The sequence below is a fragment of the Sylvia atricapilla genome, chromosome W (assembly GCF_009819655.1).
Source record: "Sylvia atricapilla isolate bSylAtr1 chromosome W, bSylAtr1.pri, whole genome shotgun sequence".
Taxonomy (NCBI): Eukaryota; Metazoa; Chordata; class Aves; order Passeriformes; family Sylviidae; genus Sylvia; species Sylvia atricapilla.
This window is the reverse complement of record NC_089173.1, coordinates 10,979,238-11,106,843: the sequence shown is the minus strand read 5'-3', so window position 1 is coordinate 11,106,843 and position 127,606 is coordinate 10,979,238. Positions and strand designations below refer to the sequence as shown.

Here is a 127,606-nt window from a genome sequence, read left to right as displayed (position 1 = left end):
CCCACTTGCTTGCAGGCCATTGTGGCAGTAGCTCTACTGGTAGAAGAGGCTAAAAAAGTAACATTTGGGGCTCCCCTGGTATACTCACCACACAATGTGAGGAGCATTCTGCAACAAAAGGCAGATAAATGGCTCACAGATGCCAGGCTCCTGAAGTATGAGGCTATCTTGGTGCATTCACATGGTTTGGAACTTAGGACAACAGCTACTCAGAACCCAGCCCAGTTTCTGTTTAGAGAAGCATTGGGGGAAACCACTCACGACTGCACAAAAATAGTGGAACTGCAAACCAAAGTAAGACCAGACCTGGGAGAGGAGGAATTGAAAGAAGGAAAAAAGTGGTTTGTAGATGGATCAGCAAGAGTAATAAAAGAAAAAAGGAAATCAGGATATGCCATAGTGGATGGCAAATCTGGGAAAATAATGGAGTCAGGGCCTTTGAATGCAAATTGGTCCACCCAAGCCTGCGAATTATATGCTGTGCTAAGGGCACTCAAAAAAAGGAAGAAGAGGCACTGTCTTCACTGATTCAAAATATGCTTACAAAGTTGCACACACTTTTGGTAAAATATGGGAAGAAAGAGGTTTAATTAACACACGAGGATGAGGGCAAATTCATGGGAAATAATAAAACACATCCTAGAGGCAATCAGGGATCCCAAGGAAATCTCCATTGTCCATGTCAAAGGACATCAGGTGGGTATGCAATTCCAGACCAGAAGAAATAATTTGGCAGACAAGGAGGCAAAAAGAGCAGCATTGCTCACAGTAAGTGTCCCTGAAATTAAAAAAGGGGGGACTCTGCAATATCCCCCTTACCCTTCTCAGAAGGAAATTGAGAAATATGAAAAAATCGGAGGTAAGCTAAAGAAAAGAAGGTAGAAATTACCTGATGGAAAAAAACTAGTATCAAAAGAATATACCAAGAAAATTTAAAAAAAGTTGCATCAGCAAACACATTGGGGAGCACAGGCTCTAGCAGAACATTTTTTGAAAATTTTCAGATGTAAAATAATCTATGAATTAGCTAAACAAAAAGTGCATGGGAGTATGATTTGCCAGAGGGTTAATCGAACTAGATCCAGACAAACAGCTTTAGGAGGATGCCCGGTTGCCTATCGCCCCTTTGAAAAGATCTTAGTGGACTTTGTTATAAATGGGCCAGGAGACCTGCTCCTTTGAAAAGCCTTTATTAGTCAGCTCTTTCAAGGGGGAACTCGAGGGGTCGCCTGCGCCGCCGCTGCTCCTGTCGCCGCTCTCGCTCCTGTCGCCGCTGAGGATCAGGTGTCAGGCGAATCTGCTGCTCTCGCCGCAGCAGAGTCGGGAGTTCCGGCCTCGCGGGAATCCCCAGGAACTCAACTCGGCTCGTGTGGTCTAGGGGCGTCACTTCTTCCCAGTCTCTTGTGGTTATGGCGAGGCGGCAGAAGCAGAATTCAGTCCTTAGGTAGCTGAGGGTCTTCTCGGTGTTGTAGTGTTTCCCTTTTATCTGGATTTTGTGCTGGGTCCCGGCTTTTGGGTCCGCTTGCCGGCAACTGCACTTCGGTTTGGAGCGATGCACCATGGAAGTCCTTGGATTTTCCTATTAGGCGGGGCCAGCAGTTCGAGGAGCCGGTGGGGAATGGGGACAGCCTAGCCCGACGGAAGGGGAAGGGAACCCGGGGTTTTAGAGGGGGTATACAACTTGGAATAAGGTTTTGAGGGTACAAATTTTGGTACAAACAGCATAACTTCCTTAACAGACAGGTTACAACTGGCATAACATTTTAAACAGCATAACTTTCTTAACAAATGACAGACTGTGTCAAAAAAAGGGAATTTCTTACATTTCATTCATTTCAGACTTCACCGATTTACCTAAGGTAGGGAAGTACAAATTTTTATTGGTGATAGTAGACAAATTAACCCACTGGGTAGAAGCCTTCCCTAGGGCAAGAGCTACAGCCCAAACAGTATCAAAAGTGCTACCAGAAAAAATTATCCCTCGCTATGGGATAGTAAATCATATTGATTCTGATCAGGGAACACATTTCACCTCCAAAATTATCAAACAAACTGCAGAAGCCTTAGGAATCTGATAGCAATATTACACCCCATGGCACTCTCAAAGTTCGGGACAGGTGGAAAGAATGAATCAAACACTAAAAGCCCAACTATCCAAATTAATGTTAGGAACTAAAATGTCTTGAGTAAAATGCCTTCCTCTATCTCTTTTGAACATAAGAACTATGCCTCATTCAGAAACAGAATTGTCACCATTTAAAATGCTTTATAGAATGCCTTACAAACATGGAATGCTGGTTGGGCATCCTCAAATAAAGGATGTTATAAGCGAAATAGCCTAATTGTTTTACATGAAGAAATTTATTAAAGTCAATTGGGTTACAAAGAAATAAAAAGTCCACCACCAAAATAGATTGAAGATACCAAGCCCGGGAATTGGCACCTGGTGAACAAGGTCGGACCAGCAATCCATCTGGGAAACAGTCCCCCCCTTGTTCACAAGAAATTGCTGCTGGAGCTTAGATTTTTATACAGGTTTTGCGCCCGCAGGCTAGACTCAGGATGTAAATCTCTTCAGCCTGTCCGATATAGTGTTATCTTTTGCATTGCATAGTTATTCCCGGGTTTACTGAAGTCCTTTTGTCTTCCCCTCCGGCCCGGCGATGATGCCCAGGTGGCAGGTGTTTGGTCAGACAGTGGTGATTGCTCCTTGTCTCGTTCCAAAAAAAAATGTTACTTCGCCCTGCGCCTTCAAGTGCAAATGAAGTCTCCCCCCGGGATCTGAACTTTGCTCTGTGCCTTCAAATGCAAATGAAGTTTCTCCCTGAGTTTTAGGTTTTTCAGTCTGAATTTTACAAAAGGAGTGCTTCGCATATTTAACTTTCAGCACTTTATGTAAAATATTATTACAGGCATGAATTAATTCTTAGCCTCCCTCATAACAAGGATACCCAGATTCAGCCATATCTAATTGCCATACACAAAAAATTATGGGACCTACAGAGAAAGGGGCTCATTCCTCAAAGTACCCCTTTGGAGTTTGCAATCCACAAAATAAATCCTGGTGATGAAGTTTTGATAAAAACCTGGAGGGAAGTCCCTCTGGCACCTCATTGGAAAAGTCCTTTCCCTATCCTTCTCACTACAGATACAGCAATCAGGACTGCAAAAAAAAGGTGGACACACGCTTCGAGAGTGAAGAAGGTTGAGCCTCAAAGCACTAGCCAGAAATAAAGAGTGTCCTCATCTCCTGGAGACTTGAAAATCAGATTACAGTGTCACCACAAATGAACAGAGGAGATCAGATAAGTTGTGTAAAGCCAAACTGTGAATGTTTTCCCTTTGTTTACTTTAAGTGTGTTTACTGTAAGCAAATTTTGGTTGCCCATTATAAAGGAGGGCGTAAACCAAGTGGGCTGTGTACTAATTGTTTGGAAAAAGAGCAAAAAGAGACTAGCCGTTTATTAGTAATTTCCACTATCTCGAGTCAACTAGAGTTAGATTCTCCAGAGTGGTATCTAATATATAAAAAGGGAATTAAAAGACAATTAGATGCAGAGGCCAAAGTGCTCGTTGTTGAGTGCCGAAGGACAATCAAAGTACCTTGCTACTCAGATATGGTCAGGTGGTCCCGATGGAGTGTCTTTAAAAGGAGGTTTGTGGCTCGGACCAACAGGACCCCAAAAACATACGCCTGCTGCCAAGAAGACGGGTTACCCTGCCGCGGACTGCTACTCCGTGGGCGAAGGGAAAGGCAGAAGAGTGTTGTGGTGAAAAGTCCTCATAGTCCTGAACCTAGCCCTGAGCCAAGTGGGGAGATTCCACCCCGAGAACCCGCAGAGGCTGACCCTCATGAAGGAGTGTGAACCATGCCTAGAAGTTACACAAAAGAGACAAATAAAAACCTGAAGTATCAACCCCATTATGATTGTCCAGGGGATAGAAAAAAGGGATATTTTTTCTTTAATGGTACTCAATATAAAACTAGTGAATCATAAAAAGGGGTGGTATGCCATGACCCGAGGGCAATTACTAAAGACGGGAGTCCAAAGCACACCGAATTCACAAACGGGAAACAGGAAAGATACCAACTATCCCTGTGTGTAACCAATGTAAGTGGACTGTGTGGATAGGTGGGAGAAAGAAATCTATTTTTCTGGAGTACTATCAAATCAATAGACTGTGCTATAATAAAAACAAATTAGAAATGTGTACTATAGATGGAAAAATGTATTGAGTAGGAAAGAACCTAAAACATTAGTAAAAAACACTTTCAGGAAATGAACCCATAGTATTGGATCTCCTCAATCAAGATAATGATAGAGCATGTTTACAATTTGATAAAACCTTCTGTTTTTGAAAAAATGAGGAAGGACTCGACCCTGAAAGTAAAGTGCAAATGATAACACAAGAATTAAGGAGACAGCAATCAGAGGCAAAAATAAAAAGAATTGAACAAGAAAGATTAAAAACATTAAGTGAACATTATGAGCAGTTAGAAAAACAATATAAAAATTGCGGATTACCTGCTCCAAATCAGAACCTATTTATAGATCTGATGCAAGAAATTGCCACTGAATTAGATCTGTCTAATTGCTGGATTTGTGGAGGATTGAAATCAGCAAAAAAATGGCCATAGAAAAGTCAGGGTTTAACTCCAGAACAACTCCTAAAATAGGACAATACCCAAATATCAAAAACTATTCAGAGACCTGAAGGGTGGATTCTAGACAAAAGAATCATTGAAACCATTTATATCAGCAGGGAAGGTAAGAAATACACTGAGTTAGTAGGCTACATCCCCTGTGCGGTGGGTGCCTATATTGCTGAGTCCGGTCAGCCCTGACACCACAGCAATACCTGGGTCTTGGTTTGCCAGGAGTGTAGCATGGCGATGGCAGAGAGAATAAAGGAGAGACTCTCGAGGGGGTAAATTTAACAGGGGTTTATTGGGCTCAGAATGTGGAGTCCTCACCTCGGGTTACCAACCTCAGAGAGACCCCGGGTAGGACTTTGCAACAACTTTTAAGGGGGGATGTAACACAGAGGAGGGTTCAGTCAGAGGCCAATGGGGTACAGTAAAGGTGTGGCTCAACATACAATACACAGGTGCAATAACCATACAGAAAATAATGGGAGGGGGAAGCCTGGATCCTGTCCAGTCACTCGACGCTCTCCCTTGGAACATTCTGGATGCAGGGAGAGGCCTCTGAGTGACAGACAGGACCAGGGGGTTATATAACAAATGACTGACAGATAACTGTAACTGGGGGGAAACCATAAGGTGAAGAACATGGCGGGGGGGGGGGGTGTTCATAGAACAAACCACTGCATATAGCTTTACAAAATGAATATAAAGGTGAACCTAAACAAAATGCACCACCACACCCCTGCATATCCACCCTAGCTATAAATTCAAATAACAAGTCAAAAATCTGGCAGCCTGAACCCCCAACTGAGTTTTGGAGCCAAGAGAAAAAGAACAATTGTGAATGGTTTGAGTCAATTGAATTCTGTTGGTATAAGAGTCCTGGAGCTAACCCTTACCAGTCCTTTGAAAGTTTGCGAGAGTATTGGAAAGAGCCTGAAAAGGTAAACAAAGTGGAAAGCCCCTGATGGCATCTACTGAATATGTGGAAAGAAAGCTTATAGTAAGCTACCCCGAAAGTAAAAAGGATCTTGCATTTTGAGAATGATTAGGCCTGTTATAAATGATAAGAAGCCAATTCAAAATAACAGAATTTATTTATCAAATTTAAAAAAAAAAAAAAAAAATTAAAAGCCACAATAAATTGGACAATATCGATCGAATGCTGGGTGGGCAGAGTGACAGTAACAACGGAACCATCCAACCTCAGCCACACACTCTAGGTCCGGTGTAAGGTCTTTTTATACGGTTTATTTGTCCTGAGGCTAAGTCCAAATATTCATGTATCTCTTTATTTCCGAGTGAGGTCTTGAAAGGGGTTCCCGTAAGTATGAAAAGACGTTTATAGTCTTCCTAGATCTCGTTTTTGGGTCATCCTCCGGATCCCCTATCAAGATTGATATCAGATGTCGAGCAGCCGTGAAGTGGAGGGCCATCCCTGATGAATGGGCCATCTCCAGTTGGCCCTGTCATTTCTGTTGCAAATGTTGTGGTTTCACAGCTTGCACCACAGGTCTTGGAATCTCGGAGATGCCCTGGAGTAGCTTTTTAATAGACCAAATCTTTGATACACGAATTTATCCATTACATTTACCACAGGCCCTTCTTTTTCATTTCACCCAGAACAGAAAGTAATCTGTTGGGGGCCCCACTATAAGAAACCCTAGTGTTATAAATGCCTATTATAAAGTTGGCTTTTCGCAAGGTGTGTGCTATATGATTAATAACTTTGTGGTAAGGATATAAGTTTTTATTTCTGCTGTTAGTAAAGAAAATTAGGCATAGTGGTAGTGGTGATATAGTATGCTTAAACTGTCTGTTTGGCTGGGATAACATCCAGTGAACATATAAAGAAGACTCTGCTATTGATACACCAACTATCAACATCTACCATCTGAAGAAAGCATGGACCAAGGCCCAATCTGGAGGTGATAATGAAGACACAGCCAAGAAACACGCATGCTCTAAAAAGGCGGACCCAAGGAGGGGCCATGCAAAACAGTCCCTGGAATATGGAAACTAGTTTCTGGAAAAATATGAATATTCAACAGACTGATACAACAGAAAGGGTATTCATAGAAAGTCTGTGAAATAGCAGTTTGTGGACTTGGCTAAATGCCAAGTCACCCCGCTGGCCGTACATTGCTTTTTTCTTTATCTATTAATTGTCTTATCTTTTATTAAACCTATTTCTTAAAATCTACATATAAAGTGAATCTCGTTTTTCACACCTAGACAGACTAAAAAGAAATTTAAAAAAAGAGCTGCCTTTAGCAAGGGGAAGTCAAAAATGAGGAGGAGAAGAATAGCCTGCCAAAAAAATAATAGAATATTATGGTCCTACAACCTGAACAAATAATGAAAGTTGGGGGTATCAAACCCCTACCTATCTTTTAAACAGACTGATAAGATTACAGGCAGTGGTAAAAATAGTCTCCAACCACACCTCAGAGGTTTTAGAATTACTGGCCCAACAGCACTCCCAAATGAGGACATTTGTTTACCAAAATAGTTTAGCCCTCGATTACTTATTAGCAGAAGAAAGGGGAGTCTGTGGGAAATTCAATGAATCAGAACGTTGTATCGAAATTGATAATTATGAAAATACAATTAAAAAATTAGCAGCCAAAATTAAAAAGGTAGCCCATGTGCCTGTCCAGAAATAGAATTGTATACTTCAGGCCTCATGGTGAGACGAGCTGTTTGGACAAGGTATCTGGTGGAAAAAGGTAGTATTTTTTATCTTGTGCTCAATAGCCGGAACCATATTTCTACCTTGTCTCATCCCCTGTTTCATTCGGCTGATTCACTCAGTGGTACGAGGCATGCAAATTGCTGCTTTACCCACTGACCCTGAACTAGCTGAAGGAAAAATTGGACAGTTTTCCAAAGCATCTAGGTTAATGAAGTTAAAAAAAAAAAAGAAACAGAGCAGCAAAAGCCTTAAAAAATTTTGAAAATGAAGTAAAAAAAAAAAATGTATCCTTCCAGAAATACCGTAAAATAACACAGGAAAAAAAAAGACAAATATGATGTACCCAAAGATAATTGTTAAACAAAATACTAAGATTTATAAAACACGAATTTATTGGGTAAATAAAAAGGTGGGGGACTGTAGTAAATGTAATGGATAAATTCGTGTATATAATATTGTATCATAAGTTTAGTCTATTAAAAAGCTACTCAAAGGCGTCTCCGAGATTCCAAGACCTATTATGCAAGCTGTGAAACCACAAAATTTGCAACAGAAATGATATGGCCAGACTGAAGATGGCGCATTCATCAAGGATGGGTCTCCACTTCACGGCTGCTCGACATCTGATATCAGTCTTGGTGGAAGATCTGGAGGATGATCAAATCAACACTCCAAAGGAGAAATCCAGGAAGACTATCAAATCATCTTTTCATACTTACTGGAACCCCTTTCAAAACCTCACTTGAAAATAAAGAGATACATGACTATTTGGACTCTCAATAGACTTAGCCTCAGGATAAATAAACTGTATAAGAACCATACGCTGAAACCCAGTATGTGTAGTCGAGGTTGGATGGTACCTTTGTTACTGTCACTCTGCCCACGCAGCATTCGATCAATGTTGTCCTGTTGCCTCAAGTTTGCCTGTTTTTCATTGTTTGCATTTTGTTCTCACGCAGCTTCAAGTAAACTATGTATGCTTTTAGAAAATTATCTTTGTTGACATACTTCTTCTCTCTAGGAGGAGAAAGATGATTGATGGTGATGTTCACCAACGAGGTCAAAGAGGTGGCTACCTGTGTAGCCAATCTTGGCCTGTCTGTAAATTTGTATATATTATGGAGTCAGAAAAATAAAGTTGAAGCTTTCCTTCTTGACCTCCTGCTAGCCTGCTTCATCCTTTCGTGCTCCTAACAGCAGCCGCAAGTGTGACCCTCCATCACAAGTGGTGACCCCTCCATTGGACAAGAATTCAGCCTTCTGTGTGTCTGAGGTAACAAGTGGTAAGAGATGATGACCTCTACCTCTTCCTCGGAAGATGTCCTAGTGATGGACCTCTGGTTTGAGGTCCTAGAGAAGGAGGGATCCTCTGTATCTAGAGAGGACTTCCTAGAGTTTTTTTACTATGCTAGGAGCCATGGTTTTTTCTCCAGCGTTCAGGCTGCTTTCTCCACATGGCAGTGGCAGATCTTAGGGTCCCGCCTGGTGCACGAGTTTAAGGCGGATGCTGGGGTGGATTTTTTGAGGTTGCTAACAACCTGGAAAAGGCTGGAAACGCTGCTGCTCGGTATGCAGCCTCCCAGTTCTGGGGCTTCAGAGAATGGCTCCAGCCTGATACTGTCTCTCGGGCTAGGTCCCAGGGGAGATGGTGGGGCCTTTTCTCCTGTCCCCGCGCCGCGGATGCGCCGCTGGAGCGGAGGGGATTTAGCCCCTACCCCCGCTCGCACGGTGCCGGCGGGAACACCGATTCCCGCCCCACGCAGACGCAGGAGTGAGGAAAGCCTGTCCTCCCTCAGGGCACCAGCTGAGGAGGGCACGGGGTCCGCGGAGCGGATCTCGCCCGTACCCGCACCCCACAGGCATTGGAGTGCGGGGGATCTTAGGGCTTGCGGAAGCCCAGCGGGACCGGCGCTACCAGCGCCGCCGACTCCGGTGCCGTGGAGGCGGCAGCAGAAGGTCCCTTCCCCTCCCCGTGCATTCCCGGCGCGGGAAGCGCCAAGAGCGCGTTTGGACCGGGGAGGGGGGGCGGTCACAGTGGACTGCCCTCATTGTGGGATTTCCACGAGATATTTCGTGGAGGAGGACGGCGTGGGTTCGTGCCGTCCCGAGGGGCCGAACGAAGCGGCCCCGGACCCGCAGCCCCCCCGCGCCTCCGGGCGCGGCTCCGGGCGGCCAGCCAAGCCTGCCCGGGGGGGCACGGCTCCGCAGAGTGAGAGGCCAGTCCCGCAGCGGGCGGGAGGTCCGCCCACCATTGGAGTTCGGGCGGCCGGGGGGACCATGCTGGGAGCGGTACCCGCAGCCCCTCCCGCAGCCGCGGCTCCGCCGAGAGATGCGTGGGGGAGGTGGCGCTCGGGTGGCCTTCGGGCTGTACAGCCTGGCTCTCCAGCGAGTCTTTCATCCCCCACGAGCCCCCCTCCTTCCCCCGTGGATTCTCCCCCCCAATCGCCCGTGTCCTTGGAAGCGGTGCCGCACGGCAAGTCCCTGAAGGCGCTGCGTCCCCCCCCCCCCCCGCTCTGACCCGGAGCGGCTCCGCAGTTTTTACTTTTCGGGGGGACGGCGCAGCTGGCGACAGGCCGGTGTTCCCCTGTGGCAAGGGGTCCCGGGATGCCGGGTCGCCTTCGGGTGGCCGTTGGATGCTGCCACCGTGTCAGGTGACGGTCCGGCCGCGGGACCGCGCACGGCTTTGGGAGGATGTCCGATCCAAGGCTGATGCAGTGGGCGGCCGTGGTTCGGCACGGCGCCCCCTGAAGGGCAGGGATGAATTCCCCAGCTCTGCAGGTGCTGCAAGACAGGCACCTGTCTCTGTCCCCGTGGATTCTAGGGGACAGAATTCGGAGGATGATGCCTCGACGGGCGGTCTGCGAGCTTTCCCTGTGCTTCGGGAAGCTGGTCACAAGAAACATGCCCATTTGTCTTGGCAGGCATTGGTTGATCTCCGAGATAGGGTTGGTAAATACGGTCTGGGGTCTCCGGAGATGATGCAGGTACTCCGGCTGATAGACACAGACGTGTTACCTCCTTATGACATTCGGTGCTTGGCCAAGGTTCTCTTTCAGCCGGTCGAATACAACCTATTTGAGTCCAAGTGGTCTCAATTGGCTGAAAAGACTGCAGCACAGAATTTGCTGGCTCATCAAGATGACCCTAGGTATGGGGTCGGGCCAGACGTGCTGCTGGGTATAGGTGAGTTTGCTGATGTTAATAGGCAGATCACCTGTGAGCCCTTGGTACTGGAGCAGTGCCAGGAAGTTGGCATGGCAGCATTGGTACAGACAATGGAGATGTCTGCACCTAAACAGTCTTTTGCCACGATTCTTCAGAGGACAGACGAACCCTTCCTGCAGTTCGCAGAGAGGCTGACAGCTTCGGCTGAGCGACAGGTGGATGATTTTAATACCAGAACAATGTTGCTCAAGCAGCTGGCAAGGAGCAATTGCAATGCAGAGTGTAGTAGGATCATTGAGGCCCTTCCAGGTGATCCCTCACTCTTGCAAATGGCTGAGGCCTGTGCCAAACTGAGCACTGTACGTGCTAAGGTGGCTGCCGTGGCTACCACCCTGCGCCCGACCTGGAAGGGGAAGCGGGGTGGGAAGTCAAAGCAGGCAGAGGCTCCAGCCAGCAAGAAGACAGGGAAGAAAGGGAAAAAGGGGACCATTCCTTTGTTCTTTTGTGCATGGTGTGGAAGGCCAAATCACACGGCCAATGATTGTAAGGCCACAGTTCATGTGAATGGCCAGCCTCTGTCGGTCTCAGGAAATGGGCAGTGGAGCGCGAAAAGGAAGCATGCTCAGACTCGAGTGTCTTCCCAATCCCCAGAGCCAATGGAGGTCTGCTGGGCCAGCAGTTTCCACACCCACTCGCCCCTGTCACTGTCCCTGAAGGGACCTGAATTGCTCAACTTGTGTTTTTTGAGTCTTCTGTTCACAGGACAGAGTGCTGGTGGCGACAAGGAGGCTGCTCTGAAGCTACTGGGCTGCCTGGCGTTCACTGGACTGTTGTTCTGGCCAGAGACTGTTCTGAAACAACTTTTACTCTGTCTGTCTTTGGAGTGGACATTGTGAGTTTCTCCCTTGCTGCTTAGCATCTGGAATGGACTCTTTCTTCTAGACGACTTCGTCGCCCTTCGTGACTTGGTTCGGGAGCAGTTGGTCCAGGATCTTCTGGAACTTTCTACCAGTCCCTGGAATGTGTCCTGGTTTGGAATAAATTAGGGAAGAACCTCCAAAAGGAGTCCCCCTAAACCAAACCTCCACCACCCCTTCCCCCCCCAGCCCTGGGTTCGGGAAGGAAAATACCTTGGAGGAAAAGTGGAAAAACCGGTTTATTGACAAAAAACACTCCCCAACACCGAATAGTGGGAAAAGACAGGTTACTGTGATGATGAGGTGGGTGCTGACGCGTCTGTTGCGAGCCCCGGGACTTCTCCAACTTGTCAGATCAGGTCCGGAGCTGGTTCAGACCTTGGGGGGGAGGGGGGGGGGGAGGGGGGGGGGAAGAAGGAAGGAGGGAAAAAAAAAAACACCAAACAGAAGCAGCGGGGGGAAAAAAACGGCAGCAGGGGCAGCCGGAGAGCAAAGCAAAGCAAAGCGAAGTGAAGAAGGCAAAGGCAGCCGAGCTAGCAAAAGAAAGAGCCGAAACAGGAAAGAAAGAAAAAAACTGCAGGCACCCGCCCAAGAGGGAGGGATTCAGCTGCGAGAAATAACAATGTATCCAAGATATGGGATGGATATATGGGATAGGAGGCAGGTCAACCCAGAACAAATGTCTCTGTTTCCTGCCTCAGAAAGAAGTCTGGGACATGGAGGTTGTTACAGGACCTCTGAAAAGTTAATGCTGTGGTGGAAGGCATGAAGGTGGTGCGGGCTGATGTGCCATCACCCACCATGCTTCCCACAGATTGGTTGATCCTCGTTGTGAATCTGAAAGATTGTTTTCTTGTGATTCATTTGTACCCTACAGGTATCAGTTGCCGATGGAATGTTGAATAGTCCAATCCCTTGCACATTTTGGACTGGGTCTTTCTGCCCCATCGGCCGCAAAAGACTGCAATTGCATTGTTTGAGCTCATTGCTTGATTGATAATTAAATGCAGGCAACAGTGCTTGCAGATTGATGGGTGCGGATTTTGCAAATTTTATACTCTCAGTATTACGGGAGAAATTTGACTGGAGCTTTGAAAGCAGTGTTTCTCTGCCAAATGCTCTGAAAAATTTTTTAGGGCAGGTTGCTTGTCATCTGCCCAGCCATGAGCTATTGCAAGTGGCAAAAATTCTTTGAAATTTTTTGCGGCTCAAAACTAGTCAGAAGCCAGTGCAAGGAGCTGCTGTCTTCACAGACGGTTCAGGAAGGACACGACGGGCCATTGTTGCTTGAAAGGATGGATCTGAGGGTCAAGTTTTGGAAGGTCATGAGGATGGGACAGCCCAATTGGTTGTATTGAGGGCTGCCGTCATGGCATTTCCAAAGTTTCCCAGGAACCTTTCAATTTAGTCACAGATTTCGTTTCTGTGGCCGACATGGCACAGTGGTTGGGTCATTCAATTTTGAAGGGAGTCAGCAATGTTGCTCTGTTTCATTTGGTGAAGACACTGTGTTGTGCCTCTGGGGCCTGGGTTCTTCAAAACAAAAACGGGGACTGCAGGGTGAAACACCGCAAACAATTGGCAAAGGTTTTGTATGCCATCAAGCATCATAAGGTGCTGCAGGGTTCTAATAACCCTGTCAGGTTGAAAGCAAGAGACCATGACCAAAATGAAGGTCAATGAGTGGAGGAACCACTGAGTGATGACTCAGATGTTGATGATCACTCCAATGTCCCTTCCAATGGGAAGAAATTGAACATTGTTCATTTTCTTTTTTCCTTTTTTCTTTTTTAATGGTAAAAGGGTGAGATGTTGCCTCAAGTTTGCCTGTTTTTCATTGTTTGCATTTTGTTCTCACGCAGCTTCAAGTAAACTATGTATGCTTTTAGAAAATTATCTTTGTTGACATACTTCTCTCTAGGAGGAGAAAGATGATTGATGGTGATGTTCACCAACGAGGTCAAAGAGGTGGCTACCTGTGTAGCCAATCTTGGCCTGTCTGTAAATTTGTATATATTATGGAGTCAGAAAAATAAAGTTGAAGTTTTCTTTCTTGACCTCCTGCTAGCCTGCTTCGTCCTTTCGTGCTCCTAACAGCAGCTGCAAGTGTTACCCTCCGTCACATTGTCTGATTTTATTGTGGCCTTTTAATTTAATTCTAGAAAATTGCTAAATAAATTCTTTTATTTTGAATTGGCTTCTAATCATTTATAACACAGATAGTTTAATTTTTAAAAAATAATGAGTTACTTAAGGGTGGAGTTTCTGGTCTTTCCTTTTGTTTGTTTGGTTTTCCTTGCTGTCTGAGGTAAATTGTTACTTTCACTTGGCTATGGAGACCAGTTGTTTGGTTACTTTGTCTTTTTTTTTAGAAAGTACTGAATTATTATTGGGAACTGATGAACATTTTGACTAATAATGGGAGCAGCTACATTTTCTACCCTTTGAATATGAGATAAATGCTACAATTAAATGCCAAAACATAGGACTGAAATTTTCCTTGGTTTAACCTGAGCTAGTGCAATATTCTCTCCTTGCACAATTTTAAGTGTGGTTGCTCCAGGGAAAATGGGGGGATGGTTGTGTGGTAAATGTACTGGATAAATTCGTGTATCAAAGATTTGGTCTATTAAAAAGCTACTCCAGGGCATCTCCGAGATTCCAAGACCTGTGGTGCAAGCTGTGAAACCACAACATTTGCAACAGAAATGACAGGGCCAACTGGAGATGGCCCATTCATCAGGGATGGGCCTCCACAGCTGCTCGACATCTGATATCAATCCTGATAGGGGATCCGGAGGATGATCAAATCAGCACCCGAAAGACAAGATCCGGGAAGACTATCAACGTCTTTTCATACTTACGGGAACCCCTTTCAAGACCTAGCTTGGAAATAAAGAGATACATGAATATTTGGACTTTCTATGGACTTAGCCTCAGGACAAATAAACCGTATAAAAAGACCTTACCCCGGACCTAGAGTGTGTGGCTGAGGTTGGATGGTACCGTTGTTACTGTCACTCTGCCCACCCAGCATTCGATCGATGTTGTCCAAATTTATTGTAGATTTTTAATTTGGTCTTTTTTTTTTTTAATTTGCTTAATAAATTCTGTTAATTTGAATTGGCTTCTAATCATTTATAACAGTTGGATTGCAAAGCTCTGCCAAAGGCATCTCCTGTCCTCTGAGAGAGTCAGCTGGAAGACAGAGAGTCGGGCAGGAGAATGCAGAGAACGTTTGCTGCTCCTTAGTGATGTGCAACACCCGGGCTGACGGCTCAGCACGGAACAAGAACTGCCACACTGTTTCCAAGAACTGCCAGCAGCGCTCAGGGAGGGAGGAAAAGGCCACATATCGAATCATCTTGACTTGGTGCCTCCTCCCACCTCTGGGTAAGGGTTTGAAAACACAAAAGTTTCACCAAAACTACAATGTTTATTTGCTGTTGATCACACTGTCCCATATGAATTTGTTTAATGCCTTTTAAAAACAATTTTCAGTCTCCACAACCTCCTGAGGCACTGACTGCCACAATACAATTATGAATAGTAGGAAAGAGTACTTCCTTTTGTGTGTGTTTATTTTAAACCAGCTGCTAAATGCCTTTGTTGGATGCCCCCTCAGCTTTTGTACTGCAAGAGAAAGTGAACAATTACTCTGTATTTACCTTCTCCATTCGGCGTTTTACAGACTGCCATCACTTCCCTCTGCAGTGATCTTTTTCCAACCTGAAGAGCCTTTGTCTATTTCATTTCTTCTTGCAGTGAAACTGTTCTATATCTCAAAAAAGATAAATGTGGGGTTTTATTACTCCTCTCTTTTTTTCTCCTCTCAGACAAAATTGTCAAGGAAACCCTATACAGGAATGCCATGGTTAAAAAATTTTTTGGTGCTTCTTTGTGCCAAAATAATTAGCTTTTGGCTCTTAGAAATTATCAAAAGATTCTGAAAGGAAGAGAAAATGTTCTTGTAACCCCCTCCAGCTTGAGATTGTGTTTGTATCCAAAACTAGGTAAGAGAATGAAGCAAATAAACAGAAGTGTCTGGGTTTGAAGTTTTCCTTTGTTGCCAACAAACCTTCCAACTTAATACACAAAAATTGAGTGAGTGCAAGAAAGTGACAAAACTGGGACCTGAGAGGTCAGGAAGTTCAGTAATTCAGTCTGTACTGAGCAAGGTTGGCTGCATGAACAGGACACAGCAGCTCCAGAGAGAGTGGGGCTGTTTTATTCTACTTGGTCCAGAATAAGCATATCTTCTCTTATGTTTAAATCTGAAGGGAAAGAGGAGTAAAAGAGAGCACATTTTTATTTTAAGTTTCTGTGTTCCTATCTGGCACAAATTCTTCATCTGAGAGAGGCAAATGCAAATGTCTCCAGATCTGAGCACAGCCATCTGCAGGGAGCACTTTGCTGTCCTTTTAGTCTGGCAAAATCACAAAGCTCTTCCACCTTGTGCCCTTTTTTCCCACCTTGTCGCATTTGACCTGACTCTTCGAGACTCTGTACACCTACTTCTTGCTTCCTGCTGTCTCTCAGTTGTTTGGATTTCCCATCTGCTGTGTGCTGCTGCCCTGCACTGTCTCCTCCTGCCATCTCCTCTTTCCATGCCCCTACACAGAGCTGCTCTCACAAGATGAGGTTGTGTCCCTGCCTAAGGTCTTCCTGGAAACTTGTTTCTTCCAAACACCTATCAGATACCTCAGGAGATGGGCTTTCACTTCCTCTTCATCATTACATATCTAAAAAAAATATTGAAGGATGGAAATATCTTTGTTTTATTTTCCCATGTGCTTGCTTTTTGCTGAGTTTCCTGCTGAGTTCCCAGTGCTACTTGGGCCTTTCCCTCCTGTCCCGCCTCATTGTCTTTTTACCATCTACTCATTACCACAGTCTCAGGCTGCATCAAGGGAAATATAGGTTGTGACACGTGGAAAGACTCTAAAACTCAGAGACAAAGTGAGTTTTAAAATAGGTATGTGATTTATTCAGCGCTGGGCGCGATGCAGGATAGCTCCCAAAGGCATCCGCACCCCTCACTCACTCCTATTCTCCTTTAACCTCTAGAATGTTACATATGCATCAAGTTTCGCAATACACCTATGCATGTACATTCCTTGGCTCCTCCTCTCCCCGCTTTGTATGTTAATTATCTTATCGGTCCTTTGTGCCTGCGCAGGTGTCTCTGGTGGTCATCCTGGGGGTCTCAGAGATGAAGAAGGATAGTCTTCCTCAGAGATGAACTTCTGACCCTGCTGTCTTGCCCATGCCCACTGATCCTCTGGTCATAGTCCAAGCTCTAAGGCCAGGTTTATCTGGTCCTGGGGGCTCAAGGCGCCTTACTATTTCTATGTCTCTGGTAATCTTGTATTCTTGTCTTTTGTTCTGGCAAACAACCCCCCTTTTATCAGGCATCTTTGTATTCCTCTTTGCTGTTCTTGCACACAGCCCTGTCTCTTCCTTCGAAGAGGAGCAATACACACCATCTGAATTCCTATCCTTTAATCAGTATTCTTCTAATTTTTATGTTTAATATCCTCTAGTTTCTAACCTCATGTTTCAGTCCCCCCTTTTCAATAAGGCAGTAAATTCTTTTACTCAATATGAATTCCAGTCCTTACGATATGCGTCTCTCAATGCCTTGCCATGGACTTGGGATAAAGAGGTTAATATTACTACTTGTAACAGTTTCCAATTCCAAATAAGCATTACAAAAGACAGGACAAAACTTATACCAACCAATATTAATAAGACAATAATGGGGTGACTTAATGTATTTAGGATCCCAGTTGCAGTGGGTGACCATCCAAAGAGTGAGTCCCACTTATTATAACTTGCATCTCTTTGCAGAACCTTGTTTATTTCTTTTGTGTCATGATGGACAGTAATTAAAGTTTGCTCTCCAGTTTTCTGAATACCTTTTAGAATTTTGGCAAGGTCCTGATGATTAATTAATTGTTTTACTAAAGTGAGATTCATCTCAATAGGTGTGGGTGATAAGTTATGATATATTGTATTGTCACACTTGACTAGCTGGTGAGACACAACTGATGCTAAATACAGGAAGTCACACCCTAAAATTTTAACCAAGTTACAAATACAGAGGTTAGAATGATTCTTGTTAAACAAAGTTACATTATCCCTTTCTATTTCTATAAAAGCACAGGCAGTCTTTAAACATACACAACCCTGACCAATATATACAAGTACAGTCCTTTGACTAGTGTTTGAATGAACTTCAAAATGACAAACACCCTGTTCAGTATCAAGACATATATCTCGAGCATCGATTGTGTTACTTTCACAAATGAACCCTTGTTGTTCCCGGGCAATGCAAGATTCCAGATTCACAGTTTGCCATTTTTCATCCACTCTCTGTGCCCATGTTCTGTGTTCTGAAGGGTAGAGCACTGATCCCTCATGATTCAGTCCTAATGCTATAATGGGGTGAATAACATAAACTGTGGCATTGCGGATGGTGAGCACAAAAGCAGTAGCTGTGTTAATGGTTGGATCATAGGTGAAGTTTACCAAGGTCCACCAGGACTGAAATTTCTTTTCAAAATCAGTAGCATTGTCCCAGACAGCCTTTTGAACCTCAGTTGGAAAGGCTCTTTCACTTCTTTCTCTTATAACCAAGGCAGCTGTTGACTGCAACCACAATTGTGCCTGTATACAGCTAAAAGCTAAGCACATATTACTCTGAGCTGTACCAAGTGCGTCTATGATTAACCTATGGTCTTGGTCCTCTGCTTCTTCCCAATCTGGCAATACTTTTGAAACCTGCCACTGACTAGTTCCCAGTGCCAACAAAGATGATTGTAAAGGTTGTTTTAATTTAGTTAGATCACTTGTTACAGTGGCCAATTTGTTCATTAATATTTCCGAATCAATTCCATTCAGAAATACTAGTCCTGTGCCTAATATTCTGGTCAGATCTCTTCGCATTCTACCCCTGGTGTATGCTTGTCTTTGCAACCATGTTGTCCATCCCTCAAAGGATGTTTTTAGGAAGGAAGAGCAGGCTGGCTGAACTTCAGAGATGTTAGTTTGCATCAATAGTTCAACACGCTTGAGAGACCATTCCGGATTAGACAACAATTGTTGTTGGCCCATGTTCCTTATCACATATGGGCCCTATTTCATAAATTTGGGGTCCAAACCTGGGTGGTGTGATCTGGGTTTGGGCTGGAGTGCTAGTGTCAGCTGTAATGGGTTTAGTTGTGGCATTTATTCTAAATTTGAAGGAGAGCCCAATTTTATCGTGAGCCCAAAGACAGACCACCTCAACAGTCTGTACTAATGTGAAATTATACCAACAATTCACTTGAATGACTACAAACCTCCCTGTGTTTGCCTGTGGGAGTGGATGAAGCACTAATTTGGATTGCTTTCTTATGAGTGGTTCCATTAATCAGCTGATCCAACCTTGATTTTCTCTTCTACAGTCCCTTGGAGTGACCACAACCTTTGTTTTTTCTGCCACTCTTGTCTTTTATATACTTGGTTTTCATGCATAACCACAGTTGATAGGTTTAGATCCTTTATATCAGAATATTCTCCCATGGATTCAGTGTACCAGGTAAAAGCTTGGGACCAAGGCCACTCAGCATTGTTCTGGCTAGAGGTATTTCCCAGTTTTTGAATTGTAATTATGATCATAAACCAAGAAATTTTCTCAATTAAGCTCTTGCAGCTTAGGTTACAAAACATTCTCACCCACAATGCACTTATTTTGTTTGAGTGAATTTAAGTTTCAGTTCTTTATCTCCCGGTGTTACTTTCCAAGGGGTCTTATGAGTTTTCTTTACTCGGGAGTGGTGAATCCAGGCGTTCTGCTCTTGGATTTTAATTGCAGTGAAAGTGGTGAGAAGCACTTGGAACGGTCCTTCCCACTGCAGCTCCAAGGTCTTTTCTGTAAGAGACTTGACATACACATAATCCCCAAGCTGTATGTCATGCACTGGCCCATCTAACCCTCTGCTCCGAGTTCCAGCCACATGTTTCTCAATTTTTCTGAGTTGTTTACCTAAGGCTATTATATGAGCAGTCAGCTTTTCTTCCCCAATTTGGGTGGATATCCCTTTCTGCACGCCATATGGTCGGTCTCCTATAAAGCATTTCAAAAGGGCTCAGCTTTTCTTTACTTCTGGGCTTAGTTCAAATCCGCAGCAATGCTAACGGGAGGGACTGGGGCCAAGGCAAATTAGCCTCTTGCCCTAGTTTCACAATTTGTTGCTTGATCAGAAGGTTCATTTTTTCAACTTGGCCACTTGACTGAGGACAGTATGGTGTGTGAAGTTCCCAGTCTATGCCCAGATGCTGACTGATCTGTTGAACTATTTTTGAAATGAAATGTGGTCCTCTATCTGAAGATATTGTGGCTGGAACTCCAAAGCATGTTATTAATTCTTGTAGCAACACCTTGGTTACTTCCCGGGTTTTGGCAGTCCTGGTGGAGAAAGCCTCTGGCCATCCTGAAAAGGTATCTGTTAATACCAATAAATATCAATACCCCCCTTTTCTTGGTAATTCTGAAAAATCAATTTGCCACTGTTGACTGGGTCCATGGCCCTTTCCAATTTGACCAAGATTTGGTTTAGGGGTATTCTTAGGGTTAGTCTGGAGGGAAAGGTCACACTGCCAGGCCACTTGAGTGACAGTGGCATATAAGTTACTGGCAGTGATCTTTTCAATCAAGTAATTATACAAAGCGTCAATTCCCCAGTGTGTTTTCCAATGTTCTTCTCTTACTAATGGCCATAGTAAATGAGAGGGGATAACCAGTTTTCCTTCTGCTGTAACCGCCCATCCCTCCTGGTTATATGTTATCTTTTGATCCTCAATTAGCATTCTGTCCTTTTTATTGTACACAGGCTTACCTTCTAGGGAGATCTGGCCATCAGGAATCAGGACTCCTACTGTCACCTCACCTTTTGCTGCTTCTTTTGCCTCTCTGTCCACCAGCTCGTTTCCCCCTTCCAATTCTGAGCTTACTTTTTGATGTGCCTTAATGTGGATGATTGCCACTTTTTCAGGCAGTTGAACAGTTTCCAGCAATTGTATTATTTCTTGTGAATGTTTAATGTTCTTCCCTTGTGAATTTAACAGTCCTCTTTCTTTCCAGATGGCTCCATGAGTGTGCACTACCCCAAATGCATATCTTGAATCTGTGTAAATGTTTATCCGCTTTCCTTTTGATAGCTCTAATGCACGGGTTAGGGCAATTATTTCTGCCTTCTGTGCAGAGGTACCTGCTGGTAACGGTCCTGGATGTGGTAACTGCATACCCAGCATGTCATTTTCCATTCATGATGTAGCTGCTTCCATCGGTGAACCAGGTTTCCACATCATCCAAAGGGGTCTGAGCGGCTGGAGTAAGTGGCTTCAATGGTCTCCAGGCAATCATGATGAATTGGCTCTCCTTGGTTCCCGCTAAGGAAAGAAGCTGGGTTGACAATGTTAGTTACCACTATCTCGACATCATCTTGTTCTACTGTGATAGCTTGGTATTTCAGGAACCGTTGTGGGAAAAGCCAGTGGCCTCCCTTTGTCTCCAGTACTGAGGATACCGTATGAGACACTAGCACAGTCATTTTCTGGCCCAAGGTGAACTTAGGGGCTTCCTGAATGTTCAGCACGACTGCAGCTACTGCCCTGAGGCAACCCGGCTATCCTTTAGCTGCTGCATCCAGCTGCTTGGAGAGGTAAGCAACTGCCCTTCTGTATGGGCCCAGGTCCTGTGCCAGTATTCCCAGGGCAATTCCCTGTTTCTCATGAGAGAAAAGAAAGAATGGTTTACTCACATCTGGCAGTCCTAATGCTGGAGCTGACATGAGGGCCTTTTTTAGCTGACCAAAGGCCTGTGTGGTTTCCTTTGTCCAGTGGAGGTCTCTGCTCTCATTTGCAATGAGCAAATACAGGGGTTTCACAAGTAATCCATAGTTATAAATCCACAATCTGCACCATCTCGACATGCCCAGGAAGGTTCTCAGTTCTTTTACTGTCTGGGGTCTCGGGGTTTGGCATATTGACTCTATGTGCTCTTTCCCCAAGGTCCGTTGTCCAGCACTGATTTCATAGCCCAGGTAGATCACCTTTTGTTCTATCACTTGAGCCTTTTTCTTTGTCACTCTGTACCCCTGAAGCCCCAAAAAGTTTAGGAGGCTTACCGTCTAGGCCACACATCCTTCTTCCGTGGGGGTGGCTATTAGGATGTCATCTACATACTGCAACAGTTTCCCTTCTCCTGGTGGAGCTTCCCAGGATTCCAAATCCTTTGCAAGTTGTTCTCCAAACAGGGTGGAACTATTTTTGAATCCCTGAGGCAAAACTGTCCATGTGAGCTGAGTTTTTCGTCTACTTTTAGGACTCTCCCACTCAAATGCAAAAATTTTCTGGCTGGCTTCATGGAGAGGGAGGCAAAAGAAGGCATCCTTCAAATCTAAAATGGTAAACCAAGTAAGCTCTAGTGTTAAACATGTTAACAAGGTGTATGGGTTAGTCACCACAGGGTAAAGATCCTCAGTTATCTTGTTAACAGCCCGTAAATCCTGTACAACCCGGTATGACTCATCAGGTTTGTGGACAGGCAGGATAGAAGTGTTAAAGTCAGATTGACACTCCCTCAGCAACCCTAGCTGTAAGAAATTTTCAATTATCGGGCTAATTCCTTCTCTGTCTTCCTTTCTTAGGGGGTACTGCTTGATTCTGACTGATTGTTTTTCTTCCTCGAGCTTAATTTGTATTGGGAATGCATTCCTCGTCCTTCCTGGTACATTGGAGGCCCATACCCCTGGAAACACTTGGTTCAGTATCTCCTCACTAATTTCTTCTTTAGCCTCAATAGCTGTTAGTATTAAACTCAGTACTTCTAAATATTTTTGATCATTCACCTCCAGAGTAACCTCCCCATTTTTAAACAAAATGGTTGCCTCTAATTTCTCCAATAGATCTCTCCCAAGGAGTGAATCCGGGGAGTTGAGCATGTATAAAAATTTATGAATACCCCACTGTTTTCCGTATTTGTATTTGAGTGGCTTGCAAAAATATGCTATTTCAGATTGGCCAGTTGCTCCCCACACCCTAACATAATCATTCCCCACTGGCACCAAGGCTTTATTTAAAACTGAAAATGTTGTCCCCGTGTCTACTATAAGTTCCACCTCCTTCCCCAGTTTCATTTTTATAACCAGTGGATCTCCTAGGGTAAGGTCTCCTGGTCCCCTTCAGTCATCTTTTGTGTGAGCAACCACCACCTCCCTCCCCCGGTTCCCTTTCCCATTTCTTCTTTGTTCAGGACACTCATTCTTCCAGTGTCCAAATTTTCTGCAGTTTGCACACTGGTCTCTGCTCAGCTGGGGTGGTCCTTGCCTAGGTGGTCCTTGTCCCCGCCGCCCTTTCCCTTCCTCCTTTACTACTGCCATTAACTTTCTCATCCCTTGCTTATATCCTTCTTCTCGATTGCTGAAAACTCTCCATGCTTCATCTAACAAGGCCTCTAAATTCTTTCCCTCTGGTCCCTGGAGCTTCTGAAGTTTCCTCCTGATATCTCCCGTAGATTGCCCTAAAAATAAATTTACCAGCTGCTGTATCCCTATCTCGGATTCAGGATCTAATGGTGTATGGTGGCGCATCACATTTCTCAGGCGATCTAGAAATTCAGAAGGAGTTTCAGAGGAAGTCTGCATAATTGCATACAAGGCTGACCAATTTATAGTTTTGGGAATGGCCTGTTCCATCCCCTTTGCTACCCATTCTTGATAATTTTGTATTTTTACTAATTGCCCTTCATTGTTTGGATTCTAACCTGGATCCCAGAGAGGAAAAACATCCTTAACATCCTCTTGTGTTGTCCTACAAAAGTTTCCTGCTAAATCCCCTGCTGTTTTCAAAACTGTTTTTACGTCTCTGTTAGTGCATCCAATAATAACTGGAGGTTGGACCAGTCCGGGTTATGCTGCTTAATCATATATCTTAACCTTTTAGCTGTTCCTATTGGGTCAGTCCTATAATTCTTGGCAACTTTTTCCCAGCCTTCTAAGTCAATTGTAGAGAAAGGGACTTTAACTAACACTGTTTCTCTCCCGGGTCCCACTGCTGCCCTTAAAGGGGCTTGTATAATTTCCTTTGTTTTCTGGTCCGAGATGCTATGGGACTGCTTGTGATAGTGGAAGGTTCTTCATCATCACTATCACTGTCAGGCAATGGGGGATATAATATTGTTTGTAAGTCAGAGGTGCATGGAGGAGCAGACGGCCCAGCTTGTCTCCCTTCCAAGGGAGCTGAATCTGCTCCCCTTCATCCTCTTTGCTCCTCAGGGGGTGGCCCAGATAAATCTAGTAACTCCTGTGTTTGTGCCTCTGCTTGATAAACCTTGTCACGATTTGTGCAACGCTGGTTTATTGAGCAGGTACTACAGCATCGTTTAGGCTGCTTTCTATTAGCTTTATTTTCCTTTTCAAGGGCTAATACCAGAGGATCAGAGGGGGCTCTGATCCCAAAGTCCCTCTGCCATTCAGGATGATTTCGGAGGGAGAAAAACATTTCCGCATACGAAACTTCAGACCACTTCCGTTCATGTCTGAGGAAAAGCATAAGCTCCAATAAAGCATTATATTCTAAAGTCCCAGTCGATGGCCATCTAGCTCCATTTTCTAGCCACCACTGTGTGCAGTACTTTACAAGAGTGCGTTTGGATTCTGCACCTCCCGAGCCTGCAATCTCCTTCCAGTGAACTAGAATACAGCCCAGAGGGCTTGCTTTAGGGATTCCCTTACTCTCTCATGATCCCATTATCTCTTTCTCCTTTTCTGTTCCCACTCAAATCTTTCTCACACTTTTGTACAGTCTCTTCCCAGTCTTTTATTTTATACTCCAAACCTCCGGGACTGCTTGTGATCTTTCACAAAAGTCCTCTAAAACTTCTGGTTCAGGGTTCTCACCACCCTGTATGCCACAATGAGCACCAGTATTAAATCTTCTACTCAAGAAAAAAACCACCACTTGCTCTCCACAGGACTCACACTTTACCAACACCCAGGCTAGATACTGTCCTTGCCTACAGAAACAGATGGTCCCACTCCTTCTGTTCGCCTGGGTATTCGGACCCTTTTGGTGCAGGCAACTTTTAATCTAATGAAACAACATTCCCTGCAGAGTCTTATATGGTCTTTCTAAATAAACCCACTGGTGTCTCCCCTTATCACCTAATTACTTTCGGGGTTACAAACTCCCAAGGGTTTGGCTCAAACCACTGGGGAGAGGGACTCCTTCCAGTCGTCTCACCATGGTTAGAACCACTGTCACCAATGCACTATCTATGGTAAGGCACACTAAACAGAAGGCAATACTCACCGTAAAAACATTAAGACAAACAGCACTAAGCTGGAACAGCATTTATCACACAAACCCTGAAGACAATACTCACAAAACCAATCCCTATAGAAAACTGCATCAAAGTAGAATGCAAAAAAAAACACCCTTAAGAGCAGAGCTCCTAGCCAGCCACACTAAAGAAACCCAAAAGATATGCGGTAATAGAAAATACAAAAAGTAAAAATGCAAAGAGTTCAAAGAGTTCCCTCATGCACACATTAAGGAAGGAATATATAAGCGGTAATTGACTGCAATTATACCTTTCAACAATGGCAATATTACCTCAAAAATACATCCCAACTCTCAAACTCATGGTCACCTCACAGACACTTTCAGACACTCACAGAACCAAACACAAAACACATCCGAACTTTTAGGAAAACTCGCACACTCAATCAAATAGCAGCCATAAAACAGGAATTTGCTCGATTCACCCCCAGAACCTCTAGCGGCCGATCCACGGTCAACGAACCCCTCCCCGCTGCCTTTCCCTCGGTCAGCGGTTCCTCCCGCTGGCCACACGTTTGACCCAGCAGTTGCTTGCAAGCCCCAAACCCACCAAGACCCTCCTTGTGCGCCCAGACGTCTCTGGGCGGCTTACCAATAGTCTTTACGAGGCCTCTTTTTAAAGAAATACATACCTTTTCTCCGCTGTTCAGGAGGTCGTTGTCTGTCCCACAGTGAACGACTCGAGAAGCGGAGTTCCTTCCAGGGAAAATCCCAGGGGCACCTTAGGAAGTCCGCACCCCGGCCGGTCCTACGGCTGGGCAGAGAACGTCCCTTCGTGGTCACCCAAAATGACATGCGGAAAGACTCTAAAACTCAGAGACAAAGTGAGTTTTAAAATAGGTATGTGATTTATTCAGCGCTGGGCGCGATGCAGGATAGCTCCCAAAGGCATCCGCACCCCTCACTCACTCCTATTCTCCTTTAACCTCTAGAATGTTACATATGCATCAAGTTTCGCAATACACCTATGCATGTACATTCCTTGGCTCCTCCTCTCCCCGCTTTGTATGTTAATTATCTTATCGGTCCTTTGTGCCTGCGCAGGTGTCTCTGGTGGTCGTCCTGGGGGTCTCAGAGATGAAGAAGGATAGTCTTCCTCAGAGATGAACTTCTGACCCTGCTGTCTTGCCCATGCCCACTGATCCTCTGGTCATAGTCCAAGCTCTAAGACCAAGTTTATCTGGTCTTGGGGGCTCTAGGTGCCTTACTATTTCTATGTCTCTGGTAATCTTGTATTCTTGTCTTTTGTTCTGGTAAACAACCCCCCTTTATCAGGCATCTTCGTATTCCTCTTTGCTGTTCTTGCACACAGACCTGTCTCTTCCTTCAAAGAGCAGCAATACACACATCTGAATACCTATCCTTTAATCAGTATTATTCTAATTTTTATGATTAATATCCTCTAGTTTCTAACCCCATGTTTCAGTTGGATATTAGGAAGAAGTTTTTCACAGAAAGAGTGATTAAATACTGGAATAGTCTGCCTGGGGAGGTGGTGGAGTCACCATCCCTGGACATGTTTAAAAAAAGACTCGATGTGGCACTCAATGCCATGGTTTAGTTGAGGTGTTAGGGCTGGGTTGGACTCGATGATCTTGAAGGTCTCTTCCAACCTACATATTCTGTGATTAGATCATAGCTGAAATTAGCTGGTGAGAACTACAGGGCAGGGTTGATTCCTCTCACCTCTGTAACAAGGGCTTGATATGGTTTTGTTTAAAAAAAAAGGAAAAAAAGGTGAAAACAACAAAATAAGCACTTCTGCAGCTGGGGAAACCAAGGTAGGAAGGCCAGGTACCCATGGAAAGTGCTGGTGAAGATCTATAACAGAACCAGTGAAAGCTCATGTGGCACCAAAGCCTTGACTTCCAAGTAGATCATTCTGTCTGCTTTTGTAACTGTCTTTAATGACAAATAGTCTTTAGGATTAAATATAGGATTCCTTTGGGGGGAAAATATTTTGTGAAAATTGCTTATAATAAAATGCAATGATTTTATGGCACAGTGTTTTCTGTATCATTTTTTGCTTGTTTGGGGGGAACTAAATGATAAACATACTTATGCAAGTGTTTGGTTTCAGTAAGACGATGATGATCTGTTGGAAATATTAATATTCATCCCTAAATGATAATATTTCCTGTTTGGGACCAATAAGTTATTTAGGTGCCCTCAGCACAGAGTTAACATCCCAGGGAGTGGTGTCCCATCAATATTTTGGAGACTGTCCCTAACTTTTTTTTTAAGACACAAGGTGCCATGCCTGTGAGGGACAGTAGGTGTTCCCAGTGCAATGAAATGATGGTGAGGGGTGAAAGGTGACTTGCTGAGCTGAAATCAGAGGGCTGAGGCTCCCTGAGGCTTCCAGCAAGGTCTGGTCTGCTTTGGATCAGGCACAAGCAGTATGTGGAGTGCAGTCAGGTTAGCTAAACTTTCTCTCTTTGAACTCTGCAAGGGAGAATTTCTGTTGCAGGCAAGCCACATATATAGTAAAAATGCATAACTGCATCCAGAAATGAAACAGCCAAGTGTGGCTTTTGATTTATGATAAATCCTGTCAGTTCAGAGCAGGTCCCCAGCCCATGAGTATTCTTTGCCATAAAATAAATGCTGATAGGTAATAGATGAAACAGTGTGAACTTCTCGGTGGCACAAATCTGTGTAGCATAGCCTGGGAAAAATGACTCTCCTAACCAGTCCCTGTTTAATCCAGTCTATTTAAACATATGTATTTTCAGGTTTCAGTTCTGGTAGTGATATGCTGCTTTTATAACACTTCCTCACAGGAACCCAGGCAGAAGGATGTAGTTTTCCTCAGAAGTGGCAATTTTTTAGTCTGCCTTTATATTTTACATTGTAGAATGTAATGAGATTCAAATCCTGCCGCTTGCACATTCATTTAATTCATATTGTTGCTTTCCACATTGGTAATACTCTGGATTTTTTTATCTTTTTTTTTTTTTTTTTTTTTTTTAATGTCTTTCATTCAAACATCCCAAGCTGATTTGGCCTCATTCCTAGGTACAGCTTAGCAACACTTAGCATAAGACTAGTAAAAGGAAGTAATGGGGAATTTCACGCAGTTCTTGGCTGGCTGTCAATTCAAATGCACCTACAGTCGGAGCATCCCTGGCCCATGAGCTCCTGCTTCCCGTGGCTGTGACTGCCTGATGCAAGGCTCCTGTCTCAGCCACAAATCCCTCTCCCTTTCTCTTACCTCCCAAAACAAGCTCTGTTGTCTCCCAGTGTTTATCAGCAAGAGATGATAAATCTTTCCTAGGGGAGAACTTGGCAGGGCATATGGGAGCTTGGGACTGAGGCCATTACTCTGATGTTATTTGCTGTTGGATCACAAACATGCACTAGGCTGAAGCACACACTTTCAGTTTTGTATCTCCCTGCATAGGTATGTGCACAATTGTAATTTATTTTTCTTATCTTCTGAGGTTCACAGTAACTCAATTCTCCAGTTTGCTAAACAGGAGAAGGTTTCAGTTTCTTTTTCAGCAGCCAGAATATTTTTCAAACTTTTATTCTGAATGTTGTTTCTTCTTTGGAGAGACTCTTGGACTTTGAAACCTGTTCTCATATGGAAAGCCTTGCTTGTCTGGAAATCTGTTCTGGCTTGCTTTGCTGTTCAAAGTGCTGCTTCATAGGTTCATTTTATGTCTCCTTGGAGACATTTTGTCAGAATTTTGCTTATCTACCAGTATTGCAAAATGATCCCCCATCTTAGGCAACCAACCACTTCCTTATCCACGTCTCAAAGCAAAATGGAATTTAAACTGCTGTTACACAGGCTGTGGATCTGGCTTTCACCTTTGGACTGTGGGCAGTATTAACCATGTGTTGTATTGCACAAAATAGTTAGTTTGTTTTGCACTGGGTGTTCTTTGATTATACCTTCCCATGTATCTTTGCACCTCTCCTTCACTTGATACCCCCTGTATCTCCCCTCCCCCTAGGTCCGCCCCATTGGTCAACAGACCCCCTTCCCTCCCCTCCTCCTTAGGGCTTAAAACTCCTCGGCTGAGGGGTCCCGCCCTCTTATCCTCCTGGACTTTGAGGTGTAAGTTCTACATTAAACCTGTGGGGCCGTTTCCCACGAGGAATAAGAGCGCCTTTGTCTTTTATCTTCGTCCTAGCCCAGATTTCCCCCCGAGGTCCACAGCTAGCCAGGGCCGGACCCTAGGGGCGAGGGTATCAGGGCATGTGTGCAGGTGTTGGGCTTTTTCTGGAGACAAAAGGGATGAGTACGTGCCTGAATTAAATGAGTTTACATCTCTGATTATTCTTATCAAAATGGGCAGTGGTGTCTTTATCAACATCTGTATTTCATCATGCTTTGTAATGGGGCATTAGAATGCACCTATGATGTTGTGCAACAACAGTATTGTTCGAGTACTTCAAAAAAGTGAAGTGAGAACTGAAACTGATTCTGCCTGCTGTTGAAATGAATGGCAGAAAAATATGTGGAAAAAGCCTCTGAATTTAAAAGCACTGGAAAATATTATCAGTTTCTTTATTATTTAAAGTAAGATTCATGTTGGCAGTGCTGCTTTTGTATGTTTTGGATTTACTCCTGGAAGCAAACAAGCATTCTTGAATGGACTCAGAATCAGAATCATTAGGTTGGAAGAGACCTCCAGGATCATCAAGTCCAACCCAACCCTAACCTCAACTAAACCATGGCACCAAGTGCCACATCTAGTCTTTTCTTAAACACATCCAGAGATGGTGAATCCACCACTTCCCCAGGTAGACCATTCCAATACTTTATTACCCTTTCTGTAAAAATTTTTTTCCTGATATCCAACCTATATTTCCCTTGGCACAGCTTGAGACAGTGTCCTGTCGTTCTGTCAGTTGCTGCCTGAAGAGAGACCAACCCCCACCTGACTACAGCCACCTTTCAGGAAGCTGTAGAGAGTGATAAGGTCACCTCTGAGTCTTCTCCAGGCTAAACAACCCCGGCTCCCTCAGTCATTCCTCATATGGCTTGTGCTCCAAGCCCCTCACCAGCCTCGTTGCCTCCTCTGGATGCACTCAAGTGTCTCAATGTCCTTCCTAAACTGAGGGACCCAGAACTGGACACAGTACTCAAGGTGTGGCCTCACCAATGCTGAATGCAAGGGAAGAATGACCTCTCTGCTCCTGCTGGACACACTATTCCTGATGTAGGCCAGGATACCGTTGGCCTTCTTGGCCATCTGGGCACACTGCTGGCTCATGTTCAGTCAGTTATCGACCAGAATCCCCAGGTCCCTTTCTTCCTGGGCAGTGCTAAATACTTCCTCAATCTCCTTTCTCTTATCTAGTTGCTGTCGGTGGTGGCTGCCAAGCCCATTGGAGCAGGACACCTTGAAGAGGAGGCTCAGGGAGGACCTTATTTCTCCCCAGAATTACCTGAAAGGAGGTTGTAGCCAAGTGCAAGTTGGGCTCTTCTCCCAGGCAACCAGCGGCAGGACAAGGGGACATGGGCTTGAGCTGTACAGGGAGGTTTAGGTTGGACATTAGGAAGAATTTCTTCACAGAAAGGGTGATTAGAGATTGGAACGGGCTGCCCTGGGAGGTGCTGGAGTCACCATCCCTGGAGGTGTTTAAGGAAAGAGTGAACGTGGCACTCATTGCCCTGGTCTGGTTGGCAAGGTGGTGTTGGGCCATTGGTTGGACTTGATCTCAGAGACTCTCCAGGCTAATTGATTCTGTGATCCCTCCTCCTTTCAGATAATACTTAGTTTTTTTTATCTGAGTGGTAGGAAATATTGCAGGGTTTATGTATTTTCAGTTTTGCCACAATTAATTTGTTGCTATCCTGCCTTGATCCAGGTACACTGTGGTGCCCTGTCAGTGTGTGATGCCCAGATCCAGGCACTGCCTGTGGGATATGGCTGTCATCTGACCTGGGAAAGGATCGCACGTGGGGAGCTGAGGATTTAGTGCCTGAGTGAAACCTCTGGAAACCAGGAACGGGGGCGATTAAGTCACCGGGTGAGCAGCTGAGAGGCTTCGCTCGGCTCCCCGGGACCAGCACACAGCTCCTGCACACTCCCCTCAGCCCCGCGGGGCTGCCCAGGCATCGAGGGCTGCGCGGGCCGAGGTGAGGCGGCGGCGCGGTGATTCAGCCGCGGATACTGGGAGGTACTGGAGGCACACGGCGGGATTGGGACCGGGACCGAGCCTGAGGGGCCGGGTGGGGGACCCCGCAGAGGGGCGGGGCGGGCGCTGTGTGTGTGTGACAGGTGCGGCGGGCGCGTGCTCCCCCTCCTTTCCCCCCGTCCCCCGCGCGCGCGCGCGCCACCATGAATATGCAAATGTAGGTATAATTGCCAGCCAATGGCGTGCGCGCTGGTCACATGGTGCTGGTGGAGGCTCAGGGAAGAGAAGTTGAGTCCGGGCGAGCTTAGGCAGTACTGCTAGAGCTCAGCAAGCTGCGGGCGAGCGTCGCGCCTCCTCCGCAGGGAGCCCGCCGGCCGGGGCTCTGCCTGGACCATGCCGATCCTCCTCTTCCTCATAGATACGTCCGCCTCCATGAACCAGCGGGCGTACCTGGGCACCAGCTACCTAGACATCGCCAAGGGCGCCGTGGAGATCTTCATGAAGGTGAGTGCGCGGCGCCGGGGGAGCCGCCGCCCCCGTCGCCCCGCTCACGCCGCTTCTCTCCGCTCTCTCCGCAGCTGCGGGCCCGGGACCCGGCCAGCCGCGGCGACAGGTACATGCTGGTTACGTTCGACGAGCCGCCCTACTGTATCAAGGTAATGACCCCCCCCGGCCGCCTCGGCTCCGCGGCGGGGCCGCCCGTAGCGCGGCGCGGCCCCATCCGGCCTGGCGGCGGCAGCAGCAGTGCCACCCTGTGAAGATGGCGGACATTTTGCTTTTGTATGGAGGAGAGGCTGAGGGCGCTGCTGAGATGGAGGGGGGAGGGAGGAGACGGGCGGGCCGTGATTCACCGCCCCGGCGCAACGAGGGGCGGCCGCGCTCCGCCTCCTGCGGGGCGGCGGCTCCGGCGGGGCCGTCACTGCGCTCGGGCCCCGCGCAGCCCTGAGACCCCCGGGACACGCGGGCAGGGCGGGGTAGGCCGTGCCCGGGCAGGGCAGGCTGAGTTACCCCTCACAGCCGCGGGGCAGGGGCAGGGGCAGCGCGGAGCCCCGACCCTGACGTGGGCTGTGGGTGTGGGACAGCACCCGCGGCTGTTTCTGCCTCTGCGATTCAAGAAGTCACAGTGTTGGGGTTGTGTGTCCCCCTCCCCCGCGCCCGTTCATCCTGCTGAACACGGTAGCTTGCTCCAGTTCTGTGGAAGATGCTCGCAGCCGCCACTGTGCAGGGTTGTGGTGAGCTGGTTGTGGAGCCATCAAATCATCAAGGTTGGAAGACACCTTTAAGATCACCAAGTCCAGCCATCAACCTAGTACTGCTACTGTAATTCCTAAACCACATGATCCAGTGCCAGCCTCTTAAACACCTCCAGGGACAGTGACTCCACCACCTCTCTAAACAGTCTGACCTCCTGAATCATAAAAATTTTCTTTCTAATATCTAATATGAATTTCTTCCATCCCAATTTAAGGCCATTTTCTCTGGTCCTCACTGCAGGCACAGCAGAAGAGACTGGCCCCTATCTCACTACAGCCTCCTGTATAGGAGTTGTAGAGAATGATGAGGTTTGCCCTAGGCCTCCTTGAAAGTAAACAACTCTGCCTGGCTGGCTCCTCTTGTCCCTGTTTTCTCATTCCTTGAGTTTGAGGCAAGTATGGTCATGCCATTCTCATTGCATTGGCTGCACCACGAGGTTCAGGCAAAAGTAAAAAAAAAAATTGTGGTGCTGCATCCCTTAAGCTGTAGGCTGCAGCTTGCTGATAGAAACGTCCTAACTTGAAATAGGTAAAGTGTGCCACAGGAAGCATTGCTATGGGAGTTTAAGAATCCTCCTGAATAGTCCTGGATTCGGACTATATTTGCTCAGAGTAATACACTACTTATCATAACTGTTGGGCTGTAGACCCATGCTATGAAGGCTAAAGAAGTTCATGTACAAAATACATTGTTGGTCATCCTAGAGAAGAAAGGAAAATACTCTCTAGATCTCCCAGCTAGAACTTCTTGAGATGCTTTAAAAGTAGGTGGGCTCACTAGTGCTGTGAGCTTTTTAACATCTTTAATAATGAGGAAATGTAATTATCATGAGCTATGAATCTTGGCTCCTTTCATCAGTAATAAATTTACACAGCTTTCTGAAATGACAAGTCATAGAGTAAGTATTTATTGTTTGGTATTGCATCTTTCATTTCCTCAGAAGAAGGTGTGGAAGTAATTTCTGTGAGTTGAAATCATCCTTGACTTATAGAAACTTACTGTCAAGAAACCTACATCTGCCTAGGAGAGGTGTTTTTTAGACACAGTGCACATACCATTTTCCCCACCTGTGTTTGTGGCTGGATGCAAACCCCAAGTCTTTGTTATGCCAGTGTTAACTGGATTTCTCGTGTTCTAGATTTCTTTTCTCCTGGTTTTGTGTCAAATATTTTACAAGTGTATCTTATGATTCGCAAATGAACTTGCTCCCAGCAGTGACAGCAAGCATACTGGTGATTTAATAAAAAAATGACTTTGCTGCTGGAGGTCTGTGTGGTTATGCTACAGGTTATTACCACATCTATACTCTCATTTGCTGAGGAAGATCCTCATGTTTAATGAGCATCTGTGTACATTCTGATGTGCTAATGAGCATCTGGCTGTTCACAGTTTTAGTAAATAGTAATTGAAATAAATGGGGCTGTGATACCCATCATAGCATTCAGTCATATTTAATATACATTAAATAGCCAAGGGAAATGAAAAGTATTGTGGTTCTTGTAACTTGCTCATGTCTCTTCTTAAAAATGTATATTTCTGCTTTTAGCACGCTGGTTTTTAAATTGGACCTTTAACAATCTTAAAATATTTTTTCAAAAATTAGTAACTTTTCTAGGAACAGGCTGCTGATTCAATAAATACCTGATTATAGTAATTATGATCACAAGTGCAGCTCAACTATTGCATAAAGACTTCATGGCATAAATGAGTGTTATTGGGCTCTCATTATGTCTGTTCCTTGAGCAGAGAAAGCCTCACAGCAGTGATGACTTCCTGTTTGAAGACTTGTTCTCAAGACCTGCACTGGTATTTATGATGTTCCCTCCATTGTGTTTTCAAACAATCACAGTTGTGCCAGGAAAACTTCCTGGTCTAGGCCAGATTCTGTGTCTTACAGAACATGTTTGTGAAAGATATAAAATCTAGTTTCTTTGCTAATGCTGCTGCAGTTAAATACTTCATTTCTCTTGATCTAGAAAAGGTGAAAACAGACTTGGCAAGTGAATGTATTTTGCAGGCTTGCTTTCCAAGAATGCAGCAGTGGCTGCTTTATCCTCTTGTTTTCTTTCTGATTTATACTAATTAAATTAAATAGTCTCTCAGATAGTTTGCCAGTGAAGCACTTGAGGGAAATAATCTGGTGGTGGAGTTGAGACCACCTAGGAGGCAGAGGAATTACAGGAACTTGAGCTTTGGAGCAGGAGTAGCTGAGATACGTGCTTTAGGTTGCTTTGTTTCGGAATTTGTTTGCCTGTAGCATTAAGGTATTTCAAACCAACAGCACTGATTCACTTTTGATGGACAAGAATATATCAAGAAAGTATTACACATATGTATTGTATTGTGCTGAGTGGAAGGATCATCCTTTTGCACAAATGATTTGCCAAAATCTGTGAAAGTAAGGTGATGTTTTTGAAACTGTCTAATATAGATGGTTCGAAATTATTTACAGGACCTGTTGCTTCTGTTTGACTGCTTATAGCTCTCTGTGCCATTTTTTTAGAAATGGAATTATTTAGTCTCAGTTTGCAGTGGTGCTCTGCAAAGAGCTGTGCTGACAAGTATCTAAAGAGGAGTCAGGGCAGTGTCCTGGGAAGGTGGGGACAGGAAGATGGGGATGGCAGGAATCTCAGCCCCACTCTGGCAGCAGATGCCTCTGGAACCTTGTCAGCTGTTTGGCACCTATTTGTTATATAATGTATAGGTGGTGATTTGTGACAGCAATTATGGTGCAACAATTTATAAGTCTTACTTTGTTTCCAAAATACTTTACAGTAAGAGACAAATATTTAATATTTTAAAAGCATATTATAAAATGTATTAACCTTGTAATTGTCAAGTGATGTGATCCTGTATAGGTCAGTGGAAAAGTACCTGTACATTCCATTGGATGTTGGGTCAAACTCTGATTTTATGAACTAGGAGGGAAAATTAGTATGTTATTTCATGAAGTAAGAAAGCCTAATGTATTTGTTGTATTTTTTAGATTAAAATTGTGGTAGGGTGCTATCAAGTGAGTCTGTCTTAGTGACATTAACATGGAAGTGAGCCAGTCTGTTCTGGTATTTGGGTATCTGATTTTGGGTATTTGGCACGCATGGGAAGGTAATAACATGTATAGTAAAGTACCTTTGTAAAGATGTCTATTACTGTTAAAACACTAGTGCTTAAATTTAGGTATGGAAGGAATTTATTCCCAATGTGTATCCAGTTGGGCAAGAAAAATGGAACAGCCTTGCTGCCTGGCAGGGTGTTTGATGTTCCTGGCTTTCTGGCTAAGAGAAATGCATTGTCCTATTCAAGGAATACAGTACTGATGTGTCCTTATTTTGAGGAATTCATGTCCATGGCTTGCTAGAACCTGGATCTTGCTCCATCCCAGTCATGTTGTGACCTGGTGCTGCAGCACCTCCAGGCCTTGTGTGGCAGCCCCACCCTTCTCATCCCTTCCTGCACAATGTGGCTGATCCGGAATGCCTGGGCAGGAGGGTGGGAGCAGGGCAGGCGTGTTCCTGACTGACAGTTCTGCACAGTGCTTCCCGAGCTCCCACGGTTTGCAGGTCAGGGGCCTGTGATGAGCTGTTGCTATGGCCCTCATGGTCTTCTGTGGCTTTTTTCATATATTCACCCAGTTGATTTATTTTTTTTAATCACAAATTTCAGCATCCTCTGTCAAATATAGATGTTTCTCTGTATGTAAGCACATGCTGTGGTGTAACTGGGCAGAATCTTAAGCCATTTCATTTTGTTTGGGTTTTTTTTGTGAAGTAATGGTGCTAGAGTAAAAGTACAGGGAAAAGAGAACAGACTTCTCACCTGCCCTTTTCTCCCAAGCTTTTCCTATTTTCCAGTGTTGATGTTTCAGCAAGATCTATCTAGATTTGTCTGAAAATGGAGCTCATGCCAAAATCTTAACCTAAAGAGTTTTTGAAAAGGAAAGCAAGGCTTAACTCTTCATTTATTTTTTCCATTCTCAGTTTTTGTGAAACCTCACATCCTGCAGTTTGTGGTTAGCTTGTGGATTTGGGCTGCAATTGGCGAGTTCAGGCCCAGACCAAAGACACAGTGGTGGCCTTATGTGAAGTTACTAATTAACTGGACTGCCCTGTTCTCTTGTGACTGATATCTGGCTGCTGGCAGTGATACAGCCTTTTCTCGGGGCTCGAGGAGTATTGTTTATGATCTGGTCACAGAAATATGACTTCTGATTTATGTTTTTGTGAGACTCTATTGTCTGACCTTCATAAATGATCTGGTCACAAGTGAGAGGACTGAAAGAACTGTAGTTATATTCTGAAATACATATTTTTCTTCCTTCTGTTGTGTTATACTGAATTCAAGAGTCAGCTGTGACTGCACTGCAGAAATAGGCTCCATGAATTTGAGTGCAGAAATGTGTACATAGCTGTCTAAGAAGTAGCTCAAATTACTTTATACAGTGTGTGTGAAACACTGCGCTGTTTGAAATGTGCAAATTGGGACTGATGGATAGGATGCCTTCCAGTTCCACTGCTGTTCCCTGCTAGCCTGAACATATGTTTCAGTGCTAAATAGCTTCCTTGTGGAAGCAGCTCTTCATGATGGACTCTGAGCAACCTCTTCTTTATTCTGCTGAAATTCTGGAGTTGAGTGGGATATCTGAGAGGCTGGAGTAGGAATTCATAGAAGGCTTTTTAAAACATCTGTTGTAGAGTATTTATTGTATGTAAATAACCTGTTCATTTATGATATTGAAATAGTGCTTCAAAACTGGGAGTTCTTAAGGTCACACTCAAGTAGACTAACTTTGCTGTCTTTTATTTCAGTGGCACAGAAGCTTCTGCCAGCATTTTTAAATTTAGCTTTCATGGAGAACCTGTGCTGCTGCAGAATTGAACCGATTACCACTCATTCTACACAGGGCAGAGGCAAATGAATAGGCTACGCTGCGGAAAGAGATATGAGATCTATTTGTCTGTTTCTGGAAGAAATTAGATCAGAGCTCCTGACCCTGAGCTGCAGGGAGAAAGAGAAACCCAACCGTGAAACCTGTTGGGTTTGAAGCAAAGATCTGCAGGAATGCTGCCTGAGGTGTTAGGAAACACATTAGTCTGTTTTTTCACTTTTGTGAAGGAAGAAAACCAGAGGAATACCTAATGAACTTAACTGTTGCAGATCCACAGAATAAGCCTAAGTTGATTAAGTTTTTACAGGAACCTTGAGACACTGAAAATCATTGGGTTTTATATGTAAAAGGTCGGACTTATGGCAAGCATGAGTGCTTGGTGATCTGATCTGTGCTGTGGAGGAAGTGGTGTGAACAGCTGGGAATACACTTGGAGGTTTGCAAGCTGGCAGTGGGGTGTGCAGGCAGAATTTTTGGTGCAAGGCAGATAGCAGCTGCAGGGGCAAGAGGGAAGCTGCTATCTGAGAGGTGCAAAAGGGAAAGAAAGCTGAGGTCAGTGGGAGAGGCCTATCTTTCTCTCCAGTTATGCTGTTAATAATGTACATGCTTAGGGAACCTACTAGCCAGGCACTGTTGGAAAGGGAGGGAAAAAAGGTTCTGAATGTAGTACTGAGGGACTGGATGAAATGTAAACAGTACACACAGTGTCTATTCTTGATAACTAATTCAGGAGACTATATTCTGTACCTGTTCAGTGGAGAGAGAACCATTCCTGTTCTGCCACTATACACTTTTTGGGTCAGTTACAGCAGTATTTTTATTTCTGAGCACCAACATCTTCCATTGCCTGGGAAGTACTGCACACACACACCTCTCCACATCTTCCACAGTGCTTGTTCGAGGCTTTGTTGTGAAATTTGTGTTTTCAGAAGGCTGTCTTCAAGCAGAAGTGACTGGCAGGTTAAAGCCAACAATTGCTTTTCCTCTGTTAAACACAGTGACTTAAGGAAGAGCAACAGAAGTCAGTTGTTTAAAGAACACTCATACAAATCCTGATTGTCTAGTTTTGTTTGAAGGCAAAACAAAATCGACTTGATACTGTTTGTGAATAACCATCAGTTTTTACATGCTCCTTTTGATTTAACTGCTTCATCACTTAAGTCTGACTGAAGAATGTGTACAAAGTGTTCCTTTTTTTTTTAAATTAGGCATCTATTTTGAAATTGGATAAGTAAGGCCGTAGCAGAAGGCTCTTGTTGGTGCAGATGGTAGGTTTGTATTTTACACACTGCAGTGCATGTCTCTCAGAATCTGAAAGCATCTAAAAATCTATTTTACTAAAATCTTAGGAATAATCACTTGACATCCCTGCAGCAAGCAAGGAAGTATTGTTGCCCCTTTTAGCTTATAAAGGTACTAAATTGATTCCTATAGAAAGTGTCCTTTTAAAAAGCATATTTCCACTCCTGAGAAACATAATATTGGATAGTGTAAAACACATTAAAATGCTTTTAAACATGCAGTCTTATTCTTTGTGTCCTGGTTGTGAGTTGTAGTGAGCATCCTCTTCCAGGAACTGGTGTAATAAGGACAGAACATTATAATGAGGAATTTTGTGAAAAGTAATGTACCTTTTGCTTTTAAAAAAACCAAACTAGTAATAATAACGGTGATTCATTCTTCTAAAAGGAATAGTTTTATGCCTTCTGACATTGAGGTATTTTGTAAAAAATCTAACTCATGCAAGAACTTAAAGGTGGTGGTTAAATTTTTTAAAGGAATATTTTTAAATGGAAGGACAGTTCAGAAATTAACTTCTTGATAGGTATGAGGGACTGAACTCTGCTTAGCTGTCCTTTTTATTATTATAATTTTGAAGTTGTTAAGTACTTGAACTTTTGCTTTCACCTGCTGCCTTTCTTCATGGAAGGGTGACTGTGTGTTGCTAGGTTAATTCTTAATGAAATATTTTAAATGGTTCTGCTCCTACAGGAATCTGCAAAGTAAAAGCTTGCTTTTTCACGTGAGATAGGTTTCTGCTTTGTACTGTACAAAAGATGAGATGCCAGAGGCCTTGAATGGAAACCATCATCTGTTGTTCATAGCCACTATAGCAATTTATATTTTCATCTTTTTGTTTGGTTCTTTATTTGGGCTTGGACACATTCAAAGATGGAAGCCCTTAAGACTACAGGATAAACTAGACAAAAGTAGATATGTTTGCATTAAGAGGCTTAACTCATCCTCAGTGCAAAGGTCACTTTTATTTTAAAAATTGAAGCTTAAAATGTGGGATCAAACAGTTGAGTTGGATCTCCTTAGTTGTATTTTTGTAGGGAGATGTTCTGTAAGGAGGAAAGTGCTTTGTGGAGTTGGTGATTCCTGCCACATAGAATCTTTATGGTCTGCCTCTTCCCCTTTTGTGCTGTTATTATTTTTAGTTTCACTTAGGAGGTTTTCAAAAGATGTATTTTTTGTTGGCATAGAGATGTAAAAGAGTCTGGGCCTTGTACCCTGGTTCTGTGGTGTGGCTAAAACTGTGCACAAAGTACATCTGTGATAACTTGAGAATATTAGAGTTCTTTTTAAATTTGGTGAGAACTAATATAGCATTATGTGCTGATTGGCTTGCATTTTAACAGTGGAAAAAGGTAATTAAGATTGCAGAATCTTCTACCCTGTTCACCCTTGCATATTTTATAACAGCTTGCCAGGAGGAACTGTGATTTGCAGTGGTAATGCAACAATGATGTTTTGAGCTTGCTGTGATCTAGAAAAGATGTAACTTAGTGCTGTCTCTTACAGTATCCTCATACCTCAGGCAGCTGGGATCCAGTGGGGAAAAAGAATGCTCTGTACCGTGTGACCTGTAATCTGGAGCTGAGTGCTTTTGGAGGGAGGAGCAGTGCAACTCCAAGAGCCCTGTCAGAAGGTTCCAGATGGCTTCAGCCTTAGTGATTCTCTTCACTGTCTGTATTTTGAATGACTGTGTCCTTGATTTTATTTAATAACATAGGCTACCAACCCCTTCCCCCCCAAAAAAAAAAAAAAAAAAAAAAAAAAAACCAAAAAACCAAACCAAACAAAAAAACACCAACAAGCAAACAAAAAAAAAAAGCGCCAAAAACCAATGGAAAGAGCAGCTGGTGCTGTTCTGAATTTTAAATGCAGATTGTCACTTCAGTAATGTAAGTAATGCACTCATGTAGATTGAGTCTTGGAATTTTTTTGTTCTTTTTTAAACTTTATTCTTACAGTGCACCTCTTAATAATGTAACTCCTGTGCTTTTACAGCCCCCCAAAATATAGCAGGCAATAATTGAAAGAAATTTTTTTGCTTTGTGTTTTTTCTGACTAATTTCAGAATACTTAAACACATAGCAATCAATTTCAGCTGTAAGCAGCATATTCTAGGATCGAGGTTTTAGGAATGTGCCAAGAAAAAGTACATTCTTGTAAAGAGGCTGTTATTGTACAGATCAGAATCTGTAGTTTCCCATAGACTTGTATTGATCTGTATATTCACTGCAAAGTATTGAAAAAACAAAATTTCTTTTAGTGTAAGAACTGAGATTGACAAGGATCTCTGAAACTTGAACTGCTTATTGTCAGATAAGTTAACAAGTCTTGTATTATTTTTGTTGTTATAATTTTCTATCTCACAATTTACCCAGTTATGATTCTTTCCTTGTGTATCTATGGAAATTTCAGAATAAGCAGCACTAGATTTGTTAAATGTTATTCTAGACTAAAAAAATGAACAGTTCAGAACTCCTTAATTTTACATTTTAAAGATAAGGCAATTGTTGATTTTTCTGTGTTCTCACAGATGCTTTTAAAATCTTAAACATGGGAAATAATATTTAAAAAAGTAAGAGTCTTGGTAAGATGGATGTTGTTGAGCAATTAATTGGACAGAAAACGAAGATCTACAGTGTGGTTAAGCTGGTGTTGCCATGCTCTGCTTCTAAGTGAGTATAATGCATTAGCACTGGTCTTCATAGCTTGTTAATGGTTCGGCCAGTGAGTTTTAATTAAAAAAAAAAAAAAAAGTTAAGCTCTGCTTTGTGGGAGAATGTGCATCTGTTGAGGGAGAACACTTGGTGCCTTTAGCTGCTGCCAGGCTGTCAGGGTCCACAAACATATGCGGGGGACCTGATGGTCCTTTTTAAGGATCTCAGAGTGCAAAAGTCACAGCAGGGGACAACTCAGTTTATTCAACAAAAATGCACCTTTATTTAGTGCCACCAAAATGCGATAGTGGGGAGAGAAATAAAGAATAGTAAGAAAAGATAGAAAAAGAGGGGAAGGGGATTATAGCTACCAACGTGGAGGGACGAGTCCTCGAGGCCGAGATGCCTATAGACACGATCTTCTCCAGTGGGGTGTACACGAAAGTGAGTGGGGGTCTCCAGGGTTTTTATAGGTTTGTCAAGGAGGGAACCAAAGCGAGTGGCACAAAGCCAAAGCAGGAGCTACCTGTGTTGAGGCCAAGTGAGGGGCACAGAGCCAGAGCGGGAACCACCTGTGTTGAGGCTGGGTGCTCAGGGACAAGCTGCACACCGTACATGTCCGTACTCTGGTACGGACAGACCAGTTTGGGCAAGTAGCCTTGGCTCAGTCCACTGTGGCCAGTTCCATTGTTCTTGCACTCCATTCCCATGGAAATGCATACCAGTCCTCCAAGACTTAGCAAACATTCCACCTCAGCCAGGCCAGGGGCAACTATTTCTTTTCCTCAGCCGTGCCTTGAACAGCATTTCAGACATGAATTGAGGAAAGCTGGTGATTAGATGACTCCTAGATTTACCTTCTTGAGTTTTGAAGTAAATTTGCAATACCTGTAGCACTCTGGTGTGCTGCTCTAGTTCTGTGATGTGCTTTTGGAAGGAAGGACTGTGGCAGTTTGGAAAATAAACATGAATCATAATGTGTTGTTTCAGCTCTCTGGGCTGTAAAGCTAGAGTATCATCAGTAATGCTCTTCCACTTGATTTCCAAAAATGTGCAGTGAGGAATCCCTTGTGTTGATAGCACCTACTCTGTAACCTCTTAGTTATTGTCTTTATTCCTTATGACTTCTCCAGCCATGCTGAGTGTAGGAAGGGACCAGGAGAAAGACAGAGCTGGAGCTGACTGGTATTGAAAGCGTATTTGATAGGTTGAAAGAGAAACAGGCGCTGTGAGTAGCTGAAAATCTTTGATTGAAACCTCCACATTTCAGCAGTTGCCCTCTCTACAGTGTTTGGATAAGATGCACCTATAATGTTATTTCTGAAATGACTGCTCTGCTGCTGAACAGGAGCATGGAGCCTCTTGTTATGCTTACTGTGCTAAGGCTGCAAACTGTGATTACTTCTGTGTTCCCTCTCCATTAAGCTGTTTTGTGAAATGTAGTTTGTTCTGGTTCAGCTCTGTACTGAAATATCCTGGCTTCTTGAGTGTTCCTCAGAGATAGGTGCTTTTTTAACTGGATAGTGTTTTTCTGTTTAAATAAGAATGCTTTTTGGAACAGGGTGATACCATGATCTCTTGGGTATTTATACTTTCCTTTCTTCACGTTTCCTTTTATCCTTGTACAGGAAAAAGTGCAGTGAGAGTAACTGTAAAAATACATGAAATACTGTTGACCTTAAAGGTAATTCCAGAGATGGGTTGAAGCAGGAGCAGCAGGTAATAAAAAGGTAGTGTAGGCTTTTTTCTTTCTGCTTGGCATTGCTTATCCCTTGGTTCCAAGCAGTTTCCAGCTTTGAGTTTTTCATACAGCATCTGCATTTGGCATTCCTATAGAAGGTGCTGCTTCTCTCTAAATGCTGATATTAACAAAAGGCCCCAGTACTTGTTTTGTAACTGGAGCTAAAGAACCTCGCTGCTAGTGTTTTGCAGGGATGCTGTACTTAAAGATTGAGTTGTTCTTAACATAAACATCTTGAATTCTTCTTGAAGGAAAAGCATTTCTGTATCTTATTTAATGGTAAAGTAATCTTGAAAGGACAGTGAACTGCATGGTGTAGTTTGACTGAGCTTTTTTTTTTTTTAAGGTTTCATGAAGAAATACTTCTTTCTATACAAGATGAAATAGTTTTCTGTGTAGATGATTGCCTGTAATAAAAACTGGCACTTAGATACTGTGCTAGAATGCAGTTCTTCACATTCACTAATGTGCTTTAGAAGACCAAATGGTTTGATCTGTTTTTAGAAATTATTTAGTCTAATGGGTCCAGGTACAGGAGAGTTCAACTTAGAAATGTGCAATTGATGGGGATCTTCTGGGCATCTCAGTTCACACTGCAGCCCTTCCTTGGAGTGCAAGGCCTGGATTGCATTGAGGGGAAGTGAAACATGAGTGTCCAGGAGGGGTCATAGTGTGGCTGTGGTGTCCCAAGGGACAGCTGCCCTGCACTGCCCACGAGCCCACTGTGTGCACTGCCCACGAGCCTGGAGGTGCAGGACACCTTCCCTGCACTGTTTCCAGCTGTGTAGGGAAAAATAGTGTGGGTGAGGGGAGGAGAGATTCTCTGTTATCAAGGTACATAGTGTGTCCCAGAGAAAAATGAAGAATTGTGCCTGGAGCTGGATGGAGATAGAGGGGTGTGCAAAGTGACAGCTTTCTGCTAAAAATCTGGTGTCAGAGTGTATCAGCTATGTGGGATCCAAGGAATCATCTACTCCAGTGTCTTCTTTTTTAAGATGTGTTTTTTTCTAAAGATGTTTTAAAGCAGTTTATGCATCTCTGGTCTCTTGGAGACATTTTATGCATATTAAACATTTGTAATGTTATATTTGACTGGAATTTAAGGGCTTTTTAAAAAACTAAAATTTCAAAAAGTCCCCACTGGATTTAAAGAAGCACTTTTGATGGATAGTGTTCAGTTTGAGTGTCCTACAAAGGCAGTAGAAATAACTTTACAGACAGAAACAATTAACTTACTATTTACAATACTTAGCCAAGACACTCTGACCTGGTGTTCACTAGCTCTGATGTAAGGAGGACCAAGTGATGCTTCTGTAGACTCTTCACTGTACTTGACTGCTCTGTGGGATTATTTCGGGAGTAGTTTAAACCTGTGAATTGGTTACCTGCTAAAATACTTCTCAGGTGAGAACTGAGAAGGAGGGTCCTTTGTTAGGCAGGTCTCACAGCAGACAACAAGAGGCACCTCTGGAGCAACCAGTGAGCCCTGGCTGCACCCTGTGTTCAGCACCCCTCAGTGATAAGCTGGTTCCAGACCTGTGTGCCAGTATCATTCTGTGCTGATCTCAGACATGAGAGGTGGGTGCTGTGCTGCTCTCCTGTGCCAAGAAAAAAAGAGAATTGATCTTGGGAGTTTCTTTGCTATGGGCTGTTTAATGCTGTGCAGTGAAAGGACTGATGTGTTGCACAGAACAAACTAGAGAGTAGAAGTTGCTGAAACGAGAGAAGAGTTTTGCAGCCAAAGGTACAGAAAACCTGAGAGCTCTGCTGCCTTGAAAATGGCATTCATAAGTATTTGGAGGGGAGTCAATGTCTGTAAGTGTCTCTTAGAGCTCTTTTCCTGCCCCATTTACACAGACAACATTTGTGAGGATGAAATTAGTAGGTCATATGATTTTGAATAATTTTAGGACGTGAAAAATCTTAAATAAAAATGTATTTGGTGTTCATAGTGTGGTCAGTGCCTTTCTTCTCTTGTGTGCTATTTTTAACTAGCAAATCTTTGAACAACAAATCAAACGTGTGGGGGTAGCATAGGCATTGGCTGTGTACTGATAAGCGGCCTTACTCTGTCATTCGGGGGCAGACGGACACATGATGCCGGGACCTCTCCCTCTCCGTGTTTGCTGAGTTTTATTGTGACAGAACTGGGCTGACCAAGACAGTCCTGGCTTGCTATAGCTCCTATCCCAAAGTTGCCAGCACTCAGGCAGGAAAGCTCAAGGCTACGGAGGAAGTTATTCCCTGCTGCAGGATCCACTGAGCAGTGCTGGGGCTGGGTTCAGGACATTACAGAGGTGAAGATATTTCAGGATTTGGGAAGCAGCCCCCTTGCATTGTAGGGTGTCCAAAAGAACAATTCACTTCTGTACAAAAGAAACACCTGCTTGACTTTGGCTCAAGACATGAGCAGGTCTGAGTTGTGATCATGTGTACAGTCACCAGTGAACAGAAAGGTAATTTTAAAATGAATCATTCTGGTGATTTGGGAGGCAAAATGCTCTGCTGGTTTCACTGTCTTCCTGTGGTACTTGGAAATTCCATAGCAGGAGTGGTTTCAGATTGCAACAGCTGGATTTTTTTTTCTTACCTTATTTTTTCCAAATGATTGCCACTGACAAGCTAGGATGCCACAGGCATGTTGTCTTAAGGTAGTCTGTTTTCCTAAGATGGGTGTATTTAATAATAGCTTGAATTAATGAGAAACTTAAGTAGTTCAAACAAGTTGTAACAGCTGAAATGCAGTTGTTCTTTTTAGGGAAACATTAGCAGAATTCTTAAAAATCTGTATGTTTGACTAAATATTGAGTACTTACTGTTACACAGGCTGTTGTGATTGGCATGCAGGATTGCAAATTGTCTTCTTGGAAGATTATTTTAGTAATGTTACAGTTTTTTAATTAGATCTGAAAGCAGTCCAGTGAACAATAAGCTATGTAGTTCAATCTTAAGGCATTGCTTATTAGAAGCTCTAAAGACTAAGACTTGCAGCCTCCAAAGCACCACATCCCTGGACTTCCTGGAGCTGGTAAAACTGGGAACTGCTTTGGACCTGGAATTCTTGTGTGCTAAATGCCCAGCCTTTGGCTCTTTGGCCTTTTTTTTTTTTTTTTTTTTTACCAGCTGACCAAACTGTGCCAAGAAATAAGTTGGAAGGAATAAAAGAAAAAAAGCACAGCACAAATCAAAGCCAGAACAAACCAACAATCAACCAGTGAAGAAACTAAAATAAGACCAGTAAACCTGACTGATAAGCCATTGTAGCTGAGATTTCAAGACCTGTGTGTTACACGTGTTCAAAACTTGGTACTGTTTTACTTGTACATCGATATTGCCCCCTTTTATATGATAAAGGTATGGTGGAGTAGTTTGGTTTTGTTTTTTAACTCTTGCTACAGCATTTTATAAGATTTTCTTTCTAGTCTCTTGCAACTAAAATCTTCTGTTTCTCCTAAGTCTTGAAGGTATTTTTAAGCTACTGACTCTGACCAAGATTTTCTTTTGCTGCTCAACTTTGTTTTTTTGATATTCAGTTAGTCCTGATTCTGCTTGGTCTAAATAAGGCTTCCTTTTCTTCACTGGATTTTTCACCTTGGTGTTTGAATTCTTGTTAATCTGGGCCTTTCTGCTGCCAAAATAAGCTGTTTTGACCTTACCTGCTTCTTGAAGCAGCTGAAATACTTCTGTAGCTGTGCGGTGAAATATAGAGCAGGGCACGGATTTGTCTGAAAACTGTCACTAGAGAAAAATGTTGCTTTTTAAGTATGTTATTTCTTGTCAGCATGATTTGCTCCTAAAGGCTGAAGCCAGGAGCTGGAAGGTGCTGTGATGCTTCCAAATCTCTGGGTGGTTTGTAGGATGGTATCCAGAGCATACAGAAGGCCAAATTACTGTATTTTTGCCTGTTGTTGGCATAAGCAGAGGGTGAGATTTTCGATTTTAGTACTTGTTTTTTCCTATCTTTGAAAGTCTTTTGGTATGTGTTTAGAGTCTAAAATTATTTGTTCATATAAATTATCAAAGGAAAGGCCAGTAACATACTGGCAAGGTAAAGGCTGCTCAGATTGCTATTAATAAATTCTGGGCATAAAAGTGAGTAAGTTGGAATGTAATACTGAAGATTAGAAGAAACTACTCTCACTGTTCAAATTGGTTCATAAACAACTGAAATAACTAATATTCCGTTCTGACTTCTTAGTTACTGACCTGTAGAGGATATGTAGTTTTGTGGAATATGTTTGTGTTTGATCCTTTAAGGTTATGGTGTTTTGGCTGGGTTTTTTTTTGTTGTTGTTGTTAGTGTTTCTTATGGAAATAGAGCCAGTGGTTTTTTGTATGCAGTGGCAGTATTTTGAATTTAGGAGGTATTATTATTTAATCACTTTAATGTAAATTCATTGTGCATCTGCTTGGTGTTGGGTACTTGACTCTGTTTTGCCCTAAGAATATTCCTACTGTATATATGGAAAGGAGAATGTACAGGCTTCTTTGGGGCTGGAGTTTCTGTCCCTGAAATACATGTTTCATTGTATACATTGACTTGAGTCTTTCTGGAGAAAAACATTTTACAGAAATAGACTTTCTGGTCATTGATTTAAATGTTTTTGATTCAAGAATCTTTTTTTGAGGATAAGATAGAGAATGCAGTACATTAATCAGACTTTTATTTAGAACTGGATATGGAAATCTTGCATTTGCTGCTCTTATTCTCATTATGAGAAGTTCTTCCATTTTACTCTGTTTATTTCAAAGGTACAGTTCTCCTTGGCTTTATCTTTAAAGATCCTGTGAGAGCTGTAAGATGAAAAATAGTTTTCTTGGACAGCCAACCATTGGTGATTAGCTGCTCCTTGTACCTTTAGCTTCCCTACTTCTGCCTGGGGAAATGGTACTTGTTTTATTTTGCAGGCAGTTGACCACACTGCAGCAAGATCAAACAGAGAGCTGGAAGCTGAGCAAACATTTTCACAATGGGAAAATAGCAGAATCTCCAAATATCACTGAAGACTCTTACTGTTTATTTTATAAAGAATACTCCTAAATTCATTGGAGTTCAAGTCAAGAAATGTAGACTGGGAATAGTATTTCCTTTGTAAATTATTTGTTCCCCCATGTCCTTTTGCAGCAACTAACACAAATGGTCTCTGCTGGAAAACACTTTTTGAACTCCAGCCTGGCTGTTCCCAAGAACACTGATGAACTCATTGATGGACTCATTGATGGGTGTTTTTGCCAGACAAAAGGGAGCAGTCTCACCTATGTGTATGGGTCCATAGAAATCAGACAAAACAATTTTGGTAACTGTTCACTTAAAATTGTTTAAGAGAAGCTTTTTTAGGATAAGACAAATCATCTTGTTGGGATTTGGTGCTATTTCACTCTGAAAAAATACCATTAATTAAGTCACTTTTACTCCAAAACAGTGACCCTATGCTTGCACTTCATTTTTGCTTTGAGCTGAGCAGAGGTGTGGGAGGTTGCTGTGGCTCTGCTGATGAGATGCTATATTTTAAGTTGTGGTTGAGTGTTGATGGTGTTTTATTGAGAATTACCTGGTTCTTTTGAGCTTCCAGGGCAGTTTAATCATAAAGCTGAACCAGTCTTGGTGAAAGCCTGCTCTTTCTTTGCCCCATTGCAGAGTTTTCTCTCTTGTATCCCTTGCATTAATCTCAAGCTTGAAGAACCGGTTAAGGGAGCTAAACTTGACCAAAATGCTTTTGTTGTATCGTCTTATGATAATTCTCCATTCTGAAAAGAAACCTACCCATCTTAGGCTTGTCAACTCAACAGAAGTATTGGTCATCACATGTCCTTTCCACTCAATTCTTACATTTTTATGGTTCTGAACATGTCTATCCTAAGACCATTTATAGAGCCCTCAGTGTGTACTAAAGGTTGGCAATGGGATAGAGATGCTTAAAAAAACACAGGAAAATCCTGTCCTCTCGTGTTCTTGCACAGCTTGGCACAGCCAGCAGGTGGTTGCTGCTGAGCCCAGTGCACGGGGAGGAGAACCTGCTTCACTGGAAGATGTGTTGCTCAGAGGTTGTCTCAGCAAAAGTCAGGCTGTCTGAAATGATCCTCTCCATGTCTGCATAGCACAGGAATGTCTCTGGTGCCCGATGATAGTGAGCCTGGGTGAATAACTGCTTGCTGCAGGAGTGGCTTGGAGAGTATGGTCTAATAGCAAGACTGAGAGTTATGGGAATATCTAGGACTTCCAAGCTTTGGTTGTTTTAGCTGAGGCATCTTTAAATCCTGTACCAATTCCCTGTGAGCTGATCTTTTCTAAAATAGCTTCCCAACTGTGCAGCAAACCACTTTTAAGGGAAGGGTATGAGAATCACACCTGTTGGGCCTGCTTACTAGAGGGTCCAGAGTGCTTGGTTGGACTGATCCATCCACATCACTTGTTGTTCCTTTGATCCCTAGGCTTTGTCAGCAATAACTTTTTTAAAGACCTCCAAAATTTTAAGCTGTTAAACTGAGACACTAAACAGTGATTTGGTTCTTACATAGGGAGTTTGCAGCCGCTCCTTTCTTTCCTTCCAGACTTAATTTATGGAAAAAAAAAACAAAAAGGGAATGGGTATATGCCAGAAGAGTCAGTGACATTATGCTGCTTTTATCTTGGTTTTACCCTTGCTGTTACTTTGGCAGCTGCATTTCTGATTTCGAAACTTGGCAGTTTCTCCTAAAACAATATTCACATGCTGAATCCAAATGCTTCTGTTAACAGCATCATCTCTACAGCAATTTTCATGGTAATGCAAAGTTTTTCCGGTGTTTGGCAGCGTGTTTCTTGAGTCTCCCATTGTAGGTGTAACCATGTTTCACATCAAGTTGTGCATACCTGGATTAGGTGTGTGCAGCATATAAATGGTGCGGTGCATCTGTTAATCAGGAATATAATTAATTTTTGTTGGGAAGAGAGAGAAATACCAACTTGCAGTTGATTGCAGTTTGCTGCTAGAATAACTAAATAAGCTTTTGTTTTATGTAACAGGCTGGATGGAAGGAAAACCACACAACATTCATGAATGAACTGAAAAACCTTCAGGCTTCAGGACTAACAACCCTTGGTCAGGCACTCAGGTCATCGTTTGACTTGTTAAATCTCAATAGATTAGTGTCTGGAATAGACAATTATGGACAGGTAACAAATCTATTTATAGTCTTCTGTCTTTTATATTTCTATGTTTTTTTAAATTATAGTTGGTGAGGGATTTTGGTGGTTCAAGTTCATTTTTGCATTTAACTTTTTTTTTTTTTTTAATGTTGGATAGCTCTGTGTAAGAGCTTGAACTGGGAACTCTTTTTTTCTTATTATGGCTACTGAAAAGTCCCTGGAAAATGCTGGCATTTCTTTTCTTTACTGAAGTGCAAAGAAGCAGAGTATGAATATCCTAACTGTAGACACACAGGAGTAGCCCATCTTGTGTGGTTCCACACCTATTTAAAAAATTACAGGATTATTTTGAAAGATTGCTTATCTTACTGTTTATTTTATAATGACAAAAGTACAAGCCTCTAAGCCTGTGTGTTAAGGTTGCTCTTATCATTCTTGTGCTTTTGTCTTTAGGGAAGGAATCCGTTCTTTTTGGAGCCATCTATTTTGATTACCATCACAGATGGAAACAAACTGACAAATACAGCTGGAGTCCAAGAGGAGGTAAACTTGAATTAAGTTCTTTCAGAATTAACTTCTTTCAGGTTATAATTGTGCAAGTTGGTGCTATGCTGAGATGAATATTAATAGTTTTTTTTCCTGCTAATTGTACTTCTTCATCGTTGACCTGTTTTTATAGAGAATAGAAACCATCTATTCTGTCACTGCGCAGCTCCCAAATTCATAGTCTGTAAGGGTTTTGAGATGAGAACTTCAGATAAATTAGTGGGTTGGAGAGAAACAGGGTCTTTTTCAGATAAGTGAATGAATTCGGATATGATGTTTTTAGCTGTTTGTCAAATACTGGAAAATGTTCCTAAATGTTTTTTTACCAGCTTCATCTTCCATTGAATTCTCCTTTGCCTGGAAGTGAACTAACCAAAGAACCATTCCGTTGGGATCAAAGGCTGTTTGCTCTGGTACTGCGTTTGCCAGGAGCTGCATCTGCTGAACCAGAGCAGCTTGGGAGTGTGCCTACTGATCAATCTGCTATCACACAGATGTGTGAGGTTACGGGAGGTAACTATGCTTTTTTGCTTTGCTTCACATTTGGCATTTGCCTTAAAATATTTATTTTCCTTTAATTCACCTTCACCTCTTCCTGTTTTCTCTGTCTGAATTACTGTGTGTCCATGTGAATCCATGTAGTGCTTTCTTGGATTCCAGTAGCACAGGAGAACTTTATAATAAAGCAATATTCCTATTTCAGATCTAGATGTGAGAGCATTTTCTAAATGTAGCAGGAGGTTTTGGAAAATTTCTTTGGTTATTCTGGAGGTTGGCTTTTCTCATCATGATGGATTTTTAAATTTTTTTTTAAAGTGTTGAATTGAGCAGGACTGCTATTAGTGAGATGTTAATTCAGCTGCAGGGCTGATAAGATAAATTTAATCTTAAAAAAAATTCTGGAGGCTATTGCTTGATATATTGATTAGAAGGTTTTTTTAATTGGAGGTTGGAGAAATTGTTGTGTGGGAGGAGGAGGTTTGGGTAGACAAAAGCAGATAGATTACATAGTCTTGGTGAAATCAGGCCTTCCTAAGGGCATCTATAAACTTGGCCTTGGTCCAGCTTGATAAAGTTTTAATGGCCTCTTCTTTGTAACAAGTAAAATCTCAGCAGGTTGTGGGGTTTTGGTGCTTTTTCTTGGTTGTATTGCATTTGCAAAGTACTTTGCCTTTTACATAAACTTGTACAGAGTTTGTTGCTGTTCTTTTGGATAAAATTGCAAGCCTTGGCAGTATGACTTCGGTAATAAAACATCTTCCTTAAGTAAGATTACTCAAAATTTGCTTTTCTGTTTCCCCATGTAATTTCTCTCTTGCATAGGTCGTTCGTACTGTGTTCGGACACAAAGAATGTTGAATCAGTGTTTAGAATCTTTAGTTCAAAAAGTCCAAAGTGGAGTTGTTATTAACTTTGAGAAGTCAGGACCAGACCCAGCTCCTATTGGAGAAGGTACAGTGATTGTTGGTTTTTTTCCTCTGCTCCTTATGTTTAAGACAAAATGTTTTGTTTGTATGTAGATGTCCTTAAGTGTCTTCCATGTCCTTCCTGCCAGCTTTTCCCTGTAGTGTACATCTTTTACAAGTGTTAGTTTGATCCTTCCTAAGTTAAATGATGCCATATATCTGCACATGCTTGTATGGATCAACTAATGCTGGCTGGCTCTGTGTCACTCCTTTTACCTATTTTTTGATGGCTGAGGAAAGTGAATGTTTGCAGGAAGCATTCAAGTTTGAATTACAGTGTTGTCAAGACTAAAAATAATTAAATCTAGCAGTAGTGTATTTAAACACTTAAACACCTCTAAAGCAATCTCAATGCTTAATTTTCTGTACATTTTCATTTTGCTAATTAATCACAGATCAGTAAGTTTCAGGTGAATGTTCTTAGCTGTGAGTGAAAAACTGCAAAGAACAAGGAATTACTTTGCTCTCTGTGAGTCAAGTGCAAAAGAGGAAGGTACACTTCAAATATGAAGCAGTTCTTCAGATTTGCTGAAGTTTGTGGCTTAAAGGAAGAGGAAAGGGCTGGCCAGTTCCAGTTTAGGAAGTTAGGATCCTGGAATATCAGAAAACATAATAGCTTTTAGCATCACCTGAACATTCTAGCAAGGCCAGCTTTATTCCTGCTTTCATTCTGGAATCAGCTTTTTCTCTGTTTGTTTTCTCCTTTTGCTTATTTAAAGAAGGCTTTCCTATAACACTGCTGGACAGCACAGCAGCAAATTCCTGTGTCTCTAGTGGCCCAAATGTTCTCTCCTATGTGGCAAAATGACAGGTGAAAATTGGGGGGTTTTTTTGTTTACTTCATGTTTGTCACATTTGAATGGTGATGGACTGTGGCTGTGAATGTATAAAAATGTCAAGACTTTTCATCTATGGGAATTGACAAAGTCCCAAACTAGAGAGAAATACAATAGGATTTACCCAAGCTGTAAAAATCACTGTTTTTATAATGCAGAGAAACCAAACTGATGTGTCACTGAAACATGGTTTCCACAGTATTACTGGCCAATTCTGTAAAGAAAGGAAAACTAGTAATGTAAAATCTTTTTAAAACAAGGAAGATTGGTTAAGTGGGTAAACTCTGCTGTGCTGTTTGCTTTGAAGAGCAGTCTTTGAAAACTACTGGTTACATCTGTAGTGCTACAAAGTTCTTTGTCCTCAGCCTGCAAGGGTGTCTGTGCTGGTGCACTGCAGTGGACTGGCAGGGAACGTTGGCCTTTGTAGCAGGCTGTGAGGTTAAGTGATCTGTGAATTGTTGTAATTAAAAATGTGTCGAAAGCTGCCTCCTGCAAGATGGATCCAACTTCTCCAAGAAACTTTGCTCCTCTTTGAGTTTCCACTAGCAGCAGCATCAGTCCGTGAGCATTGCAGCCCATGTAAAAATAAAAATGCCAATTCTCAGCATTTCCAGGTACAGCAGAACCAGCAGCAGTAGCTTGGTGCTGCCTGTGGGAGCTGTGTCAGACACTGAGCTTAAGCAAATACATTTTCCATAATACATGAGTATGCTTTGCTGCACTCACTGTGTAATGGCTGTGCCACAGGAGCAGAAGGGAGATCAGAGCAAATACTGTGATTGTTTCTCAGATGATTCTGTGATACACCTGAATGCATAGGTTATTTCAGCCTCTGATGTAAAGATCTGTATGTCTTTGGAACAAGAGTAATGAAATGCCTTACTGGCTGCTAGTACAGAAATTTTGCTAGCAGACAAATGCATGCATGTAGCTTTTCATTTTCTTTTTGTTTGTTATTTTGCTTTGTTTAAATTTTAGATGGACTTGTTGATTCATCCAGGCCCATCAATTCATTTGCTTCTCAGCCGTGGCATAGTTGTCATAAACTCATTTATGTACGGCCTAACCCTAAAACGGGTGTTCCTGTGGGGCATTGGCCAATCCCAGAATCTTTTTGGCCTGATCAGAATTCACCAACACTGGTAAGTAAAATAAGAACTGAAAAAAGGATTGCACACTAGTAGCTGAACAGACTGAAAATTGATAATGGATAGAGTAGTTTTTACTTTCTCTATAACATGATGTGACTTTGCTTTAAAAGGTTAAAACTGTTTTTAACAGTGGTATAATCTAATGTGGATACTGTAACCTGTGACATTTCTTGTATCCAGAAAATTCACTTCAATGTATATGGTTAGTTAATTTGCTGAATGGTTTTTAAAGGTTATAAAATTGAACTGTAAGTTACTTCACGTACCACAAATCATAGTGAGCCTATTAAATTTTGTTCAAAGCTTTATAAAATTCATTTACATGGAAAAAGGAGTATTTGTTTTTAAAATATCAACCATGGGTTTTTTCCTTACTATTACTTCATGTGTGCACTCTTTCACTAGCAGGAAGAATTAAAACTGAAACAGAAGAGCTACTCCCTGAAGAAAATGAGGAGAAAACAGTATTAATTTCTCCTTTTCTTACTGAAATGATCACATGTTTGGCATGCCTCACTGGCCTTTCTAAACATCTCTTTTATTAGGCATGTTCTGGTCCTGCACTTTACAAGTGCACAAGGTAGTATCTGTCCATTCCCCTTGCTCCCACCTCCTGATTAAAGAGGGAAAAAAAAAAGATTTGTAGAGAATTCTTTGTGAATTGAGTGCCGTCTCATATCTGTTTTTCTGTGAATTTCAAGCTGGGAAGAAGAGTTGAAGTTTCCTTTAAACCTGTCTGTGTTGTTGTAGCTTGATTGACATGAAGGCTTTTAAATATAAAGATAAATAGTGGCATATTAACCATGTTTTTCTCTTAGTGGGAAGAATGTATCAGTGTGTGAGCATTTTTTTTCAGTTAGAGAAATAGTTAATCTATATTCTGTTATGGGAGTTTGTATTTTATTCTCTTCAAAGGAATATTGTGGAAACTGAGTGTTTTAAGACTTAGAGGATGGTAAAAAACCTGCTTATGGATATTTTTAAGAGAATTGGTTTGTTTACCATAGATATGTTAAAACTCATACCCTTTTCCCTCCCTTTCAGCCTCCACGCACAGCTCACCCCGTGGTGAGGTTCTCCTGTGTGGACTGTGAGCCCATGGTCATAGACAAGCTTCCTTTTGACAAGTATGAGCTTGAGCCTTCACCCCTCACCCAGTACATCTTGGAACGAAAGTCTCCCCATACCTGCTGGCAGGTACTTGCCCTTTATTTGAGTCTAGAAATGTAATGGGTAATCTGAGGCTCTTCAGTCTTTGCAAGCCTGGAGAATTGGGGTTTGGTTTAAACTCTGCAGCAGATGAGAAGAAACATGTCAAGGTTTCACTTACCTCCTTTCTAAGAGAATTATCAGGAATCAGAATTGAGTGTTACCTCCACAGGCTCTGTAATCTCATTTAATTCTCTTTCTAGGTCCATCTCATTTTGCTAAGCAATATGCCCCTCAGCTTCCATTTCTGGCTAAATTGAAATTCTCTGCAGGCTTCCATTTGCTTATAGGGAAAACACAGCACTAGTTTCCATCATGTTACCTAATGAACAGCTGCAAATTATTTTCAATTGATGGTTGAAGCTGCTAATGGGAATTGAATGGAAGCTGTTGATCCTGTTGGCTAGATTTGCCTTGAAGAGGTCTAAGTTCTGTTGCTGAAATCCTTTGTCACATGCTCCTTTTGCAATTTTTTTATAAGTTTCTGTGTCCTCTGTAAAATCAGGCTTCCTTCTTGGTGGTGTTCCTTTAAATATTAGCCTAACGTGTACACCGGAAGTATGCTTAGTGTGATACTTCAGCTGGAAAGGTGAATTTGGAGGTGTCTCTGCTTTTGTATCCCTAATAAATACTACAACTTAGTTGAAAATATGACATGCATATTCAGAAGAAAAATTAACGTTACTTAAAAAAACCTAATTTCAAAAATGTCCTTTAAACATTCATAGGTACATGATTTGCCCGAGTTACTAAAATTACTCTGCTGTTTTTAAAAAACTACTTTTCTTTTCCCAGCTACACGTCAGACCCTTACAAATCAGGGAAATAGGCTCATTGTCATAGAAACCATGTAACAAACCCAGTTCCTTATGCCCTGAAAAAACAGAGGAAAACCACTTGCTATTTGCTGCAAGGTTTATTTTTTCCTAGGAAAGCTATATTTGACTTAGATGTGGGTTATTTTGCTTGCCTCAGTCAAGAACATCTACCATTTTTATCCTGTTCAAATATTGTTTACATGTATTGCTTTTCAGGGTTAAGACCCTCATATATGTGCACTTAAAAAAATAAAGTCAATTTTGATAATGTTGGCACTGGGCATAATCTAGATATTTCTTGGGTGGTTGTTTGTTTTGTTTGATTTATATGCTTAAAAACATTTTGCATTTCTTTTTATCAGTATTGTAAATATTAGTTGTGCTATTTTTGATTCAGAAGACTGATTTCAAATAGCTTGTTTATATTAACATTCCTTCAACAGATGTCCCCTAACATATTTTTAAAAATTTCAAAAAACTGTTCAGGACATCACTTCACAGTAGTTTCACTAAAGCAGTAAAGATTATTCTGTGAAGAGCATTTCCACACTTACTGGATGTACACTAAATGCTGCATGTCTCAGTTTTGTGGCTGGGGAATGTAAGTCCATACTCACCCTGATGTGTTCAGGTTTGTCTGTGCTTGATAATTTACTGACTTAATGCAGTTGGATTCAGATTGATTTTAATTTTTAAATGCCCCATGCTTAATATTCTTCACATTCTTCATTCTAATACAGCGATCTCTCTTATTCTTTGTCAGGTATTTGTGAGTAGCAGTGGAAAATACAGCGAACTTGGCCACCCGTTTGGGTATTTAAAAGCAAGCACTACTTTAACCTGTGTAAACCTCTTTGTGATGCCTTACAACTACCCTGTTTTACTTCCATTGTTAGGTAGGTAACACATCTGCATTGGACTGCCAGTGCAGCTGCTCCAGAGTAAAAGCAAAACAGTAATGGTTGGTGTTCTGACTTAGTTTGAGACGTTATAAAATAATGGAGATCAGAGAGTAGAGAATGTTGCAAACTCTTTTAACGTACTTTGGGAGGAGAGGATTTTCATACCCCCTCTCCCTTTTTTTCTCTCCAGCAGAGGAGGAGAGCTACCTGCTTCCAGTGCATGTTTGATGCTGTTCACCTCCTAGACACGTAGCCTCTTCCTTAACCTGGAGTAAGCTTCAACCTCCATTCTTTTTCCCTCATTTAGGGTGTGGTGTATCCAGGTTTTGCAGTTGCTCTTGTAGCAGCTTATTTTTTACTGGAAGATGAGATTCAGTGTTTGTCACGGGTGTTGGGAAGAGGGAATTCCCTAATGCAGTTTAGAGCAGTAAGAAGGAATTGAGCAGTGAAACTGCATTTCTTTTCTGCCCAAAGGACCAGGTTTTGGTTTTGTTTTTTTACTCCCACGGTGAAATTATTTTCTAAAGAAAGATGATACAAAAAGATGTGTATGAGTAACTGCCACAGTAATTGTGGTTGGTAGGAATCTGGCATAAAGGTAATGGCGGAGAGGAGTTTCCAGGGTGCCACTAATGCTTTCAGTTGCTGATGCTGTAAGGCTTTTTTGTTCTAGTTTTTGTGGGTGTGTTTAGTGATACAGAAGAACAGTGACCAAGAGAATTGAGTCTTACTGTCTTACACAGGATTTTTGTATTCATTTCTAGGAAAAAAAAGATCAGAACACAATTCAGGAATGCTTTTTCATAATCCTGGTCATAACCAAAAAAGAAAAAACTTGTGCTTGCTGATTATGTATCTTTTATAGTTATCTATGTAGCCTGAAAATTGTCCCAAAGTGTGCAAGGAGGATGAGAGTTTTGGTGACTTTGTGGTTCCTGAAATATTGCAGCAGATCCACTAGCTGAAAAGCCATCACTGATCCTAAATTAACTTCCCTGTTAATTTTGATGTTGACATTTACAGTTCTGCTGGGTCTTCCCCCTGCCTGGTTTTTTTACAGGGGTGTAAAGCTCTTCCTTCTCTTTGAGGAAAGCCACTTTTCAGTGTGTGTAGTGCTATTCTGCAGTTTACTCACCTGATAATCGATTCCTTACATTTCTGAAGGATCTTCAAAGGACAGTGAAGAGCTTCCACATTGCCTGAGTTGTGAAGCAGATGTTTTCTTTGAGGGCATGAATCCCATGCATTCCATGTTGTTCATACAAACACACACAGTGTTACCTTCAGATCTCCTTCCAGGACTTTGTTTATCCTTGGTCTCTAAGACATGGTAGAATTAAATTCTGTGGAATATACCTTCAAGACAAAAGTAAATCTGGGCCCTTTTCTATTTAGCAGTATAGAAAATGAGTGAGATGATAAGCAGCATACCTGGTAAATTATTTGTAGATGTTTTTAGCAATACTGACTGTATTTGGCTCTGTAGGTAGGTAGGAACACTCCCCGTGTCTCACTTCATACACACTAGTAGTGGATACTGATAGTTCAGCAGAGGACTGATTTGAGTGTATAAAACCAATTTTTCATTACTCTCACCCAGATTTAAAAGGATGTGAAAACTCCCAAGACCAGGAGAAGTCTGCTCCATTCAGCTACTACCTCCCATATTGGTACATCAGTGTGGTTCTAGTGGCTCCTGCCCTACTGGTAGAATATTGTGTTGGAGGACTGGTTGGGACAGTACCGTGGATAATCTGCCTCTGTTCCTTCTGGTGACTCCTTCAAAGACAAAACCACTTTACAGCTGTATATTTGTACTGTATTATCAAATGTGTTCAACCTTGTAAACAGATAGTAAGATGCTTAAGAATTTTTTGATTGCATTTTTGTTTTCTTCCTGCATTCCTGAGTAGGCAAAGTTTTAATTTTCTTTTTGAAAAATAGTGTAAGACAGCCCTAAAAACAGGTAAAATAGGTAGGCATGAGACAGCTTGCAGGTGATACTCGAGCAAACTGAAACAAGTTGTAATGGTCCGTGGCTGAAGGAGGTCAATTGTACCCCATCCTATAGCTTTGGTGATTTTGTCTTGGTTTCTGCAAGACTGGATTTGGGAATGCTGTAGCTTCTGGCTTTTAACTTTCAGAGCCTGCATTCAGAAGCTTTGTAAGGGAAAGGAGCTGATTAACAGGACTTGATAAAACAGTGGAGTCACACAGTCTGTGTGTTAATGAACTCATGCACTGGGTTTGGTTGTCTTACAAAAATGGTCTCTGGCCCATTTCCAGCAGTGATGGATAATGTGGGATGAGCAGCTCCAGTTTGCGTTCAGAAAACTGCAGAGAAGTCCTGACTAGCTTTGGTGGTGGTTTGCTCTCAAAACTGAGGAGGTGGGGTGCAGTTCTTTCTGTTCAGTGGGAGGCTGCTGAAGGCAGAGCTTTTCACAGGCAGATGCTGACGTGCTTCAATGCTGAATAGGTTGGCCCACAGGTGATAGAAATTTCCTCTTGAAAGATTGTTGCAAAGCTGTTGTACTTCAGGTGCTGTTCTGTTTAAAAACATTTGTACAGCCAATTTCATGAAGCAGAAGTTGAAGGAGGGGTTTTAGGGAGAGCTAAGTAAAGATGAGGTATACTTCTAAATGCTTCTGCCTTGCCTAAAATGTTTCCTTGGCTCCTTTTATCTGCATGGGTGGGAGGGCAAGCACTGCTGGGCAGTAGGAGTGACTTCATTGGGAGTGTCAGCAGAAGCAGCAGTGAAACAGCCATGCAGGAAATGCCTTGAGAAGGTGGTTAAATACCCTTTTTCTGTGGATCTAAATATGCAATAGAATGAGCACTTAGAAAATGTCTGCCTGTGAAGGACTGCAGCATGGACAGTTTCCTTTGATGCTTTTACAAGCTCTGTGAGAGAATCTGCAAGTAATGATTTTATATTTTGGAAACTAAGGGCTATGTTCTCACCAGTGTGAACACAGCATGCTCTGGGAGGGACAGCCAAATACATTTTGATACATTTTGTATCAACGGGGAAACAGTGACACAATACCTCTCTTAGGTAATGATGGATGCTGTTTTCCATTGCAGTGCCTTAATTTTGGCTAGATGATTTGCAGGGAAGGATACTGTTTTCTGTGAATATAGAATCATGAATCTACTACCTAGATTGAAGGAATGTCTCTATTAGTGCTTAATTAGGGGAATTACAGAAGTCAACAGGGAATGGTGGTGTACTTGCTCAGGTAGAATTTATTGTGAGTGGTGATTTAAAAAAAAATTACTTTGGGTTACATGGTGCATGAACTGTTTTAATTTAGGCTCCAGCTGAACTACTTAAATTATCTGCTAACTCTCTCTCATGCCCTCTTTTTTTAACTGTTCACTGATCTTAAAAGGTGCATCCAACCCCCTTCTATAGTACTGAGTGTTAAAAGTGTGTATTTTTGTCCTGTTTGTCACAATTTGGTTGTTTCATACATTAATCTGAAGTGGATAAAGACTTTGCAATACAGTTTTCAGTAAACTGGTCTGTGTGGTTTTACCTGATTCCTTGAGTTGCAGCTTGCAGCCTATTCCTAATGGTTTTTAATACCATGTTCCAAATTATACAGTGCTTTTAACTCCCTCTGAGTTCAGAAATAAAAAGAATTCTGCATTAAGTGGACTATACAGAAATGAGTATCTGAAAATAATTAGGTACAAGTAAAACTAAACTATGTAAGGATTTTTTTAATACTTTTTGATTTTTATCTGCAAAAGTTTGGGGTTTAATCTGTGAAAGACATAGTTAACTGGATTATTGTTAGTTTGCTTATTTGTGTAAATCATCATGTGCAGCCCAGGCCACAGGGGAGAAAGTGCCTTTCAAGTGCCTATTTTGCAATCTGCTGACAGTGTGTGTCTCAAACTAGAGGCAGAGGCAGGTAAGATGCTGATGGTGAAGTTCTCTTTAAACCTTGTGGCTGTGTTTACCACCCTTTTGAGAGGGTGGCAGTTCCTGCAATGAGTTTGTGCTGTGGGGATTTTAAAAAGCTGAAGCTCTCCATAGGTTTGAGAATTTTTTCCTAGGATAGCAGAGATCAGGGAGGTGCTTTTGCATTTGATGTCTGGGAGTAGAACTGTGCTGTGGATCAGGACCCCAGCTGGCTGAGCTGAGGAGTGGCTGTGCCGTGTTAACACTGTTTTACACCACAACGACACAGACTCCGACTTCAGAAGGCTGAAAATTACTCCTTTGTTTTTGGGATGTGTCTTCCTTTTTATACTATTCTACACAGACCAGTTCAATTGGTGAAACAAAGACAAACCTCTTCAATCACATTGGTCAGACCAGAGGGATATCGAGAAGAAGTCCCTCCTAGGGAAAAGGATGTAAACATAGGTACAGTTACAAAAACACTTCTCTTGTTTACAGAAAATTCCCTGGGAAAAGAATTTCAAAAAACCAAAACATTTCAGGCACGAACCAGGGCTACACCATGTCACAGTACCATGCTCTTACTGGTACAACCTCACAGTGCAGCAAGTGAGACACTAATCAAGTGCTGATAAGGGGTTTAAGGTTCAAGCTGTACTCAACCAGCCCATAGACTGTGAAATATTAGGACATAGTATAATACTGAACATCTTGCTTTGTAAGTTTTTTGAGATTTTATGTTGAATTTTGAGAGGAGTGTAGTTTAACTTGCATCTTGCTGCAAAATGGTAATAGGTCTATGAGAGAAGAATGAATGTTATTTTATATTTGCCATATATCATGATATCATCCCAGGTTCTTTTGTATAATAGTGCTAAGCTTGAAGTATATTGAGATTTTAAATGGAATTTTGATTTGTTCTCTCCAACTCCAGCCCACTTTCTTCAGGCCAGGGAAGAGAAAAAGTAGCATCTGTAGTATGGTTTTTATATGTAATCCAGAATTCATTTAGATTGGAAAATACCTGTAATTGAGTGTGGTTTGTTTGTGAGAACTTGGGAAGTAGTATTATAACATCTGTTCAATTTGTGCAGAGTACTGTGCAAGTCAAATTTTCTTCTCCAAATATATTTTCCTGAAAACTCAATGTGGAGAAAATAATTTCCTTGCTACATCTGTCTTTTGCACACCCTCTTCTGTGCATCTCTGTCTCCTGCAGCTCTCCCCAGCTAATTTTTGGACATCCCTTTCTCCAGACCTGCATATCCTTCCATTAGCCTCACTTTGCCAGCATGCTACAATCCTACTAAGAAGAACCTTTATTTCAGTGGGTAATTCATAATTGCAAATGGTAAATTGCAGGATGCTGTGTTTGGTGTAGAGACCACAGTCACAGTTCACAGTGTGCACAGCAAATAGGCCCACGCTTCACCTCAGCCATTCCTAAATGGCCAGGTGCACACCTGGAGTGAGCAAAGTGCTTCTTAAACAGTACCCAAAGGAAAGAAATCTCTGGTTGCTCCTCTCTTAAAGGACAGCAGTTTTTGTAGCTAATTTCTGTCTCTTGTTTATACCTGTGGGAGACTTTGCTGCCCTGGCATGAGGCAGGTGTTGTAACTGGAGGTAACCCTTTGTCTGCTGGGTGCAGCTGCTGCTGTTGGCAGCAAGTCCAGCAAAGCTGGCCAGAAGGATTGCCTGATTGGACTTTTTTTTATTCTTTCCCTTTGATGCCAAAGAATATTTTTACTGGAGACCAGAATTCATCATATTGATTGAACAGAAGAAAGATGGTTTGAAAGTGGGAATTGAACCAAATTAATGTTGTTTGATTCAATCAAATACAGGGACTCCCTGATGTACAAGAGAGAGGCAAGGGAGGTGAAACTCTTAACAGATGGATCTGTTGCACCTTCCATGCTGCTGGTAGTTAAGTGCAGTGTTTTAAGTCTGGTGTACCTTGTAAGTCTGCTTGTAATGGGGACTTGCTATGGTTTGCCTGCTGCAGCTAGGACTGGGGATTCCCAATCCTTCACACCTCCGTTTAAGAGCAGTTTTTGGGAGGAAGCCCCATTGGGAGATGGGTGGGGGGGAAAAAAACAGGGGGAAAGCTGGCACGTGGATTTTGGACAAAGCTAAAGGTCTGGGACTGTATAAATGACACCTTCTTTTGTTTTCCTTCTTGCAGATGACTTGTTTAAGATTCACAAACTTAAGCCAAATCTGAAGTGGCGACAGGCTTTTGACAACTACTTAAAAACAATGCCTCCTTACTACTTACTGGTATGTTCCTCTTCACATCTCATCCTGTGGGGTATAATGGCTGGTGTGACCAGAGTCCTTTGCATCATACCTCTTCCTAGTAAATTTTTTTTACATAATTATGGTGATATTTTAGGTAGTTAACATTCTGCCTTTCAGAGGTATGTAGATTAGAGCAAATGTTTTTTAAGAATTAATAAAAATTGTAGTAGTTTTGTAGTAGTAGTAGCTATGTTAAGATATTAAGTGTTTAATAATTGTGTTTTTTGATCAATAAATATTAAATGAATTTTGATTAAAAGTACTTCAGAACATTCAGAGAAGCCGAATTTGGCATTATTTTTGTAACTGGATAAGGAAAATGCAGATAAGGTTATTTGTTAATGTGAGTGAAGTGCTAGGACTTGGGAAGTTGATATTGACTGGGCCAAATAAAGGGTGGAGGGAGGCACTGTGTCACCTTTTATGTGTAGCTTGGACAATGCACTTCAGTATGGACTTGTATCATCCCGGCTATTCTGGACCTGAGCCTTTGAGTGGAAATTGCCAGTGGCACTGTGCTGTGTGGTGTTTTGGTGATGTGGCATAATGTCCCTTGTGAGCTAGTTAGACACCAAACTCATTTTGCATGTTATCTGAATAGACTTGAATTTTAGTGGCCAAAAGTGGAAAAGCTAGAGCACTAATCTATGTGCCTTAGCTTCCTATAATTGAGTTTTAAAATTTCTTTTTTAAATATTTATTCTCTTACTATTGTGTATTTTGTTTTCCTTATAGCCATTAAAGAAAGCCCTAAGGATGATGGGAGCTCCAAATCTGATATCAGATAATTTAGATTGTGGACTTAGTTACAGTGTTATCTCTTACCTTAAAAAACTCAGCCAACAGGTAGTATTGATGAAACCTTTGTAATTAGAAGAGTGTTGATTATTTAGTTTGTGGTAATCTCATTATAAAGCAGTTAATCCCTGTGGGAGTTCATATGGGTGTGCAGCATATATTATGATTGAAGATTGGGGAGCATTTCCACTGCAAATATGGATGAATCCAGTATGGTTCTGTAGCCAGTGATTGTGCCTTCTGTAAGTGATGGAGAGGAATGCAAATGAAATCTCTTCAGCTATATTTTAAATATCTACTAGACTTTAAACTCCAAAGATAATCACTAATTGGATTTATGGCTGCTCTTGCCATTGTTCTTCACAGCTCAAGTCAGAGGCTTGCTTTCAGTCTCATGTTTATTTCCATGTGTCCTTTGGCAATATGTATTTTCCAAAAAAAAAAAGTGTGTTCTTGTCCGTGGGGAGTAAAATTACAGTTCAAGCTTTATATCTGAGCTTCCTGTTTCCTTCAGGTCAAAGTCTTTATGTGTTAAGTGTGACCTGGTGGGAGATAGTCCTATGTATCTTTTTTTCTTTGCCAAGACTGCCATTCCAGGTGTAAGGGCCTGGAAGTTCTTCCTCCTTAGCATAAAGGACTCTTAAAACAGCAGTTCAATATCTAGAAGGCAGTGGGGAAGCAGTGCAGCCTTTAAAATTACAAAGAAAAAGTCCTCCACCTTAAAGAATGCACAAAATACATCCCAGAGCCTCTGAATGACTGAGCATCTACTAGACATAAAACTTCCTGAGGTATTTTGGTAATCTAATGATATGGAAATTCATATGATTTATCTGCACTGAGGAGTTGGAATGACTCAAGATGGCTGCTGTGGCTCTCACAGACGTTCTCAGCACATGGAACAGTTTGAATGTGTGGAATGCATTATAAGCTCCTGTATAGGCACAGGCAATTCCAGAATTCTGCTGTGTTCCTGCTGTCCTTAAATTCAGTTTTCCACAGATAGTGAAGCAAACTCTGCAGAGGAGATCTGGGGGAAGTGGCTTGCAATCAGAGTGGGTTTTGGGGTTTTGGTTGGTTGGGTGCTTTTTTTCCTTTGAAGGTATTGCTAGTGGGTAAAAAAACCTTAACTCTGAATACAGTTAGAGCTTAATACAGTAAAATTCCCTGTAGCTGTAATAAGAAATCTGTGCTAATTGGAGAAGTGATACATTTTTAGAAATGTACTAATAAAACAAATTTCTTTTGCAACTTTTCTCCCTTATATTGTTACAAACATACAGGGCAATCCTTAGTTCATAGGTTGCTTCAAAATTAAACTGAAATGATATTATTATATCTGAATAATACTGTTTTAGATACAACTTTATTGTAACCTAAGGCATCCTACCTTCCATTTTGTTTTTTCTTTCCCTTTAAAGATGGTTCTTCAGAGACAAGAGAGTCACAGACTTGCAGCAAAATCAGGGATATTCACAGATCTGCTACTGGCATATAAATTTAGATACACTGGCTAAATATTTTTCCATATGCTAGCACATTAGGATTACTTTATGCTTGAGATCTAATCTATGTAATCCAGTATATCCCTGGGTAGGTAGCAGGGAACTAAATTTGTAGTTTTATTCTGCTAATGTACTGTGTGTTTTTTACTGGGAATGTGCAATGCCTGCTGATTCTTTAACTCCCGATGTGATTCCATTTTAGACAAAAATAGAATCAGAACGGATAATAGGTTCAGTGGGTAAGAAAGTTCCACAAGAAATTGGAATAAAAGTGAAAAATCACTCCAGTGGCCTCTCCTTGGTACACAGTAGGGATTTTAAACAACTGCTGCAAGGGATCACTGGGAAATCTCCTCTGAGACTGTCAGAAATGAATGTTAAAGAATTTGCTGGATTCCACATAGGACTTTTAAACAAGGTAAACAGCACTGTGATCTTGCATGACTAAGCAGTTAATCTCATCTGTTTTAAATGGGTAACTTTTATGGACTTAGTGTAGAAGGAAGTACCTTTGCTGAACTGTGATGAGTACAGCATAGACATAAGGAGAGAGAAGAATAAATGCAATGTTTTTGCACTTGATTTTGGGACACTGTTTGAAAACCCTATGGTTGTAAATGAAAATTACTGTGTTTTAAGTGCCAATCTCTGCAAAAGACAGCTGTTGTTGTTCATCCACGAATTAACGTGCTTACGCTTAATGGAGCTGAAAGCACTAATGCTGAACAAGCTTGTGTTGAAAAGACAGCCACTGAGCTGCTTGTAGGCAGTTATGAAACTCTAAAGTTACTTAAGAATATTTTTTAAAAGTTAATAGTATTACAGTTCATAGTGGAATTTCTCCGTGTATGAGAACTGATGGATTAACTGAAAGTTACTTATTTTGTTACAAAACTAGGATTTGAAACCACAGGCATTCAGAAATGCATATGATATTCCTCGTTGCAGTCTTCTAGACCAGCTAACTAGAATGAGAACCAATCTTCTGAAAACACACAGGCTTATCTTGGGGCAGGATGAAGGTAAGGAGTCACAGTTCTTCATCAATAGTTTGAAGAGAATACAACTATTTTTGTTATTTCCTTAAGGTAGTGGGTTTTTGTCTGGTGTGGGAGCAGAAGTGGCCATTGCATCCCTTGCTGAGTCAGACAATGTCCTTTTCTTGACTCTGAAGTGGAAGGAAGGAAATCTTTGCCTTCTGTCATGCAAGATGTCATGCTTGCTTTGAAATTTAAAATAAGTTTCATGGGAGAGCTTTCACATTCACCAGGGTTTAGTTAGACGTGTTATAAAGTGATGGGGGCTTAAGGCAGAGAGGAACTGTCTCTGTTTTTTGTGAGGTGCTGGTGGTCTAAAGATGCAGTTGTCTGCAATTAAACATGCTTATTTTTTATTCTTCTGCGAATTAAGCTCAGCTCTTGCCAGGCTTATTTCCACAATTGTAGTCTTCAGCTCATCCTCTGTAGTCAAAAGGAATAATCAGTTCTAGTTTTTAAATGCTAACACTTGAAATTGAGGTGTGAAGTTTGTATTCCCTTAATTTTAAAACTAAATTTAGATCTCTTCTGTTGCAGACTGCCTTCATAGTGTTCCTGTTGCTCAGATGGGAAATTACCAGGAGTACCTGAAAATGATGCCTTCACCTCTTCGGGAAATTGACCCAGATCAACCCAAAAGGCTCCATACATTTGGCAATCCATTTAAACAGGACAAGAAGGTGGGGGGGGGGGAGGGGCTTGCTGCCTGCTGTGCCTTTATATTTAACACAACTTGAAATAATTTGTGAGTAGAATTTCTCCCCCACAACTACAATATATTGCTAACCTGTGGAAAGGAGGGATGTCTCCCATGTGGTCCAAGAGGAATGTGCATGGAATCGTGCTGGTTTACAGAGTGGCACTGGGCTCTCTCTGGTTACGTTGGGTATCTCTGTTCTGAGAGCTGTCAAGTGTTCTGAAAGCTACTTGAATCTGAACACAGAGTGACTCATCAGTGGATTGGTGAAACAGTTGCTGTTTTGTACTGCTACTTAAATTATTACTTCCTTTTCAGGGTATGATGATAGATGAAGCTGATGAGTTTGTGGCTGGACCCCAGAACAAGATCAAGCGTCCTGGGGAGCCCAACACGCCGGCGTCGCTCAAGAGGCGGCGCAGCATGTCCCCCCTGCTGCGGCGGCCGCAGTCACCGCCCGTCGTCACCAACCACGTGGGTGGCAAGGGGCCACCCGCTGCTCCTGGCTCCCCCTCCTACCTGAGCCTCAAGGGTGTCCCAGCAAATAAAGGTATACTGAGCTGTGGTACAGCAGCTCGGGTGGTAGAGAGGTCTGGGGAGGAAGGGAAAAGGTTCTGCCAGTGCATCTGTACTTTGCTGTTATGTTAGGAGTGGATTTATTTTGTTGGTCTAGATAAACAGGCTGCTGCTACAGCTGATGAAATCTGAAATTAAAAAAAACTGTTTGGAGATAGAAAGTATCTCAGATCAGCTTTTAGTTTTTCTTTGTGTATTCTGTGGCAAAGAAGGCAAATTAAAATATGGTTGTTTTGTTTCCCACAAACAGGAATTTTCATACCCACCTATTTCAGCAAATGGAGTCAGAAGGAAGCTCCATTAGCTGGGTTTGGGAAAGAGAAGGAAGATATGAGTTTACTTAGGAGTCATGACATTGCACTAGGAATATAGAACATGGTGACTTCACAATAGTGATAGGAGATGTAACAGTCCAAAGGGGAAGTATTCTCTTGGTCACATCCACAGTTGAATAAAAGTATTAGAGTGTTGTCCAGCGCTGTCAGATTGCTACACAGCACTTCAGGCAAAAAGGATACAGAACTGCTTCTGCTTGATTCTTTTGATGCTGCACTTATGTACCAGTAAGATATGTATTTTTCACTTGTAGATACCAGTAACAGTGTTGTCCAAGATGGCAATGGAGAGAAGAAAGCAAAAAATTGTCAGTCAATGGAGAAGCAAATTGATGGCGTACCTGTGCAAATGGCTCCTGTGGTTCCAGCTGCTGTGGGAGAGGACGAGATGTTACCCAACAACTTAGACTCCTTACCTGTTGAATTCAATTGTTTAAGTGAAGATGGGTTGGATCATAAACCTGGTACCAATGATCTTGTTCGAGGGCCTCTGAATTATAGTGTGAGTGGAGATGACCAAAAGCGGGCCATGGAGTCTACTTCTGAATCTGTGCCAAATTCCTTTAAAATAACACCTACCATGTTGGAGGGAAGCAATGCTGACATCAAAATTAAAGTGATGAAAGAGGTTCGCAAGCCTGGAAGAAGTAAGTAATGTGTGTTTCTTTATTTTAGTAGTATATATTATATGTGGTGTGAGAGAGAAGAATTTTCCTGGAAGGAAGGAGCTATTTTCAGTGTACATACAACTTCAGATTTTGAATAATTTCTGGTTGCTCATAAATGAGCAATGGAGGGGCAAAAAAGGAGCAAATGCTGGGCAGGTGAGTTGAAGTTTAGACTTGTGCTTGGGAGGTTGAGTACCAAGTCACCCTGTTTGCCCTCAAAGACAGGTTAACTGGTGTAAGAGGTGCCCTGTAAAAGCAGCACCTTTCAGAGGTTTTGGTTTTGTTACCAGTGATGTAATGAGACTGAATGCTCTGCCTTAGGCTGCACTGCTCCTGTGTACACAAAGTGTACTTGTTGCTCTGTGTCCATCAAAACTCCCTTTGCAGGGCAAAGGCACATCTCTGTAAGGGTGCATCTTGGAATATGCTTGAAAGGGAGTAGTAACAGTTTCTAGCAAAGTGATCGTTTTTAAATTTTGTGAGGCTAACTAGTGATGAAACACTAAGAGTTGCAAACTTGTAAGAATGGAAGACTAAAAGTGACATTCTGCAAAGTGGGCTCATCCAATTTTATTCCAAATTCATGCCTAGTAAATGATGATGTAGAGTAAAACAGTGTGTTCAGTGTGAGTCACCTGTCTTGCTGCAGAATTCAAGCAGTCATCAAAGAAAGAAGCTAAATTGTAGTGGCTTGAATAGGTACATCTCTTCAGAGGTCTGACCATTTATGCTCCCTCTGCCTACTGCATTACTCAGAGCAGACTCTTGGTCACAGCACCATAAATGTATTCATACTGGGGTCAGTTATGGGAAGTAGTGAAACAATGCTGGTTTTGAATTTGTTTTCAATTTAATATGTCCAGTTTATTCTTTTGCAGTGGATGTATTTACCTTGTACCAATGAGACAGTCATGTTGTGCTCACACTAAGGGTTGATAATTTGTCTTTCTAGAGATCTAATGGCAACCTCTGCTTTCAGAAATGATGGCTCCAGGCCAGATCAGGGTTTGGTGGCCCTCTGCATTTTAACTGTGATCATGGAAATGGGAGGCTTCTCTCTATCCAGCCTTCATTTTCTGAGGATAAATGTTCCTAGCTGCTGCTCTTTAATGAGAACCTTAATCTTTGGTGCCACATTTAAATTCTCAGATCATCAATATTACTTTAAATTGTTCTATCACCTGTGTTCTGCTCTTAAAGCTAATGCAGGTGTTTTTCTTGCCTTATGTGTTTTATCATACAGAGATACATGAAACTGGGCTTCACTTTTCCTTTTTGGCTCTTGAGCTTTTCTGAAATTGCATCTGCAACATTCATTTTCAATACATGATTGAATTTTTATCTCTTTTTTTAGATTATGAAAAAATATTTTCTCTTCTTGAGGAGGTGCAAGGACCTATGGAAATTCAGAAGTATTTCATTGAATTTGCTATCAAAGAAGCAGCAAGGTTTGTATAGATAGAAATTACTTAGAAACATAAATTAAATATTAATTTAGATCATGGTAGTAAATAAAAATTTATCAGTGCTAGTATTTTGATTTTCTGTTTTGACATATTTAAATTATAATTGTTTTAGTGGTCAAACTACTGTTACATTTTTATGTAGTAAATGGTCCTTATTTAAACTTTAAATATGAATTAGAGAGATAACAGGTTGTTATTGAAGACCAACTGAAAATATGAGTGGGTTGGGATGGGGCAGATGTATTAAATTATGTTTTCTAGCCATTCTAATGCCAGAAATAAATAAAGCTCTTCCCTACTGGTAACAGAGAGCCTCTGGTAATACAATTTGTCATGGCTGAATATTCTTGAGTTGTTCAACTGTATTTTTGGAAGAAGAAATTTATATTGCTTTCTCTTCTGTAGGTTTAAAAAACGAGTCTTAATACAACACTTAGAGAGAATACTAGAGGAACTAGATTTCACCAGCCCACCCAACAGAGTTAATCATGTCAACAGTAGATAATAATGTACCGGCCAGACGAATGTGGACCAGGAATGAGTTTTCTATGCCACAGAAGAGTGGAAGAGGATGTAGCTGCTGCCCTCACCATCTCGGCAGTCAAGTGATTTTACTGTCACAGTTTGAGAAGAAGCAGTGGAGCTTTAACTTTAAGAGCCTGATTCGGCAGAAGCTGGGCTATAACCTTAAGGATTTGCTATGAAAGGTGTGGCTTTTTCCTGTGGAGGGTGCTCTTTGCTCAACAGGCAGAAGAAAATAACCATTGCTGCCCCTCCTGCAGGTGATGAGAATTTACTCATTTGAACGCTGTCGTTAGACATTTATGTGCTATAGGCAGCAAGTTGCACTAAAGTGAGGCACTGTCAAATGCACACACTGCATCGTGAAGAGAGCCCGTGTGTTCCCAAAAAAAACCTCCCAGAAACACCTGCACTGGTAAAATTGCATGTTGCCACCACAGAGACAAGGGTCTTGTTCCCAAGAACTGCTAGCCATGCCTTTAAACTTGAGATTCAGTGTAGATTGAGAGTAAAGAAACTGCTATTGTGTTAATAAAAGCTAAAGACAGCCCTGTGACTGTTACCACCTGATGGTCACTAAACAATCTACCTCAGACTCTCTTCTGTTTTGTCTGCAGACATTATGAAACTGCACCTGAGGCTTCCCAGGTCCCCGACTTCAGTTCTCTTTCATCCTGTGAGGAGGACGGAGATTCTTCAGGTGGCCTTGGCACACGCTGTGCTTTGGAAGCACTAAAAGGAAACGCTTTTAAAAACGTGTATTTTAATGTTCATACAAAAGAGATTATTTTGAACAGTATTGTTACCAGATCATTCATTTGATATTTTAACTGAATAAATTTTTTGGAACATATGTATATATAAAATAAACCATTTTATTAATTTTTAAGAAGTGCTAATCTGAGGAGTCTGTAGTGGGCAGCACTGAGTTCCTCCAGTTGTCTGTTACCAGCAGACTGAGGATATATTTGTAAATCCAGCTGAACCTGGTCTTTCACATCCTCAAACACAGCTTGTGGTATTAGCTGCAGAACGTGTTTGTACCCTGGAGCACTTGCCCAGGTGTCACTCAACTTGGCCTCTGGGGTGCAAATTTTTACTCAGTTTTGAGGGCCATAAGTTCCAGTTTACCAAACCCTTGGTTACCTGAGTTGGTATCCTCTCCTGTTTCTCATAACTTTTTTGTCCAAAGGCAATTCCATATATGACAGAACATACAAAGAAGACTGAAGCCACCTGCATGTAATTTTTTTTCTCTCTAAAGGAGTACCAATAATGTGCCAGTTTTAAGTGGCTCTTGGGATGAGTGTGTTTTCAGCTCTTCACTCATAACCTCCTCTGATCCTCTAACAGCTTTCTTTAAAAGACAGGTTAAAGTTGTGCTCATGCTGACTTGTGGTCTTGGCCTCGTATGGGAAATATCCCAGGGATTCCAGTGGACTGGCCAGGCAGGGAAACAGATTCTTGTGGTGAGCCTGTACTTCTCTGTTCCTGCTGGTATTTTTAGTACAAACCAGCCTGTGAGACATCTTTTCCATCCACTCTGAAGCAGTGGCTTTGGTTTCTTTGGAAGATGCAGTTTGACTATTGGAATGACACCAGTGAAATCCAAGAAGGAAATTAAATACAGCAACAGCAAATCTCTGTCATGCTGTATATGAATGAAGTGACATAGGGAAAGGCATTACTATAAATGTTCCCTGACTCTTAGAAATAACTTTTATTCATCTGTGCAGATGAATAAAATTGAATCTTTTTTAAGAACCCCACAAACACCTTGAAATGATACAAAGGGGGATTTACTCCTTCAACTTTCACATGGTAGCTGTTTATCACTGTGATGGACGTCCCATGCCAAATGTTGGACTCTTATAAAGGATTTTATTTACAGAGGGTCAGATATACTGTGCATACCTTGTAAAACAGCCTGGTTAAATGCATCAAGTTGCATGTAATGTGCTATTCTTGAAATAGTAGGTGATAAGAGGAGACAGCTTTCTTCCATGTAGTTAATGGCTGTTTAATTTTCATCACTGATTCCAGAGACACTTGATCATTGTGTGTCTGAGGAGGGGCCATATTTTTAACTAGTGACTTTGTTAGTGTGTAAATCTGCTCTTTGGTGGGATGCAGTTGGCTGCCAAATCAGCTGCAGGGAGCTGGTAACTTCCATTCACTCATTTGGAATCTTGTACCTCAGAAGCTACAAAATATTCAAGTGCAAGCAGTGAAAAATTTCCCTCACCTTTATTTTATCTGAATAGATTGAATTTGGGTTAGAGTATTAGGACAGCAGAAACCATATAGTGAACTGGACATGAGTCTTCATAAGGAAGGAAAGAAGATGTCCTCAGGGGTTGTGTCAGTGCAGAGGTTAAAAAAAAAAAAGTAGCAACACCAGTTGATGAAGAGCACGCATAGCCCTGAATTCCACATGGAAATGGCTCATTTAGGAAGCAGAAAATGCTCCATGACCGGTTTAAGAAGATTCTTAATGGAGATAATTCCTTGTGAGCCAGACTCCAGTGCTGGATGTGGATGGGACATGCCTTGAACAAACTCAGTCCCAAGCTGTGCTGGCACTTCAAGGACAGCCAGGAGGGCCACACTGGTGTCCGGCCTTGCCTTTCCTGGTACAGACCATGGCTCAGCAGCAAGAGCTGTGTCACCAGGGCTGTGACCTGTGTGACAGGTGAGCCTCTCGCAGCAGGAGTGTCCTTCAGCAAGGGCTAAGGAGAGAGAATGGGTCCACTGATGCATCCCGGAATTAGAAGTCATTTGTGCTTTGCACAAACTTATATTTTTGAGCCCTTGTTTATGTAAGGTTGAAATAATGTGACACAGTTGAATGTTGGGAAGTGTTACCTTTATTTTTTCCCCTGTAGACATGAAGGGTTTTTCCTCCTAAGCCATGCAGTTCTCAGGCTGGTCACTATGGCGGGTGTTGATTGAGTGCTGCTGTTCCCAGTTCAGGGGGGCACTGCATTCATGGTGGGCACATGTATTCTTGCCCAGGTTTAGCCAGCCTCAGAGAGTGATTGTCATCTTCCAAAATAGCAGCTGCAGAGGCTGTTACTGTGCTGTGCTTGACTCTGCTGTGGTCAAGCAATTGTATGTCTCCCTTTGCAGGAAACTAAAAAAAACCCTCAAACCTATTTTTGGGTTTGTATTTTTTTTCATCTGGTAATTTTCTCGTGGTTCTTCCTCTAAACTGCCTGGCTGAAATGACAGCAGTGTAGGCTGTTGAGTTTGATTTCTTTTGGTCTGTTCTTTAGTATCTACTATGAAACTTCTGATGGAAAAAGGCAAGAAATGTGTTACCTAACAGAAACAGTTAAAAAAACCTATAAAGCTCAATTACAGTGTTTCATACCAGCAACATGGCAACATCACACCTTTAACAAATGGACTTGAGAGTGCTTGTCTTGAGAATGTGCAACCTAGTTAAGCAGAAAACAAGGCCAAAAACACTTCAGATCTGACAGACAGGAGGTTTGGCAGAGATCTGAAGGAAGGATATTAGTCACTGGAATTAAAAAGCTGCTGCTTGCAGGTCTGCAAAAACAAGTTGAAGTCTATCCTAAGTGGAAAAGGAAGGAACTGGAGAAGAAGAATGCCTTGAGATTTAGCAAAAATCTTCTGGCCTGCAAGAATTGTTGAACTGTATTCTAAATCTGAATCTTGAGATAATTTCAAGGAGGATGGACTAAACAAAAAATGTTGAACTTTGCTGAAATTATCCATTCAGTTGAGCTGCAACCTTGCTTGTTCATCACTGAAAGACTCTTGGCTTGGCTTTGGCATTGGTGTTTTTCTTCTCTCAGTCTGTGATGTGGTGTTGTCTCTTGGTAGTGGCTAAAGCAGTGTGTCAGGGGAGCCCTGTAGTTGTCCAGGGAGCTGGGAGTGCAGACGGGCTGTGGAAAGAGTTGGTGGAAAATGGAGTTGCTGTCTGTGTGCTGTGGGAGGTGGTTCAACTTCACCTCTTCCACATCAGAGCCTTCATTTTAAAAGTGCACAAGATGCTTCTCAGGGCCAGGAGCACAGGTCTGGTGCCTTGAGCAGCTGATTACTCAGAGTTCAGAGGATGGATGCGCCAAGGAAGGAGTTAAATTGTTGTACAGACTTGTGCAGCCTTGTGGTAAATGCTGGAGGATATTTCCATAGGCAGTGGAAGAACTGAGCTGCACATGCCTTCAGCCACATGGCTTTGCCAGGAACAGGGACTGGTGGTACCATGTAAGGAAAAATGCCCTTTAGCAGGAGCTTAGAAGTGCTCAAAGCAGCTGCTTATTTCTTCAGATTTCTTGAGATTTTTGGGATGAAGCTCTCAAACAATTTATATTGAAGTCCAGAAGAATAGTTTAGCCTGGAAAAGGTGGTGGAATGGAAATCTCAGATGAGATTTTTGCTGGAGATCTGATGTTTTTGAGAGCCTGGGGAAGTTTTATCTTTACATCTGCAGTGGGAATTTGATAGCTATTTCCTAGTCCTGGACCAGCTCCAGCTGCAATGGAAGTAACTGGATCCTTGGTATTTTTATATGCTTGCTGTCATCTCAATCACTGTCACTCCTCTAATGCAGTCTTGCATAATGTCCCTTAAAATATTGGACACCTCTGGCAATTTGCTGAATCCTAGTGCTCCACTTGCCACTGCTGAGCAGCTGGTAGGACGGACAGAGCTTTTTGGAAATGATCCCCATGGTATGTGCTCATTTAAAAAGTACTTAGAGCCCTGCAGGATGTTGAACAGGAGGAGAGGGTTATAAAGCATTTTGGTATATAAAGCATTACTAGGGCAAAGGTCTTTTTGCGTGGTCAGCCTGTTTCTTGTCATTTACTCCAGAGCAGGTGTATATTTTAATGTTAAATTGTATTTGTAATTGTTTAATATGTAGAATATATCAAAGAGAGGTTCAGCCTTTTGTAAAGGATGGAGTTGGGAGACTTCCCCCCTTGCTTCATCTTGCAGCTTTGACCCATGTGCTTGTGCAGAGGTGGCTCTTACAGAGAAGGATGCTGGGCTGTGCTCAGGTTTTCCACAGGGAGGGACTGCTCTGGAACCATCCCAGGTCTCAGATCAGTGACAAAAGGCAACTGGAGCTGATTTTTGCTGGGTTTATGGAATTGCACTTACTGTTTCTTGTGGTGGTAGCAGTGTGAGCAGTTCCTGTCTGGGCACAACTTTCAGAGCTGAGGAGGCTGTCAAGGTATTTGGGATTTGAGCAGCCACAGGTCTAGTGAGGGCATGCTGCTGTAGTGGCTGCCCGATCCCTTGGCAGTGGGTGTCTCAGGGATCAAGGGTGCTTTCCTAAGACAGAAATAAAAATGAGCCCTGTTCCCTAAGACTAGAAAGTGATTTTAAAAAAAGGCATTTTGCTGACTGCAGATGATTATAATGCAGCTGCTCAACAGTGACATCCCAGCCATGGAAAAATAACATTGATTCTTTGAGCTGTTTTCCAGTCTGCACAGCATATTAAAACCCTTCATGCACAGCTGGCACATTTAACTTTGATTATGTTGTTGAAGTGACTGATCTGAGAGAAGCCTGGATCCCAGTTGCTTGCAGAATTTGAAAATAAGATTGTTCCAATTCATCTGCAGTTGGTTATTTTGGAAGAGAGACAAACTATCTCGAGCACTTTTAGGGCTGCTAATTAAAGTCTTGTGGCTCTCCTCTGAGAGAGTCTTTAAAGATGGATGGAGGGACTTACCCAAGGTCATATAGTGTTTCACTAACAAAGATGATTATAAAATCTGTGCCCTAATTTGGTCTTGCAGACTTGAATTATTTCTCTGGTGTGGGCAATCCCACCACAAACCAACACACTGGCTGCTGGGTTCTTATACATGTCAGTGGGTTCCTTTTTCCCTGTGCTCTCCCACCTGCCAGCTGGGTCTGGCATGGAAGCAGCGTGAGGTGGAGACAGGACAGGCTCCCTACTGCTTCCTTACAGAGGTGGCTGCAGTGGGTATCTTTTGGCTGGCAGTGTGCTTCTGGGGCTGGGAAAAAGCAGGAGCTTGGAAAGGAAGGTAGGAGGGCTACAGAGAAGCTGCCCAAGCCTGTAGGCACTTGTGGTGGTACTGCCTATTCGTTAGTTTGGCTTCTGACCTGAGCTGCTCCAGCACCTTTCCTTTCCCTGCTCAGTGAAAGCACATTTTGAAATTCCGCTGGCATCTTGGGTTCAGAGCTCTTCCCTCTGCACACACAGAACTTAGAAGCTGCTATCCAAAATAATCATAAGTGGAAAAGGAGACAGTGGGGGACTCAGGAGCTCTGGAAGAGGCTGTTTTAAGTGTATCACATCCATCAAACCCCCCTGCAGGAGTTCTGGCAGAGAACAGGAATGCCAGTGTGCGGCAGCAGCGTTTGGCTCGCTGGGAGCTGGATGTGGGCAGGACATGCCAGGGCTCGGCGAGCTGGGAAAGCTCTCACCGAGGTGCTGCTGCGGCAGCCCCTGCGGCTTCCTGCAGGTGAAACCGGGTCAGAGCGACTCCTGGGAACTGTCTCTGAATTCCCCGCAGGAAAGGCAGTTACTGGTGAGTCAAGGCCCAGGCTTTGATGGGAAATGGTTGCTGGATAATAGGTTGAGCGGTGGGGGTGGCTTTTCTTCACACATCAGGACCCTGAGGAGGCTCTGACCTCGTGGGGCAGCTGAAAGCTGTTTTTTGTCTGGGTTCCAGGTGGCCAAAGCTGAATTCCTGCAAATGTAGATACAACAGGCTCTCCTTCCCATAGTCTGTCTTGCAACCCTGGACTTGGTGTACCCACTGTTGAAGGGAGAAGGGGTTGTTAAGGTAAGGAGATGTTATAAGCGAAATAGCCGAATTGTTTTATATAAAGAAATTTATTAAAGTCAATTTGGTTACAAAGAAATGAAAAAGTCCACCACCAAAAATACAATTGCTTGTTGAAGATGTCGAGCCCTGGGACTCGGCACCTGGTGAGACAAGGTTGGACTAACGGTCTATCTGGCAAAACAGTCCTTCTCTTGTTCACAAGAAATTGCTGCTGGAGCTTAGGTTCTTATACAGTTTTTGTGCCCTCAGGCTAGACTCAGGATGTAAATCTCTTCAGCCTGCCTGATATAGTGTTATTTTTTGCATTGCATAGTTATTCCCGGGTTTACTGAAGTCCTTTTGTCTTCCCCTCCGGCCTGGCGATGATGCCTAGGTGGCAGGTGTTTGGTCAGACAGTCATGATCATTCCTTGTCTCGGTCCACAAAAAAATGTTACTTCGCCCTGCGCCTCCAAATGCAAATGAAGTCTCTCCCTGAGTTTTAGGTTTTTCAGTCTGAATTTTACAAAAGGGGAGTGTAATAGACTGGAGACACAAGTAAGGATTCCAGTCAGAATTTATTAGATTACAGCAGGCAAGGCAAAGGCAAATACAGCGCTGGACGGCAGGAGAGTCACAGCTCTGCCAACTGCCGCACCGTGCAAAATTCCAGTCCACCTTTTTATCTCTTCTTTTTAGCTGACGTGTCCTTTCCTGTTGTACTTTGCGCATGTGCGACCTGTTGCTAGGGGGTCTTTTTCTGCCTCCCGGTGGTCGTAGCGATGAAGGCGGGTAGTCATCCTCCGGTTGCCTTTTCCCTTATATGGCAGCTGTGCTCAGGTTTCTGAAACTTAAAACTAATTAAGCAAGTACAGAAAAAGGATTGAGCAAGAGCATGTTTGCGTATGGCTTTTCTATAGGCTTAGATAGTAACATAGTAACTTTCTGCTATTTGAGTTGTTTGACCTCTAGTGAACAAAAACAGTTTATGTTCATCACAACTCCCCCATTTCTCTTGTTCTTACTTATTTTTGTTCACTGTATCTTTGCAGTTCTTGTCTAGCTAACTCTAAAGTTTCTAGATTTTCTTCTTCAGGTATCTGATTATACTTAGTTCTAAGGCACATAAAGTGTGCCTGCTTCCAGCTGGCTTTTCAGTTTATTAAATATACATGGTCCAAAGGTAAGCCCGAGTGCAAACAGAATTACTGGCCCCGCAATAGTAGAGAGCAGTGTGGCATTCTTTTGGATTAGTCCCATTTATTTTCTTTGTTCTAGCTGTTACCCCAATGGCTTCATAAAAAGGAGGTTGGATGTTATAGCAAAGCCAGTATTCTCTTGTTAAATCGGAGTTTGTTCTATTTAGAATGCCATAACTAGCTTCCATTATTTTCTAGAGGGTACTGTATGTTGAGACCTCCTTAGGGACCTCTGTTTCAGGCCCAACTGACTTCCCTGAATCATTATAATTGGTAGAGTTGACCTCATTCTGTTCTATTACCAATACCGGGTTAGGCCCTATTCCCTCGGGACTGTATAAAAGTGGTTCCTTTTTTATTAAAATCAAATTCCCTCTATCTCTTCCAGGTTCCCAATGCCTAATTCCCCAAGTTTTCCCAAACAGCCATTCTTGCTTGTCTGGCTGGGTGACATTAACATACAGGAAAGAGCAGGTTCCTATATAGGACATCTTTCCTGATGGGCCCCTCCATGGCTTAATGCATCCTACCAGTTCAAAATCTACTTTCAAGTATTCATCAGGTCCTCCCCCTGGCACCCAATCAGAGGCAATTGTTTCACAACCCCAGTATCCACAAAAATATTCTCCAGGTAAATTGCAATACCCTTTCCCGCGGTTTGAACTTGGACACATATAAAACCCCATCAAATTCAATACTTTTCTACAATGATCAATAGGAATCATGTTACATAACCCTACCTCAAAATTTGGGGCCCTTATTGTAGTAATGGTTTGCAAGGTCTGGGAGTCATCCCATCTCGTTAAGGACCACTTAAATGGCTGGTGTGGTGATGCCTCAATTCCTCTCAGGTTCAACATTAATAAAACAAAGGAGATCCATCCAGTCAGGTGGTGAGTATCATTGGGGGCATAGGAATGAGAGGTTGCCTGTGGATCCCTTCCCCTTTCAGACAGCAACCCGTTCCTTCGCCTAGGGTCTTTATTATTCCCACTCCTGGGACAGCTCTTCGAGTATTGTTTTATTGTCCCATCCTGGGGGTTCTTTCCTCCACAGTCTTTTACTCCTCTGCCTCGCTCGTCGACGGGTGCTTCGAGCCACGAGGGGTACCATCTTCTCGGCAGCAGGGGTATTCTTCAGGAGGTCCCCTAGGGTGATTCTGCTGCCTCTTGACATAGGAGTCTCAGTTATGGCTTTTAACTGGGGGTGTATCACACCGGATCCCCTTCAGGCGTGTGCAACAGGTGCAACCTATAATCTCTACTATGAATGGGATAGGTTCATTGGGGTGATAGCAATAATATTTTGGCTCTATCTCCAATGCATAAATCTTCCACCACTCCTCTGATTGTTTCACTAACCCCTTATGTTCAACTTTATATTTTAGAATCCAATCAGTTATGTTGCGCTGCAGTACCCAGCAGGGGCTGCAAATTCCTCTAGGGGGAGTTCTTCGCCCACAATGACTCCACCACCTGTCCCCCACAGACCTTACAAATATAGCAAACAAAAGGATAACAATTGCACTCTGGGTCTTTACACCTTATCTTAACATCAGAATTACAAATCAGTCCTTCCTTCGTATAGTGTGGTTCTGGTGCATATTCCACACGGTGTCTACACATTGACGATCTTTCCTCTGGATCCTCAGCCTCAGGTCTCCAGGATTTCTTGTCACCTTCCACTCTGGGGTCGGCTCACTCACTGGCCCTTTAATTCTGCTAGCATGAATCCACCCCTTTTCTGCTGTCCTGATTGCAGTTTCTGTGGTAAGCAATACAAGGTAAGGGCCTTCTCATTGTGGGGCCAAAGTTGTTTCTTTCCAGGACTTTATCATTACCCAATGCATTATTTCCTCTGCATTTAAAATCTAGTCCTCTTTGATGCCCTTTCAGGTGAACAACAGCAATTTTCCTAGGCCTCCTCAGGGCCTTCAGCAGTTTCCTGATTAGATCCTGGTGAATCAGGTCTTTTCCCTGGGAGTTCACCAACCCCAGCTCTTCCCATATTTTCCCAAAAGAGTGTATAATCCCATAGGCATATTGAGTCGGTATAGATGGTACTTGATTTGTTCTTCAACAACTGCAATGCCCGCAGTACAGCATAAAGTTCACAGGCCTGTGCCGACCAAGATCTACTTAGAGGGCCTGATTCTATAACTGCAAGTCCTTCTCCCCCAACAATTGCATAGCCAGAGACTCTTTTTCCATCAATCACTCGGTATGAGCCATCTACAAACAACCTATCCCCCTCTTCTAATTCTTTTTCATCCAAGTCTGGTCTTATTTTGGTTTGTTCTTCTATGGTAGATAAGCACTCATGGGCCAATCCATCCTCACCTGGTCTTCCGTATAAGAATTGGGCCGGATTTTGTAAGGCTGTCACCTCCAGGGTTAACTTTGGGGAGTCTAACAGGATTCCCTCATACTTCAAGAGTCGGGCATCCGTTATCCATTTTTCTGCCTTTTGTTGCAAAATTCCCCGGATATTATGAGGGGATAATACTCTCAGTTCCCCGTTGAAAGTGATTTTATTAGCTTCCTCCACAAGCAGGGCGCAGGCCACTATAGCCTGTAAACATGTAGGCCAACCCCTGCTTACAGGGTCTAACAGCTTAGATAAGTACCCAACAGGTTTCTTTTTTCCAGCCCACTCCTGGGTCAGTACCCCATAAGCCGTCCCACTATCTGTATTTACAAATAAATAAAAGGGTCTTTTCAGATCGGGTAGGCTCAGCACAGGGGCATTGACCAAATCATGCTGCAGAGCTTTCAGATGTTTGTCATCTTCCTCATCCCATTTCACTAGCCCTCCTTGGCTCAATTTCTCATATAAAAACTTAACCTTGATGCTATAGTTCTCAATCCACTGTCGGCAATACCCCATGAGGCCTAACAACTGCCTAATTTGCTTCTTGTTCCTTGGAGGCGGTATGGATAGTATCCCTTCTACCCTTTCAGGGTCTATTTTCTTTTCCCCCTTCCGTAGATAGTGCCCGAGATACTTTACTTCTTCTTCTACGAATTGCAGTTTTGCCTTAGATACCTTGAGCCCCTTGGCACTCAGGAAGTTAAGTAATCTAATGCTTTCTGCCCGTACTTTGTCCTCTGCTTCCCCCAGCAATCAGGAGGTCATCTACGTATTGGATAAGGGTCACTCCTTCCCCAGTCTGATATTCCTGCAAAATCTGTTCTAAAGCTTGTCCGAACAAATTTGGAGATTCCATAAACCCCTGGGGGAGCACGGTCCACCTCAGCTGCTGCCTCCTATGAGTGACTGGGTCTTCCCATTCAAATGCAAAGTAATCTCTACTCTTTTCGTCTAGAGGACATGTCCAGAATGCATCTTTAAGGTCAATTACACTGTAATATTGTTTTTCGGGACCTAATCTGCTTAGCAGTGTGTGAGGGTTGGCTACCACCGGAAAACGAGCTACTGTCCTTTTGTTTATTTCTCTTAGGTCATGCACCAACCGGTATGATCCGTCTGCCTTTTTTACTGGCAAAATGGGGGTATTAAAAGGGGACATGCAAGGTTCTAAAAGTCCTTTGCTTAGTAGCCTCTCGATCTCAGGCTTCAACCCATTCTTTCCTTCCGGGGAGATGGGGTATTGTTTGACCCTTATCGGTGTCTCTGGGTCTTTAATGATTACCGAGAAGGGGGGGTATATTCAACCTCCCTACACTATCAGTAGTGTAACATATTTCTGGGTTAATCTTTTCCTCATCCTCTACCCTCAAGGGACAGAGTTTTATTTTCTCATTTACTACTTCTATATTAATGCCCATTTCTATAATCAAGTCTCTCCCTAACAAATTATACTCTGCTTCTGGTACCAGCAGAAGGCTCCCTATTCCCATTTTGGATTTTGATTGTACCAGTACATCCTTAATAATAGGGACCTCAAAAGGCTCCCCCTTCGCCCCTACCACTTGAGCAGTTTCTTTTGATATCTTGCATCCCCCTGGTAATACCTGGACTGTCGATCGTTCTGCGCCAGTGTCCACTAAGAACTCAAATTCCTGCCGCTGAGGACTTATTTTAATTTTATCAAGGGCTCCTGATGTTTCCATGTCCTCAGCAAATAGAGCCCCTGACCCCTCTAGTCTTCCTTAAAGGCTCTCTCATCCCTCAGCCACTTCCTACAGTCCCTCCAAAAGTGTCCACACACCTACTTCCTTTTTCTCTACCCGAGGAACCCTTCCCCCATTTCTCTTGGTCCCTTGGCTTGTTTTTGGAGGGGCATCCATTCTCTTAGCTTCCCTTACTGCTGCCACCATCATTCTTACTTGTCTCTTGTCCCTCTTCATACCTTCTGTGATTCCCTCAATAGCTCATCCAGGTCTTTATTTTGCCAATTATCTAATTTTTCTAACTTCTTCCTGATATCTTCCCATGATTTAGCCACAAATTGTGTTTTTAATAGTGCCTGCTCCAACGGTGTCTCAGGGTCTAAGCCCGAGTACATCTGCAGGTTTTTCTCTCAAGCATTCTAGCCAATCCGTGGGTGTCTCCTCCCCCACAAATTAAGTTTCTGCCTTACCCAATCTTCTGATGATCCGAAGATGGGCCAAAAAACACTTTGGGAAATTTCTTTCCCACCCCATACTACCACACAATAGTGGATCATTTTAGCCTTATCCTTACCTCCTGTGTTAGGGTAATGTTTCTAATTATCTAACATAAACCCCAGTGGGCTGTCTTATGGGAGTAGAGGGCCTGCTCTTCCCCTGTCCCATCTTCTGGAGTGCCCTCACACGCTCTTGTGATGCAAAATCACTCGCTTCCCCTTTTTCGTGGCTCACGCCCTCGCGGGCAATGAGTACCGCACTACTGAGGGTCCAAACTCGCTTGGGGAATCCGAGCTGCCGGTTCCCCTCTCACACATACATCACTCGCAGCACTCCAGGATACCCCGACCCAGACCGAACGGATTCCACACAGATACTCATGCGTCTCGCGTCTTCGTCCAGACCTTTGTGCACAAAGTTTATAGGGTCTGCCGGCTTCCTTTGCCTAATGCCTTGAATTTAGGTTCGTCGGTGCAACTGAGAAAGGAATTGGAACTACCAGGGCCACCGACTGATCGGCGGGGCACCCCCCAGGCAGAACCAAAAGCCCTATCATGCAGCTGGCATCCGAGTCACGGCACCAAATTGTAATAGACTGGAGACACAAGTAAGGATTCCAATCAGAATTTATTAGATTACAGCAGGCAAGGCAAAGGCAAATACAGCGCTGGACGGCAGGAGAGTCACAGCTCTGCCAACTGCCGCACCGTGCAAAATTCCAGTCCACCTTTTTATCTCTTCTTTTTAGCTGACGTGTCCTTTCCTGTTGTACTTTGCGCATGTGCGACCTGTTGCTAGGGGGTCTTTTTCTGCCTCCCGGTGGTCGTAGCGATGAAGGCGGGTAGTCATCCTCCGGTTGCCTTTTCCCTTATATGGCAGCTGTGCTCAGGTTTCTGAAACTTAAAACTAATTAAGCAAGTACAGAAAAAGGATTGAGCAAGAGCATGTTTGCGTATGGCTTTTCTATAGGCTTAGATAGTAACATAGTAACTTTCTGCTATTTGAGTTGTTTGACCTCTAGTGAACAAAAACAGTTTATGTTCATCACAGGGGGCTTCGCATATTTAACTTTCAGCACTTTATCTAGAATATTATTACAGGCATGAATTAATTCTTAGCCTCCCTCATAACAGAGATGAAAGGGACAGCTCTTGCTATGATAGGAAACCAGAAAGAGGTTGAAAACCTTTCCCTGTTCATGCTCAGGCACGAGGTGGGAGCTCCTCTGAGGGATTGACCAGTGGTGAATTTGAGAGGTCAGTGCTGTGCTCAGTGCGAGGCTGGCGTGGGGCCCTGTGAGGGGTTTTGTGCTGATGGAGTGCTCTGCTCTGTCTGGAGCTCATCTGTTGTGACTCACTCCTTATTTCACTGCTCTTGTTTTAACTTGCACTTCATCTCTGTGGAGCATCCCGTTGCTCTGCTCCTGGAATGTAGTGGGGTTGCCTCAGGTCTGCCCGTTTCAAGCTCTGCAGTTGCTGCCTGAGCACAAGAAGCAAAGGCAGAGAAGAAAGTGCCTTGCAGAGCTCCCCTGCCCACTCTCTCCATGTTGGGAGACAGCTCAAGCTCTTTGCAAGGTTGTCCTCCCTGCCAGCCCAGAACAACCCAAGGCAGCAGCATGGCCGTGGCTGTGCTTGACCACCAGCAGACCTGGGTTTTTAACCAGGCCTGGTGCATTCTGTAGGATATGTGGGGCCCTCCCATGGCAGATGAACATGGGCCTCGCTCTGCTGTGGCTTTTCCTTTGGGATCTGAAGCTGCTCTATCTAAACAGGTATGGGAGGGGCAGCCAGCTCCAGCTTCAGAGTGATGGTGGTGACTTTAAAATGGTGCCACCATCCCCAAGGTCCCTCAGCAGAGATCTGTGTGTGACAGGAGGCTGTAGAGCAGCATGGTGGCCTTGGGCAAGGAGGGGGCATTATTTGGCCCCTTCTCTCCCCTCCATGTGCTTTGCATTGTGCTGGGGAGGTGGTGCCTCACTGGGGTTGCCCTCGCTGAGGGCTCACCCAGGCCTGTGGGTGCCTTGGAGGCTTCAGTAATGGCCTAGGGAGTGACAGCCTGGTGTCAATGTGGGGAAGAGGAGGCCCTCTTTGGACTGCCTGCCAAACTGGCTGCTCCAAAACTGCTTTGAGCTGCGTCCCATTTTGTGCACTTCTGCATCTGGGATGAGGAATAAATCACTGCTTCAGCCTTTGCTGTGCACACAGGATGCTCCTCCTGCATCCCACACTGGAGCAGAGACCTCCTGGGGCAGGGACGATGGATTCTGGAGCAGCCTGGGGCTCCAGGGACATAAGCACTGGCCTTTTGTGGCTGGCCCTGAACTGCCCCAAAATACACAGCAGGAAATACCTTGGGGGAGAAGGGGAATATTTTCTTTCCTTCAATTTTTTTTTTTCTGAAATCAAAAGTGAAGTGCCCCTGCAGCAAGGCCTGCCTCCGGCAGATCCCGGGGAAACTGGTTAAGCCAGCACCAGTCTGGGCAGGGAGGGTACTGAATGCTGGGTGCTTTGCCTGGCAGCACTGGGATATGAACTGGGAATAGAGCCACATCTCTCTGTATGGGGGGCTGTGGGTTCCTCGGGACCACTGGCATAGGGTGAGCCATTGATAATCCAAATGTCACCTTTTATTTTTTTTTTCCATCTCCCTTCCTATTAAAATGGCCGGGGAAGCTGTGACACCACACAGCCTGGGCCCCTGCCAAGGAGCCCTGGGGCTTGTGTTCCTGCTCATGCTGCCAGGCTCCCAGCTGCCTCGCTGCTCTGTGAACTCCCATTTGCCTTTCTTGGCTGGAAAAAGATTAAGTTAGCAGGACAGGAAAATTAATTAGCTGCCATTTTAAGGATGTAGCTTTCGTCGCAGTCTGAAGTGTTTTGAAATGGCATTGTGTCACTGAGACCAACCTGGGAATGATTAAAAGGCTTTTACCTGCCAGAATATTAGATTTATTTCCACCGGGGTTCTGCCCTTGGTGATTATGGCTTCAAGGTGAACCTCAAGGCCAAATCCAAGGAGTGTTTTGCCTTCGCTGTTAGTGCTGGCTGTGGAAAGCTGGTACCAAAGTCATTTCTGCTTGTTTAACATTCAAAATAGCATTGCTTTGCCCTTCCCCTCCGCAGGCAGCCTGCCAGTCTGGCACAGCATGGCTGGGACAGCAGGGAACTGCAGAGCTGCAACTTCCTGCCCAGCTGGGGGGAATTCCCACAGGGAGCCTGGAGGCAGTGCTGTAGCCCTGGATGCTGTGGGGTGAGCCTCAACCTTCCCAAATTGTTTGGTGGAAAATTGCTGCTGTTTGGTGCAGGTGACAAAAGGGAGCAGAAATGGTGACACTCTTGGAAGGGGGCCTGTATCCAGCTGGAGGATGTCCCCATAGTAATGTCCTTGCTGAAGGTGTCAGAGATGGGCAGACCTGCTGCAGTGTGAGAACCCAAACCATGGGAAGCAAGTGATAAGGAAGCCAAAAATCATTTTAGGGTTAGAAAGTAATTGTCACACCCTGCTTTCTTCAGTGAGGGGGGCTGTGTGGGTGCTCCAGAGCATGTGGAAGGGGCCATTAGCTGCCAGCTTTCCTGAGAAAGCTGTGCTCCAGCTTTGGGCAGCATGGAGCACATGGGTCCTGGCACCAGACTGCAGCGATGGCTCCATCTGGGACACATCAGATGTGTGACCAGGAGGGACTTCCACACATGGTGCTGCAGTTCAGCCCTCACTGACCTCTAGAATAAGTGCTATCAGCTGCACTCCCATTCCAGCCTCATACGGAAGGGCTGCACAAGTGACCAATCTCTGACACAAACCATGGTCCCCATCCCCTCACCTGCAAGGGTATAAATGACTCCTGCCCTCCTTAGCAATTCCTCACTGAGCTCTCACTGGAATAGTTCAAAAACCCAGCAAAATTAATGCAGATTAAACCTGCTACTTCATCAATGAATGGAAATTACCAGCACATATTTTTTATTTAACTATTTAACGTAGTAGAAATATCATGGCTTGTAGCCAAAGCAATTCAAGATGTGATGGCTGTAAATGTGCATTGGGCAAGGCTGGAAACTCTCCAGTCTAATTCAAGAAATTCTTGGCTCAACTCTTGCTTTGCTTTTCAAGAAGAGAAGCTCATCTGTGAAGAACCCCATGCTGCAAGGTAAGTACGAGGTGGCTTTGTGAGCTAGTTAAGGTGCCCCTTCGCAAAACACTGGTTTTATCGGTGTTTTCCGCTGTTATTCTGTGCTGGATGCAGAACTGCAGCAGCACAGAAAGCAGATGAGGGGTGAGTTTGCTGGTCTTTCTGGTGCAATCCTGATGGATGCTGTAGTTGAGCAAACTCCTCCAGTGCTTTGCTAACTTTTCAACCTCTCCAGTGGAAAAGCAGAGCAAGGAGTGAAAAGTGATCTTGCTCAAGTCCAGGATCTTAACTATCGCCAGCCCTGGGAGCAGCCTGTGTTTCCCCCAGTGAGTGTTGAAACACCAGACCATGCAGGAGCCTGTGGTTAAACTGAAGACAGAAAATGTCAGCTCTGCCAGAGAGGATGACAAGGAGTCTGAAAGGCAAGCAGATCCCCAGGCTGGCAATATTTCCCTCCCAAGTGTTTTACTCAGCTACTTGCAGCTATTTTGATCCCACTTTCTGATCTTATCTCCCAGTAATGAACATCAGGCCAGATAGCACTTTCACACAAGAGCTGCCATAATTAAGGCAATCACTTCATGTCAGTGCTGGGCAGTGACTTTTAAGTAATCGCTCACCAGGGACTTGCTGCAGCAGGCTCCAGGATGGTCAGACATAAACAAACAAACACTTTAAGGATATCAATTTTTATTTGACATTGTGAGATCAATAAGAAAAAATAATTTGTACAGCTTTGTGATAGAACTGTTGCTGCTGCAGAGTGAGGCTACTCCTCACAAGAAGGGCCCTGATGCAGCCACAGGGTGCTCTCAGCAGGACCTGCTCCAAGCAGCAAGTGATGTTCTCCACCTCCCTGTCCCAGCAGCACCTCCCACCTCAGGCAGGTCCCTGTACCCTTCCAGCAGCACAAACAGGGCTTCTCAGACGTTTTGTGTGAACAGCTCGGCTCTAAGACCCTCTGCAAAGGGCTCAGTGCAACCACGGCTGCAGAACCCATCTACTACAATGGTTACTGAGCTCCTGCTGTGCTTCTCCCTCCCTCTGCTAATTCTGTCTCTCCTCTGCCCCACAAGGTCACCTAGCCCATGTTCAGCCTCCCCTCTGTGCAGCAGCTGCTGCACAGCAGCCCTGTTCCCAAAGGGAACAGTTCTGTCCGCAATGGAGAGATGACCCAATACTATTTCTGAGGCCTTTGGTGGTGGCAGGAGCTGATTTGTGACACCAGTAAGAGGGGGACCAGGACACTTTAGGAACTAATCCTGCAGCTCAGATGCCTTCAGCTGGCAGTAACCCTTTCTAATCAAACCCAGATGCTTAAGAGTGATTGTAGAGCAGCAGCCACAGATATTGCTTGAGCACTGGGGCACCCACTCCATAGGATGGGCAGAGCTAGAAAAAGAGGCTTCGGCTTACACACTATTTTTGCCTTTGACAGTTCTTAACGGTTTAAAAAAATACCAAACACAACTCAACAGATGCCAGGACAAAAGGCTGAGTTTCCACTGTGCCAATGAAACATCCTCCAACCAGGCCAAATTCTCGCTGGCCCCACCAGTATCTTGACCTACCCTCCCTCTGCTGCGTCAGGGAGGTGAAAAGCCAGACCAAGAGAGATTTTAGCACTGATTCAGCCCCTGAGGGGAGATAAGAGTTTAGACATAAGTAAGAGTTAAGGACAGTACGATCAGCTCTAATACATGAAATCAAGACAGTAATCTTAAATCAATGAAGGGCTCAGCTGAAAAAATCAAGGTGGAAGGCTCTGTTGGCAGAAAAGGGGTAGCTGTCCTGGATTAGTGCCAGCAAACAGAGCGAGCTGCTGGACCCTACCCCTGGATCACTCACAGAAGGGACAGTTCTTACTGATACTTAAATATGATGATGACCTGGAGGCTGTACCTGGTGCCAACACCATGTTCAGCACATACACAACATTCAACATTCCCTGGTTCACAGCCAGAGAACAAGGAGTGTGGCAGATGATCTATGTGAACTGCCTCCCCCACACAAGCACCAATGCACAGCCACAGCCCAGCCAACCTGGGGGAACTCACATGGAATGAAGGAGGGCAATGAGGAAATAACGTGGTAGTGAAAAAACAGGAAAAAAATAATAACCCTTCACACAACTGTTTTTCAGCATTGTAAAAAAATAAAAATGAAAGCAATCTCTTTGACTTCCCCTGCCACACCGTACTGGTGTCCCACAGGCATTCTAGGATCAGATGCTGCCCCTTTTCCTGCTGTTTAGTGATGCAGTGCACACAGCATTTCTGAGGGGGTCCATAGACTGTAGTGCAAGCAAACTGAGAAAATAAATACACTCAAACATTCCCTCCTGTCAAAGAACATTAATTGCAGGAAAAACTAGTTTGCTTTTTGTTTTAACTGAAGTTAAGTTAGCTGCAACTCGTTTTAATATCTGAAACTTTGAAGATGTGTTTCACAGCATAACTGTAGAATTTACACTGCATTGCCAATCCACAATTTGGTCATTCTCATTAATAGTGTACAAAAAAGGTCATTAGTTTAAATATATATATTTATATATATATATATATTATAAAGTCTGGAAGACCAATATAAATACTGCTCCAGAAATTAAAAAAGTGTTTACATCCCCAACTTGAATATTACATCTCAGTGTCCTGGGTTATTGGTATCATCTGTAAAAGTCTTAGCGGCGCAGAGGTTCAAGTTGTTGAAATTTCAGTGCCGAGCTGGATGACAAAGCATCTTGGTTTGAAGAAGAATTCACTGTGTCTGGGGACTGGAACAATACTCTACCACGATGATTAAATACATAAAAAGACGGATGGTTCCTTAATGTGTCAAATGTCCTTCAAAACAAATTTAAAAGTCAAGGTTAATACCCTCTCAGAGCAGGGAGTTTAGAACAGTCAGTCTGGGGCGTATTGACTTTAGACACAGAAATACAAGTTTTCAATCCAAAACTCTTGCTTGCTTTTAAGTTTCCTAAACTAAAACACCGAAGAAATACACAGCCATTTGTGAAAAAGACCACAAGTTGTCCACGTCAAAAACTTCCCCTTCCTTTCTGGAGCTCAGGGGCAGCCTGTGGATGCTGCCTGCAGACACATCAGATGCCAGCCTTTGTTCAGCTGTCACTTGTGTTAACACACTCGTGATGCTCAGCTTTCCATCCCCCTGGGAGCCTCATGCTAAAGGCTTTAGGTGAACACTCTGAAATACAATTATGTCAACTTTTTCACTTCCTATACTCCCCTGTGGTTTTGGAAATGGCCAGAGAGGCAACATCTACCCATCCAATTTCCTGTCAGAATCACAGACTATTCTGAGTTGGAAGGGACTCACAAGGATCATTGAGTGATCATCTGAAGTGAACAGCTCATAAAGCAGTTGAACCTATGACCTTGGCATGCTCTAACCAACTACCCTCTTCAAAATCTTGATCCAAAATCCCTTATTTTCTTAATGTTTTTCAGCTGTCCTGCCTTGAATATACTGTGTGAGACTCAAGTGACTCAGACTCTCATGAGGAAGCAAACACAAGCAGGGTGTAAGCCAGACCCTGCAGTCTGAAACCATGTCATGACAGCAGGTGGTGATTCCTGAGCTCTACTTCCCACCTGCACATTTCATTCCTCTACCAAGTCTACACAGCAGGATTTCAGATGAGGAAAGGCAAGAAGTTTATTTGATTTCTGCCTGTTATTTAACTCTCCCTAAAACTCAAGACACCGTTGGCTTTTGCAGGTGTGGCTGCTCCCCTCGGGTCACTGCCTACAACATGTATTGAAGGACTGAGCTAAAGATAAGGGATTTCAGTTTGTACAGAGAAGCAGATACCGATGCGTACAAAAAAAAAAAAAAAAAAAAAAAAAAAAAAAGAAATAAAACATACTTATTTTTGATTTCTGAAGTGGCATCCATGTCTTTAAACTCTCCTGCAATATGTGCTATTCCATAGCAGGTGACTGCGAAGGCCAGCAGAGTCTGCAGGACTATCTGCAACAGAGGGAGCACAGTGCAACACACACATTACCGAATGTTCTGCACATTTACCAAAAATCTCAGCTTTCACACAGTATCTCTTGTGCTTTTCATCCAGTGACAGCAAACAGAGGTGGGCAATCCAGCAGTGGGGAAACTGAGGCACAGAAGAATTAAAATTCCCTCCTATTTGCACAGCAGAACTCTGGCAGAGCTCCAGTTGCCCCAGCACAAGTTGGGGTTGCACCAATTGAATTGACTCACACGGCTCCTCAGCAGGCACCTGAGACCAAACACTGTGTTCTGTGCACTCCAGGATCCAAACTCCTGCCAGGAACATGCCTGGAGCCCCAGGCCAGGTGCTGTGCTTGGCTCTCCTGGGCACCTGATCTCCCTGCCCTTCTGATTAAGGAGAGAGGGAACAGATAACTGAAGTGGAAATTTAAAAAGCAAGCAAATAAAGTAAATAAAAGCCCCCTTCCTGAAGCAGGTTGTGCAGGGATCAAAAAGTCACACTGGATAAACACATGTCAGCCAACCAGAGCGAGAGGGTGCAGGATGTTTATGCTGCAAAGGCGGTGATGGATGCAAAAGCTCTTTGAACTACATTCAGGGAATCCTGGACAAGATGCTTCAAGGTAGTTCTAAAAGAGAGGAAGATCTGGATCTGGGGTTTGGTTTCACTGACAACTACAACACACTCAGGAAGCTGGGATGAAAAGTGTAGTTCTTTTTGACAGTGGGAGCTCCGATGAAAGTACAGCTTAAAAACTACTTTATCCTTTATGCTTGCCTAGCATATTAAAAGGAAGCAATTGAGAGACTAAACCACCCCACAGTTACACCTTTCACACATTGCAAAAACTTACATCTATGGGCAACGTTTCATCTTCCTTTTCTGTCAACCTCATGTAAGAACGATCTACAAAACAGAAACACACGCATGCATCAAACACTGTGTATACAAATAAACAGCCCGGCAACACAAATCCCCAGAGAAACGGCTGCAGAGACAAGTGCCAGCCTCCCCGGGCAGCTGGGCCGCCTCTAGTGCCGCTGTGAGGCTCCGCTGCTCCGGAGCATGGCCGGCCCTACCCCAAGCAGCCGGGAGGGAGGCGGGCCGTGGGGAGGGAGGCAGCGGGACGGCAGAAGCCAGGCTGAAGCCGCGACCCGGCGGGCAGCAGCTCCCCCTTCCTACCCTTCGTTTTTCTTTCCCTTTGCAGCTGCTGCGGCGCCCACACAGGGCGAGCCCCGCGCTCCTCCTGGAACCTCCGCTCTCCCTGCAGCCCGGCCCCCAAGGGCAGGGCCGCCGGCGGGCTCGCGGCTAAGGACGATGATGATGCCGGCCCAGCCCCCGCCCCGGCAGCTCCCCGTCGGCCGTGAGGGGGTGCCGGTGCCCCAGGACGCCCCGGCCCGCTCCCCCGGCGGTGACTCACGCTGCGCCGCCGAGAAGGCCGCGTGTGCCAGGGCGAACAGGCCGAGCCCCACCAACCCCTTCCACACCGACCCCGCCGCCATAGCCACCCTCCGTCGCCAAGGCGCCCCGGCGCACGATGACTGCGTCACCGGGGGGGGGGGCCAGACCGAGCCCAGGGGTTGTGGCCGTGAGAAGGGGCGTGGCTTCAGCGGCAGGGGGCGGAGTCACGCCGCCGCTTTCCCACGCGGGGTCATTGATAAAATGCCAGAGGGTGAGTGGACCCCGGGGTGGTTTTGGGGGTCTGGCTGAGGGAGAAGGGGTTCATCGACACCCCCCCCCCCCCCGAACAGGCCCTTTCCCTCCACTGGGCCAGGCCGGATCCCTTCCAGCCGAAAACAGAGCCAGTGGTGCTCGAGTTAATTCCCACTTTCCATGTGTTTAACCTCAAAGCTTGAAGAACAGGTGTAAGAAAAAACGGGGCAAAGGAATGCGCACAACACGTGCAGGAGGGACGCCCCTGGCCGAGCCAGGCTTGAGGCAAAGCAAGGAAATACAACGGTCCCACACAATGAATCATCCTGGGTCTTCCATGCCTCCAAGGCACAAAGGCAATTCTTTGAGGACGTTTGCTACAAGTCACCTTTAAGTGGATCATTGGCATTTATTGCAACCCTTGACCCACCGGCTCCATGCACCCCCCCTCTATTTCTTGGTAAAAAAGGTGGGAAGTTTACCCTGATCCCACTTCGCGGCTGACGGCGGCTCTTGGCACCATCCACATGCCTTGGCACGGTGTGAAGGCACAACTGAAATGAATGAAATGTAAGAAATTCCCTTTTTTGACACAGTCTGTCATTTGTTAAGAAAGTTATGCTGTTTAAAATGTTATGCCAGTTGTAACCTGTCTGTTAAGAAAGTTATGCTGTTTGTACCAAAATTTGTACCCTCAAAACCTTATTCCAAGTTGTACACCTCCTCTAAAAACCCGGGTTCCCTTCCCCTTCCATCGGGCTAGGCTGTCGCCATTCCCCACCAGCTCCTCGAACTGCTGGCCCCGCCTAATAGGAAAATCCAAGGACTTCCATGGTGCATCGCTCCAAACCGAAGTGCAGTTGCCGGCAAGCGGACCCAAAAGCCGGGACCCAGCCCAAATTCCAGATAAAAGGGAGACATTACAACACCAAGAAGACCCCCAGCTACCTAAGGACTGAATTCTGCTTCTGCTGCCTCGCCATAACCACAAAGAGACTGGGAAGAAGTGACGCCCCTAGACCACACGAGCCCAGTTGAGTTCCTGGGGATTCCCACGAGGCCGGAACTCCCGACTCTGCTGCGGGGAGAGCAGCAGATTCGTCTGACACCTGATCCTCAGCGGCGACAGGAGCGAGAGCGTCGACAGGAGCGAGAGCGGCGACAGGAGCAGCGGCGGCGCAGGCGACCCCTCGAGTTCCCCCTTGAAAGAGCTGACTAATAAAGGCCTTTCAAAGGAGCAGGTCTCCTGGCCCGTTTATAACAATTTGGGGGCTCATCCGGGATCTAAGCCACGCCCAGAAGAGGACCAGGACGGGAAGGCGCAGCCCGACCTCGGACCTCCTGGACAGCTGGACATCCCGGAGCAGAGGACGACGCTCGCCAGCCTCGTGGGACGCCACTGAGGAGCATCGGTAAGAACAACCGGTGGCGGGAGTGGAGACGAGCGAATGTAGAGTGAATGAGTGGGGGGCTGGCAGCTCGGACCCCCCAAGCGAGTTTGGACTGCTGAGTACAGCGTTTCCACACCCCCGCGAGGGGGCCGGCCGGGAAAAGCAGGAAGCGAGTGAACTGGGAGAGACTGAGGCGTCTCCAGGGGCATAGGCGCCCCCCTCTGGACGTGCGGAGGAATTTAGAGAGTAAGTGGCACGTCAAAGAAGTAAGTGACAGAAAAGACTTGGGCCAATTTCAAGCGTGAAAAAGGGCTCGGGCAGTGGGAGGCACGCACCACACTGGCTGAGGTTATAGCCCGGGGTGTCACAGGAGGCTAGCGCTGGCTGGGGTAGCGGCTGGAACCCTAAGGGCGGGTTGCCCAGGCTACTTTCGGGGCTTGTGAGTTGGCACTGACTGGGGTAACTACCGGGATGTAGGGAGAGAAAGAGAGCACTGGCTGAGGCTACGGCCCAGAGTGTCTGAGTACCGGCTGGGGTAGCAAAGATAAGCTGCTTTTGGGGTGCTTTGGAGACTGGCTGGGGTAGCTGTCGGAGTGCTGGGATAAAAGAGTCTGCATTGGTCGGAGGTACCCAGAGAAGAGGTATGCTGTCCGGGTGCAGAGGAGTAAGAGTTAGGGGAGTCCCAGAGTGTGAGGGACTTTTAGGTAGGGGTAGTGGCTGAGGCCCTAAGGGCGGGTCACCAGGCTACCTGTGGAGCATTCCGAGCACTGGCAGGGGTAGTGCCCAAACCCTAAGAGAGGGTCCCTGGGGCTACTTACGAGTGCTCAAAGAGTGAGTGAGAGTTAAAATTTGGGCTGCCCGCCTTTAAACTTGTGTATGTGTAGGGGCACCTTAAAGAAGTTTAATTAAAACAAAGTCAAATAATTTTGCTTTGTGTTGCCCTGAAGTAAAGTTTCTGTCAGAGTAGGAACAGCGTAGTTTTTATTTGAGACCCAGTGAAAATGGGGGCGTACATAAGTAGAGTGGAGCCAGTTGAAGAGAGAGAGAAAAAAATAAAAAATATTCCATCGGACAGTCCACTAGGACAAATGTTAGAACTATGGGAGTTTGATGAAGCCACTAAAAGCTTGGACAGGATCAAGATGATCCATTATTGCATAGAAGCTTGGCCTAACCTAAATTTACCTGCAAAATGGCCATGGTGTAGAACTAGAGACCCCTGGATGTGTTCACAATTAACTCAATACTTGAAATCTCGAGGAGATTCAAGTATTGAACAGATACTCTATGCTATCTGTTGGCAAAAACAAGTAGTCAAAAATAAAACAACAAAAATATGTAAGTTACAGCAAGGGAAACAAAGGAATGAAAAGCAGAAGAACCAAAAAGAAGCTAGGCATAATTGGGACCCCTTAGAACATTTGCCTCCTCCTACAGTTTATCCCGAAGTAATCCTCCAACCTCACCTAAAAATCATACCTTCCCAAACTGTAATCCCTGTTCCTTCCCCAGCTTACCCCCCTCCAATTTATAACCCCTCTTACCCTCTGCCATTCCCTAACACTGGTCTAACCTCCTCTCCTTCACCATCCACAATCCCTGCACCCCCTCACAGCTGGGAGTTAGGTCTGGCACCTAACAATGCATCCTGTCAGGCAATAAAAAACCCAGAAAGTTACCCTTACAGTAACACCAGGTCAAAAACCAAACTCTTTCCCCTAAGGGAGGTCCCATTGGGTGGGGCAGTTGGAGGAATAGGATTTGTCAATACACCTTTAACAGCGTCAGAAGTCAGAAGTTTTAAGAAAGAGCTGGGGAATCTAGTTGAAAACCCAGTGAGAATTGCCAACCAGATTGACCAGTTTTTGGGCCCAAATATTTATACATGGGGAGAACTAAACTCCATCTTAAATATACTATTCAATCCAGACGAGGTTCGGCTGGTTAGGGCAGCAGGAATGCGCATCTGGGAAAGAGAAAACCGAATGGGCCCCCCCCGGTGACCAGAAGTTGCCAATAGCTGACCCAGGGTGGGACCCAAACAGAGGAGAAGGGAGGAGAAATATGGAAGATTATAGAAACCTAATGATAAGAGGTATTAAAGAATCAGTTCCTCGGAGTAGCAACACCAAATTAGCTTTTAACAGGACCCAAGAGAAAGATGAAACCCCAGCAGCCTGGCTGAGCAGGCTCAGACAGAATTTCCAGCAATATTCTAATTTGGATCCAGATAGCCCAGAGGGACAGATATTATTAAAGTTACAGTTTGTCACAAAATCCTGGCCAGATATCAAAAGAAAACTTGAAAAGATGAAAGACTGGCAAGACCGAGAAATAAATGAATTATTAAGGGAAGCCCTAAGAGTATACCTTAGGAGAGAAGAAGAAAAACAAAGGCAAAAACCAGGATTATGGTAGCCGTGGCCAGGGAAAGTGTAAAGGATCTCAGAAAGGATACTAAGAGTGAAAGAAACACAAAATCTTTACCAGGAAAGGTAAGAGAAAGGAACCCACCACCTTGGGATACTCTTCAGAGACCAGGAGAGACCCGAGCCTGTTATTATTGTGGAGAAATAGGACACTTTAAGAAACATTGCAAAAAAATGTCATTTGATGAGACTGTCATGAGGGAACAAGAGGCATTAGAAAAATTATTGAGGAAGGAGGTCAAGGAGGATTGAGGGTGTCATGGGCTCTATGCGTTAGGGGACCCCATGAAACATCAAGAAGGGCCCATAGTAAATTTTGAAGTAGGTCCCCAACATGAAGAGTTTGAGTTTTTAGTGAATACTGGTGCAGATAAATCATGTATTAACCGACTTCCAGTTAAAATTGCGATTAGAAGAAAGACATGTGAAGTCCTAGGAGCAGAAGGGGAGCCTTTCAAGGCTTCAGTTATAAAAAATGTAGAAATTAAAGAAAATTCCAAAAGATGTGTCACTAATTCGATATATCTACCCAAAGTAGACAGTAACCTGCTGGGAAAGGACCTGCAAGTTCAGTTAGGAGTAAGGATTCTTCCTAGAAAAGGAAGAATGGTGCTACAAATCATGAGGCTGACTGTTAGAGACTTAGGGGAAGTCAAGCCAGAAGTCTGGGCCGAGGAGGGAAAATATGGATATTTAGATATCCCACCTATAGAAATAAAAATGCAAGAAAATACGCCTCCTATAAGGGTCAGGCAATATCCTATTTCTCTGGAAGGGAAAAAAGGACTAACCCCAATTATAACCCATCTACTCACAGAAGGAATATTAGAACCTTGTATGTCACCCCACAACACCCCTATTCTGGCTGTAAAAAAGGCAGAAAATAAGTTTAGATTAGTGCAAGACCTAAGAGAAGTAAACAAAAAAACAATTACCAGGCACCCGGTGGTACAAAACCCCTACACACTCCTGAGCAGGATCCCTAGAGAACATTCCTGGTTTACTGTAGTAGATCTAAAAGATGCTTTTTGGGCCTGTCCTTTGGCAGAAGGAAGCCGAGATTGGTTTGCTTTCGAATGGGAGTGCCCTGAAAGTAAGAGAAAGCAGCAACTAAGATGGACTCGTCTTCCTCAAGGGTTCACTGAAAGCCCAAACCTTTTCGGGCAAGCCCTAGAAGAGTTACTAAGGCAGTTTATCCCTAAAAATAATGTACAAATCCTGCAGTATGTAGATGACCTCCTAATATCGGGGAGAGAGAAAGATGAAGTGAAAAAAAACAGTATTAATCTCCTAAATTTTCTAAGGGAAAAAGGCCTCAAAGTGTCAAAGAACAAATTACAGTTTGTAGAATCACAGGTCACATGCCTCGGACACCTCATTGGGGAAGGGTGTAAGAAATTAAGCCCTGAGAGAATCTCAGGTATACTCTCAATCCCAGCTCCAACCACAAAAAGAGATATAAGAAAATTATTAGGACTATTTGGTTATTGCAAGCTATGGATAGAAAAATATTCCCAAAGTGTTAAATTTCTCTATGAGAAGTTAGTCCAACCTGAACCTGTAAAATGGACAGATAAGGATGAAGAACAATTGAAAGACCTAAAGACAAAATTGTCTTCAGCCCCTGTCCTGAGTCTCCCAGACCTTAAGAAAAAGTTTGACCTATTCATTAACTCTGAAGGGGGAATAGCTTATGGAGTATTAACCCAAGAATGGGGAGGACACAAAAAGCCTGTCGCATATCTTTCCAAACCTTTGGATCCAGTTGCAAGAGGGTGGCCGGCTTGCCTCCAGGCTGTAGCAGCCACAGCTGTTCTTGTAGAGGAAGCACAAAAACTGACACTGCAGGGAAAAATCATTGCACACACACCCCATGATCTCAGGACAGTGTTGAGCCAAAGGGCTCAACAATGGCTGACTGACTCTAGAATTTTAAAATATGAAGTGATTTTAACCGGCACCAGTGATTTGGAGCTAATCACATCAAAAAGTCTAAATCCTGCCCAGTTCCTCTCAGGGGAACCCACACCAAACTTAGAGCACAATTGCCTGGAAATCATAGATTTACAAACAAAAGTAAGGGAAGATCTTGAAGATACACCTCTACCATGTGGGAGGGTGCTATTTATTGATGGATCATCTAGGATGACAGAGGGAAAGAGAATATCAGGCTATGCAATAGTCGAAGGTACAGAAAGGGACAATTTAAAAGTTATAGAAAAAGAAAAACTGCCCCCCCCCATTGGTCTGCCCAGTGTTGTGAAGTCTATGCCCTCAAGAGGGGATTAGATTTATTAGAACAAGACCAAGGTACAATCTACACAGACTCGAGATATGCATTTGGAATAGTACACACATTTGGAAAAAATCTGGGAAGAAAGAGGCTACCTAAATTCAAAGGGGAAAAATCTGATACATAAAGAATTAATTAAATTGGTATTAGAATCTCTTATGAAGCCCCAAGAAATAGCAATTGTACATGTCAAGGGACATCAAAAAAAGGACACATTTGAAGGAAAGGGCAACCAAGTAGCTGATCAAGCAGCCAAACTAGCAGCTCAAAGGCTGGGAGAACCAATAAAAATTCTTACTTTAAATGATGTACCAGCTAACAAAGTTAGTGAACCCATATATGATGAAAATGAATTAAAAGAAATAAAAAAGTTAGGTTTACACCAAGGGAAGCGGGGGGAATGGCTGACCCCAGATGGAAGAAAATTCCTAAATAAAGCAATAGCTCGAAAAATGCTGGCAGAAATCCACAGCTTAACCCACTGGGGCACCCAAGGGTTGTGTGATCATTTCCTGAGAGAACACCTATGTGTTGGAATCTATAACCTGGCCAAAGCAGTTACTGAAGGATGCCTAATTTGTCAAAAAGTATATCAAAAAGTAATGAAAAAGCCCACACCAGGAGGAAGACAAATAGCATTAAGACCCTTTCAAAGCATACAAATAGACTTCACAGAAATGCCTCCAGTACAAGGACATAAGCATCTTTTGGTTATAGTTGATCACTTAACGCATTGGGTGGAAGCCTTCCCTACAAAAAGGGAAACAGCACAAGTAGTAATAAAGATACTACTAGAACACATCATCCCCCGATATAGACTGATAAATAACATCGTTTCAGACAGAGGCCCCCACTTGGTAGCACAAGTCCTGCATGATATTGTTAAAGCCTTAGAAATGAAATGGCAGTTACATACACCCTGGCATCCTCAAAGCTCAAGAAGAATTGAGAGAATAAATAAAACCTTCAAAAATGTATTAACTAAATTAATAACAAAAACTGGAATGAATTGGCTAAAATGTTTGCCCCTAGCACTCTTGAAAATCTGAGTTCGACCAAGGTCAGACATAGGGGCTTCACCATACACAACTATCCCGAATAAAAAACCATTGCCACTTCCCAGTGACTGATACCCCAGCAAAGACTCCCTCCAAATAGACCACCATTAGAGACCCAGACACACTTAAAATAACCTTCAAAATACAACCAAAGCCCAATTAGAAACAAACAAACAAAAAAAACCCAACAAAAAACCTGTTGTTCAAAATCTTTCCAAGTTGTTATCAAAAACTGTCATTTAAAAATGTTCTCTGTAAGTTGTTCTAAAATATCATGAAGTGTTAAGCTGTTTTAAAAAAGTTGTGATAATATCATTACAGATCTCTCATAGGGCACACCACAGAAGGGCTAATCAAAAACTGAGAAAGAAGTGGGAATACACTGAAAGGAACTCCATAAGGCCAGCTAAATACCTTCCCCAACCCAAGAGGCAAGACCAGGTGAGATCGAGACAATGGTTCATACTGGACTCTTGGGAGAACTACACACCATCCCATCTATGACGGGGAGAACCTGCAGTCCCTTATAAGAGTTCACACTCATGTAAATCCCACGTGTTTTGATATAAAGCAGTAAATGCTGCAACATTTAAGCAGCGCCTAACTGGAAAGTGCCCTATAAGAGAATAGTTTTACTTTAGTTAGAACCTCAAACTAAAAAAAAAAAACTAAATAAAAGATATTCCCATGAATCAAAAACTGCCAATTGATGCGGGCAAAGGCCCGATCAAAGAAATAGAGGGGGGACTGAAATGAATGAAATGTAAGAAATTCCCTTTTTTGACACAGTCTGTCATTTGTTAAGAAAGTTATGCTGTTTAAAATGTTATGCCAGTTGTAACCTGTCTGTTAAGAAAGTTATGCTGTTTGTACCAAAATTTGTACCCTCAAAACCTTATTCCAAGTTGTATACCCCCTCTAAAACCCCGGGTTCCCTTCCCCTTCCGTCGGGCTAGGCTGTCCCCATTCCCCACCAGCTCCTCGAACTGCTGGCCCCGCCTAATAGGAAAATCCAAGGACTTCCATGGTGCATCGCTCCAAACCGAAGTGCAGTTGCTGGCAAGCGGACCCAAAAGCCGGGACCCAGCACAAAATCCAGATAAAAGGGAGACACTACAACACCGAGAAGACCCTCAGCTACCTAAGGACTGAATTCTGCTTCTGCCGCCTCGCCATAACCACAAAGAGACTGGGAAGAAGTGACGCCCCTAGACCACACGAGCCCAGTGGGGTTGCCGGGGATTCCCGCGAGGCCGGAACCCCCGACTCTGCTGCGGCGAGAGCAGCAGATTCGCCTGACACCTGATCCTCAGCGGCGACAGGAGCGAGAGCGGCGACAGGAGCAGCGGCGGCGCAGGCGACCCCTCGAGTTCCCCCTTGAAAGAGCTGACTAATAAAGGCCTTTCAAAGGAGCAGGTCTCCTGGCCCATTTATAACAACGACCACCCTCCATGAACCCCCTGGACCCCGTCTCCCCATGAGCCAGGGCGTGTCGTGCAAGACATCCCTCCAAAGCATCCTGCGCACAAACAACACCTGCTCCTGTGCATGGCCGCGCTAAACTACCTTGCGCCAAGTCTGTCTGGGGTTTTCTTTTCCCTCTTACGAACCCCTCTGATCACCTTCCCTCTTCTCGCACCCTTCGTCGTCCCTCGCATCCCGTTCCCTAGGACTCGTCCCAGCCGCCCCAGGGCCCATGGCAGCCCCCCTGGCAGTCCCAGGCACCCCTTTCCCTCCCAAACCTCGCCTTACGAGCTCCCCATCACCGCCCTCGTCCCCTTCCCCGCTCCGTCGCTGCCGGCCCGTCCCTATCCGGGCTCCCCGCGCTGTTCCCGCCCCCGGCGCCTGCGCCCAGAGCCGCTTCCTGGTGTCGGCGGGGCCGGGCCGGTGCCGGGGCGATGGCGGGGCCGGGGCCGGTGCTGGCGGCGGCCGCGGGGCTGTGGGCGCGGGGGGCGTCGGGCGCCGAGGTGGCGGCGGCGCGTCCCGGGGCGCTGGAGGAGGAGATCGTGTCCGAGAAGGCGGCGGAGGAGAGTCACCGTCAGGACAGCGCCAACCTGCTCGTCTTCATCCTGCTGCTCACCCTCACCATCCTCACCATCTGGCTCTTCAAGCACCGCCGCGCTCGCTTCCTCCACGAGACCGGGCTGGCCATGATCTACGGTGAGCGGCGCCCGCCCCAGGCGAGCATCCCCCGCCCCGGCACCCCTTCCCTGCGAATCCCGGTCGGGAGCTGCCCCCAGCGCTGGGAGCCCCATCCCGAGCAGTCCCGGCTCTGCGCTGAGGCGCTGGGGGCTTGCCCCACCGCCCGCTGCCGTGGCTGCACGAGTGGGGACCAGCAGCGCGTCGTTCTCCGGGTCAGTGCCTGGGGGCCCCTGGCCCAGGAGCTGCGAGGGCTTGTCTGGTGGGCGAAGGGGTGCGGGGGGACATGACACGGCCTCTCGTGGGTGCAGCTGGACGCTGCTGTGTCACCGGGACAGCCCCGTCCTGCCGCGGCTCGTGCTGAGCTTTATCTGGGTGTTGTTGGAGGAAGGCTTGGTTGTTTTCCATACCCTAGATATGGAGGGCTCTCGAGGGCAGTTACTCCCAAATCTCTGGCAATGAGGAACTGGTTGGGTTTTTCCAGACGGCTTCACAGGGTGAAGTTGGCAGGGTCATGGGCTACCACGTCACCAAGCACTGGCAGGTCCCACTTACCTGCTCCGGGATTGAGAGTGGGGACTTGGGACAGCACAGACCAGTTGTTGCACTTGTAAGGAGCTTTGCATCCATGGTTGGATGGTGCTCTGAGCAATCTGGTCTAGTGGAAGGTGTCCCTGCCCATGGCAGGGGAGTTGGAACTGGATGATCATCAAGGTCCCCTTCTAACCCAAACCATTCCGTGATTCTGTGATCTCACATGCTGGGGCCAGAGGCTGTTTCCAACGTGTTTAGAGCATCCAGATTTCCAGAAGCTGCCTAGGAAGAGTGGAGAGGCTGTTTAGGGGATTCTCTCGCCCTTTGCCATGCTCAGGGGCCTGTACAGCCAGCAGCCTTCTATCCTGCTGCCTGGAGTCCTGTGTGCACAAGCCCCTACCTTCAGAGTTCCTTCTCTGCTGTGACAGGACCTCTTGGAGAGAAGCCCCATGTGTATTTCCACAGGAAGGGGAGCAAGGCTATGGGGCAGTGGAGTGGAGCTGTAGACATTTGGGGTTTAATGGTGGCCTGTGATTTACTGAGGTGACATGGCCTCGTGAAGTGGCCTGAACCAGGGTATGGAGGGGCCATATATGGCTCTCCCTGGGTTATCTGGCATGACTTTGAATTCAACCAAAGTAGGATTGGGAGGTGTGCTGGGGAAGTGATTAACTTGGCCATGGATCCCTATCTAGGGAAGATTTGTTGAATTTAGGATTGAGAAGGCATCTCCTGCTGCGTGCTGTACTTAGTGTTTGTCCTCTGTGTGGCCCTTGCTGACTGGGGGTGATGTATGACCACACAGAGTCAGTCATGGCTGAATCTCCCACCCAGCAGAGAGCTTTGATCTGAAGGCTGTGACTTGACCTGTTTGGGCCACTGGCTTTTGTGATCCCAAGTTTCAGTTAATTGGAAGTGTCCTTCCAAACGAAGGGGTGGAGACACTTGTGTCAGCCAACAGGCAGAAATACTGGTCTGCCTTTTCAGGGGCACAAAATACTGCTCTGCATTTTCAGATTCCTTCCAGCCACTGCTCAGGGGGGTTCAGATGTTCCTGGCCTCTTGCCCAGGGCGGGGATGGTCACTTTGTGGGACAGGAGCTGTGCTGTGGGAGGACATGCTTCCAGCATGGAAGGTTGATACTGAGTAGCACGTGGCCAGAGTGTAATAAGCCATGCGCTAATATATCAGTCTCTGAGAGACCAGCCGTCTGCAGAGAAGTGGCTATAATTATTTTTCGAGACTGCTCCTCGGAGGTGTTTTGTTAATCAAAAGGTTTAGTAAGGAAAAATATCAAAATAACAAACATTACAAAAACAAATAATAAAGCTGCACACAGGTGTCTCAGAAAACCTCTTGCACCTTTCTAAGACACCCCAAAAAGCCCCTCACTTCCTTAGTGCTCCTTCCTAAATACTGAATGTTCTAGGAGGGATAACGTGGCTTGCAGCCAATAAGATCACCAAGAGGCTTTGACTTACACTCTCAGAGCTCAATCCATGCCCTTGTGCTGGCACTGAGCCAATCCTTGTCAGCAGGGTATAGAAGTTTCTGGGTTCTTTACCTTAAGGGGTGAGTCTTAAACTTTTCCCTATATGGAAAACACTTGTTGGGTGTGGGAAATGCATCCCTACAGAAGGTCTTCTCTCTCCTGCTGCCCCAGAGCTCCCAACATGTGACTTTCTATTCCTTTCATGCTTTCACACTTGCCCTTAACCTTGTTCTTCTTCTCCTGGACATTTCTTTCTCTTGATTATCCTCTCTCCCTGACCTACCTGAGTGCTCACTTTATTCTCAGAGCACAACCTGGGTTGTTTCAGTCTCCTGCTTATCCATAAAATGCACCTTTTCTGTCTGCTCTTCTGCAGACTGTGCTTAGAGAATTGCTGGTGAAATCAGTAATGTCACCTGTCTGATCATGCATTTTCATCCCAAGTTTTCCCCGGTATCAAGGCTTTTGGCATTTGCTTCTCAGGTAGTGGCAGGTGCCATAGAAAAAGGGATGTGTAATTCCCAAGGAATGGTGAGATGCTGTTGTTCTACCATGATAACTTAAAATCTGCAGGGAAGAAAGGAGGTATCGCTGTCTTTGGCTCCCTGCGATGCTTTTAGCCCCAAGGAAGTTCACTGAAGATGTGAAAGGGGCTGCAAAACACACCCTGAAATCTGAACAAGAGAAGCAATTTGCCAGAGCTTGTCTTTTTCTGTTTTAAAAACCCAACAACAACTAAGTCAAAACTTTCACATACATCTCTTGGCAAAACACATCAGTTTCCTTGTCTTTATTTTTACTGGAAGTTATAAGCTCTTGCTCCAGGTGGATTTCTATCATGCAAATCACACTGTCAGCTCAGAGCTGATGTTCAAGAGCTGGACACTGGCTGGAGTAATTTCACAGTGATAGACAATAGGTGCTTAGTAGCCCTTAAGCTTCATTTCAGTGTTTAAAATGAAGTTCCCACATTTGAGGTGCTCAGCATTTAGGATGATTAATTGAAAAATTTTGTTTCAGTTCTTCTCAGAGTCTGATGGTGGATGTGCAGGAGCTTCTCTAGAAGTTTAGTTTTCTTGTACTTGTTCCCACTTGGCCCCTGGATTGTGTGTGTCTGTGAAAAACGAGTTCCACTCTCTTTTTAAAAAATTTTATAAGTTTAATAAAAAATTTAAAAAATAGACAAATTAGGAGACAGAATAAGCAAAGCTTTTCAGCCAAGGGGGCTTGGCACAAGGTCTGCCTGTAGCCTACCTCATCCTTTTAGGACTTCTATCTTTAAGGAGCACTGTGTTGAATATTCAATAGATGTTAATCAAACATTCTTTTTTTGATCTGTTTTAAGTATCCCCGATCATCTTATCTAATAAATTTATTTTGTGGATGGCTCCACTCAGTCTGGTTACATCGGTGTAAATTTTCTTCTGAGGTTTTCTGGTTCTTTTCATTTGGATAAGAAAACAGTTAACAGTTTTTTATGAAGGGTCACAAGGTGGCCCCCCCTCCCATAACTTCTGGCTTGATGGTTTAGATGTTACAAATGAGAGATAAAAAAAACCCCAGTCTTAACCCTCTGGTATAATCAGAAAATACACATTCATTACCCTTCTAAACTCTTATTAATAAAACATAATACAGTACAATTATACATATAGTAGTCATGTTAATATTTGCAAAAAGCCAACTATATAATATGCATTTATAACATGTCCAAACTGTTTGTTGTCAGGATGTCTTCAGTTGTTACATTTTTCTTTCTGTCCAGATTAATGCTCGCCTGGGGATCCTGTCTGCTTCCATTGTTGTTAAGTGCTGGGTTTGGTAATATATTAGTCTCCATTTAAAACATTACCTTGGAAATGTTCAACAGCACCTTAAAAAAAAGCCCATGGGCTTTTGTTCTTTTTAATGAAGTCAAGAGAAATGCAATGAAAATAATCTCTTGCACTTTGCATAAAATAACTCAATTAATTTGCTAGCTTTGCCTTCAGCTTCTCAACTCCTTGCAGCTTTCAGCTGGCAGCTTCCTCGGTGTTGAGTTCCCTCTGCTCAGCTCAGCTCCCTCCCAGGGCTCAGTTTTGTAAAATTCTTGCAGCAAAAGCATGTCAATACTGGCTCAGGTTGCTGCTGGGGCTCTGAGAATGCCAGGAGAGTCTGAACCATTTCCTAAGAGCCTGTTGGAACCAGGAGCACCTACAGGGTCCTCTGGGCTTGGTCCAGGGAGCCTGAGCTCAGGACTGGGCTTGGTGTCTGGAAAACCATGTTAGGTTTGTCCCAAGTGCCTCCTGTGAGCATCATTGGATAGGGAGGGTTGATCAGATCCACCAGGGGCTGGAGGGGCTGCTGGTGGGTCCATTTAATGTCAGTGGAATAATTGATTTCCAGCAGAGCAGCAGGATTACCCTGCAGGTAACTCTGACAGTGTCTCTGTATCAGGGCCCCTGGCAGGGTCACACTCAGTGCCCAGGAGCAATTTGTGCATTTGTGCATGGGTGTCTTTCCCCACCTGGCAGCCTCCCAGGCAGCCTATTACTGAGCAAGACAAAAAGTCTGACTTTGGGACTCCCAAACAGGGATCCTTGGCAGATATTGTAGGTTTATCTGTCCCTTTTCCTTTACCCCATTCCTGGCCAGAGTGGGAATTTGGCCCTGTCTGGAGCTTGGCTGGCATGTGGGGCCAGGAACAGCTGCCTGGATAAGAAGATGGCAGAGGAGCAGGCGTGCTATCAGATGTAGCACTGCTTTGGGACAGGGATTAAGAGTGGAGAGGTGAGTGAGTCAGGATCCCTTCTGAATTCACAGCAGTGACTCTGTCTGTCCCTCCTTCTTCCTGTGGGGCCTCTCATCTTACAGTGCTTAGCCTGGGTGTTAAAGGGGTTGCTGGGTGGATTTCCTTCCATCTGAGCAAGGGTGGGCAGCTGCTGGTTTCTGATTCCTGCATGAACCTCTGAAATAGTGTTTTTTTAAGATGAAACTTTTTTAGAAGTCACCCCAGGTAGTTTTCGAGGGCTGCAAAGTGTGGTGTACCTTAATAGCCATAAGCAGATGTAAATAACCCTTTGAAACTACTTTTATCCCAGTGAAGGGTTTTGGTTGTTTCCCATGGTACCTCTAGGATTGTCGTCTTCTGGGTGAAAGGAAAATGGGGTGTTATGTCCCACTGCTGTGTTGCCATGCAGCCACTCCCACATACTTCTGTAAATACATGCTGTGGCATCATGATATGCTTGACATGCTTTCATTCTACACTTATTTCTGGAGCACTGGAAGATCACAGGAGCAGAGGCTGGCAGAATAAGTAAGTTAAAGAATTACTTATGGTGTCCCCTCTAAGTGATGGTAGTTTAAAAGCAGCCCTCAGCTGCTCTGCACAGTGTGACGTGCCCTGAACTCTCCTTGCTGGAGCTGACAGTGCCTGGCTGTGCCCAGAGGGAACTGTTCTGTGACTGTTGGAGTGATTCAGGGCAGGATAAAGCCCAGAGTGGTGAGCACCTGGTTGTTGGTGCATGGCTTCAAAGCATCTGTAGCCTTTAAGCTCACCTGTGCTGCAAAGTGTTGTATTAGACCAGGGGTTTGGGTCTGTCCAGTCCCTGAACTGAGCTGTTCTAGGTCAGCAGTGGTCACTTTATGTCAGCCACCTCCTCTGCCTGTGCTCATGGCCTGGGTGCTCTGGTGGCCCTGCTGTGTGTGGCACCCCCTGAGATGGGAGGTGGGGGCTTTTCTTTTCACCATCGGGAAAAATAGCAAATCTTGTCCAGGAAAAATTGTGGCCAAGGGAGGAGAAGTCAAAAAGTGGGTGGCAGATCAGGAACTGGCTGCAGAAGATGCTGAATGAGCTGTGGCCCCAGAGTGTCCTGCCCAGGCTCTGCTCCCCTAGAGGTGGTGGCGCAGGAAGGGTTGGGTGTTCCCGTCAGTCGGGGTTGTGCCCTGCCTGTAGGAAAGCATAGGGCAAGGTCATAATTGAGGCAGCAGCAAGGAACAGGAGCATCCTGGGAGGCAAATGGAGACGCCTTCAGAGCATTACAGTCTGTGTTTAGTTCCCACATCTGAAAGGTTTTCATAAATGTGTGATTCAGAGATGGGGTTAAGATCCAGGATTTCTGTGGTGGCTCAGGGTCACCATAATCAAGGAGTTTCCAAACCCTTTTGTGCTGAAGGCTATGTGGAAAGGTGTCTTGTGGGACACCTCTCTTCCCCAGCCTGCAGATGTCAAAACACTCTGCCAGGAGAATGCTCAACACAGTTGAATCTGGATTCGAGACCTCAGACAACAAAATAAAAATGCCTTATAAATTGCTGACTTGCAAATTAACCCCAAAATGCCCCTACTTAGCAGCTGGAGGCAGAGTTGCCTCATGTGGGACTGCCCTGGGGCTGCTGTATGTGGTGCAGAGCTGAAGTTTGCAGGGGCAAGGAGTAGATCTGGGTCATTGGTCTGGATTGGGAAGCAGTTTTATATGTTTATATGTTTATATTTCAAAATGTGGTTTTATAAAAACAGGGAGGGCTGGGAGGAGGCTGTATGGTGCTGCAGCACCTCAGGAAAGATGCTTGCCAGCCTCAGAGTGTTTAGAGTGGTTGCTGGATATCATCTTTAATCCCTTGCAAAATGAAGAGTTTAATGTATCAATGCCAGGTTTCAAGGTGCAAAGGGCACAGTTTGGGCACATGTGGGCAGCACCTGGCCCAGCAGTGCAAGGTGCTCACCTTAAAAAACCCAGTGTGCCCTCGATGTTAGCTGTTTGCTGCCCTGGAGTTGAGGGTCTGACTGATTGCTGGGTGGTTCAAATCCTTCAGTGTGGAATCCTCCCATTTTGAGGAAGCTGAAATCTGATCTTACTCTCCTTATCTCCTCTCTTGACCCAAACCCTAAGACTTCTCTCCTGCAATATCTGATAAAACCCCACCACCCTGCCCCTGCTCACTCTCTTTGCCTTCTTCTCCCTCCCCATCTTGGGGTGAGGCAGGGGGGAAAATAAAATGGACTCTCATGCTTAACAAAACAGAGACTTGTTTCATCTGTTTCTCTGCCGGTGCCTGTACCTACCTGGACACGATGATCACTGTAGCCACGCGGTGCTACACTTCAGGACTTGTCCGTGGCTGTGTTAGAAACTCCCCATGAGCACGGAGCCTTTGCCTGGCTCACAGGACACGAGGATGGTTCAATTCACACAGGCAGTTATTGGGTTGTGGTTGTGCTCAGCAGCTGAGCAAGGGGTCAGGATCCTAGTGCTGCATCTATGCTCAGAGGGATCATTCTGGGGGTTTGCCATGGTTTGTCTCACAGACCTGTGTCCCTCCCCAGGTGTCCTGGTTGGTGTGGTCCTGCGCTACGGCATCCACGTCCCCAGCGACATCAACAACGTCACCCTGAGCTGCCAAGTGCAGACCAGCCCGGCCACACTGCTGGTGAACGTCAGTGGGAAGTTCTATGAGTACACCCTGAAGGGGGAAATCAGTGCCCAGGAGCTCAACAACGTTCAGGATAATGAGATGCTGAGAAAGGTAAGGGAGGCAGTGGCTGGAGAGTTGAGCGGTGCTTCCCACTCCCTCCATGGAGATGGGTCCTGGATCTGCTAGATCAAGTGTTTTTATTTTGGGTTTTAAACCTGTGATTGTGATGAGCAGTAATTTATATGTTGAATACAATGTAATGAAACTCTATTTTTAGCTCATCTTCATTTAAGCTGTTTAGACTCTGGGATTTGTCTCCAAAAGATCCCAGACTCATCCTCAGCGTTGACCCAACAGGATTCACATGGTGGGGGTACAAGGCTTCCTCCATATATTACTTTCTTATTTGTGTTTTGTCTTGCAAAATTTTAACAAATCATTTTACTCTTGGGGTTTGGGGTTTTTTTCTTTCTTAACAGGTGACTTTTGATCCTGAAGTATTCTTCAACATTTTGCTTCCTCCCATTATATTTTATGCAGGCTACAGCTTGAAAAGGGTACGTGCCTTTACAGTGCCGATGTTTTTAGTTCCTCTGCTTCCAGAGAATTTTTAATACTTGTGAGTGGTTTAATGCTTGCTCAGCAGGCTGAGGCTACGGGGGTGGGTATGGTTTTACCCTGCAAATGTGGGATTGTGGGAGGCAGAGCTGAGAGTGCCCCCATCATTCTTGTCTGCCCCTCTGTCCTGGGAAGGGTCAGTGACTTCAGCCATTTCCAGCAGGGGTTTTTGGGGTCAGCCAGGCCATTTCAGCCATCCCAGCTTTCCAAGCACATGGGAGTGTGGAAAGGTTTTAGAAAGCAGCAGCTCTCTGAAATGCTGACTTGGAAGGAGAGGAGAATGATGCAACTTAGCTTGCAGGAGAAGGAAGGAGGAATGCTGCTGGGTTAGGAAATCAGTTCCCAGGACTTGGAATAGCACCTTATTAAATGCCCAGGTATGAGAAAATGGTACATTCATGTTTATTAATGCTGCATTAGCTGCTGATCTGGCACTGGGCTGTGCTTGGCATCCTGTGCCTGTCCAGCTCGTGGTGTCTGAGCTGGGTCCAAGTTGCTGTGGACACTGTGGGTGGCTGTGCAGGCTTGAAATAAATTGTTAGCAAAATATAATTAATTTTATGTTTTTTTCCTCCTGCTAGAGGCACTTCTTCAGAAACTTGGGATCCATTCTGGCATATGCTTTCCTTGGCACTGCCATTTCCTGCCTGGTCATTGGGTGAGTAGATGGAGCTGGTCTGGTTCTTCCACAGGGGTTTGAGCTGTGCTTGGGAGAAGTGCTCTGAGCCTGGAGCTGAAGCTGCTAATCCCAGCCTGGAAAGGTCACACAGGCTCTGCTACTGCTGCTCAGCAGCAGCAAATAATACTATTTACTGTGCAAACTTCTGCTCTGTGGACAGAGTGGTTGCTGTCTAATTGTGAAGTGCTCTCTCAGCATCTGAGCATCCCATGAGAATAGTTATTCATGGCAAGGAAAGTTTCACACTTCAGAGAAAATTGTCTTGACAAATCAGCAACTTCAAATTATTGAAAGCACAAGCCCTCATAAACTTGAGGCACAAGAGTAGAAGGCAGGATTATAAAGGTGGGTGTCTAGTGAGCACAGATGTGTTTCAAATTGTTTATCCCTCAGTGCAGAGGCTGCTGGATGGTTCCCACCGTGGATAGTAGCACACAGGCTGATATAGGGTGTTTTCCACTGGAGTCCAGTGGATTCAAGCAAACTCAGCATCTGCGTTATCTGCTCCTCACTGAAAGTTTTGGCCATTTCAGAGTCAATCCAAGGTGACTTCACTGAACTGTGTTAATGTGCAGCACTGCAAAGTGATTGTGTGACCCCATAAGCCTGGCTGCTGCTTTTCTTTAGCCATGTTATGCTCCTGAAGGAGTTCTGGTCCTGGTTCCCTGTTGGCACCACTTTTGTGCTCCAGTTCAGAGGGTGCTTTGGTGTGTGTGGTCCAGCATTCACCTCCAAGATCATGGCCCTGGGGTTTCACCAGTCTCAGTGCATCCCATGCAGTTCGTTGGTGTTCTGGCATTTGAGTAGCTTTAATCTGCTAAATTCAGGGAAACCAAGCCCATATGAATGTTGTTTTAATGCATTGCAGAGATGTGTAACTGCCTCTTCTGATCCCCAGCTCTGTTGTGTATGGCTGCGTGGTGCTGATGAAAGTCACTGGGCAGCTCAGGGGAGATTTCTACTTCACTGACTGCCTCCTGTTTGGGGCCATCGTGTCGGCCACTGACCCAGGTGTGTTACATGCTTTCCCTACATTTTGGCCTGGTTTGAGTTGTGGGGCAGAGGGGAAGAAAGTCTGAAACCCCTGCGAGTTCCCTTCTTCTGAATTTTGCAGCTTAATTTATTTGTGACATACTTAGAGGTCAGATTTGTCTCTGTGCCTTTTAATTTTCTTCAGTTATGTGCAATACAGCTTCCAGACCTCTGCTTTCTAAAACTGTTTTTATTTTAAAAGAAATAGAGACTTTTTTTTTTTTTAGGAGTTAAGGATATATTTTAAAATTTTAAATTAAAATTTGTGTATATTAATACACACATTGGAAGTTTCTGGTGTAGGGTTAATACTATTGATCTGAAATATGCAGTCCTCCTCTTTTCCCCATCGGAGGAGCCGGGCAGAGGGGATAGAGGAGATATAGTCAGTTTTAATTGTTTTCTCACAGGCAGCCCCCCCCCCCCCCCCCCCCCCCCGAGGTTTGGCAGGCCTGGCCCCGGGGGCAGCTTTCTAAAAAGGATGTTTGATCTTTGATTACATCGAAATAACAGCACCTTTTTGAATGTCTCTCTATTTTTCTATTCATCAGTGACTGTCCTTGCCATATTCCATGAACTCCAGGTCGATGTTGAGCTATATGCCCTTCTCTTTGGCGAAAGCGTCCTCAATGATGCCGTTGCCATAGTGCTGTCTTCGTAAGTGTCTTCTGTTTTTATTTAGAATTGTTCTGTGTGTTCTGTGTGTTACATGTCAGGAGTTGGGGGGAGCCACTCGGCCTTGCCCCTGTAAAATAGGAACATGGGTGTTTGCATGAGCGTCTTAAGTGTCCCAAAAAGCTGTAGTGACATTCTGATGCATGTCCTCATTGCTTACCACTGCTTGGGATTATGGACTACCCTTACAGCTTCCCTCTGCATGATGGATGGTTTTGTTTTGCTTCTGTGGTCAGTTGACCCATCCATAGGGAAGTTTTTATGTCCCTCTGAAACAGGAAAAGCACCACGTCTGCTTTTCAGCCACAAGATCCCACTGAAACCCCTTGCTGATGGCTTTGCTCCTACCTGCATTGCTTCCCATCCGCAAATCCCTGCTTTTGTTTAGGTGGAAATAGCTGGTGAAGCAGCTGTTTCCTTTCTCTCCCCACTTCAAGGAGTTAATGTTCTTACAGCTGGAGTTAATGCCCTTGACTGAACACATGGGAAACTGGCTGCCTTTCTAAAGAATGTTTTATATTCTTTAATATTTTATGTCCTTTGCATGCAGGACATATTTTATCTGTGTTTTCACTGTGTTGTCATCATGGGAATTTGTTCAGTAATATATAATACCTGCAATGGTGACAGCTTAACATATAGCTAAGACTAATGGAGAAAATATTTCCGGAGTACTTGTCACTCCAGCATGCTGGTTGTGTGGGCTTCACTGGAGGCAGCAAGTAACACACTCTGAAGCTGTGTGTTGTATTTACTGAATTGAGTGTTTCTGTTGAGGTTTCTGGAACTCTTTCTATTGCTCACTCTGGCTTTTTTGCTGGATGTGTCACTGCTGGTGTGAGAGGAAACGCTGCACAACCAGATTGTGTTTCAGAAGTGATCATGAGTGAGGAGGGGATGGGGTCTTCCAGCCTGTGCTGGTGGGTTCTGGGTGGGAGTGGGTGGATTCAGCCTCAGAGTAATGGGATTTGTGGTGGATCTCAGCACGTGTAGGTGATGGCACTGCCTGCAGTGATTTGCCTCTTGCTCTGCTTCAGTGCCAGCTCTGTAGCTGTTGCTCTGATTTCCTGCTTTCCTCTCTCCATAAGCTGAGCTCAGTCCACCCCCTCCCCAAAACCAGGATAATTTGCACCAAGGCAGCAGCTCTGAGTTCACACAGCAGTTATTTTGCCTCAGCACTGTGGGCAGGGTAGGATGCGGAGCTGGGCTCTTCAGTGGCTTTTGCCCAGTCTGGGTTCCCCAAGGCTCCTCTTCTGCCTGCTTTCAGCCCTGGGCAAATGTCTGTTCCTGTGCTTAAGGAGCAGGATCTGTGCCTTTCTGTTCCTGTCTTGGCCTGGCGTGGCTTGGTAGCTGGAACTTGTTGCAAGATGAAGAGGAATTGAACCCAGAACCTAAAGCTGGTGGGCAGTGAGGTGCCAGAGCTGCAGTTTGGGAGCAGAGGGGTAAATGCAGCTGCAGGATCTCTACCTGCTTCTTCCAAAGGGAGGATTCACAGGGATTAAACACCATGGGAAGCCCCATGGGCAGCAACAGGGGAAATCAAGAGCTGTAAAATGAGCTGTATTAAAAGCAGGGAAGTTTAGCAAGGGAAATTACCTGCAATGTGTTGGCAAGGGGAGGTTTGTAATTTGTGTTGCAGAAAATGTTGGTGTATAGTTAGGGGAGAAAGCTGCAAAATGTGTGTGCAAGGCAGTAAGTGTCTGTTCTCAGCAGATTAAACAGCAAATGTTTAAAGTTCACATCCAGGAGTTTTAACAGAGTGAGCCAAGGGATTGCTAACTAGGAAGTTAATGTTTTCAATAAGTTTACATCAAGGAAAGTGATGTAAGGAGTTGATAAATGGGATTTAGGAGCTGGATAAGGGCCCCCCCTGTATCTCAGCCTTTCCAGGTAGAACAATGGAATGGCTAATGCAAGGCTCAGCTCATCAGGAGTTAGGAGGGAACAGACTGAGATGGGATCAGCACTGCAGACCTGTTTGCCATCTCATCACAAAGGTCTGTTGAGGTCTGGTGGATGCAGAGAATGGTGTTGCTGCTGTTGCATGGCACTGTCTGCCTTGGCTATGCTGTGGTATTGCACTTTGGAGCTCAGAGCAGTGCAAACTAAATGTAGTGCATGTTAAATGTGGCAGAATGGAAGCAGTTACACTTCTCTGGGGGACATTCATGTCAGCTGCCTAGGTGGAGAAATGGAGGTTTCCCACTTGAATGCTTTGTGGTCCCACAGCACCTGGCATTAGAGAGCTGGTGCCAAACACCCCCCCCACCCCCCCCCCCCCCCCCCCCCCCCCCCCCCCCCCCCCCCCCCCAAACACCACCATAAATACCACACGTCACATGAGACATGGGCTTTGGTCCCCTGCTCCCTAATGTTCAGGAATAACTGCACATCCAGGCCTAGGTGGGGTGGCTGATCCCAAACTCCCCAGGACAGGGAGGGTGTGCAGCCACTACACGCTGTGATCCCAGGGGATTGTGTCTCCCTGGTTCCTCAGGCTCAGTGTTTGCAGCAGTTGTAGCACTTTGCAAGGCTCGTGTAGCACGGTGAGGTGACTCTCCCTCCAGACTAAGCAGTTTTATTCTTGTGCTTTCCCTCCTCTTCCAGCTCAATAGTTGCGTATCAGCCAGCGGGTGACAACAGCCACACGTTTGATGTCACAGCAATGTTCAAGTCCATCGGGATCTTCCTGGGGATATTCAGTGGATCTTTTGCAATGGGAGCAGCTACTGGAGTTGTGACAGCTTTAATATCCTTTTCACTCTTTATGTTTTTTTCCAAGTGTTTGCATAGCAGCTTATTTATTTTTTGCTGCATGGCATTTCACCCAGATGTTTTATTTTTTTTCCCCTAAATTAATGAAGGACAGTGCCATAGCCTTTTTAGGGGCTGACTGTGTAGCTGTGATGCACAATTGGATTTGATATGCTGTTAGCCTGTAGTGTCTCTCCAAATTGTCCTTAACCATCTGCAACGTCACCAAGTTCACCAAACTTCGTGAGTTCCCATTGCTGGAGACTGGCTTGTTCTTCTTGATGTCCTGGAGCACATTCCTGCTGGCTGAAGCATGTGGCTTTACAGGCAAGCTCCAGCACAGCCCTGCCTCTGGGATGGAGATCTGCAGAGGTGGTGGAGCCACTGAGTTTTGCTTCTCTCAATATCAATTGTAGCCGGGGCTCCCCCTCTGCTTGCAGAAGTTTAATGATTCTGAGGTTACTGCATTAAGTTCCCTACAGGCCTGAGGTGCAGCTCAGCTCCCTTTTCCTGACCAGGAGTCTAATGTGATGCTCTGCTCCCCAGGTGTGGTGGCTGTGCTCTTCTGTGGGATCACACAGGCCCATTATACCTATAACAACTTATCTACAGAGTCCCAACACAGAACTAAGCAGGTGAGAACTCCTCAGACCCCTTCAGCCTCTCTGAATTTCAAATTCAATATTTTTTCCTTCCCTCTAGCCAGAATTAGGTGCATCTGTCTTCTTACAGCTGCATTTCATTAGGGTTGCTTCTGCAAAAGTATTTATTGCATGACAGATGGGCTAACATGTTTTTCTTGTTAAATCTGTCTAACTCACTTTTGTTTTTTCTCTTTCAGTTGTTTGAGCTTCTGAATTTCTTGGCAGAAAACTTCATCTTCTCCTACATGGGACTTGCACTGTTCGCCTTTCAGAACCATGTCTTTAACCCTACCTTTGTGATGGGGGCCTTTGTATCCTTTGGAGTCCAATTTATAGGACAGAAAGAAAGGGAGAGGTGCCTCATTCCCAATTTGTGTTTTTCATTCAAATGAGTGGGTTTGTATTTTTTCAATCAGTTTAGCTTTATTTTTAAAAGGGGATTTCTGCCATGTGGTGATGCCTTTGCTGGTTATTTTAAGAAGACAGAGATTCTTTTTCCAGCTTTTCTGTTGTTTTTCTTTTCCGTCTTCTCTCCTCTTGTGGGCATCTGAATCAGCTGTTGCAGGGACTCATCATTCAATGTGACCATGATGCCAATACCAGGCATTGTCATGTGGCACCAGGAGGGGCTTTGCAAAGGAGAGCTGCCTGGTTTAGCTGTTTATTTCCTCTTTTCTCTGCTAGTACACTTGGTTAACCCTGAAAAAAAGCTTTTTTTTGGTCAAACAGCACAGTTGCAACTACAGTAGATGCCTCTGAATGATGTAACGAGAAAGGATTTCCTGTTCTGCAGGCTGATGCTAATGGGAACAAGGGCCCTGGTATGTCTCAGAAAAACAAGAATTTTGAAGGAATTTTTTTCACATCACAGGAAAGCCAGTTAAATGTACAGAATTATTTTCACCCTTTGCCAGCACTGATGCAAGTTTATACTGGTAAACAAAATGTTTTTACCAGTTCTGGTCCGTGGGTTTGCAGCAGGCTCAGCTGAATTTCCCTGATCAGCTTTTGTGGGGTTGCAGTAGGGCAGAAGGGGTGAACAGAGAAATGCCATTTGGGCTGTTATACTGGAATTTTGTGCTGTGCCTCTTCAGTGGGAACTGGCTAACTCACTGATAAAATAGCTCATTCATGAGACAGATCATGAAATACATCTCTTATGAAAATTGTGATGTTCAGGAAAGAACATAAAAGCTAGAAGCATTTTCCATATTATTCAAGGCTGTGCTAAATACTGGCTCCAAGATTATTTTTGCCATCTGGGTGCTGGTATTAAAAGGCACAGCTTCAAAGATAAAAAGCAATATGAAGGGACTGGTGATTCTTGTATCTCACAGTCTATGAAAACAGAAAGAGTATTAGATTTTTTTTCCCTTCTCAACGGCTGCTGCTTTCATTTTGCTGAATAATCTTTGGGAATGGGACTTGGCTTAAAGCTTTAAACCCAGCTGTGAAGTGTGGCATGCTGGGGAATGTCAGAGGGGTTGTCATAGCTATGATAACTTGAGCTTCACAGAAGACAAATAATTTTTGGGGTGCAAAATGGACCTGGCAGCAGAGAGCGTACTGTGGGAAATGGTGGTTTTTCTCTCCTCTCACTTGTCTAACATCTCCTTTCATCATTACCTTTGTTTATTTGTGCTTGTCTCTGTATGATATTCCTGAATTGCAGTGTGTGCTGTGTTTCAGCAGGGCAGTAGCCTGCTCTTCCCACAGTGCTGTAGCATTCAGAGCTGGGTTATTTTCTTTGCAGCCAGAGCACCGGCGTTTCTGTGGCTCCCAGTTTCCTTTGGGCAGTAGAAACTGGCTATGTCTGCAGGTGGAATGTGGTGGGAGACACAGGAAGAGCAATTTCCTTAACATGTGCAAATACAGCTTGCTATCTTCCTAGGAAGAGCTGCCAATATTTACCCATTGTCATTTTTACTGAATTTGGGGAGAAGAAATAAGATTGGAACGAATTTGCAGCACATGATGATGTTTGCTGGTACGTTACTACATCCTTTCTCTGACCATGTGGCCCACTGGCACTTCCTTGCCCCTGAGAACCTGGAAAATATTCCTTATTCAACTCTAAATCTCTTATGGGCAATGTCTGGAGGAAAGGCTGGGCAGGAGGGGACTCAGTGGTTTGAGATGTAGGAATGAGCTCCTCCTGTCCTGCTTCAAGTGCATGGCACACGGCAGGAGGAGGGTTTACCTTTCTAGGCTCAGAAAGAGGGGTGACAAAATCATCACTATTCTCCCCTGGTGGTCCCAGCAGAGGGGCAGCAGGATGTAAACCCCATGTGGGAAGCTGGCCATGGGGGTGGCCTGTGCTGGGGGCTGACACAGCTCCTGTGCTCCTCCTTCCCGCAGGGCTGCGCGGAGCCATGGCCTTCGCCCTGGCCATCCGTGACACGGCCACCTACGCCCGGCAGATGATGTTCAGCACCACCCTGCTCATCGTCTTCTTCACGGTGTGGGTGTTTGGTGGGGGCACCACAGCCATGCTGTCCTGCCTCAACATCCGGTAAGTGCAGGGCTCCCCTGGCTCAGCATGGCCTCCCCCTCGGCCTGCTCTCACCTCAGGCTGCTCGGCTGTCAGAGACCAGAGGCAGATCCTGTCCTTCCCCCCAGATCCCAACCCTGGCATTTTGTGTGACACTGTGCTTGTTCTCCCCTCACAGGGTCGGTGTGGACACGGATCAGGAGAACGTGGTGAGTGTGCATTGCTAGGCACCTCTGCAGAGGAATTTGCACTGCACCCTCAGGGCAGGAGTTACATCCTGACCCTGTGAATGCCTGTCTGTGCTCTGCTTCCTTCCAGCTGCAGGAGTTTTTAGCTCCTCCTGTGAAAGTTTGCAGTCAGTGGGAGTCACAGCTTTTCTGTGCTCTCTGGTTTTCGTGAGACTTGTTTTGACTCAGCTGGAAAGAAGGGCACAGAAGCAACGCTGGACTGTTTAGTCAGTCCACGTTGCTGCTGCAATAGATTCAGTCTCTCCCTTGCTGGGTTTGAAATAAAACCCAAAGTGAGCATGACATTGGAGGCTCTGCCTCGTCCCAGTGTCCAGGGCAGTACAGAAACACCATTTACTGACTCATTTATGTAGCATCTTCTGCCCCACTTTTACCCATGAGTACTCTCAGCCCCTGCTTACTCCCTTTTCCTGTGGGTAGATATGTGGCAGCCCCGGAACCACTGACCACACTGAGATCAATGCTGGAGCCTCCCAGCCCTGGGAGGTTTCCTGCCTGGTAGTTCCAGCTGTCTCATTCACGTGTCTGCAGCCTGGTTGTGCTGTGACTGTGGCTCTCCTTGGTTTCAGTGTGGATTCTGCACCTTGGAGATTCATTTTATTCAGAGCTGTTCATCCAGCTCCTGGAGAGAAAGCATCAAATGTGACAGGCATCCCAGGGCCATAAATCTGTGAGCCAGATTTCTATGAAATGTGTAATTGTATTCACAGTCCCCTCCACACAGTTTTATATTTTTTTCTCTGACTAAAAGGAAGCCTGGAGTTCCCATAACACACAGTTATTTGCATGCAGCAGTGTCAGCCAAGATCTGATGGAGGTACGATCTGTCAGTCATTAAATGAGATGTCTGGGTGCAGCTGCTGGCTCTGAGGCACTTTAAACCTTGGGGCCAGACACTGGAAGGTTCTAGCAGCAAAATGGTCACTCTATGCTTTGATGCCACCTCCCTGAGGCAGTTGGATGCTGCTAAATGCAGCCTGTTGTGGTGTGAACGTCCTTATACACACGGCAACCCAAAGGCTTCTTCTCAAGAGGCAGTGGGAAAATCTGTGTCTCTTTGTGTCCCCTGGGGATAATCCAGTGTCCCATGGGGTCTCCTGGCCCTGATCCAGGTCATGGCATGTTGTCCTGCCCCTCTTTACTGTTTTGCTCTCCCACAGGGTGTCCCAGAGAGTGAGAGGAGGAGCACAAAGGCTGAAAGCGCTTGGCTTTTCCGCATGTGGTACAACTTCGACCACAAGTATCCTTGGGTGGCAGCCAGTGTATGCCATGTCAGATCCCACTGCCCAGACACCTCTCACTGGAACCATGACTTGCTCCCTGCTTAGCAGAGGAGCCAGTGTTTGCTTTCCCATGACATTGCTGTGTTTTGGCTTGCACCTACTTGTGTCTGTGGCTGCAAGAAATGACAATTTCCACCCTCTGTCAGTGAGAATGCAGCAGCAGTTCCATTCAAAGCTGGGTTCTCCAAGACTGGAATCTTGGGGGTCCTTAATCCCAGGGGCAGGAAGGGATGAGGGTTTTCTTACTTGCAGTTCCTCTTGGTAGATCTGTGCCTCTCCTCCCTTCCAGGTGCTGTGCTGTAAATTAGTGGAGGAGCGATGTTAGGCTGAGGGGCACAGGGTGATGGGACAAGCTGAGCATCTTACCAGGACTGTGTCCTGCTGTGTTTGGTTGCATTCTCGTTGCACACCATTACAACTTCCATGCTTCCATGCATTTGTGTTTCTTTTCTTTCTGTGATTTCCTCGCAATGTCGAGTCCTTCAGTGCTGCCCTCCCAGCCCTTGACTCACCAACGTGGCCCCGTTCCTCTTTTCTCCTTAACCCTCTCCGTAGCTATTTGAAGCCTCTCCTGACACACAGTGGTCCCCCGCTGACCACCACACTCCCAGGGTGCTGTGGGCCTGTTGCCCGGTGCCTGACGAGCCCACAGGCGTACGAGGTGAGTCCTTTAGTTTCCTTTCTGTCATGGTGCTGTGGGTTTGATGTGTTTTTGTTTCTCTTTAGGATGCTGCTCTGCAGCATCAAGCTGGGAGCATGAGGGAAATCAGATATTTGGGCTGATGGATGAATTAATTCCCATGGGTATTTTGCTTTTCCAGCCTGCTGTTAGGTCATGAAGGGGTTTGTGGTGTATCCATGGTGGTTCCTCAGTGACTGGCTCAATGAAGTTGTCGCAGCTGTCCTTCCCCAGGCCTAGCTGGGAGGACACACAATTCCCTATCCCCTGCTTGCTTCCCGCCTTACAGCTGAGCCATTCCTGCAGCCCTTTCAGCTGCATCACTCACAACCAGAAAGTTAGCCAGCATTGCCGTGCCCAGGGGCCCCTTGCAGTGGCAGCTGTCCACGCCAGGAGTCTTCTTGCCCTATCTGCACAGTATCAGCATCAAGTTTCCTGACAAACCAGAAATGTCTGTGATGGGTCAGAAATGCAATTCCTGTGCTCATGAGTATTTGATCCGGTCCATGCCACAAATGCTGCATGCTGAGTACCTGGCTATGGCACCAGAAAGAAGAGAGCTGGGAGAGCCCTTTTAGGCAGTCTGCAGAGAAATTCTGTATGGTATGAGTCACCTGGGCTCTGAGATGTGTGTGTGTCACATCTGGTTCTGGTCACGGTGCAGGAGAGCCTGTGACTCGGTACCTCTGTCTCTGCTCAGTCACCATCACCGTGCCATTGTAAACAGCCATTCTGGAAGAGTTTAACAGCACTTTCCTCCTGTTTCTTCCCCAGAACCAGGAGCAGCTGAAGGACGATGACTCCGACCTCATTCTGAATGACGGGGACATCAGCCTGACATATGGGGACTCCATGGTGAACACTGACTCAGTGGCGTCCAGCAGTGCGTCCCGGCGGTTCGTGGGGAACAGCTCGGAGGATGCCCTGGACCGGGAGCTGGCTTTTGGGGACCATGAACTCGTGATCCGGGGAACACGCCTGGTCCTGCCCATGGACGACTCAGAGCCCCCGTCAAACATCCTGGATAACGCGAGACATGGTCCGGCATAAGGCTACTTGGTTTAATTGACAGTAATATTTGCATATATGATCAAGAAGTATGTACTACTTAAAGTCTAATGCATGTCTCAAAATGTCTAAGCTGTATAAATATTATTTATATGGTGTCAAAAGAATATAAATATTCTCTGCCAAGTACTTGTAAAGAACAAGCTGCAAATTTAAGTTAAAAACTGTGTTGACTGCACTATGTAGGGTGGAACTGTTTTAGCGTAAGTCTTTTGCACACAGTGAGCTTTGTTAATGTGTGATTTGATGAAGGGTTTAGTTCCCAGCGGGTGAGTAAAGGAGTTGTGACTCCCTATTTATCCTTTGAACCTGGGAGACGAGGGTAGGGAGTTGCTGGTGAGCAGTGGAAATTGCTTTCTAGTCCGATGAGGATTGTTGGATTTCTTTTGGTCTCTGATCTTTGGATAGTCACGTTTGAAATATCAGCAGAAGATCTGCCCACAGACCCTCTCACCAGGTAGTGGATGGTGATAAACTTGTTTCACTGTGGGAACCTGGAGACTCTACTTTTTAGTGACCCTCTGCCCAAGCCCTGCTTTAGTGGGCTCATGGCAGGCCCCAGCCAAAGCTGACAGCAAGGGCTGCGGGTGTCCGGCTGCTTGGATGGGAGCAGGAGAGAGGGATGGTTGGTGTCTGTAGTTGTGTTCAGGAGAAGGAGGCGATCCCACAGAAACTACACCAGACATGCACAGATTTTAGATCTGAATCCATCTTTCAGCTGTGGCTCAAGCAGCTTTCTAGAACCAGCCATCAAATTCTCTTTTGGCAACTAAATTTCATGTTTGGGAAGCGGCCGTGTCCTTGAGCATGCCAATCCCTGTCCTGCAGTCACAGATGTAGCCAAGGTGTGCAGACCTGCTGCAGCTGCACATGGGGCTGTGGAGCCCAGCCAGCCTCAAACTCGAGCTTTAGGGCTGCAGATCCACATGGTACCTCTGGAGCTCTCCAGAGGCATCCAGCTGGTACTGAAGGGGAGCCGTCCGTCCGTCCCCCCACAGAGTCAGAAACCATTGCACTATTTGGTCACTCTTTAGCATGCTGTGTGTCTGCAGTCCCCACCCGACCTTTCTTGTGTCTCTTTTCATTTAATGAGAAATGTTTGTGTTGATTTTTGGTTTTAATTTACATTTTTATTTTTCAAGGAAGAGCACAGAACAATTTGCAATTTCACACTAGTGTTAAAGGATTTATTCTGTAGTTATGGGAATGGCTAAAGGTGCAGTGAAACTGTTAACCCTGACATCTTTTTTTCTCCTGGAAAGGGGGAATCATGGAAATTTACTGTATGTAATTTTGTTGTCTATTTTATCTACGGTTCTGCTATACAAACCTTTCAGGATTACTGGTGCACTACAGGTCCATTCTGGAGTTAACCCTCTCCAGAGGGCTTAAACAGAGGTATTTAAAATGAAAATACGTGAAAGAAAGCCAGGTGAGTCAGAGCACTCACAGCTCCCATTAGCTGTCTTTGGAACAAACTCTGCATCTCTCAGGATCTGACCCTGAGACCTCAGTGTCCCCACAGCTGTTTTCCCCAGCACCACCTGAGAGTTGGAGGAGACAGAAAATCCTGAAGTTTAAAGTGTATATGTATAGTTGAGAAAATAAATCTACTTTTTTTTTTTTTTTTTTTTTTTTTCTTCCTTAGGTCTAAGAAAATGCTTTCTTTTTCCTTCTGAATAAAATGTGTAAGTGTTGCCATAGGACTTCCCTAGAAGGGGGGTAAATGCTCTGTTTATATTTGGGTATATTTGGGGCATCTTCCTTGTACCTGTAAATGGCATCCCGCTGTTAACAAAGTTGGATTAGCACTGGCCTTTGTTTCCTACTATGCAGGAATTCCATAAAGTGAGTGTGCATTTTATATGATGTCTGTAACTTCATGTGTTTAAAAAAAAAAAAAAAAAAAAAGAAAGGAGGAAAAAAAGTAGAAACCTGTTGATTTTAGGTTTATTGTATCACTTCTACATCCTGTTTTTTGTTCATTCTGCCTTTTTGAAGAGGTGTGATAAATAACTACCTCCTGTTTTTTCCTGTATAGCCTGACTATGAATTCAATTTACAGAGTTGGTGCAGCTGGAGGTGCAGGACAGTTCTGCCCCAGGGCTCCCTCCCAGGCATTCCCAGCTGAGATGCAAATTTGCTGCGAGGTGGCCACCAGCTGATGTTTTCCCATGGCTGTGGTAGCATTCCTCTCTTCCTCTGACCCTTTGACTTCAGTAATTTATCCCCTTACCGTAAACTTGACAACACATTACCCATAAGCCTCAACTTTTACACCACTAACAGTTCAGTTAGTACATGAAAGGGAAAAAAGTTAACCAATGATGATTTTATGGGTTACGTTATGATCCATATATAATATAACCAGGACTGTTTTGAGTAGCTTTAGTCAATGAATTAATCTAAGCCTAAATTAATGAGTGATTTCATAAATGAATGGGATTCATCTTCAGCTGAATTTTTTCTGTGCTGGGCTGCAGCAGAGCACAGAGGAATGCCTGGTGTGCAGAAGCAGAGCCCTGATGCTTTGTGCTGCAGATGGAGTTAAGAGTATCTTGGAGAATCAGGGCCTGAGACCTTTGCCAAATAGATAAGACAGCCCTGAGGAGGCACTTTACAGTCCCCACAGAGTTTTAGAGAAGGTGCCCTTCTTGTCTAAATTGAATTTTCATGGGTTTTGCACATGAAAAAGCATTGTAGGTAAAGTTATGATTTGTACTGGTACTGTCAATTTGTGTGTAATGGCATTAACCCCGTAGCTATGGTGTTTGTGCAGCTGATCTGTGATAGCTGATGATCACTATTGGACCTTCTGTTTACACTGACTAAATCCTTTACTGTTGCTTGTACTGTGAAAGAAGGAGTATGGGCCTATAAAAGATTTTTTTTTTTAATTGTGTGTACCGTTTCATTAATTCACATGGAAATAAATCTGTAGCAAAGTGACAACGTGCCACTTGACCTTCTGAGACCAGTTTGTTCATGGCCTTGGGCAGCAGCCACGGATGCTGGACCCTGAGGACTGGAGGGCAGCTGGGCTGGGGTGCACACTGCCTTCAGCCCAGCTCCTGGGACACACCTTCCTTGCAGGAACAACACTGGGGAGCAGAGCTGTGCTGGTTGCTAAAAGCTCCTCCAGGAGCAGCAAATCCAGCTGGGATAGTGCTGCTCACTCCCAGCCCTGGGGCAGTGAGTGGACCTGCAGAGGCATCACCATGGGGGGTTTGCAAAATCAAGGTTCCTGAGCTTTCTCAGGCTTTTATATCCCCTGAGACTGTTGAATTTGCACTTGGGCTTCTGACTGGTGATTCTGCCCTCTGACTCCCACCACACCATTTTTTTTGGTGCCTGCTGAAAAGGCAAGTTGTTCAAATGCTTTATAATCTTTCACTGCAGAGGGCACCTCAGAAACTTCAGGAATCTCTTTCTGAGGGCTCTGGTTCGCAAAGGACAGCTTTCATCCCTTGGATGGTGTAAAATCACATTGTTACAGCTCTGCCTGGCTGCAGGAGGGTAGCCCTGATACCTATATAACATTTATCTCCCATCCATAGCAGCAGGCAGCTGAGGGGGTGTCTATGTTGCTTTCCAAAGGGACTGTGGCCTTTGTGTGGAGTGGTGAATCCTGAGCTGTCCTGCTGGGCTGTCACAAAACTGAGACTGCAGCTCACAAAAACTGTGAGCAGAGATGGGCTTGCCTGGCGTCATGCTGGTTGTGGATGGCCTATGCTACTGGAAGTCACAGCAATGGGACAGGAGACAAAGGTGTTATATTATTTTTCTTGCTATGAAATGATGCTAATTCTGCTGTATGCTCCCACTTCAACATCCCATCAGTTGGAATAAACACCACTAATCCCACTGGATATGTGCTGTCCAGCCCAGCTTGGGTTGGACTCAGGCATGTAACTAAAACAAACAAGGACATAATTTAGCAATTGAACAAATGCCTTTTGGCAGCCCTTCACCTTCCCAAACCCTCAGAAGAATTGCAGCAGACCCCTTCAAATGTATTGTTTCCTTGAAACAAGGTGTGATTCAGGCCCCTCACCATTGGTGAGTGGTATCCCCAGCACCCAAAATTTAGCTGGGTTCCTCTGGTCTGTATCCATCCTCCCCAGCACAGGCAGCTGCAGCTGGGCATCCACTGGGCCAGGAGCTGGAATCTCATATCAGCCATGCAAATAAATTTTGGATAGGTGCTGTTCAGAGGCACAGCAAGCAGGGACAAGGCAGTTCCCTGCATGGTCTAGGGAGGGGGGACTTCCCCTGCAGGCAGGTGCACAGAGCTGTCATTTGCTGATTAGTCCCTATTTTATTAGTTCTGTTCAGTTTGAGCTGATGAGGGGCAGCTTTCAATCAGTACCATCTTTTCACCTTCATGTGGGGATCAGTTAAGTGCTGGGACATAGGCCAACACTGGGTATCTACATCCTCAAAAAACCCCACAGGGTTGTTTTAAGAGCAATCTTGTATTGTCATGCCCAAAGCCACAGACAGTTCTGCACCCTTGGCTCTGCATCTCCACATCATGCTGGAGTAGCATTTTATATGATGTAAAATTTTTAAAAAGCAAGGCTTTGATTCTTCTTCCTTAGCTCATCATGGCCTGCAAGGAGCTCTGGTCCTTGCTGGGTTCTCTAGATGGCTGTAATAGACTGGAGACACAAGTAAGGATTCCAATCAGAATTTATTAGATTACAGCAGGCAAGGCAAAGGCAAATACAGCGCTGGACGGCAGGAGAGTCTCCACTCTGCCAACTGCCGCACCGTGCAAAATTCCAGTCCACCTTTTTATCTCTTCTTTTTAGCTGACGTGTCCTTTCCTGTTGTACTTTGCGCATGTGCGACCTGTTGCTAGGGGGTCTTTTTCTGCCTCCCGGTGGTCGTAGCGATGAAGGCGGGTAGTCATCCTCCGGTTGCCTTTTCCCTTATATGGCAGCTGTGCTCAGGTTTCTGAAACTTAAAACTAATTAAGCAAGTACAGAAAAAGGATTGAGCAAGAGCATGTTTGCGTATGGCTTTTCTATAGGCTTAGATAGTAACATAGTAACTTTCTGTTGAGTTGTTTGACCTCTAGTGAACAAAAACAGTTTATGTTCATCACAACTCCCCCATTTCTCTTGTTCTTACTTATTTTTGTTCACTCTATCTTTGTAGTTCTTGTCTAGCTAACTCTAAAGTTTCTAGATTTTCTTCTTCAAGTATCTGATTATATTTAGTTCTAAGGAGCATAAGGTGTGCCGCTTCCAGCCGGCTTTTCACTATAGTAATCAGTTTATTAAATATACATGGTCCAAAGGTAAGCCCGAGTGCCAACAGAATTACTGGCCCTGCAATAGTAGAGAGCAGTGTGGTTAACCAAGGAGAGTGGTTGAACCAATTCTCATACCAACTCTGATGTGTTTCTCTTTCCCTTTTCCTCTGTTCTATCTGCCTTCTTAGTTCATTCATAGTATTGATTACTACTCCTGTGTGATCCGCATAAGAACAGCATTCCTCTTTTAGTGCTACACAAAGGCCCCTTTGTTGTAAAAAAATAGATCTAAACCCCTTCGATTTTGTAATACTACTTCTGACAGTGATCTAACTGATTTTACTAACCCATCAATTGCTTTTTCTATTTTACTTAAATCTTCATCTACAGAGATTCTTAGTGCCCTAAATTCTTTCTGTTGGTTGACTAATGAGGTTATCCCTGTTCCAGCTCCCACTCCTCCTAGTTAGAAGAGTTGCTATAGTCAGTGCGGTGAAAGGTTC

The 127,606-nt window shown here is 44.3% G+C and overlaps 3 protein-coding genes and 1 long non-coding RNA gene across 9 annotated transcripts; 3 read left to right on the top strand and 1 right to left on the bottom strand.

Annotated features, from left to right (window-relative positions):
* Positions 1-6,320: 6,320 nt before the first annotated feature.
* On the top strand, positions 6,321-77,501 carry LOC136373300 (uncharacterized). Its single transcript, XR_010745620.1, has 2 exons — positions 6,321-6,466; positions 77,416-77,501. It is a non-coding gene; the product is annotated as an uncharacterized lncRNA (long non-coding RNA).
* On the top strand, positions 31,218-70,958 carry LOC136373288 (integrator complex subunit 6-like). Of its 6 annotated transcripts, XM_066338189.1 has the most exons (17): positions 31,241-31,411; positions 31,486-31,563; positions 49,747-49,896; positions 50,323-50,412; positions 50,745-50,928; positions 51,739-51,867; positions 53,696-53,859; positions 54,913-55,065; positions 56,659-56,791; positions 62,896-62,990; positions 65,517-65,732; positions 66,213-66,336; positions 66,889-67,031; positions 67,367-67,598; positions 68,214-68,606; positions 69,982-70,075; positions 70,499-70,958. In XM_066338189.1, the coding sequence occupies exons 1-17, from the start codon at positions 31,301-31,303 to the stop codon at positions 70,596-70,598; spliced, it is 2,589 nt and encodes an 862-aa protein (XP_066194286.1). In that variant the 5' UTR covers positions 31,241-31,300; the 3' UTR covers positions 70,599-70,958. The 6 variants fall into 6 exon arrangements, 5 of the variants coding, with proteins under 5 accessions (XP_066194285.1, XP_066194282.1, XP_066194284.1 ...); XM_066338185.1 differs by lacking the exons at positions 66,213-66,336; positions 66,889-67,031; positions 67,367-67,598; ... (1 more) ...; positions 69,982-70,075; positions 70,499-70,958 and adding an exon at positions 63,747-63,857 and having other exon boundaries at positions 31,220-31,411; positions 65,517-66,198; XM_066338187.1 differs by lacking the exons at positions 65,517-65,732; positions 66,213-66,336; positions 66,889-67,031; ... (2 more) ...; positions 69,982-70,075; positions 70,499-70,958 and adding an exon at positions 56,991-57,068 and having other exon boundaries at positions 31,225-31,411.
* A 12,165-nt stretch (positions 77,502-89,666) lies between the features above and the next one.
* LOC136373251 (ER membrane protein complex subunit 5-like) lies at positions 89,667-92,941 on the bottom strand. The gene is given in 4 exon segments (XM_066338164.1): positions 89,667-90,135; positions 91,182-91,285; positions 92,140-92,192; positions 92,707-92,941. Coding segments are annotated over 4 exon segments (555 nt in total). The 3' UTR covers positions 89,667-89,972.
* Positions 92,942-101,993: 9,052 nt separating this feature from the next.
* Positions 101,994-123,476, top strand: LOC136373390 (sodium/hydrogen exchanger 6-like). Its single transcript, XM_066338298.1, has 16 exons — positions 101,994-102,270; positions 109,584-109,783; positions 110,152-110,229; positions 110,872-110,948; positions 111,868-111,980; positions 112,553-112,658; positions 115,284-115,430; positions 115,657-115,757; positions 115,977-116,065; positions 116,272-116,385; positions 117,950-118,061; positions 118,433-118,586; positions 118,744-118,774; positions 119,974-120,053; positions 120,652-120,757; positions 121,550-123,476. Exons 1-16 carry the CDS (start codon positions 102,009-102,011, stop codon positions 121,823-121,825), a joined length of 2,046 nt encoding a protein of 681 aa, XP_066194395.1. The 5' UTR covers positions 101,994-102,008; the 3' UTR covers positions 121,826-123,476.
* The last annotated feature ends 4,130 nt before the right edge of the window (positions 123,477-127,606 follow it).

Coding starts and splice junctions, on each gene's coding strand:
- LOC136373288 (XM_066338189.1), top strand. CDS start 31,301: ATGCCGATCCTCCTCTTCCTCATAGATACGTCCGCCTCCATGAACCAG. Junction 49,897..50,322: donor GAATAGACAATTATGGACAG/GTAACAAATCTA, acceptor TTTTGTCTTTAG/GGAAGGAATCCGTTCTTTTT. Junction 68,607..69,981: donor GGTTCGCAAGCCTGGAAGAA/GTAAGTAATGTG, acceptor CTCTTTTTTTAG/ATTATGAAAAAATATTTTCT.
- LOC136373390 (XM_066338298.1), top strand. CDS start 102,009: ATGGCGGGGCCGGGGCCGGTGCTGGCGGCGGCCGCGGGGCTGTGGGCG. Junction 116,066..116,271: donor CCCAACACAGAACTAAGCAG/GTGAGAACTCCT, acceptor TTTCTCTTTCAG/TTGTTTGAGCTTCTGAATTT. Junction 118,062..118,432: donor GCACATGATGATGTTTGCTG/GTACGTTACTAC, acceptor TCCTTCCCGCAG/GGCTGCGCGGAGCCATGGCC.